Here is a 144,179-nt window from a genome sequence, read left to right on the forward strand (position 1 = left end):
GAATAACTTACATGGAGTAGGAAAACGAGGTTGAGCTACTTGACCAAGATTGAGAACAAACCCTAGCAGAGCACGACTCTTGTTCTAAGAAAGGGAAAGAGAAGGGTTTTCTGAAAAAATGAAGTGAATGAGGGTGTTAGGACAATTTAGGGTCTTTGGCACCCTATGGATCAGCTTTAGACCCAACTGATTAGGGTAGGCCTTTAAAAATTAGGACAGAATTATAAGAATCATAAGTGGGCCTTACACATCAAACTAATTTATAAATATCCAAATTATTTTTATTTTAAAAATATGAAATGAGATTATAAAAAATTAAAATAAGAAATAGAAAATATAGATTTTTAGTTTAAATTTAACTATTTATAATTGATTTGATTTGGAATAATTCGTACTCACTCTTACCAGGATACTTGGACTTGCCTAATTAAAACTTGATTCTGTCAAGAAAAATAACAAATAATTAAGTTTCAAAGTTTATCGTTCAAATAAAAAAAAAAAATATGTAGGTTTTTTATGTTGTCATACCAAATATAATTCAGAAAACTGATTTATATAGTACTAATTTTATTGAAATAAGATATTATGAATAAAAGAGAATAGGTGGATAGTAATATGTGTTTTTGAATAAAAAATTAGGTGCAACTTAATTTATTTTAAGTGAAATACATATAGAGGTAAAAATACAACTATATTATATATATATATATATATATATATATATATATATATATATATATATATATATATATATATATATATATATATATATATATATTAATCAATGCCAAAATGTTAGTGTCATGGGACATTTGGATTTGGATTGAAATTAATCTGGTAGGATTCATAACCTACCCCTTACTGGTGAGCACTTCTTCACAATTATCTCTGCTTCCAATTTATAAATTTTTCATTCCTTACAATATTTTTCAATTTTCATATATATATATATATATATATATATATATATATATATATATATATATATATATATATATATATATATATATATATATATATATATATATATATATATATATATATATATATATATATATATATATATATATTACTTAATTGATTTACGTAATCATAAAACTTTTTTTACTTGTTTTTAACTTTTCAAAACAATTTTTTTTATTAAATTTAATATAAGTTGTGAGATGAACGATAACCTTGTGAATGGTTTGTATTAAACACACATATGTAATAAAATTTAAAACACTTAATATATATTCAACATCAATATATCATCAACCATTATTAGCAAAAAAAACTTTAATATATGCAATGAAACCTAAAACACTTAATATATATATTCAACATCAACATCTTCAAACATTATCAATCAAAACAACTCTAACATATGTAATGAAACATAAAACACTTAATATACATTCAACATCAACATTATCATGAAAACAACTTCATTTAAGACTTCATATTGTTATTCAAGTCCAACAGACAATCCATGTCTACCCTAAATTCAACACATTATTGCTCAAAAGTTTGGAAAAGTTAAAATAATACATAGATTAACTTATCCTTAAATTATGTAAACTTTTTTTCTTGTTTTTCTCCTCGTATGAAAGGACTGACGGATCTTCAACCAATATTTTGGGTGTCAAAATGTTAGTTGAATTACTCTTTTGGTTCATTTTTTTTTAAGATGTCAAGTTGGTTCTCTAGTTTTTTTTAGTCTCAACTTAGTCCATTTTTTTAAAAAATTGATGTAATTTGGTTCTTTCATTAATTTGTTGAAGCGGAACATAGATTTTTTTATCAAAATTCACATTAGGATTATGTCAATTACACCAACAAAACAAACCATCTTTAATTTTGATGATGAAAAAAATCTTCATCTAATTCAAGAAATTTAACGAAAAAAGAACCAAATTGCAACATTTTTTTAAAATTCGTGACCAAATTGAGATTAAAAAAGACTGGATGACCAACTTGATATTTTTGAACAAAAATATTAATAAAAAAAGTAATTCCAAAATTTTTATATAAACTAGTAAAACATTGTATTTACTTTTATTATGATAATAAAAAATAATAAAATTATAATTATTTTCATTTATAATGATTAAGTTTTAAAAAACAGTCAAATCCAAACAATGGTTAAATTGAACAAATGATTATTTAAAAGATAATATGAATAAAATAATTATTTTTATTTTAAAAAATGTTTAAAAGGTAAAATTGAAAAGTAAATGTGTAAAAAAAATCCTTATATATACATTATATAAAATATATTAAAAATATTAAATTTTTAAAAAAAAAAAAAATATATATATATATATATATATATACATATATATATATATATATATTTAAAATTACATATTAAATAATATAGATATAAAAAAATTGAGGGGCCATAACCCCTTTTTGTCATATGAAAGGTTGTTCGCTAATGTATGAAAGTTGTGCGTCCTTCTTAATAAGTTCATTAAAAGGAGCAACTAGAATAGAGAATCCCTTCACAAATGTTTTATAAAAGTTAGTTAACCCATGAAAACTTTAGAGTTATACATATTTAGAGGTGGATCATTCTTGGATAGTCTTTATTTTCTCAAGTTCTACATAAACATTGTAACATCCCGTCAGGATATTACGAATTTTAATAAAATAAAGAAAAAATAAATAATTACACTGCATTTAATAGTACCTCATTTCCCGAAAATGCGGGAAATTAAATCTTTTATTAATGCTACAATGGGTTGCATCGCATCCATCATCCGATGTATTGCCTGTGCAATATCATCAGCCCCAGCATTATTCCTCTTCCGCCTATTTGCCATAGCCTGAGCACGCCACATATCACTGTTCACATCAAACAACTTTGGATAAGACTTATACCAAAAATTAGTTAACAAACAACAAACAAAATGATCTCATAAAAACCACACGGTAAGCTCACTCCCCATAGACCCCAAAAATCTTTTGAAAACCATTGCTCTGATACCAAATGTAACATCCCGTCAGGATATTACGAATTTTAATAAAATAAAGAAGAAATAAATAATTACACTGCATTTAATAGTACCTCATTTCCCAAAAACGCGAGAAACTAAATCTTTTATTAACGTGCAATAAAAGAAATAATACATAGTGGATGAAACTAAACGTAATAATAAAGCCTCTCATCAGAGTTTACAAAATATTTCAAAACAAAATAATATAAAACTCCCAGGCTTTTTCCCCACTCCGCGGCTAAGCCTCACCAGCTCCACCTACAACATCATATGCTCACATGTACCGCGTACACGATCATCGTCAAACACAAGCAGATAGGGTGAGTTAAAAAGATGACAAAATGAATATATAAATTAATCATATATATATATATAGAAAATTCATCAAAAGGAAACCCTTTCTTCTATCCCGCATGGCCACGACCATGTATCATATCATTTCACTACAAAGAAACCTCCTCTTCCTCATTCACATGGCCACCACCATGTAATATCCTTACACATCCGAGAAACTTGTTCCCTTCCTACCACATGGCCACAACCATGTAATACAAATGCACATCAAGGAAACCCGTTCCATTCCTTTCACATGGCCACTACCATGCTAGCAGTATCCTACATCTTCTATTGAGTACCTCAAGGCGCCTTGCTGCCACACCTATCGGCCACAACCAATAGAGCACGTGCGGGGACCATGCTATGGATCACACACCGTAACGCCAGGTGGAGTTCCCAAATACGAACATAGTCCGTAACGTCCCAAGACTACCAAACTCATCAACAATTCACTGAGGAGGGCAATCCATCTGGACCCATCCATACTGGCCACAACCAGCACAATCACACCGGCAACACTCGCCAACCCGAGCCACAACTCAAGAGTTCCTCGTGTTCATCCGCTATCCCGCGCCATAACTCAAAGGAAGTCATTTCGGGCCACAACCCATAGAATGTCACGTGCTTAACCCCTATCCTAAGCCACAACTCAAGGATACATTCCAGGCCACAACCCATGGAACACCAGCAAGCCCACCAATGAGGTATCTTAGAAGCCTTGTAGACCACGCCTCACAATTTCCATCTCACCCCTTTAATACAGTAGTGACACTTGCCTTGAACGCACAATAGTACCCTCGCTCCCTTAAGTTAAAAGCCTTCGTTCAACCACTCCAGCTTATCTCGCTTAAGCTAGACCCACTAGCTTGAGCGAGTCTCTAGAACCTCTACAGCCCACGAAGTCTCGTTTAAGCGAGCTCCTTCTCGCTTGGGCGAGACCCTCACTTGCCCATGATTAAAATGCGTCGTCTAGGCGACGAGTTCAACTAAACAACGAAACCATCCCTCTAACTCTCGCTTAGGCGAGGGACTCTTGCCTGATAGAGATGCCTCCCAAAAACACCCTACAACATACTCGAATTCTCGCCTGAGCGAGGCACACTCGCCTAGGCGAGATGGCCTGTCGCTTAGAACCAGATTCCCTCACCTGAGCGAGATGCTCGTGTAACAACATGATTTGCGTCTTTGTAACCTCGCCTGAGCGAGAAATACAGACCCCAAATCTATTTACGCACGCACACCAGAAACCATGACCAATTCAACACCTTAATTCATACCAAAGCAGTTCACATCAATTTCATCAACCATATGAACATAATTTAGATACATTTCAGACCCCCAACACCCACATGTGCACAAAAGTCACATACTCAGTACATAATTCCATCATAATCACACATTTAGGTAAGAATGCCAATAGAACGGTGCTCAAATACCCAAACCCCAAATTCCCTTCATGTGGAACATGAAATTCATGGCAAAACAGTATCACAATGATGCAATATGACAAAAGTATACAATTACGGGTTCAACTCCCCTAACCTGGATCCTTTTGCTTAGTAGTGGATTACTTGAAAGCTTCCAAAAACACCAATGACCACCCTTCTTTGCTTATCCCTCAATTCAGTCCCAAAACCTCACACTCAACCTCGCCAAATCACTATAACTCGTGCTCTCTTTCTAGGAAAAATTCTAGCTTGCCAAAAATCGTCAATTTCACTCCAAGTTGACCTTTTATATGATGCTTTAATGTGGTTTAATAAAAAAAAACGAAAACTAGTTTTTATTTCTATTCAAGGCCCATTACTTGATGGTTTTTCAGCCCCCTACCCCTTCTGCTAGGGTCTTCTCCACCTTTTCATATTCAAGCCACACCATTTATTAACAAAAAAAGAGTCAAATTTGGGTTCACTATGGTTTGAACCCATCCATGCTCATTATCAACTCAAGGCACAACCACTCAAGCAAATTTATCTTTTGTGATAATTCACCTAATTCTATAATCATGTTATCTCTCAACAAGATTATACTTATCATTAAAATTAATAATAATCAAACAACACAAAATGACTTACATAGGACTCAAACCCAAGTCCTCTCACACATATAAAGTACTCTCAACCAATTAAGCTAGTACTTTTTTCACATTACACCAATCATTATTTAATGTCATAAAGGCTCCTCTACCTGCATTTATTAATTAATTATTTATTTAATTAATTAATTTTCTCGGTTCTTACAAACATCATCCATTCCAATCTTGAATGTAAAACATATTAGAACCAAATGAAAATAAACTCTATTAGATGAAGCAATTTTAATGATAACAAATGTTATTTTTCATATAACATGAGTATAGTCATTCAAAGAATATATGTTGCAAGCTCACTAATCAAACGATGAGTTCGATACACTGATCAAACAATATTATGTTGGGAAACAATATCAAAACATTAATCAGACGATACAATGGTTTATCATAGTTTATTGATTCAACATAAATACTTTGAATAGTTTTACGTTTGCTATTGCAATTGAAATTGAAACTCGTTACATCTAACAAGACTATTAAATCTTGAATCGATAAGATGATACATGTTGAAGATCATACTCATGTTGGCTAGATAATTAAATCTTCAACTAATTAGATGATACTATAAAGATTTAGTCATCAAAACTACAATTATTTGACCAAAGAATTAATAAGTACACATTTTTAAATTACTAAATTGGTCATAATTCATCAAGTTGCAATGCTCAAATTATTTCTAGATAATTTAACATTAATTATTGAAAAGACGTTTTAAATTAATTATCCTTCAAATAAAAAATTTCCTTAAATGTTAAGCCATTTTTATTTTTATATATAGAAATATTTTATATATTTTGATATGTGAATTATATTACTTTGATCTTAATTTGATACTATTGCTAATTAGATATTACATAATTTCTTGCACAAGTTTCCTTTAACAGATATTTTCTAAAAATTGAAAAGGAGATAAAAATCAAAGTTTTCAAATCAAGTTCTTGTTGGCTCAAAGAATGAAAGGAAAAGATTAAAGGGTCAACAAAGATATTTGAAACTTTAAATAAAGATCTAAAGATCATTTTGAAGAGATTATCTAAGACTTTCCATATGAAGAGTTATATGATAAGACACCAACAAAAGTTAATAGAGAATCAAATCCAGCAAAATTCTAACGATTATCTTCTCAATAACTATAATCAACACATTCGTTTGATGGGTTTCTTATTGTCTAGCATTGGTTATTTTTTCTTTGTCTAGTTTGTGTAAAACATTTTTTATTCATTTGTGACTTAAATACATTATGTTTTAAGTTATCAAATCACTTTAATATATATTTTCACTACATTATAGATTTTGTTATCATCAAAACCTAATCATTTATCATTTGATGAAGAATTGGATGTAATTTTCTATTTACAAACAAACTAGTATAAGAAAACAACTTAATTCATTCATAGTTTCAATTCTACTAGCCAAAATTGCTTCAGACTGCAAGAAGTTATGATTTGAGTAATTTTTTCAGTAGCGTGGGTATTTGCTTTTGACTATTGCTTGAATATGATCATTAAAGTCTAATATAACTTTTTTTGATGGAATTTCAATTTCTACTAAACCATCATTTGGTTCACACAATTTACCATCTCCAAGTTTGACTTTCCAATCTAAAATTTTTAATTTGTGTTATTGGTGTCTAACCTCGAAGATTGGATTTTGTTATGTAATTCATTTACATATCTAATACTATATACAATTGTGAACTAACAAAAGGCAAGTTGTTACATTGAATAATATATCTGATCTTCTTCATAATTCAAATTTTTATCTACAAAAGGTATAATAGCTTACGTGTCACTCTCTCAGCGTTTTCACTTTTTAAAAAAAAATTCTAAAAGCACTGAAAATCTGAAGTTTATATTTTCTTTCTCTCTCTTCCGAGTCTTCTCAGCTTCTCATGTCACCAATGCTTTCTCTCTCTTCCTCATTTTCTCTGCGACCGCCTTCTCTCTTCTTTCTCTATCTTTCTCATTCTCTCTGGCAGCGGCTTCTTTCTTCTTTCTCTATCTTCTCATTCTCTCTGACCGACCCAGCAAAAAAACCATTCTGGAGATGCTTCCTTTTTATTTTTCTTACATTTCATCTGTTCATCTTCTTATGTTGATCATGTTTGGTTTGTTTACAGGCTTCAACTATCGCTTATAAAGACATGCATCTCAGATTTCCCGTTGATCTATCCATTTTTGTTCTTGATGTTTAATTTTTTGGGTTTGTCAAGCTAACTGGTATTTTTCTTGATTTTTTTTGCAAAGATCTGATGGTTTCTTTTGTTCATCTTATTTTTCAGGTATATAAATGGTTGAAATCAAGAGTACAACCACAGACATCTTTTTTAACCACCCAAAAACCGATTATGGAGATGTTTTTTCTATTTTTCTTACATTTCATCGTTTCATCTTCTCTGTTCATCATGTTTGTTTTTTTTTCAGGCTTCAACTCAAGGTTAAAAAGACATGCATATGAGATTTCCCGTTCATCTGTCCATTTTTGTTGTGGATATCTTTTTTTTTGGTTTTTTCAACCTAACTGTTATTTTTCTTGAATTTGTTTACAAAGATCTAATGTTTTTTTTTGTTTATCTTATTTTTCAGGTATATAAATGGTTGAAATGAAGAGTACAACCACAGACATCTTTTTTTTCCACCAAAAATAAGATTATGGAGATGTTTTTTCTATTTTTCTTACATTTCATCGTTTCATCTTCTTCTGTTCATCATGTTTGTTTTGTTTTCAGGCTTCAACTCAAGGTTAAAAAGACATGCATCTGAGATTTCCCGTTCATCTGTCCATTTTTGTTGTGGATATCTTATTTTTTTTGTTTGTCAACCTAACTGGTATTTTTCTTCAATTTTTTTACAAAGATCTAATGTTTTTTTTTGTTCATCTTATTTTTCAGTTATATAAATGGTTGAAATCAAGAGTACAACCACAGACATCTGAGATTTACCGTTCATCTGTCCATTTCTGTTGTTCATCTCTTAACTTTTTTGTTTCTGAACCTAAATGGTATTTTTCTTTATGTTTCTTTCAAATATCTATTGGTTCTTTGCTTCATCTTATTTTTCAGTGTTTAAATCCTTCAAATGAAGAGTACAAGCACAATCTTCTGTTTAAAGCAGCAAAAACTCGAGTCTGGCGAGGCTATTTATATCTTTCTTACATTTCATCTGTTCTTCTTCTCTTCATCATCTTCCTTGAATGGTTTTGTGTTCAACATGAACACTACAAACACGTTCAACATCAAGACTCGCTTCTCTTCACATTTATTTGTTTTTGTCGAAACCTTTTATTTATTTTGGTTTCTCAACCCAACTGTTATGGTTCCCTATGTTTTTTGCAAAGATCTCATGGTTTGTTTTGTTCATCTTCTTTTCCAGGTATATACAAGGTTGAAATGAAGAGTACAACCACATACATCTTTTTTAACCACCAAAAAATCGAGTATGGCGATTCTTTATCTATTTTTCTGATCTTTCTGCAGATCATATTCTTCTGTTCTTCTTATCTCGATATTGCTTCATGTTAAGTTTCATTTTTTTTAATTCTTGAAATGAATATTAAAACACAAACATGTTTTTTAAACCGCAAAATAACGTTTCTTATGTTCATCATTTTTGTTTTGAACGCCAGACATAGATGTCAGCTTTTTTCATGTTGTAATTTGTTATTATTTTTAATTTATTTCGACTTCTTCTTATAATTTTTAAAAACTCTTTGTATTCTCTGTGTATTCAAAATAACAGTTCTCAAATTTTAAATTTGTAATTGTAATTTTTTTTTATTTTAAATTATTTTTATTATTTCAACCCTATTCTCTTTTAAGTCGTCCTTTTTTTTCATTTTTATATTCACAATTAATTGAATAAATTGTGATGCACGCTTCATTATGTTTCTTTATCTTCCACCTTCCACGACATTTCTTCTGCTTTAAGCATTCGTCATTTCATAAAATATTTAATTGTACTATTGATATATATTTCTTTTTATTTTTTCACGTTATTAACTTAAATAATCCAACCGTATTCTCTTTTAAGTCGTCCTTTTATTTCACTTTTAAATTCACAAATAATTCAATAAATTCTGATGCACGCTTCACGTGTAAGTACGGACCCTACCAAAAGGAATGACTTTTCCTTTTCTCTTTCTATATATTTGCAACAGTAATGACCTTTCGTTTTCTCTTTCTATATATTGGCGTCTACATACTGACAAAACATATTTCTTTTGTGTGACCCATTATCTTCTCTTCCAATTATTCTTCATACCCACTATTTACTGAAACAATGGAATCCGTGCGCACACAACAAGCCATACTTTCTGGCAAAATGCTTGGTGGTTTCGTGACTATGTTTTTGAAACACCAGGTTTTTTCTTTATTCATTCTCATTCCTTTTTATTTTTGGTTTGTATTTCTTTATTCTAACCTTCCTTATTTTGAAGGATTTTGGGTACGTCGACCGTCTCTTCATAATACGTAATTTGAAGGACCTTGGTTCACAGTGGACCATTGTTGATTACGAAAGGAATGTTCATACTGTTACGTACAACATGAATATTCACACTCCAATGATCACCCAAGGCTGGAATGATTTAATCTCTTTTTATGCAGATGAGTCTGACAAATTGGTTGTCTTCAAATATTTTGGAAATTCGTCCTTCCAACTACACGTCTCTAAACGTGTTTGCGACTCAACATTGAAAGCCAACTTCTTCAACCATCTTTCTATTCGTCGTCCTCTACATACTTCATACTTAAAGCATTTTGAAGTTCAACTATCAACATATTACTGTCGATCCAGCGACTTGGTTAGTTTTCTTTTTCTTTGATTATTTATTTACATGGATTCTGAATAAGTAAGATATTTTCTCCTTTTTGTTGCAGTATTTGAAAAAAGAAATGGCCACTTATTTTAAAAACAGTGGTCTTAGATCTATTGTTCTACACGGACCACGTGGACAAGTCGAATGTAAACTGATCATAAGACGTAATTGTGTTAAGATTGGAACTGGCTGGAAAAGTTTTTGTAATCTTCATCAACTTTCTGCAGATGATCATCGTCAGGTTTTTTTTGAAGTTCAAGGACACACAACAACCAACCATATCAAAGTGTTTTATCCATTAATCTGGTTTTAAGTTATAACATGTTGTATAGTCTTTTTGTTAATCTTCTTTTATATATATATATATATATATATATATATATATATATATATATATATATATATATATATATATAAAAGAAGATTTTTAGGTCAATTATATTTTGTATGCACTTATAACATATATTAGTCTATGTGTTTGCTTTTATACATTTAGTCTGTATGATATTTATTATTTTTTCTTATGTTTACGATTTTTGTACATTTTTATCAAAGTCATTAATGACTAATATATTCTTATAAAATTAAACTATTACATTTAAATCATTACTTTAAAAAAAATATAAATTAATGTGTTTTTCATTTATAATTTTAATCATACACGTCATTAAAAGACATTAAATTTGAATCATTATATATTTGCTGAGCAACATCTCAATATTTATATTTTAAATTAGTCAAAATCATTTTATTTAATATTTCAATAAATATTCCTTTTTATTAATTTCAAATCACGTAGTCTATCAGGTTTCCCCGCATTAATTACTCCACTGCTCGAGGTAATGATGATTGAACTCCTCGATCATCTGCAACACTCTTTCATTATTTCAAATCATTGAGCCGATTCAATTAATGAACATTTCTTTTTCCAAGAGACGTTTAGAAATTTGAAACGTTTTTCTCATTATTTTTTTCACCTCTCACGAGAATGATGATTGCAGTGTCTGATGCCGTGTCATACTTATCTCATTCTCCAGACTCTTCCACTGTCTGGTATATATTTGTTTCATTAATTTTTTTTGCAGGATGAAAGTAATTAACTTATCTTCTCTGCTTGACATTAACACCATTACACTGCGATAACAAGCCTTCCTCTTCCACTTCAAGAAGTTCTTATTCATTACAAAAAGGTATGACTGTTTAACCCTTTTATCAACTCTACTTCTCTTCATCTCCTATATCTTCTCACCATATTTATTTCTCGCCATATTCTATGCATGTTTCTACAAACAGCATTTTTTATATTCGGTTTTCATCTTCATCTTCGTTTCATTTTTCTAACCAGACGTGTCTATAAGCAGTGGTTTTTATATTATTTTTTGTTCATCTTTCTCGCCATATTGTATGCGTGTTTTTATAAGCAGCCTTTTTTATAATCGATTTTGATCTTCATCTTCCTTTCATTTTTCTAAAAAGACCTTTCTATAAGCAGTGGTATTTATAATATTTTTTCTTCATCTTTCTCTGATTTTTTTAAGCACTCTTTTTGATATTAGGTTCTGTTCATTATCTTTCTGTCATTTTTTAAAACACACGTTCTTAGAAGCTGTTATTTTCATCATGTTCAACAATTTGTTCAACACTGTTAGAGTCCGGTTAATTTATATTTCCCAAAACAAACTTATTTTTCCAATTTTACAGATGACAACTAAGCAATGCATCCTTGGTGAACAATCCATACTTGGCTCAAAATGGAAGGGTGGATTCTTTACTATTTTCATGGAAGACCAGGTTTTTGCGAACTTGCTTATTATAAAAAATTTACCATCACTGTTCTCCGAAATCCTTTACTAATTCTGTTTTTATGTTGGTTTTCTTATGAAGGATTTTGCGTTCGTCAATCGTTTGTTTGTCATTCAATTAGGCATTGAACTGGGTCCACGTTGGACTATTTGTGATAAAAAAGGCCATGCTCACCATGTTACCTTCAACATGAATACCTATGGTCCGCGAATTACTGATGGCTGGGTTGATATAAGAAAGTTTTATCAAATTAAACCACCGAAACTATGTTATTTAAGGCATATCGGGAATTCTTTTTTTGAAATACACTTTTACGATCATTGTTCAGAATCAACTGTCCATAAATTCCTAAGTCATGTTAGAACAAATGCTCCTCTCATAAGGACCAAGTTAATTCATTTTGAGTTCCGGCTTTCTAAGTACAACTGCAAAGCAAGCTTTCTGGTGATTTTTTTTATCTTCTTTGTCCATCATTTATTCTCTTTAACCTTGACACCTACAAAAGTAATTTTTGTCCATATTATTTTAAATTTTTTTTTTCCAGGGCTTAAATTCAGACTTACGACAATATTTTGCCAACACTCAGTTCTCACACATTGTTCTTTACGGTCCAAAGGCACGAGTTGAATGCAAGTTGTTGATTAGACCTAGATCAGTCAAGATAGGAAGTGGATGGAAACGTTTTCGTGAAGTGCATGGACTCGAGCAAAAAGATTTAATTCTTTTTGAGGTTGACGGTCAACAAGCAAGCAATGATGTCAATGTTCTTCTTAATATAAATGATTATTATCATCCGCTATGATCAATCTATAAACAATATTTCTTAACAGATTTCTAATCTGTATGTTTTGTATGAAGTTTAGTTGTTTATTATTATATTACATATATGTATATGTTTTAGTCGGTTTATTTTGAAGAACTCCAAAGTTATTTACTCATACCTGCTCCATATCTTCTTCCATATACGTAAATCTGTGGCATTTAATTACTGTCAGACACAAATCATATCATGTCTCTGCTTTTTAATTTTATTTTTATATATATCTAAATATATAACTTTCCAGAACATTTTTCATACACATCTATTATAATACTTTTTTACTATTTCATTTGAATGTCTATTCATATGACATATTGCACTGTTCATTATGTTTCTTTATCTTCCACCTTCCACGACATTTCTTCTGCTGTAAGCATCCGTCATTTCATAAAATATTTAATTGTACTATTGATTTAGATTTTTTTTTATTTTTTCACTTTATTAACTTAAATAATCCAAACGAGTGCCTTCTCCTAGAAGATTCAAACAAAGTTCCTTCTCTTAGAAGATTGTTTCGCTTCTGCACCATACTTTTATTTGTCTTTTTGTACAGATCCAACACAGTTTCTTCATCCAGAAGACGTTTCACATACATTAACGTATTCTTACAAGCCATTAACGTTTCCAGTCATCACAGGTATGTACTTCATTTGTTTTATGTACAAATATAGTAGTCTTGCTTTACAGACGAAATGATATGACATTTGCAGTTCTGAGATTTCGTCTAAGACATTATCGTTTGGTATCACTTTTCTCTACATTTCCTCTTTCGTGAATGCATAAGAAACCAGCATGTATGCATGTATATGCAGTTTTTTGCTTAATTTTTTTTGCTTACTCCATCACGGCAACCCTTTTTTTATTCACTTTCAAGTAATGTGCTTCATGCTTTATTTTCATCAGAATGCTTTTCTCTGAATTTTCCTTTACTATGAAACCTTTCAATAAATGAATATCAATACTTTATTCCTTCTGACATCAATAGAGGTTATTTGCAGGGTTGACCAATATATATTCCCATGACTTCTGTCAAAACGTTCGTACACCATGTTTCAAGAGTCCTTATTTGAATATATTCTACTTTTTGCTTTCTTCTACCATTTCAAAAATTTCCATATCCACGTCTTGATTAATCGTTTAACTTCTTTTACTCTCCTTTGACTAATAAAAAATACAATCGATAAGTAAGGTATTATTTCAACCTTTTTTTGGTATTTCTTTACTTTAGTTGTATGCATAACAATTTTGTCTTATTAGTTCCTTATTTATGTATGTAAGTATAAATATGTCTCCAATCTAATCCGGTTTTTTTTACTTTTCACTTTTCAATATTGTTCTTCTGAGTTCAACATGTCTCTCTGTGAAGTTCCAAACCAAAGCTAGAGCATAAGCGAAGTAAGCCCCCAGAAGGAAAATTGGAATATTATCGCTAGGGTCATTCGTTCATGGTTTGTTCCTGATTTCACTAAACAAAGGTGTCCTTTTTCCATGGAGTTCGTTATTCAAGACAAAGAGGTTATTATTATTGTTATTCTTTAAATTCTTCCATTACACCTACTTTCCTTTAGAAATTTGTATGAATTAAATAGTGGTATGGTAAATGTTCTTTTTATGTGTTTCAGGGTTCTAAAATACATGCTTCAATTAGACGTACTCTAATTTACAAATTTCAAAATGACATTTCTGAAGGCCATGTTTATGCAATACAAAACTTCAGTGTTGCTCCGAATTCTGGAATATACAGAACAACACACCACCCTTATAAGATAAATTTCCAGTTTGGTACAAAAGTTTCTTTGGTTAATGTTAATTTGGTTCCTGATATTAAACCACAATACACACCTTTGTCTTTATTGACAACCTCTGCATTTGATACTGATTATTTGGTTGGTAAGTAAATCTTTTTAGTTCCGTAACTATTAATTTATTTCTTAATAAACATTTTTTGTTAAAGTATCTGATTTAACACATATACAATGCATTTTAGATATTTTGGGATTACTGGTCAAAGTGGGGACTGAAAGAGAATTGCAAGTTGATGGAAAGACAACAAAATTAAATGTCATAGCAATAGAAGCCGATGGGTATTGTATATCTATACTATACTATATTAAATTCCTTTTTATATTTCTTTCGAAATAACTACCTCACATTATATTGCACTTTAATTTTTAGGTTTCGAATAGAGTGTACTTTGTTTGGTATTTATGTCGATGAACTGAATGTATTTCTTTCGAGTGGAGAAGTACAAAATACTGCTGTAAGTATAGAATTTGCGAAAGTCAAAACTTTTCAAGGTAAAATTTTCTTATTACTTTTACAAAGTACTTTGTACTACTTATTCCATGTTACTCTCACATAGACTATATTTTTAAATATAGATAAGGTTCAAGTTCAAAATTGTAAGTTCTGCACCCGTATTAAGTACAATGTTAACTTCAAGGAAGCATCTGAACTTAAATCAAGGTAATTTTTATTCGAAATTTATATTTAAAAATATAGTGTATCTGATATTTCAGATATGACATACACTATATTTTCTTTACTTTGTAATGCAAATTATCCTTGATTGCGTGAACTTGATATTTCAGATATACATATATTCAATGATATATTTAATTTTTATGAGTATAACTATATTTCCTTTTGCACAGAATGTTTGAGAACAATGAATCTCTCTCTCAAGGATTAACGCAACTTTCTCAGACTTCAAAAAATACTGTCGAAGAGGACTTTTTAACACTTACACCTAGAACCAACATTCAAGGTCTAAAAGATTGTAAAGAGGTTAGAATATATTTTTGTATCATTGTGCAATTTTTCTTATTCACAATAATACATTCATTAATGTTTTTTATATTGAAAGGTCACCACTTTCATATTGTTTGGAACAATTAAGCATATCTTGGTTGACGATGACTGGTGGTATACTGCTTGTGTGTGCAACAAAGCTGTTTATCCAGATTCCAAGATGTTCTTTTGTGAAAAGTGTAACAAGCATGTTATAAAGGTCTTTCCAAGGTTAACGAATTGTTTTTTAATATTAATGTCAATTTCAAACAACATGGTAAAATTTATTTATCAAGTTGATGAAATTTATTTATCAATTTTCAGATATAGGATTAAGATCCGAGTTATGGACTCTTCCGATTCAACCACATTTGTCCTCTTTGATAGGGATGCAACTACCCTTTTCAAAAAAACTTGTGCTGATATGTTAGACGCTCATGATAAGGTATACTCTTCAATATGTCCACTTATATATTTAATTACACAAGGTTTAATTATTTTTTTTTTTGTAGATGAATTCTTCTGGAAATTTGCCTAAGCAGTTTGATGAGTTAGTTGATAGAAGTCTGCTTTTTAAAGTTGAAAGTAGGAACGATCAGAATTTCAAACTTGAACAGTCTTTCAGAGTGAAGAAAATATGTGTTGATGATGATATCATTGACAAATTCAATGATTCTTCGTTGAAATCTGTGGTAAGATGTAATTTAAGATAATATTTATTACATTATAATCTCTTTATAATGCAGTCATCTTTTTCTTTTCTATCATCTCATTATTTCTACCTATTTGAAGGATGTTTATGCTGGCAATGGTGAGTTTAGTAGGGAAAAATTGCGTATAGTGAATGAGTCCACCGTTAATATTTCAGAGGTATACAACTTATATTCATGTTTTTCAAATCAATGATTTCTTTAATAATTTTAATAATGTGTTCATTTTGGTATGTCGATTTTGTTTTAATAAATTTACTTTTAATACTGTAGGATTTATTAGTCCGATTTACCAAAGAAACAATTGAGTCTGGATCCCAATCACCTGAACTAATCCAAGATAATCCAACCAACGATGATGCTAGCAGTTCACATAAGAGAGAATCTGGAAAGAAGACTGCATCACTTGAATCCATCGAAGAAGACAATGTTCCATTGAAGCTTTTAAAAAGAAATATTAAGAAGGAAAAATCAGCGATTTGAGATCCACTTTTAGTTATTCTATTCCAAGACTATTATTTTTATGACTTTCATTTTGGGGATGTAATATGTCTACGTTATTTGTTGTCTTTAAATTCCTCTGAACATCCACTTCTATGTTAAATTTGATCTTTAATTTCATCTGAACCTCAACTTCTATGTTCAATTTCATGATAACAATATTATGCGGTTTTGAGTTTAATTATTTAGAATTTAAAATATTTTATATGCTGGTGCACAAGATATTGTTGACATTTTTCAATTTTTGTCAACAAAGATTACTACCAGCTACATCAAAACTTGCTGAAATTGATTTCATTTTGTAGCATCATTTAATGGAAGTCCTAAATAACCTCTTTTTTGTGTAAAAGAATTCTTCTTTAAACTTGTGCCACTCATAAATAACATATCTATATTTTTTCTCATAAAATTATTTCTAATGTTTATTTTTGATAATATTTACTTTTCATAAATAATATAAATATGGCAAAGGAATTATCTGTTGACAGATTTTAAGTTTTGACAACAGAATTGGATGCCATATACATTTTTTATTGAATACTTTTTTTGGCTTATCTTCTGTTAATTAGTAAGTTTTAAACCTTCTATGATATATTTGACATTTTTTTATACAACAAGTAGGAATGAAATATTTAATTTATACGTATAATATTATACATTACAGAAGTTTATTTTTGGAATTTTGTTATTGGTTTATATTACATATATTATATTATTATATTTGTAGCGTAATAGAATAATTTAATATATTTTTAATAACGTTATATATTTTTAAAGTTTTATTCTGTTATTATCTTCTTCCAGTTTTCCAATGCAGTAATAATTACATTACTGTTGAAGAATCTATTTGGAATCGTCCCATCTTTTCATCTGTCATTGGTCTTCTATAAATAAATATTCATCTCCATTCTACCATGAACATTAGACGGCAAGATCAGTTCAAGGATATTATACATTCTTCAAACTTTTTCTGTACTATCTCTCTCAAAGTCCAACCAAATGGAAAACAACTTCAATGAAGATGATGTTATTAATAGAATGAGTAGGTACCAGTTCTCTATTATTCACCTTCAGGACGAGGTAAGTTCATTGTCAAACTTTTCAGACATATCTTCTTTTACAAGATTTCTTCTACTCCTTCTATTGCATAGAAGGATTTCTTCTTCTCTTTTACAATATCCTGTTTTTAACGTTAACTAATCCAATTTTTTCTTAAACAAATTCTGTCTTTCGAGGTTGTTGGTTTTGTTGATCGTGCATTCGCCATTCTTTATGATGACGATCTTCAGCGTCAATGGACTTTAAGAGATGAAGAAGGCAATAGACATGTGGTTGCTTATAACAAGAATTTACAAAAACCAATGCTAATTGGAGGATGGACTGACTTAAGGCACATATATGATCTTCACGATTTTCACACTATTTATTTTGGATATGTTGGTGATTCTTGCTTCCACATCACTATTTTTCCCAGTAAATGCAAACCTTTGTCTATTGCACGTTTTCTTAATAGAATTCAGGCAGATCAACCCCTTTTCAATGGACCGAAGTTGCATTTCAAAATATTTCTGAATCCAAATCAATGCAATGCTAGCCATCTGGTGAGATAAATTTCAAATTTTTTACTAAATGGATGTTTGTATCATATTTTCATTCATATTTCGAAATTATTTTTAAAATTTAATCCATATACTAATTTCATTAATACTTTATGTCTTTTTTAGGATTTGCCAGCTGATTTTGGCAATTATCTTCGTCAAGGAAGTTTTAAATACATTTATCTTTATGGACCGCGTAAAACAGTGAAGTGCAAACTGTTGTTGAGAAATCATCCTAAGAAGTCTAGCAAAATTGGAAGTGGCTGGAAGGAATTTTGTACTGCTCATGGATTTCATCAAACTATTGACTTGGTGTTTGAGGTGGACCACATGAAAAGCAATCAGAATGTCAAAGTGCTAACATATTGTAATTTTTAATTTACAGTTTTAATAAATAGTTATTTTTTTTATTTCTGCCACTTATGTAGTTTTCAACCTAGAAGTTCTTTTATTTTCAGCAATGCATATGTATAGTTCTACCTTCTTATCAATGAAATCTCTTTGAAGCTTCTCTGTTATGGTATCATATTCAGAAATAAAATTATTTTGTTCTATAATTCAAATGAGATATATATGATGAAATTGAAACATATATAGTTGGAGGAATAATGAAAAGTTATCATGTCTATAATCATATGTATGGATGTATGTTGCTTTAGTATGTGCGTACACTGACTGTATGTTATCATTTTTATACATAATGATGTTAAGATTGTACATAATTCCTTTGAAAAAGTTCTCTTTGTTTTACTATATATAGTACTGACTCAAAAAAACGTCTGATTGTACCTACATAAAAAGGAAATGTTTTCTTAGTTGCAAGAACAAATCAACTCTGAAATAAGTGCTATATATATGAATGTTTCTGATATAGTAACACTCAGTACTGCATGCTCTTTCTGTTTTTTATGTTTGTCTTCTATTTTTATCTTTTTCTCTTCTCAAAAAACTGCTTCGTACTATAATTACATATATTTCTGTTTCCACAATTGTGATTAGAGGTACAAGCTACACCAAAAAGTTTAACAAAAACATTCACCAATATAGGAATAAAACAGTAAACACTTTTTCATCCATTGAGTCAACTTACCTTTATTTTTGCTTCTTCCATTGTAACCTTTGAAACTATTCCATAACATTTTTGTACTGTAATGGAGCATAACGATTGTAAAAATGCAAGGCTGAGAAGGAAACTGTTGCTACAACAGAGGTTGAATGCAAAAAATCCTCAACATTCATGTAAGTCATTAACATCTTACTTAATCCATTTATGTTTTCTAATTCTTCATCAATCATTTATTTTGAAATGATGCATTTGTATGTTTCTATTTTTTTTTATGTTGCAGATGAGAAAAAAGAGAATGCAAGAAAGAAAACTAGATTTGCAAACCATACGTCTCAAAGTAAATAAATCTCACAATTTCTTTTTATATATATATACATCTCAAACCATATGTATGTTTTGGATTTTAACTTCACAACACAGATGCATACTCAATCATCTTTGTTGTTTTACTCACAGATAAACCAATTGTATCACAAACATCATTTCACCAAAATATAGACAGGAATCCATTACAACAGTTGGATATTAGTAAGTTTTTTTCTTTCTAATCTATATCTTTAAAGAATGTTTTTAACTTAATCAATGAAGTCTTTTTTTTTTAATTTCTTTAATAACAATGCTTCTACAATAATCCTTTTCCAGATGTTGACAACAACAACAACAACCTTCACAATATAAATTCATTATTTCACAGTCAAATTGGTCAGTTGTGAAGTTCTTCGAATGCTTAACATTAATATTGTTTATGAAGAATATTAATTCCGTACCACTTTAAACTAACCTTCGTTTCAATGCAGAAACTGTGAACAAATTCGCAAGTTTTTCAAGTACTTTAGTTGAACAACAAATCACTTCACAATCTGCAACTTCTACTTTAACTTACCATAGTCCTTTCGGTATATTTGTACATTATTCTTAATTTGATATATACATGTTGAAATGACAATTTTAGATTTTATATAATGTTTTTGAATGACTCCAGCTTTTAACAATAACAGTCAGAGAAATTATGGACAAAATAAGAACAATTCCAGTGCAGGTAATTACATTTGGATTCATACTCACAATGCCAATGCAGGTAGGACAATTGTTTTTGGTTGTTTTTCATAGGTTGGAGATCAGATGTTGTAACTGGGTCGCATTCTGTTTCTAAGAATAAAGTTGTGAAATATCCTTTTCAAGTCATACAATCACTTCAAAACAGATTCAATCTTGATGATGAAACAACAAGACAACATAATAATTCAGACACAACAAACGATGATTCAGCAACAATAACAGATGATGGTAATTCTGATATTAAACTTATTGATTTTAATATAAATTCCTTTTAAATCATTAATTAGTTTTCATCTTACTAATATTGAAGAACATCATACAAGTACTACAACTACAAATGAATTGTATTGCAAAGGAGAGTTACAAGGTACATAATGTCCAACACAATTGTATATAACTGCAGATTAAAATATTCGCAGCTTCATTCTAATGTTTTATATTGATTTTCAGAATTGCTCAATATTGGAGAACCTTGCTTGGAATGCCAATACTGTAAAGCTCAACTTTGGTATGAAGAAAGAGCAGAAAAATGTAACACATCTAAGGGAGTTGAATTCTCATTGTGTTGTCAAAAGGGAAAAGTACAAATTCCACTATTAAAAAGACCACCTAATCTTCTTGAAGGTTTGTTAAATGGTGAAGATCAGAGAAGCAAATCATTTTTACAAAACATAAGAGTATACAATAGCATGTTTGCATTTACTTCAATTGGTGGTAAGATTGATAATTCAATGAACAATGGTTCTGCTCCTCCACAATTTATTCTGAATGGACAGAACTATCACCGTATTGGCAGTTTATTGCCAGAGCATGGATCAAAGCCAAAGTTTGCACAGCTCTACATATATGATACCGAAAATGAAATGACTAACAGAGTCAAGCATTTCAGGTCAGTCAATATATTAAATAATTTCATTATATGAAATATTTAAATATATGTGTTGACATGCTTTCTCTTTATTATTTTTTAGTTCAAACACAAAGGAATCTGTTATAGATGAATCATTGGTTGCTGATTTGATTCAAATGATTGACAATCACAATGTTCTTGCGAAAACTTTTAGAAGAGTAAGAGATTTGTCACTGGAACATATGGAATCAGATTTCACGCTAAGACTATTTAGAGGCAGAAACAAAGACCCTAGAGTCTACAATACACCTTCATGTGATGAAATAGCTGCACTTATAGTTGGTGATTTTGGCAATATGGATGTAGGCAGAGATATAGTGGTCAAAAAATGTTCTGGTGAATTAACCAGACTGCACGAAACTCACACCGCTTTCATTCCACTGCAATATCCTCTCATGTTTCCATATGGAGAAGATGGTTATCAAGAGGATATACCAATAAGAGAATGTCATTCAAAAACAAAATACAGGGTAAGAGTTAGAATTTCTTTGCGAGAATTTATTGCCTTTAGAATACAACAAAGAGCTGTAGAAGCAGGAAATATTGTGAATGCATGCAGATTGTTCCAACAGTTTCTGGTGGATTGCTATACAATGGTTGAAGCGCAAAGGTTGTCATTCATCAGAGCGAATCAGAAGTTAATTCGCTGTGATATTCTTAATGGATTACAAGAAGCTGTTAATAGAGGAGAGACAGATCCTTCTTTAATTGGAAGACGTATTGTCTTGCCTGCTTCTTTCACTGGTGGTACCAGATACATGTTCAACAATTGTCAAGATGCTATGGCAATTCGTAAAAAATTTGGATATCCTGATTTGTTCATTACTATAACATGCAATGTCAATTGGAGTGAAATAAAAGAATTTGTCTTAGCAAAAGGCTTATCAGCTTCGAATAGACCTGATATTGTATGTAGAGTGTTCAAAATGAAGCTGGATGAAATGATGACAGATTTTAAGAAAAATGACTTCTTTGGAAAAAGCACTGCAGGTATGTTATATATGAAGTTATATACATTATATAATTTTCTCTTAAATTTAATTCTAACAACTATATTTACTTTTTATTTATATATGCAGGAATGTACACAGTAGAATTCCAAAAAAGAGGTCTACCTCATGCGCATATACTTTTATGGTTGGATGGAGAAAGCAAGTTGAAGAATTCAACTGATATTGATAAAGTAATATCAGCTGAATTGCCAAATTCTGATCTGTACCCCAAATTGGAAAAAGTTGTCTCAAGTTACATGATTCATGGACCATGCGGACCTGCAAGACGTAATTCACCTTGCATGAAGGAAGGAAGATGTTCTAAATTTTATCCAAAAAAATTCACATCTTCGACTTCAATTGATGAAAACGGATATCCATGCTATAGAAGACTTGATAATGGTAGATTTGTTGAGAAGAATGGAATTAAGCTGGACAATAGAAGTGTTGTTCCCTACAATCCACCACTTCTAATGAGGTATCAAGCACACGTCAATACAGAGTATTGCAACAAGACCAATTCAATCAAATATTTGTTCAAATATGTGAACAAAGGTCCGGACAGAGCTACTCTTAAAATTAGCAACAACTCTGCACAGTCTGAAAAATCAACCATTATTGATGAGATCAAAAGGTATTACGACTGTAGGTATCTATCACCATGTGAAGCTGCTTGGAGAATATTTGCTTTTGACATCCATCACAGATGGCCTCCTGTTCATAGATTGACCTTTCATCTTCCTGGCCAACAATCAGCTTTGTTTAAAGATGATGATGATATTAATGTGGTCTTCAACAGATACGAAAATGCTAACACAATGTTTCTAGCTTGGTTTGAGGCTAACAAAGTCTATGATGAAGGAAAACAATTGACTTATTCAGAATTTCCAAGTAAATTTGTGTGGTTTGCCAAAGAAAAAGAATGGAAACCAAGGAAGAAAGGCTACAACATTGGTAGACTTACTTATATTCCTCCTGGGTCTGGAGAACTTTATTATTTGAGGATATTACTGACCATTCAAAAAGGTTGTATTGATTATGAAAGCATTAAGACAATTGATGGAAAGTATTATGAAACATACCAAGAAGCTTGCTATGTTTTGGGATTGTTGGCTGATGACAAAGAATATATTGATGCAATCAAAGAAGCAAGTGAATTTGCTTGTGGGTATCAACTTAGAAGATTATTTGTTACTTTGTTGTCCATGAATACAATTTCTAAACCAGATATAGTTTGGAATTCTACTTGGAGTATCTTATGTGATGGAATTTTGTACCAAAAAAGGAAGGAGATGAACTTACCAGGTACTTCATATTTTTTCTTTTAATTTCGTATACATATATATTTTAATTGTTTTATTTACTTATTGCATGTCTTCTCAAACTATAGACAATATTAATTTACAGATTCATAATCTGTATTTTTTGTTCTTTACTTATTTACAGATCTTCTCAAGTTTAGTTGTTTATTATTATATTATATATATGTATATGATTATTATATATCTGTATTTGCAGGTCTTCAAATTGAGACTGCTGAATTACAAAAATTATGTCTTCTGAAAATAGAGGAAATGCTAATGTCAAATGGTAGAAGTTTGAAAGATTATCCTTCATTACCTCAACTTGATCTTTCAGATGTACATACATTCAATAATAGATTTATTGTTGATGAGCTGCAATATAATAAACAAGACATGGCGAGAGAACATGACAGTTTGTTTAAAGCACTCAATGATGAACAAATTGATGTATATCAGCATATCATGACAGCAGTTCTTTCAAAGAAGGGAGGATTCTTTTTCTTATATGGCTATGGTGGTACAGGTAAGACATTTATGTGGAAGACATTGTCGGCTGGTCTAAGAAGCAAAGGCATGATTGTTTTGAACGTAGCATCAAGTGGAATTGCTTCTTTATTACTTCCTGGTGGAAAAACAACACACTCTACCTTTTGCATCCCACTGTTAATTAATGAAGAATCAACTTGCAACATAGCACAAGGTAGTCTTAGGGCAAAACTTCTTATGGCTACCAGTTTGATTATCTGAGATGAAGCACCAATGATGAATAGAATGTGTTTTGAGGCATTTGATAGAACACTAAGAGATATTATGCGAAATGTTGATGATGCTAATAAAGACAAACCATTTGGTGGCAAAGCAGTTGTGTTAGGAGGTGACTTTAGACAAATTCTACCAGTTATCAAAAAAGGATCTAAGTTTGATATCATAAAATCATCAATCAACTATTCAGAGTTATGGAATTGTTGTAAAGTGCTAAAGTTATCCAAGAACATGAGATTAAGTACTACATCAAATACTGAAACAGCCAATGATATTCAAGAATTTGCTGATTGGATTTTGAAGATTGGAGACGCAAAAATGGATCTAAATGAGAATGGTGAGTGCATTGTTGAAATTCCCGAACAGATCCTAATTACAAACACAGATTTACCTTTATTGTCATTGGTTGAATTTGTCTATCCTGAATTTGTGTTTAACATGTTGAATCCTAATTATTTTGATGATGGAGCAATTTTGTGCCCAACAAATGATTCTGTAGAGCAAGTAAATGATTTCATGTTGTCCTTAATTGTTGGTGATGAGGTGACTTATTTAAGTTCAGATACACCTTGCCAATCTGATGAACAAGATGAAGTGCAATCTGAATGGTTTACATCTAAATTTTTAAATGATATCAAATGTTCAGGGATACCAAATCATAAACTGAAGTTGAAAACAGGTGTTCCAATTATGCTCTTGAGAAACATTGATCAAGCAAAAGGTTTATGCAATGGCACAAGATTGCAAGTCAAACATTTAGGCAAGAATGTAATATGTGCAACTGTAATTACTGGAAAAAACATTGGTGACAGCATTTTTATACCAAGAATGGATTTAGTGCCATCTGATTCAGGGTTGCCTTTCAAATTTCAAAGAAGACAATTTCCGATATCTTTATGCTTTGCAATGACGATTAACAAAAGTCAAGGACAAACGCTTTCTAGAGTTGGCCTTTATCTTCCACAACCTGTATTCACACATGGCCAACTATATGTTGCTATTTCTAGAGTCAAAACCAAAAGAGGATTGAAAATACTTATATTGGATGAAGATGGAAAGGTAACAAACACAACTAAAAACGTTGTGTACAAAGAAATTTTTGAAACTCTTTGAAAAGAAATCAATTATAGGTATGTCATTTAGAATTTTATTTTTCATTTCAAAACTGTTATAAATATATATCAATTGATTTATGTTATTTTCTGCCATGTAGGAAAATCATTGTACTGAAAAAGTTGAATAAAGAAGTCATTGTGTACAAAAGGAAGTTATGAACTTCAATACCAAAGGATACATTCTAGGTATGTAATTTATTCTTTTTTAATTCTTATATTAACAAAGTAGTGTATTAGTCATATTTTTGTTGTTGGTGCTTGACGACAATATTCAATGAAATCATATCTTAATGAGACATACAACTTTAATTACATTCTAAATTGATCTATTCCATTGATAAACGTCAACATCTTTTTAAAACATTAGATTATCATCATATAGATTATTAAATCTCCAAAAATCCATTGCTATGACCACAATTATTACATATAAAAAAAACCCGTGCGTTGCACGGGTAGAAGGACTAGTAATTTATTATATGTAGAAACTAACCTCATATTAGATTCTATTATGCAATTCATTCTCAATATCATAAATGTATAGTTGTACAAACTTTGACATTACACTAACTAGTGGTAAATGACTTCTAATTCTATGCTATGATTGACCATATATTTTTTATATTTGGTGGACCTCGTCCATTATTAATAGACTTATCTATCTTTTCTCCATGGGAGAAAAATGCTAACACCATGTTATATTTTCTAATGTTTTACTAGTAGTTCTTACTTATACTGAATTAATATCAGTAAGAAGTTGGTTCAGAACAGAAGGAGGTTCTTTTAATAATGATAGTTCAACTTTCTCATTACTACTACATTATTGAAACTTTAGATTAATAGATTGTTTCCTTATCCTTTCATGATACCACATATTAATTTTGTAATGCTCACATTTAAATAGGGTCACCTATATCTTCGTAATGTTTAAATATATAAAATATGTATTTAGTAAGGATTAAATATAACTTTACTAGTATTTGTTCATTATCGGAACTTGAATTTGTGTGCACTAACATATCTAATCACATATCAGTATAAAATTGTTAATAATATCTTAATATGTGGTCAAATGGTAACCAATTAATGCATATATATGTCATTTTGCAATTGTATAACAAATATTAAATAACACTTTTTGGTTGGCTAATGAATGCTGAAGTATTATATTTATCGTATCCATTTTGGTCTGATGGATCAAAGGGATTGATGCGTCTTTTTTCATATGATAATTGTTTTGTGACTTATGCTTGATTAAAAAAAATCATTGAAATATATACAAAATGCAGAGAAAATAGCATAATACATATAAAACTTGTGGAAACACAATAATTATTATTATTAGGAAAATTACAAAAAGTTATATAGAGAGGGAATAATAAGAGGACACTTGTCACAATAGAACATGGGCTGTAGAAAGAGAATAATTTATGTGAATCAAGATAATGAAGAACATGTTCACAAAAAGAGAAGAAGAGTAACAAGGAATTCAAACAACACATGGCTAAAATAATTTTTTTTTCTAATTTATATTTCTAATAACTACTTTTTTAAATTTAAATAATTACTCAAAAAATTTATTTTTCAAGTAACTATTATTTTAAATTCAAATGATTAGTCATAATAAAAAACTATTTATAAAATAAAAATATATATAAAAATTATTTTTTTATGATTATTTTTATAACAATTATTTTATAATTTATGAATATTCTTATTTCAGAAAAATATAAACATTTTATAGTTTAATAAAAAAAAGGTGAAGAGGAAGAAAAAGAAAAGCCTATTTGTGCACGTATTATTTTCTTACTTATCAAAAAGAGTAATCGCACTCAGAAGGCAAAAGGGTCGTTTCTTTTGGGTCTTCTGCATCTCAAAGCCCGTTTAAAGAAATATGCATTAATCCAATCACAAAATTCAAATTCAAACTCAAGTCTTTCCCTCGCTCTTTCCATTCAACTCCACTCCATCACCTCCACACCACAGTCGCCGTCTCCATTATGTCGTTCTTCACCGTCGCCGATTCCGACACTCCCCCCTCACTCACCTCAACACCGTCGAAAACGCCGTCGTCGAAGGTGAAGAGTCGGCAGAGCCAGGCATAGTCGAAGTCGGGGTTCGAGGCGTACAACCGGCTACAGGCCGCGGCTGTGGCATTCAGCGAGACGATGTCGATCCCGGAGATCGTGGCGGTCGGAGGACAGTCCGACGGGAAGAGCTCGCTCTTGGAGGCGCTCCTCGGGTTTCGGTTCAACGTGCGTGAGGTCGTGATGGGCACGCGCAGACCCCTCATACTCCAGATGGTTCACGACGCCTCCGCTCTCGAACCTTGTGAAAGATAAAAAATCAATAGCAGAAAAAATAGTATAATCCAGCAACACCTGGTTTAGTATCGGTATTCAAAAACACAAGAAGTTTCAGTACAGAAATAATGCAATAGCAACAAAAAAAAATTCCCAAATATTCATAAACAGACCAAAAAACATAAGAGAGAGAATTTTCTATAATCCATCCATATGCCCTACGTTATTATCCGTAATTATATATTAGTATTTCCCCACACATATTTTGTTAGTCTTTTGTTTGGTATTTTGGATCTTGTGTCCCTGCTCCCTTTCCAGCCCTATGTCTCACTTGCCATGTAGTCTTGACTAACCGTTTCTCCAGCTGTATTCTCACCTTTCTTCATTGACTTTATTACAATTTCTCTTCCATTAAAGTCAACCTTGCCCTTAAGGTTGAAAGTCGGAAAAGCCTCCACAAACACAGATTGATCTTCCCATGTAGCCTCCTCTTTTGGAAGACCTTCCCACTGAACCAAGAGTTGTGGAACCTGCTGATGCCCCCTTATAATAACTCTAGACTTTAAAATTGCGCAGGGTGGAATGATAGGAGAGAACTCTTTGTCAGATATTGGTAAAGGCACGTAGGGTGCAGTATGATCTCCGTGACAGAGTTTCAATTGGGATGTATGAAATATGGGATGGATGCGAGTAGTAGATGGCAATTGAAGTTTATAAGCAACCTTGCCAATTCTTTCAGTAATATTAAATGGCCCAAAGTACCTTAAGCCCAACTTTTGATTTTTCCTTAGAGCCAAAGAGTGTTGTCTGTATGGTTGTAGCTTCACCAAAAAAGAATCACCTATCTGGAATTCCAATTTACGTGGCTTTTGATCAGCGTACTTACTTTGTATTTGTTGAGCTCTATGCAAATTCCTCTTCAATTTCTCTAGGATTGCATCCCGAGTCAATAGTTGGTCCCTAACAGAAATGGGATATGTCATATCAGCAGTGTATTTAACAATAGATGGTGGATCTCTCCCACACACTATCTTGAAAGGTTTCATTCCAACACTTGTATGATAAGCGATGTTGTACCAATATTCCGCCCACGGTAGTAATTTTGACCAATCTTTCAGGGCATCAAACGTAAAACATTACAAATACATCTCAACACATTTATTGAGTACCTCAAATTGCCCATCACTTTGAGGATGGTAAGTTGTGGACATATTCAATGTAGTATCACTGATCTTCCAAAGATGTCGCCAAAATTGACTAATGAAAACTTTGTCTCGATCGGAGACTATGAATTTTGGAATTCCATGTAATGTGACCACCATTTTCATAAATGCTTCTGCCATTTGTATACTGGAATAATATGCTTTTAGAGGGGTAAAATGTGCATATTTTGATAGCCTATCCACAACTACATAAATCATTATGTATCCTTGGGAAGAGGGTAAACCTGTAATGAAATCCATAGCTAAATCCTCCCAGATTTGGCTTGGAATAAGGAGAGGCTGCAATAGACCAGCTGGTAAGGTGGTGGCTGCTTTAGCCTGTTGACATATTAAGCATTGTTGCACGAATTTTCTAACATCACCATGCATGCTTGGCCAAGAAAACTGTGTTGCAATTCGAACTAAGGTCCTTGTGTAACCAGCATGACCGCCTATAAGAGTTTTATAAAACTCTTGAAGAATTTGCTGGATTAAGGCATGCTTTGCAAGCAATACTAGCCTTTATTTCCAGAATAACAATTCACCTTGAACACTGTAATGAGGCTTGACAGGTTGATTGTCTTTACAGGACAATAGTACAACATACAATTCAGGATCAGTCCGTTGGGCCTCTTGAATAGCAGAAAGTAAGTGAGGAATTGGTTGAGACCAAGCCATATAAAATGATTGAGATAGGGAATCGACTGCTAAGTTTTCGTTCCCCGGCTTGTATTCAATTGTGAAGTCATACCCTAGCAACTTATGAAGCCATTATTGTTGTTCCGGGGTCTGAAGGGTTTGATTTGTCAAACTTCTCAAACTTTTCTGGTATGTTCTAATTATAAATCTATGGCCCAACAAATAATGTCGGAATTTAGCTATGGCCTCTGTAATAGCATAAAATTCCCTAGAGTAAGCAGATTGTTTCTGCATGTGTATAGTCATTTTCTTTGAAAACAACGCAATTGATGTTGGTTCTGTCCCAACACTGCACCCACACCAATTCCTGATGCATCTGTCTCTAACGTAAAAGGTTGAGAAAAATCTGGTAGAGACAACACAGGAGCAGTTGTGATAGCATTTTTTAACTGGTTGAATGCAATTGTGGCTCTGTCTCTCCAAGAAAAATTGTCCTTTTTAAGCAAATCAGTTAAAGGACTTGCTAATGTAGCATAGCACTTTATAAACCGTCTATAGTAACCAGTTAGTCCCAAAAAACCCCTCAATTGCTTCAAATTAGTGGGAGTGGGCCAATCTATGACAGCTTGAACCTTATTAGCATCCATTTGAATCCCTGCTCCAGACACTGTGTGACCAAGATATTCAATTTGTTGTTGACTAAAGGAGCATTTGCTAAGCTTAGCATACAATTGATGGTGCTTAAGCAACTTGAGAACAACTTCAAGGTGGTGCAGATGAGCCTTCCATGAGGAGCTATAAACCAGAATGTCATAAAATAAAACCAAAATAGATTTTCGTAACATGCTTTGGAACACCGTATTCATTAAGCTTTGGAAGGTGGCTGGGGCGTTAGTGAGCCCAAATGGCATAACAAGCCATTCATAATGCCCTTTGTGCGTTCTAAAGGTTGTTTTGTGTCTATCATTTTCCTTCACCAGGATTTGATGATAGTCGGACCGTAAATCCAATTTGGAAATATATAATGCTCCATGTAACTCATCAATAAGTTCATCAACCGTTGGAATAGGGAAACTGTCCTTTACCGTTATGGCATTCAGGGCTCTATAATCAGTACAAAAACGCTAGGTTCCATCTTTCTTTTTTACCAAGATGATGGGACAAGAAAAAGAACTTGAACTAGGCACAATAATGCCCTCGTGCAACATATCTTGAACCATATTTCGATTTGTTGTTTCTGACTCAAAGGATAACGGTAGGGCTTGACCTTAATGGGATCTGCGCCATGTAGCAGAGGAATGGAATGATTGTGAGATCTGGTGGGTGGTAACCCCGATGGTACAGAAAACACATCTTGATATGTCTGAAGCAAAAGATCAATCTCTGGTTCAATATTTGTAGGCAAGTCCAGCCAATAATCTTGATAACAGGGAACAGTGTTAAATTGTAAGGAGTATAATTTTGCAATAGCATGAGTGTGCTGTAATCTTCTCATGTGATGAAATTGAACTGGACTAGGAAGTTTGTTAGAGTCGCCCTGTAGTGTGATAATTTGTTGCCTAACAAGAACTTCAATGTTAATGTGCTATAGTCAGAAATATGTGCTTTGAGAGTGGCAAGCCAAGCTGCCCCCAACACCAAATTTGCTCCTGAAACAGGAAATAAAAACACAGGCAAAAGAATTGAATGGCCTTGGACTTTGACTTCCAGATCCGTGATAACACCTTCCACCATTAAAGCACTACCATTTCCAACCACAACCTTAAATTTCTGAATAGGTTCAATGGGTAATTTAAGGTAGTGGGCTAACCGAGGCTGTAAAAAATTGTCGGAATTGCCACTGTCGATCAAGATTTGAATCGGCATGCCCTGGATCGACCCTTGGAACCTCATGGTACCCAAACCGGCAGATCCTTTCAAAGCATTAAAAGATAGATGAGGGTCATCTTGACTATTCAAGCCCTTATCAATTTCATTATCCTGGGGAGGGTTAATGAGATCTTTATCATCATCCATTTGCAATAACAAATGTTGTTTGTTAGGGCATCGATGTGAAGGGATGAATTTATCATCGCAGGTGAAACATAATCCTTTATCTCTTCTAAGTTGCATTTCAACTAGAGACATTTTCTTAACATTGAAATTGCGGGAAGTATTGGTGGATGACATAGTCAGGGGTCTAGGAAGTAATGGAGGTCATGTTTGTGGCTTGTGTTTTAGGGTAATAGTTGTACTGGTACTGTTTGGGTTTAGGAACAGAGGAATATTTCTCCTTGATTAATTTAACAAAGGAAAACATAACGCATCAAGGTGGTAGGTTCTTGAGCCAACACATCCCTACGAATTTCCACTTTTAATCCACCAACGAAACAATCCAGAAGAGCTTCAGTTGTAACCCCTTGCACCTGGTTACCTAGAGATGTGAATTTGACATAATAGTCTTGGACTGAACTTTCCTGAGTAAGCTTAAACAAATTAGATCTCGGGCATTCATAAGGAGAAGGTCCAAATTCCCGTTCTAAGGCTCGAGTAAACGCAACCCAGGTTGGGAAAAAGTTGGATGTAGACATCATTTGGAACCATGGCACAACATCTTTTTCCATATGCACTGTAGCTATTGTTAAACGTTGCTCATCTGACGTATTATAGTAATTAAAGAATTGCTTCGCTAGAAAAATCCAGTGAAGCACATCAGAACCATCAAATCTAGGAAAGTCCAATTTAACATTGCGAACCTGAAAGGAAGGGCGCGACGAATTTTAGACCCAGATTGCAGATTTGCAAAGGACTGGAGTACTGAGTCCAATATAGTTTCCACCGTTTCGAATCGAGTATTATCATCACTTCGTTGATTGGTCATTGTCTCCAGCAATCGTTTAATGTACCGATTGGTAGCAGCTACCACATCATTAAGGGTTTTCACATCAATAGAGAGGTCCTTGAGGCGAGAAACCTCCACTGTGAGTTCTTTTAGACGAGTATTCTCCGCCATGACTCAATGAAAGCACCAATTGAAAGATAAAAAATCAATAGTAGCAAAATTAGTATAATCCAGCAACACCTGGTTTAGTATTGGTATTCAAAAACACAAGAAGTTCCAATACAGAAACAACGCAACAACAACAAAAACAGAATTCCCAAATGTTCATGGACAGAAGAAAAAACATAAGAGAGAATTTTCTATAATCCATCCATACCCCCACGTTATTATTCGTAACTATATACTAGTATTTCCCCACACATATTTTGTTAGCTTTTTATTCGGTATTTTGGATCTTGTGCCCTTGCTCCCTTTCCAGCCTTCTGCCCCCACTTGCCGCATGGCCTTGACTAACCGTTTCTCCAACTGTATTCTCACCCTTCTTCAATGGCTTTATTACACCTCGATGCCGCTTCCAGGTTTTCAATTTTCCCGTTCTCTTTTAGTGAATTGAATGTCGCAGAGTGGATCTTCTTTCAGGAATCCAAGTTTGGTAGAGATATTGTTTGGTTCCGTTGGGTTTCTGAATTTTTAATGTTTCTTTCCTCATTGGGCTTGTATTTGCTGCATGACATTGGGTGTATTATAGCAATATACTTATACTTATTTGTATTAAAGTTGGGAGAGGTTAAAGTATTTTTACTCTAGAAGCAACATATATTTTCTTCTCGATTCACGGTTTGAAACGAGCATATTTCTATTGGAATTTCAAAGAATACTTTTGTAATTTTCATCCAAATATGTACTAAGTTCTCGAAATTCTATCTATTGGTTGATTTGGTTTAGAAAGGAAACTTTCTTGCCCGAAATTGGAAATTCGAACAATTTGTTGAGAGGAATGGAATATACTGTTGTCATGTTCCATTAATTAAGGTGTAGAACCGATGGAGGCAAATGTGTTTTTGTCATATGAATGGGTAAATTGCGGATGACATACAATGGAAAGACCTATGCTTTTAGTTTCTCTAAAATTGGGGTTGAATATCTCTCAAATTTAAGATAAAATAAATTTAGTTCCTCAAATTTGAATAAAATACTTCTTTACTATGAACATCTTTTCAGATTTGATGAACTAAAGTTTCTTTTTTGTTAAATTTAGGAGATTAAAATCTGATTTACTCCAAATTTCACGAACTAAAGACATAATAAAACGGTTTAATTATGTCTTTGGTCTCCATTTTGGAGTCAAAATCTCAAAATGGTACCCAAATCTTTAAAAATCTCAAATTGGTCCCCTTTTTTGTTAAAACGTCTCAAGTTTGCCCTTTTTGTTAAGTCAAGGTTGACGCTGTTAAATGGGGTGCCACGTGTCAGTTCTTCGATTTTTATTTTTATTTTTAATTTTTTTTGAATTTTTTTTGAAAATAAAAAATTTGCCACGTGTCAAGCTGTCGTCGTGCCACGTGGTAGTGACAGAGTGATGTGGCAGTGATAGTGACACCTGTCAGTATTATGTCAGGTGTCATTTCCTTAGTCTCAATTTGGTCTCGGTATTCTAATTTTTGTCTCAATTTAGTCCCTATTTTTGTAAAAATAATTCAATTTCGTCTCTCTCCAAATTAAAACAAAAATTAAGTTTATATAAATGTTATACAAATATTTTTATTAAATTTGATATTTTTATTCAAATTGATATTTTTATTATATATTTTTAACATAGCTAAGTTTATTTAAAATTGTGTTTCACATTCAACTTTAATTAAAATTGTTTTCAAATTTTAAATTTATATGGCTTTTATTGTTACATGAACTAGTTAATTTATAAATTTTTTTTTCTATTAACATTATTTTCTATTAACTTTAAAACAATTTTAAATAAAGTTCAATGTAAAATATTAATTAAATGAACTTAATTTGGTTAAAAATATTTACTTGAAATATCAATTTTGATGGAAATACTTGTGTAGATTTATATAGAAATTAAATTTGATTTCAATTTGGAGAGGGACAAAATTGTTACTTTTTACAAAAATTGGGACTAAATTGAGACAAAAATTAAAATAAAGGGACCAAATTGAGACCACCTGACATAATACTGACACGTGTCATTGCCACTGCCACATCACTCTGTCACTGCCACGTGGCACGATGACAGCTTGACACGTGGCAATTTATGATTTTTTAAAAAAAATTCAAAAATAAAAAAAAAATCATAAAAAAATTAAAAAAAAATCAAAAATTTGAGGAACTGACATGTGACACTCTCTCTAACGACGTCAATCTTGACTTAACAAAAAGGGCAAACTTGAGACGTTTCAACAAAAAAGGGATCAATTTAAAACTTTTAAAAATTTGGGTACCATTTTGAGATTTTGCCTTTAAAATGAGAACTAAAGACATAATTAAACCTAATAAAACATATACTAGAAACTAGTGAATCCTATTTCATGTTTATCTCCTTCATCTTAAGGAGTAAATGGAATTAAAGTTTTGTGTCGTTCAATGGTAACATCCAACAAATGTAAGGGAGATGTTTGTTTCACCGCATTTTAATTTTAATAATGCATTCCATTTTATTCTTTCTCATTCTATCAATCCAAGCATAATCTAAGTTAACCAATTTGATTCCTAACTTCAACAATTATCAGTCATTTTAGTCAATAAAACTAAAAAAAAAAAAGCATTGCAGCATGTTGCATTTCAATCTATTTGTCTGCTAAACACTCACAAAGGTAGGTTTTGGTGAAAAAAATAGAATGAAATATATCAAGAGTTTTGTATAATGTGTGGTGTATTGTTAAAAGTGATAAGATTTTAATTTCATTAAAAGTAGAAAACTAAAAAGAAAAAAATTAAAATGGGTTCTTCTATTTTGTATTGTTTATATGCCGCCAAGCTAGGTTCGGGTTGATTGGTTTAAGCTTTGACTCTTTGAAAAGGCCTAACTTAATTTGGTTGAGATTAAATTAAAATTAGTTAGGTGTTTGGTTCATAGTTTGACCATTTGGCAACATTGGTTTTGAATTTACATTTCTTTTTGTTTTGCCAATATGTTTTATTCTCGAGTATGGGAAACACAGGAGGAGGATTCAGAAGAGTATGGAAGTCCCATAGTTTTGGCATCTTCGATTGTTGACGTTATAAAGTCCAGAACTGAGGCACTTTTGAAGAAAACAAAGGCAGCAGTTTCTCCAAAGCCAATTGTAATGAGAGCCGAGTATGCACATTGTGCTAACCTTACTATTATTGACACACCTGGGTTTGCTCTTAAGGTGAGTTCTTGAAATTCTTGGCCTGTGAGAAGTGAAGGTTTGACATTTATGCTCGCTGAATTGTATTTAAGAAAATGATATTTCAACAAAACTTTTTGACTCATTTTTTACAATACTGACGTGGCAAGGGATTTTAATTTTTTTATTGCAAATGCATTAATGAGACAAACCCTTACACGTGCGGGAACATTTCTTAGGCAAAGTGAAAGAGAGAGAGAATGAAATACAAAGAAAGAAGGAAGTGGTGGAAAGGAAGAACCATTGCAGAGAGAGAGAAGTGAAACATTGCAGACATACAAAGAGAGGAAGTGCTGGAAAGTGTGAAGCATTGCATCGTGTGTGTGGGTTAGCGAAGATAGCGGCTACTGGAAGTCCTTGACGATAACCATCTCATCGTCCTCATCGTAGCATTGAATCGTTGTTGTGAGTCCATTACACATATTTCCCCCTGCGTATTCGTCGAAAGGTGTTCCTAAAAAACCCTTATTTTGCCTGTTTTATTTTTCGGAACAGAGGACCCAAAATTTGAACATGCAAAAGTTTGTTTATTGCTATTGTATGTCATTTCATATTTGAATAGGTTGTTGAGTAAATTAGGTGTCTGTGGCAGTTTCAAATTGTTATATTTGTCATGTCATCCATAAGTGGGGAGCAAGGACTACATGTGTGAAGAGTCAAGTTACAAATTGTGGAGCGAAGTTGCAGATTTTACAAGAATTGAAATATGATTTTGTGATAACAGAATGCAGTCACTTACACAAATTTTGCACCATACAAGGTCCATTTAATAAACACTGAATATTCACTGTTGTGGGTGTTTGTGGCTCTTTCAAATTGTTCAATTCATCAAATCTTCCATATTTGAGGACTAAAGCGTTAACGTGTAGGGAGTACTGGTGGAAAATGTGGACTGCACTTGCAGGTTGTAAAGAAATATAATTGCGGTAATTTGATCATACCATGCAATCACAAAAACACTGAATATTGACCATGGTTGATAATTGTGGTTTTTTAAAATTATCAAAATCCACATGTCATCCGTAAGTGGGGAGTCAAGCATTAATATGTGGGGATTGAAGTTGGATATTATGTTTCGAGGTTGCAGATTTTTTTAAAATATGGTATTGGGTTCACACTATTCACTCACTTAAACAAATTTTCCATCTTTCAATCTCAATTGACTGACGTGGGTGCTTTCATACTTGACAATTGCTAAAATACCCATATCATATGTAAGTGAGGAGTCAAGCATTAATATTTGGAGAGTTAAGTAGGACATTATGTTTGGAGGTTGCAGATTTTTTGAAAACTAATTTAAATATCATATTGGAGTCACACAATTCATCCGCTTAAAAAAATTTTCTATCATCCAATCTCCATTCACTGACGTTGGTGCTTTCTTACTTCACAATTGACAAAATACTCAAGTCATACTTAAGTGGGGAGTCAAACTTTAATATGTGGGGAGTTAAGTTGAACATTAAGTTTCGAGGTTGCAGATTTTAATAAAACTAATTTAAATATCGTATTGGGATCACACAAATCACCGACTTAAACAAATTTTCCGTCATCCAATTTTCATTCACTAACGTGGGTGCTTTCTTACTTCACAATTGACAAAATATTGAGGTCCTACGTAAGTGGGGAGTCAGAAATTAATATGTGGGGAGTTAAGTTGAACATTATGTTTCAAGGTTGCAGATTTTTATAAAACTAATTTAAATATCATATTAGGATCACACAATTCACCGACTTAAGCAAATTTTTCATCATCCAATTTCCATTCACTGACGTAGGTGCTTTCTTACTTCACAATTGACTAAATATTCAAGTCATATGTAAGTGGGGAGTCAAAAATTAATATGTGGGGAATTAAGTTGAACATTATGTTTCAAGGTTGCGGATTTTTATAAAACTAATTTAAATATCGTATTCAGATCACACAATTCATCAACTTAAACAAATTTTCCATTATCCAATTTCCATTCACTGACGTGGATGCTTTCTTACTTCACAATTGACAAAATACTCAAGTCATACGTAAGTGGGGAGTCAAACTTTAATATGTGGGGAGTTAAGTTGAACATTATGTTTCGAGGTTGCAGATTTTTATAAAACTAATTTAAATATCGTATTGGGATCACATAATTCACCGACTTAAACAAATTTTCTATCATCCAATTTTCATTCACTGACGTAGGTGTTTTCTTACTTCACAATTGACAAAATACTCAAGTCATACGTAAGTGGAGAGTCAAGCATTAATATGTGGGGAGTTAAGTTGAACATTATGTTTCGAGGTTGCAAATTTTTATAAAACTAATTTAAATATCATATTGAGATCACACAATTCACCGACTTAAACAAATTTTCATTCACTGACGTGGATGTTTTTTACTTGACAATTTCCAAAATACTCAAGTCATACTTAAGTGGGGAGTCAAGAATAAATATGTGGGAAGTTAAATTGGACATTATGTTTTGAGGTTACAGATTTTTTTAAAGTAAGTTAAATATTGTATTGGGATCACACAATTCACCCACTTTAAGAAATTTTTTATCATCCAATTTCCATTCATTGACGTGGTGCTTGTCTTACTTGACTGTTGCCAAAATGTTGAACTCTTCCGTAATTGGGGAGTCAAGCTTCAATATATAGAGAGTGTTGTTGTAAATTCTGGACTACACTTGCATCTTAAAAATATATTTTAATATGGTATTGGGATCACACAATTAACTCACTTTAACAAATTTTTCATCATCTAATTTCCATTTACTAACATTGATGCTTGTCTTACTTGACAATTTTCAAAATTATCAACTCAACCCATAAGTAGGGAGTCAACCATTAATATGTGGGGAGCAGTGTTGCAAATTCCTAATTGCTCTTGCAGGTGGTTAAAAAATTAAAATATTGTAACACACATTGCATTGTCCTTCATACAATTTCAATAATCGAAATACTGCATATCCACCATAGTCTGTACTTTTGTTGCTTGAAAATTGTCAAAATCCTCAACTCATCAGCAAGTGGGAGTTAAGAATTATTATGTGGGGACTAGTGTTGTAAATTCTGGACTGCAATTGCATCTTTTAAAAAAAATTCAATATGATTTTTTGATCACACAATGCATTCACTTACACACATTTTACATCATACAATTTTCATAACCTGAACATGTATATTGACTAACGTGGGTGCTTTTGGTCCTTCAAAATTATAAATTACGTCAAAGCTTAAATAAGTGAGGACTCAAGCATTAAAATGTGGGGAGTATTGTTGCAATTTCTACACTACAGTTGCAGATTTATAAAAACTGTCAACATATAAATGAACAACAGAGTTCCAAATTAATATTTAGCAAAACTTCAACAACACCTATGTCCTTCATGTGTGCACCAATTACAAAAAATCAGGGGATCTACCATATGTTTTTACTCAACAAAACAAATAAATTTACCAAAATATCACACTCTGGTCAAATTAATTGAGACTACTACAAGAACCCAAATACGGATATCCCCAAATGTGCTTTCTTCATATATTCCAAAGAGCCACAACTCTAGAAAATCACCGTAGTCTCCGCAAACCCACACAGACCGCTGGAAAATCACAGCGAAGTCACAATGCAGCGGTCTCGATGAATGTTATTGAATGAGAATAGTGGAAGTGGCCTCCCTGTAGACTATCAAATGGTTGTCGGGGAGCACTTCAGGTGGCCGTTGTCTCCTGTTACCCATAGAGAGGGCTGCAATGCTTCTTCCTTTGCAGTAATTCCTTCTCTCTCCACCACTTCCTTCTTTCTTAGTATTTCATTCTCTCTCTTTCACTGAGAATTTAGTATATATTTTAATGTGATCCATGTAGTCGATTTCACGCAATGTGATAAGACTTTTGTGGTGGTATTTCTTTGGTTAAGGAGTTAATGAATCACACTACTCATCAAGTTATGACAGGAAAGGAAAATAAACTGTTAGTATGTAATCAACAATCGATGTATATCTTGAGGTTGATGATATTGCCATTAGGCTGCATAAGCATGGATTTAAATTGTGATTGCAGTTGTGGTTGCATTGTGGAATGCAGTCAGCCGTAACGGCCACTTGATGTGGTTGTAGTAGTAGTGGCAGCCACTGAGATGTTTCATCCTTCATCACACCATAGTTTGATGTATATAATGGTTACATAGTACGCTGTATTTTTAGAGACTGGTTTTAATGATCAGCTTTCCAATGCTTGCAGGAATTTGGTGACCGGTGGGAAGTGGATCGCTATTTGAGTGCTAGTGGTTACCTTGGGGATAGCACTCACCCCTTTTTTGTGGCACTTCCAGAGGATAGGGGTAATGTTTCAAATGATGAGTTCCGGAAGCAGATTTCTCAGGTGGATTCAGAGGTTCTTCGTCATCTGCGTGAGGGTGTAAAGGGAGGTTTCGATGAAGAAAAATTCAAATCTTATATTGGCTTTACTAGAGCAACGCTGCAGTGAAGTGACTTCTGAACTTGCTAGAATGGATTCGAAAATACAGGCCACCTCAGATGTTTCCCATCTCAGGAAATTTGCAATGATGAACGTGGCATTGGGGTTTGGCCTGGTGTCATTGCCTCTGTAAATCCTCCCAATGCTACTCTTCGTCTTTATGGAGGAGCTGCATTTGAGAGGGTGATGCATGAATTTCGCTGTGCAGCATATTCCATAGAATGCCCCTCAGTGTCGAGGGAGAAGGTGATTTACTTTTCATAAACGTGTGAGGAATATATTCCTTTATCATTCAATTTTCAACTTCGAATTCTTAGGTATCTTTTATAACAGGTTGCAAATATATTACTCGCCCACGCTGGTCGAGGTGGGGGAAGAGCAAGAACAGAGGCTGCTGCAGAGATTGCTCGAGCGGCTGCTAAATCATGGCTATCTCCTCTTCTTGACACTGCTTGTGACCGACTTGCTTTTGTCTTGGAAAGTTTATTTGATTTGGCTTTAGAAAGAAACCTTATTCAAGATTTAGAATGTAAGTGAAGAACCTTGGTTATTAGGTTCTGTCTTCATTACTTAAATGTTACAATTTTCTTCGATAGCTGTTCCTTTTCCTGTTCTAAATCATGGCATCATGTCATTCTTCGATAGTTAGCTATTTTAGTCTAAGAAATGTAACGGGTTATTCAATGGGACTGCAATTCATTAGGTCCAATTGAAGGTGGGTTTTTGTTGGTAGACCAGCTGTATATAAATAAAGGAGGGATGTCATGTGAACTCAGAAAACTTAGGCCTCTGGGATGGGAGGGCCTTGAAGTTCTGCAGGTTAGACAGTGTATTGAGGGAGAAATCTATATTCTTTCTTGTTGGAAGTCCCATATGCACTAGGAAGGAATAAGTTCAAATTATAATGTATAAGTGCAATGCAATTCTTTCTTTACAGGCTAGTTTTGTGAGATTGATTAGGCATAAACTCATTAAGATTTGTAGTCAGATACCGGTTTCTATCAGAGGTTATGATTTCTTCAGCTTAAAGGTTCTTACAAAAAATGCCATTGGGAGGAGTTGAAACACTAATTTTATTTGTTTAGGAAGTTGAATATTTCTTGTCCTTCGAGAACTGAAATGATACAACAATTACAGAGTGTTACGCTATCTTCTTTTTCACTATGTTCCTATGGTTAATAATTCATTTTCATTTTATGTCAATTTCATGGAATTAGAAATTGAAAATTTTCTTGTCCTCCGAGAACTGAAATGATACAACAATAAAAAAGTATTGTGCTATCTTCTTTCACTATGTTCCTATGGTAATAATTCATTTTCATTTTATGTCAATTTCATGGAATTACTTTTATTATCTCGTGTATATTTTGAGAATGCTCTTGTTCAATTTTATCTTCTAGATTTGTGTATATGCCTCCCTGTAACTGATTAGAAAATCTCTGATTGGTGCTTATGTTCCGTGAAGGTGAGATTAAGTTCAGCTTACGCAGATATCTGTATATCAGCTGCTCAGCATTTTGCACGTATTCGTGAAGTTCTTGTTGAGAGAGGCGTGACATCAACATTAAATTCTGGATTTCTAACCCCTTGGTAAGCTTCTGTCTTGTTTGAAATCGGTTTGTGCTTACCCAAATGCGGAACTTAACTAGTTTGGTATCATAAAGAGCAAAAGCGAAATTAGGAAGCAGAAGAACAAATTCAAATCGAAGAAAGATCTCCAAACTCAAGTTCAAGAAAGATCTCTGAACTCAAAAATCTTTGAATAACTTAATTTCCAATAAGTTAATGTTGGATATTATTATGAACTTTGATATTTCAATTATGCTGATACTTTAAAGTTCATCTATTATTTGTCCATCACATGAAAACATGAAAATTAGTTAAAATAAATTAAAAATAAAAGAATACAAAATATATAAGAGACCACAAAAAGTCCATGATAAGAAATTATACTTCAGAAAACATAAACGTGTACTTATTTTGGAAAAAACTCTAAATAAGTATATGGTGCTAATACATCAAATCATTTATATTACTCTCGAAATGTAAAAATTAAATTAACTAACTTATTAACATAATATTACTCTCGAAATGTAAAAATCAAATTAACTAACTTATTAACATAATGATTACCCTGAAAAACATGAGAAACCTTAATCTGTATCGAAATGTAAAAATCAAATTAACTAACTTATTAACATAATGATTACCCTGAAAAACATGAGAAACCTTAATCTGTATATGTTGAATAAATGAACAAGCATCTATGCCATCTCCCTTTATGAGCCTAATGTACCACTTCATTGATCCACAAAACCTTGACAAACCAAAGTAGAATTATTCTCCAACCAAAGCGTCGAAAGTCCTCCCTTCATGCATGTTTCAAAGCATAAATAACCTCCAAAAAGTCAACATAAAGTGAAGTTTTACCCTAAAACATTGAAAAATTATCAACATATCTCCTCTGTGTCCTAAAAAAATTAAAGCACACGTAGCCAAACTAGAACAATCTTGAGTTGCACTATCAATATTCACGTTAAGCCAGTAAGCATACGAGACCTGTTAAATAATTTCCTTAAACGAAACTGCTTTGCTTTACCGAGTATGAATATTGAAAAACTTCAGTACTAAAAGAACAGAGACAAAGTTACTCACATGATTATTAGATTTATTCCTTACCATTCACACAACCTCTTTAATTTGAAAAATAGCATAAGTAAATACAACAAAAATGAGTTTGCTTCCGAGTCAACTCGAAAGCTATGAGTAGAAACATAAACTCGTGGAGTTAAAAAGTTAACTCACAAGTTTAATAACCATGATTTCATACTATTATAAGAAATCAACATTTCAAACATCATAGCATAATAAAATCATGTACCTAAAGAAAACATTAATAATATAATACATAAATGTTCTTCATTATGAGTATACGTCACTTCCAAGTTTTCACTTTCCGTAGTTTACCATATCAAAATAAATCAACTAAAAATTGTAGAACTTACAAATTGTCAATTCATACATAAATAAATTTTGTGAAACTAACCTTCAAAATTTTGTCCAAGAAACAAGATAAAAGGAATTGATCCTACCAATGAACAAACATCACAATACATGTGTGCTCTACTAGAGTTTATATACTTTCAAAGTTTAGTATTTGAATCAGAACAACCACTTTGAAGAAATGTACCAAATTAATAAACAAAACCTATGATCACATTGCTAAGAAAGAATCTAAGGAAAAACTTATTCTAATTGTATTGTCTATTGTAATATCTAAACAAAAAGTATTGAGTCTAATAATAATAATAAGGTTAAAATACCTTTTTGGTCCCAATTTTCGTCAAGTTTTCTCAAATAAGTCCTAATTTTGGTTTTGTGTTCAAATAGGTCACAATTTTCGTCAATTTTGTTCAATTGAATCATTTTTTGCTAACACCGTTTAAATCACGGTCATGAACAGTGACTGTCACGTGTCACTTTGTGGTTTTTTTGATTTTTTTGATTTTATTTTTTGATTTTTTTAAAAAAATTAAATTTTTTTAAATGTACACGTGTCAACCTAGTAGCGTGACACACCATGTGTCACTTCATGGTTTTTTTGAATTTTTTTTAAATGTCCACATGTCAACCCAGTAGTGTGCCACGTGTCAAGGACAATGTTTTATATTCAACTTAGTCCCTATATTTGTTATTTTTGTTCAATTTAGTTCCAATTTTTGTTTAAAATGACCAATTTTGTCCCTATCACAGATGTGACCAAATTTAATTTTTATATCAAAGTTATAATGATGTGAATTTTAATATATTATATAAAAATATTTAATAAAAAATGTGAATTTTAATATAAAAATTAAATTTGGTTTTAATTTGTGGAGGGACCAAATTGGTTAATGTTAACAAAAATTGGGACCTAATTGAACAAAAATAACAAATATTGGGACCAAATTGAATATAGAACATTGACTTTGACACGTGACACACTACTGGGTTAACACGTGGACATTTATAAAAATTTTAAAAAAATTCAAAAATAAATAAAATAAAAATTCAAAAAAACCACGAAGTGACATGTGGCACACTACTGGGTTGACACGTGTACATTTAAAAAAATTTTAAAAATTTAAAAAACTAAAATTTTTTTAAAAAAAAATTCAAAAAAACCACAAAGTGACACATGGCAGTCATTGTTCATGGTTATTAATGATTTAAACGGTGTTAGCAAAAAAGGACCCAATTAAACAAAATTGACAAAAATTAGGACTTATTTGAACACAAAACCAAAATTAGGATTTATTTGAAAAAATTTGACGAAAATTGGGACAAAAAGGTATTTTTAACCTAATAATAATATAAGAAGTTGTATAATAAAAGTTTGAAGTCTAATTTATTGTACGCAAATTATAGATTAATGACACATTAGATCTTAAAGGAATAATGTACAACAATTTTTGTTTCCTAATTTACATTCTAAGCTATCATATGATAACCATATCATGTCTTCAAAAAATGTAATGAAGATATCTTAAAAAAAAAATCAAATTCAACCTTAGCATTTATTTTTAACAAATGACTTCAAAGATAGCCATAATTACACCAAAAAGACTAATTAAAAATTATCAAAATATTAAATTAGTAATTCAATATAATATTTAAAGTGAGACAAACAACTTAAATAGATTAATAGCCACAATAATGAATGATGTAAGTGAGATGATGAACCAACTACACTAGTAAATCAAACTTATTTTGTTGTTAAACTCCTCTTATCTTGTAACCTTAAACTTCTAAAAAAAATTAAAACCAAACATTATTAATATACATGTCAACATAGTCATTGATTTTAAAACCATCAAATTAAGTTATTGTGATCCTTAACTAATTTTAAAGACAAATAAGTCGATTTAATAAGCTTTAAAAAGCACCCAAATCCCTACACTCAATACTAATAGAGGCCCTTGTTGAAATGGAGGTGATGAACACATCTTTAACCATTTTTGATAGAATGGAAAACTATGAAGAATTTAATTTCTATACCAAACCAAAATATCAAATTGGTTATTACGATCCCCAAACAAATTCATTCAAATACATTTATAATTCATTTTTTTTATCTATAGAGTCAATTTCTCTAAAATAAAATGCATTTTAAAAGCATGACTTTCCCAAATCTTTTGAAATTTCATAATTATTGATGTATTAGATTGAGAGACACTCTGTTACACCAACATGTGATTGTTTATATCTTTGTTATTGCTCGTCATGAACTAATATAAATAATATATTTTAAAACTATTTTGCATATAGTTAATTCTACAACTTTGTTTAAATCATATTTATACATATTTTGAAATATCTAGAGTTTTCAAATAAATGTAAAAAAAAGGTTGATTTTTTTTATTGCATTTAGTTTTTCTTTTTAAAATTTTCCTTTTTAATAATTTTGTTTGCTAGGATCGGAGCTGAAGCGGTTTTGGGTGTTGAGCAGAAACGAATTGTCTCATCGCGCGCTGCAGTCCAACTCTGAGGAGAACTCTCGTGCTTTTCTTATTGAACCCCGGACGTTCGATTTCCCACTGTCGTTACAATTTCTTGCTATCAGTTTACTATTGATGATGTTAAGATTATGTGACTTTCATTTGTTGCAATTTAATCACCGCAATGGATTTCAATTTTAAGATTAATGGATTTTTATATTAGTTTAATTAGTGAAAGAAAACAAATGCAAATTTAATTTTTATATTAATGGATTTTTTAATAAAAAAACTTGAAATACGGAACCGTAGGCACGTAGAACCCATACTTACATACAGAGAACACAACCACATGTAACACTGAAATAACTGAATATCAATGACAGTCAAATTGATTACCAACTCACACAATCAATCATAATGCATATCATATTTTCATATATTGCATTTTTATTATAATGTTTGTTAGATAAAAAAATGTATAACAGATGAATTAATTATAGTGTACCAAAATTAATAACCAATTATTTTTTAGTAGAACTAGTTATCAATTATCTTGAACAAATTAATAATGAAACTTAAGAAATGATTTCAATTTTTATTATAAAAGTAATAACAATGGCTATTTTAATGTAGGCTAATAAAAACCAATATATATTTCTGACTGAAATTAATAATGAATTTTGAAAAAATACATATTAAGATTTTATTTGTTAAGTAATAAACACATTTATAAAACACAACTAATCACTAATCTTACAAATAAATTATTGAGAAATAAAGTATGAGATACACAATAAACACATCAACGACTATGATCTTACCCGAATAGAAGAGTGAGGAGATTAGGATGAGACAAGTAAGTATATCCACATGGAATGATTGGGTGATAATGCCACGCGCATGAAGTAACGTTGCGTGATAAACCAATCCAAACCCGCGTGGCCACGCGCAAAACAAAGAGAAACACTGCACAACAATATAACACCAATAATAATTAACTAGATAGGCAAATAAATGGGACACAAAGAATAAATAAGTGGGGAACTTTGTATTACTTTTCGTACAATTCTTTTAAATTTACTAATCAATCTTTTTTTATCAGATTGGTTTGTCCTACTTATGTATCCCGAATTTGATTATAAGTTACAAAAATCCATCCTTATTGTTTGTTTGCAGTAGGTGCCTGACTTGAAAAAAAAAATGCCAAACCGAGTAAGCAAATAAGTGGGACACAAAGAAGAAATAATTGTGGAGCTGCGTATTACTTTTTGTTCAATTTTTTAAAATTTACGAACCAATCTTTGTTTTATATCATCAAATCAGATGTATCTCTTATATACCTTGAATTTTATTATAAGTTACAAAAATCAACCCTTATTACTTGCACTGGTGACTGGCTTGAAAAAAATAATAGGCCAAACTAGATAGGCAAATAAGTGGGGCATAATAAAAAATAATTAGGGAGTTGTGTATTACTTTTTGTATAATTTTTTAAAATTTATTAATCAATCTTTTTTCTATCATATATACCTCTTATATATCCCGAATTTGATTATAAGTTAATAAAATTAACTCTTACACTAAGTGGTTGGTTTGAAAAACAAATAAGTGGGAATAAAAAATAAATAAGTGGAGAACTGCATATTACTTTTCTTACCATTTTTAAAAATTTATTAATCAATCTTTTTTTATTATCCAATAGGATCTATGTACCTCAAACTTTATTATAAGCTACAAAAATTAACTTTTATGGTTTGTATTAGGTGGTTGGTTTGAAAAAAAAAAATAGGTCACACAAGATAGACAAATAAGTGGGACACAAAACATAAAAAGTGGGGAGCTGCGTATTACTTTAGATACAATTTTTAAAAATTTTTAGAATTAATGGAAATATAAAATTGAACTCATTATTAATATAAAATAACATAATAAAGTTTGCAAACACAACATATTTTCTCTACTTATATACTAGCGAACACACAGACGCTGTCGTGCATGTGTATTCGCATTTTTAAAATAGTTGTTAAATATAAAAGAAAATTTAAATGATGATTTAAGACAAAAGAGATTTGTAGAAAAATGATTAAAAGTAAATTATTTATAAAATAATTAATTTTTAAAATAACTAAGGGTAAAACGGATATTGTGAAATGTGGACACAAAAAGATGAATCCCTTTATTGTTAGAAAAATGATTAAAAGTAAATTGTTAGAAATGTGGACACAAAAAGAGGAATCCCCTTTATTGCCTTTATTGTTATAAAAGATATAGATATAGATAATTAATTTTTAAAATAACTAAGGGTAAAACGGGTATTATGAAATGTTGACACAAAAAGAGAAATCCCCTTTATTGTCTTTATTGTTATAGAAGATATAGATATAGATAATTAATTTTTAAAATAACTAAGAGTAAAACGGATATTATGAAATGTGGACACAAAAAGAGAAATCCCCTTTATTGATATAGAAGATAATTAATTAATCAGTTAATTAAAAACGGGAATGGGCGCGCGCAAGCAACAAATCTAATCGGACTAGAAAGAAAGGGAAAGGAAGTAAAGTAAACATTCCTAAATCTCACCCTCCAAAATGGTCTCACCCTCCCAAAAGATTCTGGTCACCGGTGGTGCCGGTTTCATAGGCACCCACACCGTCGTGCAGCTCCTGAAAGGAGGCTTCACAGTTTCAATAATCGACAATTTTGACAACTCCGTCATGGAGGCGGTCAACCGGGTACGCCATGTGGTGGGTTCTCATCTTTCTCAGAACCTCGAATTCACCCAGGTCTGCACTCTCTTCCTGTTTCACTTCACTCTCTAACTTTCCATATTGCAAATTCACCTCTTCTTCTCGGCAGGGCGATCTCAGGAACAGGGATGACATGGAGAAACTTTTCTCCAGAAACACGTACGCTGGATATTGCGTCTTCTCATTTTCCCATTTTGCTCTTTTTTACGCTTTATTTCTTCTTCAGATAATGTGATAATATACTGAAACAGATTCGATGCCGTGATCCACTTTGCTGGCCTCAACGGTTGCGGAAAGCGTGGCCAAGCCAGGTCGTTATTTTGATTTCAATTTGATCGGCACCATCAATCTCTACGAAGTTATGGCTAAGTATAACTGTAAAAAGGTTTTCACCTCACCCTCCTTTTTTTCCCCTATTTTTATGGCTGCTGTCACAATTTATTATGAAAATGACATGTTAGATTGAATTTAATTTATATTTATATTTATAGTCTATACAGGTTTGGGCAAAAATAAACGAAAAAGTTAGATAAGTTTCTTCCTAAGGTAGATTCTAGAGTATTATTTATCTGTAAACTAATTTTACTGTTTGTAGAAACTTATTTTGTTTTCTTTTTATTTATTTATTTATTTGGTAAGGGCTTGGTCATCATTGTCTTTAACTTTCATGTCATTCATGGGAGGGTTTTTTATGCTTTACGTTATGTGTTCCAAAGAAGGAAACAGTATCAGATTCTTGCCTTTTTCTTTCTTTTTTTTTTCTTTTGTGATGGTGTAGAATATTACATGACATGATCATGTTTCTGTGTAGATTTATGGCCAACCTGAAAAGATACCGTGCGAGGAGGATTTCAAGTTGCAAGCTATGAATCCCTATGGACGGACCAAGGTAACTTTGTTGGCAGCTTGTGGTTTCTAAGTTATCAATAACGAGTTATTTAATGGAAAAGGAAATAAAAAAGATAAGATGAATTAAACTGTATTTTTGGAATGAGCAGGCATTTTCAAAAACTGATTTTAACTCTGTTTGCCCTCACTTTAATTCATTGAAGCTTTTCCTTGAAGAAATTACACCAGTTTATTTATTTTTTGTACATCATATACACCTATAGAACAAGACATTAGGGAAAAAAGTGTGCAAGTTGGACAAAGTAAATAACATTATAAACATATTTTTCTACCCCTGCAAAATGCTAATCCTCCATTCCTTCTCCTTATTCAAAATAAGATCCGGGACTATATCCATGTGATGGACTTAGCAGATGGTCATATTGCTCCCTTCAGAAAGCTCTTCACATCGGAGAACATAGGTGAATTGTTCTTTTTCTTCCCTTGTAGAAGTTAGAGTTCAAATTCAATCTTATGTGTTGAATGCATAAAAAATATGGAAAATGAAAAGTATTTTTTTAAGATGGCTTTTCTAAAACTGAATTAAACTAAATTAATTTGAATTTATATTAATTTTCTTATTGAGTCACCTCTGGGTAATTGTTAAGAAAAAACAAATATCTATGATTATCGTTTTTGTATTTTGAAAAAATAAATAAATTATAGTTATTGAATTTTTAGTGTGCGTGTAGTAGGCAAGAAACAACCAATACATATTTATTTGTAATTCATTGATTCAGTAATAAAGAATAAATTATTCATAAGAATGAAAATAGTGTGAATATAATATTTGAAATAAAAGATAAGTAACTTGTACAACCTAGTTGATTTCAACTGGAGTATATCTGTCTTCGCTGTTATATTTAAATTAAATGGTATGAAGCTATGAATTTTTTATGTTTATTGGAATGACTTAAAACTTGATGTGAACTAAACGACCCCACACTGTTTTGTTTTTCTAAAAAAGTTAAAATGGTCAAAGTTTGACGATTTCGACTAATTAAGTAAAATCGTACCACGATTCAGTTATATTTAGAGATGACAAATAAAATAAATTTATTTTCGTGGGTATTGTTCAAATTTGTTTCCGTTTTGATGGAAAATCTCTGCATTGACTGGGTATGGGTATGGGTATGTGGAATCTTCGACTTTTTCAATTGTGTATGGGAATGATTATGAAGATGTACATATCCTGGCCATCATATCTGTCCCCGTCATATCTCCGTCATCATTTAAATTATTAAAATATTCACAATTAATTAAGTAACCATATATATATATATATATATTAAATTTTTTATTTCTTCTAGTTATTTGGTTTGTCATGAAATTCATTCACATCTCCAATATATTTTTTATCTTATCATAACATTTACGTAATTATGTTAAAATTATGTATGTCAATTAAAACTTTTTTATGTCTCATATTTGAATATTTCTATTATTTTTTAATATTTTTATTTATTGTATATTTTCTTTTCACATGAGTATGTTTAATACTCCCAATTTAAGTGTTTAATAACATAAACCTTTAATTTACTAGGTAATATAAAAAAAAAAATTACTTATTTTTATTAATTTTTGTTTCATTTGAAAAACTTTTTTGTTTTGCTAAAACAATTATTTCTCAACCATTGATTATATATGTTGATATTTGAAAAGTGTTCTTAGATGTTTAAGGTATTTTTCATCTTATCATACCCTTAATTATACATTTGTTTTTCTTTATGCGATTTCTTTCAATAATTTCTCAAATTGTTTCTAAGACATATATTTGTTAATCTTTTAATATTTTTATTTGTTGTTTATTTTCATCATGTAGAATACTATTTCAGTATATTTTATTTAATTATTTTTTATTTTCTAACTCATTATATCAATTATACTGTAATTTTTCACTATAATTATATAAATAACTTTTATTTACTACAATATCAAAATTTAATATAATTGCCATGAATTTTTTTGATCACCATCCAACATATTTTGGAGTTCAAAAGATACAATATCCATGTTAAAATTTTATTATTATGTTTATTATTTATTATTTGCGTCATTTTGATTAAGTGATGTATTATCATTTTTGTTAGTGTATAAAAGAAGAGATTCATGAGAATTTAAAAAATTGAAGTAAACAAACATTTAAATATATTTTAATTTAAATATTTTTTTCCTTTAAATTTGTTTAAAAATATTTTTTAATTTTATCAACTAGGTTTCATTAATATTTGCAGTTTGCAAATTTAATAAATGTTTTAGTTCTCATGAAAAATTGTTTGGTATTTTAATCTAAAATGTAAACAATTATAATTTATTTCAAAGTATTTGATATTGAAGAAACAATCACCATCCTATTATTGAATATTTAATAATATTATGTTTCCTTTAACGTAATTTTTTATTATTTTATAAAAATTAATTAAAATTTATATTAAAATAGTAAAGAAACGGGTGCGGGTATGAGTACGAGATTATACCCGTTACCCGACGGGGATAAGAATGAGATAAAATTTTGATACCCGTTGGATTTAGATATGAGGATAGGAATTGACTTTTTTTACATAAATGGGTATGAGATAACGAAATCTGTCCCGGCCCACCCCGTTGTCATCCTAATTTTATTATGAAGTGTATTACGATTGTAGAATGTTGTGACAACTTCTGTATTTATAAAATGTCACTACACCCACAACACAAATAAAATCTTGTTGATATGACTTTACTTTTTATTCATAAAAAGTTAATCTTAATAAAAAAATGTTTCAAATTGTGCTGACTAATTCACAAAAATTTAGTACTGGAATTTTAAAAATGGTTTAGGTCTTTGGGCGGCTGTAACTTATGGAGACGATAATGACCCAACATGAGATATGGACTTGTTACAAATTCTAGAGTGAATGCCAAGTCTTTTTTTTCATTCCCATACCAGTATTATACCGTGCGTACGCACGATGGTGTGTTTTTTTTTTCTTTTAATTTTATATTTATAAAATGAAAAAATATTAATTATCTTTTGTAATTAATATTTTTTCATATATATCATTATACAATATTATTGTTCATACCGATACCGATACCAATAATAATAATAATAATAATAATAATAATAATAATAATAATAATAATAATAATAATAATAATAAATATTGTAGTTAGATATTATTAGAATTAGTATAGATCAATATTACTTTAACTTTTGTAGTTATATTTTTTAATGGAGTAATTTAAATTTGGTTACATACAAATTTAGATATTTTTATAACTCAAATAAATTTATATTGTATTTTTTAATGGATTGCTTTAAAATTTCTTAGAAATAATCATAAATATCTTTTTAGTTGAATAACAAAATATTATGTTTTTTAATTGCTTACTAATAAATAAATTGATTACAAATACTCTTATGGTTATTTTGATTATGCTATTTATATATTAAAATGTTACATGGTTATCGGTTATTATAATATTTGGACGGATATATTAATTAAAAGTTTAAATATAGTTATAAATGTGAGGAATTGTTCTTTTTTAATATTTCGGGTGTAGAATTACAAATATTGAAAGTAATAGATGGGAAATGATGTTTAAAGAGGAAAGAAACTATTTGGTAAATTTATTTGCGTTCTAAGAGAAAGTCACTACAAAAAAAACTGTAATTACCGACGGTCATATTTCGTTCGTAATACCAAAAATCCGTGGGTAATTTATTTTTACTGACGGAAATGCAACGGGCAAAATTCTGTCGGTAAAAGGCCAGTCTGTAATATTTACCAACGGATACTAGTCGTCGGAAATTATCGACGGAATTATTCGTCGATAATTACCGACGGCCAGTATCCGTCGGTAATTTCTGACGACCAGTATCCGTCGGTAAAGGTTATTGAAGGAAGATTCCGTCGGTAAATCCTTCGAAAATGATATCATAAAAAAGTTGTCTTGTGCACATTACCAACGAATATATCCGTCGGTAAATCCTTCGATAAAATTCGCCAAGACTGCAGAATCACTTGTAATATATAATTTACCACACCAATTCAACACAAGCAGACCTGCCAATTCAACACAAGCAAACCTGCCAATTCAGTACAGACCTGCATATTTACAATCAACTCATATAGACTACATAAATTCATACATGATATCTAATAAGGAACTTCCAAATTCAATATGAACAATCAAACATAAGTTGTGGTGCAAAGACAATGTCAAATGTACACTAAGTTTAAACATAAATGTCATAAGTCATAAACTCTAATAATCTACATAGTCATCATCACAATCAGCAGGGTCTGCAGGGTCTGGACTTGGGTTGGGCTGCACTTGGTTGGGCTACTCAGTGCTTGGTTGGACTGTTGTAGGCTGGGCAGGTGCAGGCTGTTGCTGAGACTGTGTTAGGTTGGATACAGCCTGTCGAAGGACTTGTTGGTCAGGAGGCAGAAGTGTCAAGAGTATGTACGGTAACGACTGAAATTGACTTTTCAATTCTGCATAAGCCTGATCGTTTTCTTGCAATCGTTGATCAGTTGCTTTTAGTTTTTCATCAGTTTCTTGCAGTCGTTGTTTGAGGAAGGTAACTTCTTCAGCATTGGAGGTGGATGCAGTAGATTGGGGCTTTATGCCACTGCTTCCACCTGCAAGTTGTCCTGTCCCATATATTCTTCCTTTATTCTTACCCCCGACAACCTCAACCCAACACTTTGTCCTAATCGTATCATCTGCAGCAGGATCATCAATGATATCTTGTGATCCACCAGCACATGAGCCTTGTTCAGATCTGACCTGTGAAAGTCTATTCTCAAATTGTTCCTATATTAAATAAAATAATGAGAAATTAGTTAAATAAGATAAAATTGAAGTTTTCTTATAATAAATTTAAAGTGTTTGCTTACATATGTCCTCCGAGATCTTTCATCAACAAACTGGTCAGTTCCTTTGCGCATATGAGTTTGCTAAAATACCTCATCAATATGAGCAGCTCGTCCTAGCTCCGTGAAATGTCCAAATCCAGTAATCTGGCATGAATCCTTTTTTGTATAGATGAACTTTAACTTCTTCGTCTTTCAAAATACGAGTACATTCGCACTTGATGCATGGACATCGAATCCCTCCCTCAAGAGCATAATATTTATATTGACGAGCCGTCTGGATAAAATCTTCAACTCCTATCACAAAAGATTCCTTCAAGCCTCTCCTACCACTGTAAAAACGGTCATAAACCCAACGACGGTGGCTGGGAACTTCGCCCATGTTTTGTGACAAGGCAAAGATAGATAGTGTTACATTTGTGATAGTGAAAGAACATGGGAATTAAGTAATAAACCTATTATTACTTAAGTCCAACATGGAAGGCCATGTAAAACAGTGAGATGTTCCCAAAAGTATCATATTGTGGGAATATATATCTCACTTATTGGGTAAGATATTTGAAGAGTTATGAAACTCATCATTATCGTAATCGAAAGAACCTAGTCAAACTATGATTACAACTGTTTGTATAGATATGCACTTAAAATTTAATGTATTATTTAATACGTTTTTGACTTCATGCCTTTCAAGTAAAGGAAAGGCGAGGGAATGATTGAAGTGTAATCAAGAGCAAACCAACATAATAAATCAGTAACAAAACCAGCATCAAGTGATGAAGGGAAATTTTTAGTAAAGCAGCACCAAATATACTACACTCATGAGGCCAAAGCCTACTTGCAAGATGTTGCAAAACAAAAACAATTTGAGGGGGCACTCTAAACCAAATTTCAAAATCCAAACGCACATTTAACCTTTCACTTTAATTATCCATTTCAATCAATCAACACACACTTTACACTCTACTCCCCACCACATCTCTGCCTACCAGCTCAAACACATAATCAAATTAACATACAAACAAAAAATAACATCAATCAATTATCGCTTCAGAAAGAGAAAAAGCTCATACCTGCAATGGCTCACACTCGCGCTTAAGCACCCAAAAATTTGATAGCTGCTGCCTCCCCCAATCCAAAGCTTCAACCACGGTGGTCCCCCAAAAAATCCTTACCAATTACAAAACGACAATGAGAATATGCAGAGAGATAAAGAAATCAAAGGAAGAGTGTCAATGACCACTACGCCGGTCACTTTGACGGAGATCGTGAATTCAATTTCACCGCACCCACGAAGTCACGGATGGCTCAGGGCATGCTCACGGTGGCAGCGTCGCACCGGTAAAGTCCAATCGGAAAAGGGGTTGCTCTGCACCACACCACTCCACTGCGCCGATGACCTCGACGGAGAACGCAGACGAAGCTCCCTGCCATTGATTGCGCCGCACCCACGAACGTCACGGCAAGGCCAAGGCACACTCACTGTCGCAACGTCGCATCGGCACGGGGAAGAACCTTGAATCGGAAAAGCCTTGGACGAAACCGCTCGCGCCACCACGCTGGTCTGCACCTTCCTCCCTCTACACCTTCGTTTTCGTGTTTTTAGGGAAACTGAATTGGGGGAAGAGCGAAATTCGGTTTTAATTTCAGCGAGGAAATTACCGAAGGAAATAATCCGTCGGTAAAGGATTAAGTTTCGTCGGTAAATTAGTGCACAGTATCAGAGAAACTTACCAACGGATCAATCTGTCGGTAAATAAATAAAAAATTTTCCAAAACATGTTACCGACGGATCAATCTGTCGATAATGTTCGCAAAGAATATCCGTCGATAAATCCGTCGGAAAAAATAAGTTACCGACGGATTTATATCCGTCAAAATTTATCCGTCGATAATAAACAGTTTTCTTGTAGTGAGTTTCACCCTAGGTATAAGAGAACTTCATGACTATATCAAGAAGATTGTGCACTAAAGAATACCAAAATTTGTTACCTTAATTTAATCCTAAAAAAAATAAGTTTGTTTGTATATAATATGAAAATGTGTTGGATCAGAAGAACAATAATAATAACCGTATAAAAATAATTAAATATCTCGTACAAGTACTCTTAGTAATATTTATTTCGGAAAAATAATAATAATAATATTTCTTTTATAATAATGTTAATAATAATAGTAATGAATTACAACTAATAATAATAAGTAGTGCTAATATTGAAACATATCATATGGTCAGGGTTATTATTATTTTTTAAAATTATATTCAGAAAGTTAATATAATTATAAATAATGATATTTTATTTTAGAGTATAATTTTGCATAACTTACTATTAAAATTAAATAAAAATAATATAGGGACGCTGTTTTTTTTTCCTTCTTTTTGTTATTGTTGGTAAATATTTTAATACAGAATTAAGTAGGTAATTAATATATTCTTAGATTTTTCAGGTACACACTTTTATATTCATTTTTATGTATTTGAAAGTGCATTAGACTTTTTGTTTTCACTCTGAGTTTCAGTGTGTTTTTTCTTCTTTGGTATGCTGTGTGGGTCTGGGAAAAGATGTCATCTTCGAGTAGATACAACTTCAAAAACCTGTTCCAAAACTCTATCCGAGTAGATACAACTTCAAAAACCTGTTCCAAAACTCTATCCGTTTGCTATATTTCAAGTCTTTCGATTACTCACCCAACTTTATATCTAGGAAACAAAAGAACACAGTGGAAAAACTTTTCCTACTGACAAAATCTTTCAATACTTTATTTCATTCCACACTTCTTGAAAACAAAAAACACATAGTGGGAATACTTTTATTGTATTTCAAAAAAAATTATTTTTTATTTTATTTTAATTTATATTAAAATATTAATGTGATATTCTTATATTTAAATACATAATTATGAGTAATTTTTATATAAAAATTTTAATGATATGAGAAAAAGATAAGTAATTAATTATGAATACTTTTTATATAATATATTAAATAAAATTAAAATTTATTATTATATTTTTGAATTATAAATTATATTAAACATGTGTAACTGTTTATACATATTTGTTATGATATCATTAATATAAAATTTGTAAAAAATATTCAAGAAATTTTTAACAAAGTTACATTTTTATAAAAGTTATGGATATTAATTATTATGATTGTTATAATAAAAGTTATGACCGCCAATAAATATGTCAATATAATAATATGTATTTAATTGTGGGAAAGAAAACTAAAAAAAAAAACTTTCATTGTGATCAGGCATCTGTCCTATAGTAAGTGATCAATTGTTCTTTTCAATTGTTCTTTTCAATATAGAAACTAGAAACTATTGACCATCAGTGACACGTAAAACCTAAATAGTTGACCAAGTACTTAGTGAGATGTAACATGTTTTTGCTTGTTATTTAGTTAACAACATATTCAAACACTACCATAGCATAATTGTTGATGGTTGTCTTTTTTTCATTTTAATGCATGTCAAGCGATCAACTTCCATTCATTGAATTCATGTGTATTTTTTAGTCGATAGCAAAACTTAAAGAAGAATGGTATGTGATGATCTAAATGAAAAAAACTTAAGTCAAAGATAGTGACTAATAGGCTTTATTCTTGACACATGTTTAGGTTCAACAATCCAATAAAAACTAATTTTAAAGAATGTATTTTTTCTATTTGTCCAATATATCTAAAGGTAACTATTTATAAATAATTCAGAACCATTAATGTTGTTTGTCCAACAATCTCCAACACAAACCTTCATCAATTACTAACATCATGGAAATGTTGTTTCTAGAAAAAATTAAACATTTTAACATTTGAATACAACCGGAGATGTAGTCAAAATTAAGATATATCACAATTCTGAGTAGTAGAATTTCAAAGCCCTATTGCAGAAACATGGTGAACATAAATAATTAAGAGAAAATTTGAGGCAAAGAAAATTGTATCACAATGACATTGTCGACGAAGTTAATAATTGATCTAGAGTGAGTTAAAATCAAAACTAAATAATAAAACCACAATTAACAACTCTAATAAAACTTATGATTTACTATAACGACTCGAACCTAACAACCCTTCCAAAAGAATTTGTGATAAACATGTTTTCTGTTGACATCTATTGAAAACTGCTAATGATGGTCAGCTTTGTCCTGCATCAAGAACTGCAAGAAAAAAATAACTAAAGCTCCTCAACTAGCCACCAATATTTGATAAAATACACATAAAAGAAGTTAAGAATGTGTTTGTACTTTCATTCTTAATCATGATAAATTTATGATTTACTGGTATTATTATTACTTTGACAACCAATGTTCGAACCCTAACATACTTATTAATTTGCAACATAAACCTTCACCAGTTACCAACATCAGGTAGTCTCCAATTGATTTAATATAATTTAACTTGGTAATCTACACAAAAAAAAAATCAACAATACAACTACAACCAGTTAGCACCTAGAATTTGCTATGAAAATATGTTACCAATAACTTGTTAAATAGATCAACTTAATTTCCAATTGCAACTTGTAACAACGTCTACATTCTACAAGTTATCAGCTCATTGAACCATTGAACAAAGAAATAGGAGAAAAACAAAAAATAGAGTAAAAAAACTCTTGGAAATTCAACAATAGAAGCACCTTCATCTTCAAAGAATGACCTTCCTCGACATAATACTCATATGTTTCCAGCAAATAATATTAATTGTTGCATTTTTAAGCTAAGCAAAGTTTGTATAGAAACAAAAGATAAAATTTTACTCATTATGACCACATTTTTCACATTTTTTGTTGACTTGTCAAGAAATAATACATCTTTTGAGAGAAAAAACAATAACATTCTACCAATGGTTAAATATCACTAAATAACTCAGCTGCAAACATAAAATCAAAAGTGATAAAAAATCTTGAAAGTATATATCAAAGATAATGTTTAAACTAAAAAAAAAGATGGAGCTCGTTGAAATATATATACTAATTGAGATGCTAAATAAAAATTACCTTTTGTCCACTTTTTGAAATAAAGATAGTGTATTCATTGAGTTAACAGGTAACCCAATTTTAAATTTTTGTTAGTAGAAAACATTTCCATAGAGAAAAAAAAAACAATAACAAAGAATGATATTATAATAAAACGTGGTATAGAATTTTAAAAACACGGTTTCATAACATAAAAATATCACAAGAAACCATTTCTAGAAAAAAAAACTTCTACAACATTCAACTTTGAAGAAAATAAGACATATTTGGATAGAACAAGTAATTTGTAGGCCAACATTCCAAGCCATCTTTACCTAGATTTCATGTCAAATATAAAATGAAAAACTAAAAAAAAAAACATGATCAAAAACTAACTATAAATAAAACAATTTTAGAATTCAAATAGCTCCCAAAAATTTAAATGCGTACAGAATTTTAAATAAATAAACTAAAGTGCGTAAAAATTTAAATGAAAAATATTAAAGGATCTAAAGATAGGTAATTAATGCAAAGAAATTTAAATATTACCATATCTTTAAGTTATCAATGCCTAGAGCTTTTGAGTGAACACAAATATAATCTCATAGGTAGCCTGAAAAATCAAGAAGATAAACCAAAGATAAGTTATGGAAGACTCCCCAAATTGTTCATAAAAAAACTATGATTAAACCATACCAATAGTATATGTGAAACAGAACAATAATATTAATAGAAACATTAATATTAACAAAAAAATTTTTCTCATCAATTTTAACTACTCAACTTGACAGGTTAATCATTATTTTTAGCTAACTAAGAAATGGAAGCATATACCACACAGAGATATAAGCAAACTGAAAACCATTTCTAGAAAAAAACTTCTACAACATTCAACTTTGAAGAAAGTAAGACATATTTGGCTAGAGCAAATAATTTGTAGGCCAACATTCTACGCTATCTTTACCCAGATTTCATGTCAAATATAAAATGAAAAAATAAAAAAAAAATAAACAAAAACTAACTACAAATAAAACAATTTTAGAATCCAAATACCTCCCAAAAAATTAAATGCGTACAAAATTTTAAATAAATAAACTAAAGTGCATATAAATTTAAATGAAAAATATTAAAGGATCTAGAGACATGTAATGAATACAAAGAAATTTAAATATTATCATATCTTTAAGTCATCAATTTCTAGAACTTTGAGTGAATAGAAATATAATCTCATAGGTAGCCTGAAAAATCAGGAAGACAAACCAAAGATAAGTTATGGAAGACTCCCCAAACTGTTCATAAAAAAACTATGATTAAACCATACCAATAGTATATGTGAAACAAAACAATAATGTTAATAGAAACATTAATATTAACAGAATTTTTGTGCTCATCAATTTTAAATACTCAACTTGACGGGTTAATCATTATTGTTGGCTAACTAAGAAATGGAAGCATATACCACAAAGAGATAGAAGCAAACTGAGAAACAGACAGATCTCCTAGTAACCCACAAAGAGATTTCCCAGTAGCCATTCTTTGCAAATGTAAATTGCTTGTCTGGATTAATGAACACCTAGGAGATAAAAATAAAATTAAGAAAACATGATTTATAAAATTGTACTCACCAAAGTGTTATGCAAAAAAAAAATGCTACTTTCATTCCACAACTATAATAAAAACATTGCATCCATGGAACAAATTACAACATATCACAACATTTTATTGAGAGAAGAAACAATAACATTTAGCAGTGGTTGAACATCAATAAATAACTTAGCTAAAAACTATAAATCAAAGGTGATGAGTGATCTAAAAAGTATATATCAAGGACAATGCATAATCCCAAAAAAGATGGAGCTAGTTGCAAAAAATATTAATATATATATATATATTTAGGGAGTATGAAAAATCTGGAGCTCGTTGTGCCTTGGAGCTGGACTTAGACTTGTTGCCACTATGGTTTGAAACAGAAGACTTCTTCTTAACTGACTTCTTTGCTACCCCAGTAACAACTTCAAATATTGATGGCAATTCAATGATCATGTCGAAAATTCGTTTTCGGTCATCTTTATCAATTCCAAATTTGGTTTCAAAATAGAATTCGACATGTAAAAGTTTATTAGTTTATTCAATGAACAACACCAATTACAAATACAAAGCATAAATGATTAATGAAAACAAAAATAGGCCAATGCTGACACCATAGTTTCCAATTCCTAAAGCTTGGAAACAAATCTCATCACATAATGCTCACAGGTAAACTGAACAAATAAATAGAAATTATTAGAAATGAATAGAAAATAGAAAATGCAAAAATAACAAAATACAAAAAGTACGCCTTTCAGTATACTACAACCATTTGGAATGAAAGACTGAGAACAAAAAATATGTTTTTGAAAATAATAAAACAAATGGGTAACCATAAAAGAACCTGATAAACAAAATGTCTAGAATTTGTTCTTAGAGCTAGATGTGCAAACATCTTTTTCCTCAAACAAACAAAAAAATATAATGGACATAACTTTCTGAAAACAACCAAAATCCAAACAAACATGATAGAATATAATAATCAAGAACTTCAAAATAATCCCCAAACTCTAAATAAACTAACAGACCACCAACTCCAACTAAATCTCAAAAACAAAAAATGAGATGTTTTACCAATGTCCATAATCATCACACCCCCCAAAAAGTACTTCAAAAGCCTCAAACATCATTTCCTTCAATACCAAACAGGCTATGCAAACATAAACAAAAACCAAATAAGATGAATAAAAATATAACAATAACTAAAATGCTAAATAAAGATAAAAATAACTTGCAAATAATGCTAATAATGCACAACGAAGTGCAATTTCTTCAAAAAAATTAGTAATACATACCCAAACTTTTAATTTGAACTAATATGAAACAGATGATTATCTAAAATATTATGAGGTTATAGCCAGCATTTAAAGGGTTTAACACTAAAATCCAATCAAACACTAAAATCTTACCTAATAAAAGTTCAATAGAAGTTTGCGCTTGAGAACAAAATGACATCAATCAACTATAACATCCGTGATTAAGACCAAGGAAGGAGAACATAATCAAACATAACCAATCAAACATAATACATATAACCAATCAAATAAAAACACAACCCAAAAGAATAATACATCTTCAAATTACAAAATTGACCATTTTGTTTCCTACCGCGTATTGAGTAACTCATTTACCACAATAAAAATTGTTAATAAGCAAATGGAAATAAATAAAAACTTGTTCTCTTTTCTTAAGCCTTGAAACACAATAATCATATTTAAGCTCTCAATTCATCGGTCAATTCCCTTGAATGGAGATCATCATGTGCTTTTTCCCCAAACGTATAACTCAGTCTGCATAAGGATACTATACACAAACATTAGAAAAAATGTCTTATTCTAGAATCATTATCATAACTAAATGGCATTATTAGAAAATAGATTCCAATTATAGAGTCCAATTATAAAATAATGCATATATGTAATTTAGGGCTAAGTTAGACAATAACAACTAAAGCTAAGTCAGCCAATCATATATGCACTACCTTGTAGCTGACATATGTGAACTGCACATTCCACTACAAATACTCAATATATGTGTTTGTTACATTACTAACACATCATCATAACTATTCTCAATGCACCAGGATATATATATATATATATATATATATATATATATATATATATATATATATATATATATATATATATATATATATATATATATATATATATATATATATATATATATATATATATATATATATATATATATATATATATATATATATATATATATATATATATATATATATATATATATATATATATATATATATATTCTAATCTATTTGTCTGGCTAACTGGAAAAAGGGGTAAATTGATAGCTTCAGTAAATTGATAGTTACTTGAATATTAGTATAATCTTTAACTTGGGAATGGAACTGAATCAACCATTAGAAAATACCAAAAAATATAATGTATTTGTAAACTATTGCTTTCAGGATGAAAAATGCTGTGAAAAGATGGTTAACCAACCGAAGATATCAAACGATACACCTGTTCATAGATGTTTGTTTTTCCTTGCTAGTATCTATATATTCTTCTAGCTTTACCTCTTGATCCTAATAGGGAAGTATCTACCCTAAACCAAAAATTGCCCCTTTCGATCTTAATTTATACCGTGTTGTTTTATAGGACCCACCAAAGAAAAGAAGATGAGAAAGAAAATAAAGAATTAGAAAGGTAACATAGAAAGCTGAAGCATTGCCATTATTATGGTATAGTGTCGAAGAAAGACTTGGACTAAACAAAAATATATTCAAACCACAAATTTAACCAACAAAGTAAGGGAAGGAAAAATAAATTCAGGACCAGGGGGCAAGGGGCAAAGATTGAGAATAGAAGCTTACATATTTCTGGGTACTTTTGTTTCACAATATATTTTTTTCTGGGCTCAAAACCTCTTCTTTGTTGTAGAAGATTTCAAGCATTAAAATTAGAGAAAATCTAGCACGAAGAAGGAACCAACATTCAAGAAATAGAAAGAAAAATCTCACATTTTTATTAGATTGCCTTATTGGTTCTTCAAGAAACCACAAGCAGAAGAAACCATTTTCAAGAAAAACAACTCAGGTGAGAATCAAGCAGAAGAACTTACAACAACTCATTTTCAAGAAAAACAATGGGTACCTTATAGTAGCTTTAAGAAACCACAAGCATCTTCAGATGAATACGTTGACAAAGAGCACTTTCAACCCAGGGCATGAAGCATACCAAGATGCATAACACTGCATAAAAGCAAAGTAGAGTAAATTCAACGAAGAATTTAACGAAACAGTGAAATAAAGTTTGAACATAAAAGAAAGCAATTTTGAGAACGATACTTGAGACTGTTGGGCACCAACTTCAACTATAACACCATTGGGTCCTCTAAAAAGAATAGGGACAAATATTTGCCCAACAGACACGTAATTAATTGGAATTTGTAGCAAAATTAATAATATGATCTATTGCCTACAATAATGGTTACAATTCAATGAATGGATAAAATTAAATAATTAATCAGAAAGCTAATAAACCAAAGATGATACAGTTGTATACCAGACAAATTAAGCTAAAAACTAAGAATAATTACACGTGTTGACACAATATTCTTTACAATTTATTTTTATTCAATATTAAAGCTACCAGTAGTCAACATTTAAATTGCAAACCCAAGGCCCACTTCATGTAGAAGATAACATTATCAAGTAAGAAAATTACAACAAAAAAGTCTTGCATCTAATAAACTAAATTGATTTGTACGACATTGATGTGATATTCAAACCATTATTTAAAACACAATAAAATTGCTTTATTTTTAAAGTCAAATATAATTGGCACAAAGAATCACTTCAGGTCTTCATAGAGCAGCAATCACAAGCAAAAACATATAAAATCTTGATATATATTATTTGCATACAACCTTGAACAAAAGGCCAATTAGTATATAAGAAAGACAAAAAAATTTATGCCTCGTCAATTTGAAAAAATTAACTAATTAACCTGCAAAATTTTCTAAAGCATTAAAACATCAAACAAAAGACTAATTAGTATATAAGACAAAAAATTTCATGCCTAATCACTTTGGAGAAATTAACTAACAAACCTGCAAAAGTTTCCAAAGCATCAAAATACATTTTTTTTCATTCTTTTTTTCTTGCTACCACTGCAACAATTCAAATAAAGGCAGAAAATATTATTATATTAGTACAATTATTGAAGATTTAAAATCTCACCAGTTACTTCAAATAAAGGCAAAAAAAAAATTATTACATCTGTAAAATTATTGAAGATCGATGATCTTACTAGTAATAAAGTAACGTAGGATGCATCAATTTTTTTTCTGAAAGACGAATTAGATGATCTTGGTTACTGGATGGAGTTGAATAATATACCATAAAATAAATTAACCAAACAAAATATCAAACACTACAAACTTACCTTTTCAGAGTACCTGTTATTTATGTTTGATGAATAGAACCACACACTGCAAAACAAAAAATTGTAAATATAATTTCTGTAAAAAAAATCCCTAAAACCCCAAAAAACAAAGATATACAAAATCAAACATTATTACATTTTCTTCATCTCAAGAATAGGTTTACGAAACACTTGAGAAACCTAAAATGATTTATGAAAATGAACCTGAAACAACAAAATATACCTTCAAACAACAACATGGGTAACAATACATATGCAAAAAAGAAGAACAAACCAAAATATACTCGAAAGTTACCTTTCTTCAAGGTTAATTAAAAGAAAACAAAAAAAATTGCGAGAAGAGAGTTATGAAAATCGTTTTGGAACAAAAATGTTGATATAAAGAAGTGTTTTTTCGGATTGAGAATTTTCGGGTTGAAAATGGAGAAGATTGGAAAAGGATTGTGATGATTTCTTTTTTGAATGGGATGTTGATGGGTGAAGAATTATAGAGATGGAAGAGTTGAATGGATGAGTGCAGAGGCGGGAGACGCAAAAATAATAATGGACAGCTTTTGATTCAAAAAGCAACTTTTTATTCGCATGTTTTGATTCAAAAAGTAATGAAGGGTAAATAGTAATATGAAGAATAAAAGCAGGAAGACATAAAAACCTCAATGGACAACTGTCAAAATACTAAATTGAAGTATTTGGGAAAATTTTCTAGTAATTTGTTTTCTTAGTATTTAAATGGATTTCAAAATTTGCACTCTTATAATAATTTTTTTATATTTTAAATTATATAAAATTAATAATTGGAAATATAAATACATTTGAATTATATATATATATATATATATATATATATATATATATATATATATAAAGAAATACTTTCTTTTATGTTTATATTTTGTTATTTCAATTTTATTTTTAATTATTATTTAAAAAATTAATTTCTATAAATAATTTACCTTCATCTGTTATTTTAAAATTATCTTTTATTTTTAATAGTTATTTTAAAAATTTCTTTTGTAAAAATATTTTATTTTTCAAATTTTACGATTAATAATTATTTTAAAAATTAATTATATATTTTTCATTGATCTTAATTTAAATTTATATAAAAATTAAAAAATCCAAACACACATCTTCTACATCGCCCATGTTATCGTTATTATATAGGCTGAAATATACATTTGGTCCCTATTCTTGTCAAAATTATTCAATTTAGTCCTTATTTTCGTTGTTTGTTCAATTTGGTCATCATTTTTGTAAGAGCGTATTCAATCGAGTCCTTTTGACAAACGGTGTTAAAATTGTTAACGACACAGTGACACGGTGTAACCTGTTTGGGTTACGTGTCAAATTTTGGAATATATGATGGCACATGTTGGTACAGTTAAAAAGAAATTAGAGAAAAAAAGTTTGAATTACGTAAAAAGATAAAACATGGTAAAGTGAAAAAAATTAAAAAGTTTGAATTGAGGGTTTACTGCAGCAAGAGTTCGAGAGGAAATTGGGCATTCGAGAGTTAGAGAGTTCGTTGAGTTAAAAATTGAAATTGGGCATTCGAGAGGTCGAGAGATAGGGAAAAATTAGGGTTGGTGAGGAAGGGGAAAATTAGGGTTCTTGGGTGGTGGAGTTTCTTGTTCATCAATTAGGGTTCGCGAAGAGGGGAATTTGCGCTTGGAGAGTGATTTGCGATTGAAGCTTCGAGATTGCGCTTGGAACCACGAATATGAGACCCACCGCAACTTGGTTGCCCCCAACTATTACAGCAAGAGGAGGAAGACAAATGGTGACGAGACATACCTCTCAAACACGAATTCCGAATCACCAACTGGATTGTGCACAAGTTTCTTGCTGGGCACAACTTTGCTTGAAACCTCTCAAACCCTAATTTCTTTCCCAAATCAATTTCACTAACTTTTAAACCTACAACGGCCGTAAAATTTTACTGTGCCAACGTCACTGCCAAAAATTTAACACGTAACCCAAACAGTTTCACCGTGTCACTGTTCCGTTAACAATTTTAACACCGTTTGCCAAAAGGACTCGATTGAATGCGATTTTACAAAAATGAGGACCAAATTAAACAAACAACAAAAATAGGAACCAAATTGAATAATTTTGACAAAAATAGGGACCAAATGTATATTTAAGCCTATTATATATAAAGGATATCTATTTTTTGTGTACACAATTTTTATTCTCATTTTATCCTTTATGATGAAATTGTTAATTATTTTTTTTAAATAACTGTACACTTGATTTTTTAGAAATAAGTGTTATTTTAAAATATTTTATATAAAAGTGCATAATTTTTCTTCTTTTTTCTTTTTATTTTTTTCTTATATTTGTTGTTTATAATGTTAACATTAATGTATTTTTTATTATTTTTATTATTTTTCTCTTTTGTAGTAATTTATATATATTATTAACTTATAATAAAATATATATTAAAAAACGTGGAGACATACATGTGATAACGCATGCATTTATAATAATCTACAATAATATATAATATATAAAGAGGATTTCCTCTTTTGTGTCCACATTTTAAAATACTAATTTTACTCTTTAAAATTTAATTATTTATTAAATTTTTGAAAATTGACCGTTACTTTTACAAATTGTTTTTCTCTATTTATCAACAATTGTTCTTTCATCTTTTTTTATATATTACACTTTATTTTTAATAAATATAATTTTATTTTATATATTAATTTAATAACATTATATTATCATCACCTATTAATATCACACATATTTAGAAAATGCGTACATACGTACTAGTAACTTATAATAAACTTTTTATTTTGTATTTCAGAATATATAATTTTAAATACAGAAAGTTATTTTCTATACGGAATGCAAAAGTTTATGTATTTATGGAGGTGTTGGTTAAAATTATGGAAATGCAGTAAGAAATTACTTATTATGTATTTGTTTTTGCATTTCCATATTTCACGTACGTATACTCCAATATGGGACTTTTGAGAAAGGAGTTATAGGTATAAAGAAATGGATTATTATTAATATAGATGGATTATTATTTATAAATATAAAATAAATCCATCTCAATAAAAATAGCAACATTTATTTACTTAGACGATAGATAGACGGGTACGCAAAGTACGCACGTCTTATTTAATCATTTTGTTTATGAGTAATAATACTTTAACCGTTAAATCTTACCCTTTTTTAACCTTTTTTAACTTATTAAGGTGTCATTCGCAGTGGCATTTCAATTTTAAATTTTAATTAATTTTTGAGTCGTGTGATATGGCAATCGATGAAATGTGAGGGCGTGTGTGCATTTGTGAGATTGGGTGATGGAGTATAGTTCTTAAAAAGAAATTGCCGAAAGAAATTTTGGAATGAAGTGGTCCGCATCAAAAAAGGGTTTTGGTTCTTCCTTTATTGTCGCTCAAACCTTCGTCGTCGTTGCTCAAACCTTCGTCATCATTGAAGTCTTCGATAGGTGGCACAACCTTCACCAATTGTCCTAGTGGGTTATGTAAAACTAATTAAGGATCTTTAAGATTTATAATTCTCACACGATAAATCATAATAGAGCACTAACCTTGATCCATGAGAGATCCTGTGAATATGCGTTCTTCAAATTTGTAATCTTGTATGCTCTTCAATCACCGTTTCCCAATCTATCTTGTATCACACCTAGCCGGTCCCGCTAGCATACCAACACATATCACCCTTGACCGACAACTCATATCGGACAAGGCTGGGGAACTGGTGTACCACACCTAACCAAACTCAAACAAATAAGTAAACAATGCATCAAGGCAGCCAAGTATTCAACCTAGGCCGAGTCAGTCTAACTTGTACCGAACCTGATCAATTTAACCATATAAATGATAACCCTCACGAACATGCCAGAGATAACCCAAGTACACGACCTAGGCCACTATGGTCCCGAACTTAACTGAATAAAGGCTACAAAGTGGCCAACACGGATAGTATGCGGCCAAGGACAACATCTGACAAGTCAAGAAGTAAAAGAATCAGACCGCTCTTGAAGACTTGGTAAAATGGAAGCCCCCGCGTTCAATAGGCCTTAAGAGCCTGGATTAGCACCCAGGCCCACTCATAGCCCAAGCTAGGGCCCAAGCCAAGGCCCGACCCATTGGATAATCAGACATCATTAATGCTCTATAAATGCGCATGGACCCCAGTAATTAAATGTACGCATTCATTAATCACTGATTTGACTTTCTGAGAGCTTTGACTTACTTGAGCTTCGGAGACTCTTCTGCAGGTAACCACTCATGGGTTCAAGCTGACATGTATCAACCGAGGAGAGACCAACTGAAGAGATAGCGGACTACATGGTAAGGTGACACTTGTGCCTAACTCATCTTATTTGTTCTCTGCAGGAACATATCTCTTTGCCTTTCTTTATCTTCTCACACCGTTCTTGATGGGTTACTGTGAAAAGAACCTTATGGCCAGAGACAGAACCCCAATTCCTTTTATAAACCAACGTCCATCAAGTTGGTTTTTATTTTATCTTTATCTTTATTTTATTTTATTATCACTTCCCATAATAATAACCAATAAGTCTTTATATTTTTATTAAATCACAATTGGACCCATCATAATATTTCAAATGAGTCACTAATAGAATTAATTCGTCAATTAATTCTAACATTCTCCCACTTGACTCATATGATGTCATAACATTATGTGATTTAATACATAAACATAATGCGCAATAAAAGACCTTGCATAAATTGGTTCCATCATTATTCATAATTAAAGATACAGAAATAATAAGAATCATGGTGGTCACACATCATTTGATCGACATGATCCCTTCCATGTACTACTATATCATCCATTTCTCCTTAATATGACCTTAAAAACGAGAAGTCAATAATGGGTTCAAACATAATGTCATTTTACAAAGCAATAACATAACATAATTTGTTTTCTTCATCATAATTTGCATGCATAAACATAAAGAAGAAAACACAAATTTTAGAAATTTATACATTAGGGAGCTCAGAGTGTCACATAAACATTAAAAACATTAACATTCAACATTCACTAGTAGACATAATGCCCATATTCTTTACATGACCAACATACAATTTGGGCGGTAACCCTTTTGTTAAAGGGTCAGCAATCATAAGATCTGTGCTAATATGTTCTATTGACACTTTACGTTTCTGAACTTCTTCTTTAACGGCAAAGTATTTCAACTCCATATGTTTAGCACCTTTAGAATACTTGTCATTTTTAGAAAAGAAGACTACTGCGAAATTATCACAATAAATTTTCAGTAGCTTGGAAATACTGTCGACTACTCCAAGTCTTGAAATAAAGTTCCGCAACCAATTAGCCTGAACTGTGGCCTCAAAGCATGCCACAAATTCAGCTTCCATGGTGGATGCAGCAATGACAGACTGCTTCGCACTTTTCCATGAAATCGCTCCTCCGGCTAAAAGATACACATAACCAAATGTAGACTTTCTTGTATCCACACAGCCGGCAAAGTCTGAATCTGTATAACCTATCACCTCAAGGTGATCAGATTTTCTATAAGTAAGCATGTGATTCTTTGTTCCTTGTAGGTATCTTAAAACTTTCTTTGCAGCTTTTCAATGCTCCAGATCTGGATTACTTTGGTATCTACCAAGCATATCAACTGCAAAGCTAATATCTGGCCTCGTACAGGTTTGAGCATACATCAAACTCCCAACAACAGATGCATAAGGGATATTTTCCATCTGTTTTCGTTCCAAATCATTCTTTGGACATTGCATGAGACTAAACTTGTCTCCTTTCTGTATTGGAACAGGAGATGCTGAACATTTATCCATTCTAAATCTCTCTAAAACTTTATTAATATATGTATTCTGAGACAAACCTAACAATCCTTGTGATCTGTCACAGAATATTTCTATTCCTATCACATATTATGTCTCACCCATATCTTTCATTTCAAAGTTATTAGAGAGAAACCTCTTAGTCTCAATTAATAGACCAAGATCATTAGTTGCAAGGAAGATATCATTAACATACAGAATCAGAAATATAAACTTACTCCCACTGACCTTCAGATATATACACCGATCAATGGTGTTTTCCTTAAATCCAAAGGACACAATATTATTTTTGAACTTTAAATACCATTGCCGAGAAGCTTGCTTAAGTCCATATATCGATCTCTTAAGTTTACACACCATGTGCTCCTTTCCTTCTTCAGCGAACCCCACCGGTTGGTCCATATAAACATCCTCTTCTAAATCCCCATTCAAAAAAGTAGTTTTAATATCCATTTGATGCAACTCAAGATCATAATGAGCTACTAATGCCATGATAATTCTAAAAGAATCTTTCTTAGAAATAGGCGAAAATGTTTTCTTATAGTCAATGCCATCCTTCTGAGTAAAACCTTTGGCAACAAGACGGGCCTTGTAACGTTCAATATTGAGAGTCACGCTTAGTCTTAAAAACCCATTTACACCCAACTCTCTTGCATCCTTCTGTCAATTCCACAAGGTCCCATACATCATTATGTGCCATTGATTTAAGCTCATCTTTCATGGCATCTAACCATTTATTAGAATTATCACCATTAATGGCTTCTGAAAAAGAAATTGGATCATTATCAATACTTAAGTCATTTTTTGACTCTTGTAGATAAACCACATAGTCATTCGAAATAGCAGACTTTCTATCTCTGTGAGATCTTCTTAATACTATTTCTTGTGATTGTTCTACTATTAGTTCATTGTTAACCTCGAAATCATTAATTTGTTGTTCTTCTTGATTGTTGTGAGTTTCTACAACATGTGGAACAACAACTCTTGATAAAGAAGTACTAGTTATAGGAACTTGTACTCTAACTTCCTTAATCTCCACATTTCGTGAAGCTTCACTCCCACTGGTTTCACCATTTTCAATGAACCGAGCATTTCCAGTTTCAACAATTCTTGTACTATGGGTAGGACAATAAAACATATAACCTTTTGATTTTTCTGGATAACCAATGAAAAATCCACTGATTGTTCTTTCATCTAGTTTCTTTTCTTGCGGATTGTATATTCTTACTTCTACTTGACAACCCCAAACATGCAGGTGTCTCAAACTGGGTTTCCTATTCGTCTATAACTCAAAAGGAGTCTTTTGAACAACTTTACTAGGAACCCTGTTCAACAAATATATGGCAGTCTTTAAAGCATACATCCACAATGATATAGGTAAACATGAATTACTTAACATACTCCTAACCATATCCATTAAGGTTTGATTACGCCTTTCTGATACACCATTTTGTTATGGTGTGCCTGGCATTGTGTATTGAGCACAAATACCACGTTCCTCAAGGAACTTACCGAACGGACCAGGGTGTTGTCCACTTTCATCATATCTTCCATAATACTCACCACCTCTATCAGACCTTACGATTTTCACATTTATGTCTAATTGCCTTTCCACTTCATTTATATAAACTTCCAAGGCATTTACTAACTGAGATTTCTCATGCAGTAGATAGACATGTCCATAATGCGAAAAATCATCAATAAAGGTGATGAAGTACTTCTCTTTATTGAAAGAATTTACATCAAACGGACCACATATATCGGTGTGTATAATTTCAAGAAGCTGAGTGCTTCTCGTGGCTCCTTTCTTTGTGTGTTTAGTTTGTTTGCCTTTAATACAATCCACACACACATTCAGATCAGTAAAATCTAAATCCGGAAGGATTTCATTCTTTACTAATCTTTGCATTCTTTCTTTGGAAATATGTCCTAAATGTTTATGCCACAAGTAAGCAGATCGTTCATCCACTAAACTACGTTTAGTGCCAACATTGTGATGCAAAGTCATAAGAGTTTCAGCATATAAATTATCCAAATTCAATTTATATAAACCATCATAAAGTGTACCAGATCCAATCATAAAAGTACGCTTAAACAAACTGAAACAACCATTCCCAAACTTAAAAGAGTATCCAGCAATATCAAGCTTAGACAAAGAAATTAAATTCCTAGTGATACTAGGTACATAAAAAGTATCCATAAGGTCTAAGTGATATCCAGTGTCGAGGATTAGACGATAAGTCCCGACCGCTTCCACTGGAACTTTATCTTTATTGCCCATGAAGACAAACTTCTCATTTGGGTTTATGGTTCAGGTTTTTAAGAAATCCCTGCATCATATTAAAAACATGAGTCGTACATCCAGAATCAATCCACCACGTATTATGGGGAACTTCAGTTAAGTTTGATTCAAAACATACGTAAGCATTATGCTCACCTTTCTTTTCGAACCAAGCCTTACGCTTTATGCAGTCCTTCTGGAAATGTCCAGACTTATGGATTTTGGTTGAGGACTCATCAATCTTCAGTGGTCCTTTACCCTTTCCATGTTTCTTAGCAACTTTCTTTCCAACAGCTCCTTGATTCTTTACATATTGAATAAAGTGGCTTCCTAAGCTCTTCATTCGGGTCTCCTCCTGAACTAACATACTGTGTAACTCATGCACATTCCACTTGTCTTTCATGGTGTTATAGTTCATCTGGAACAGACCATACTCAGACGGTAATGAGTTCAGAATGAACTGCACGAGAAAACCTTCATCCACTGCCAGTCCTAAAGACTTAAGTCTTGCTGCGATATTTGTCATCTCGATCACATGGTCATGCATAGTACGCGAACCGTCAAACTTCATAGTGGTCAACGTACTCATCAGTGTCCCAGCGAGAGACTTATCAGCAGTTTGGGAGCGCTCTTCCACAAATTTCATAAATTCTTTTACGTCATCAGTTTTGGGAAGAGCTGACTTTATATTGCTTACTATGCTCATTCTCATAAACATTAAGCTAAGTCTGTTTGATCTTGCCCAAGCTTTGTAATGAGCTTTCTCTTCATTACTACTAGCATTCGTGATAGCAGCCGGTTTTTCAACTAGAAGAGCTAGATCAAGATCCAACACACCTAAGTGAAATTGGACTTGCTCACTCCAGTCAAGGAAATTCAACCCATTAAAGACTGGAACAGACGAAGCATGCGAGTGTAAAGATACCGGAACAGAGACTGCAATTAACACATGCCTAACATTAATGCTTTGAGTCATAAAACTAAACGTAAAAACAGATTCAGATATAAACAATCATTATATGCATACTAATGTTCTCCTTTGGGAGATCCAATAATATACAAACATAAACACATAAACATAATGATGCTAATCATATTATAACATTATTGATAATTAAAATATGCATTAACTAGAATCACCTACTACCTTTGGGTATATAAATAAAACTAGTGACGCATACAAAATTATCTACAATCATGTTCATTAATTATGAGAACAATTAATCAACCTTTGGGCGATCCTTAAATGCCTTATAATTAATGAATTTTAATTAATCCATAAATTTAATTATTCATAATTTAGCATCCATACTATGGGTAATTAAAATAAAAAACATTAATAATTTGAAATCATATAAACTTTAAAATTTTGGCCACTTTGGTGACTAACAAAATTTATCATACTTAATTTCAAATAAATAAATAAATACACGTACATTTAATTGCTATAAACTTTATATAGCATCCTCATTAATTTTAATTTAACAATAACAAACATAAATATTATTGCAAATTAAAATAAAATTATTAATTATTTATATAAATAAAATAATTAATATTAATTTTATTGGTGACGTAAACCAATAAAAATATTGCTCTCAAATCCAATTAACTTAATAGGATTTCAAAACTCAATTAGTAAAAGTGAAAATAACTTTTAAATTAAAAGTTATTCACAACCGCACTCCTCATAAATGCTTGCAATCATCGGTTTGTAATCCACATAAAAAACCAACTTGTACACGTTCACACAGTGCAGCACACGTTCACACACTAACAATATGCCATTCACTTTGCATTTATTCCAAATCCACGTGCACAACTTTTTTTTTCATTCAATGCCAAATGCAATCATGCATGCATTGTATTGTTCATTCATTGATTCAAATTCAGATTTCACGCATAGATTCAATTGATGCATGTACTGTTCATTCATATTCAATAATCCTACAAACTTTAATTAGGATTCATAAAAATTGGAAACAAACATCATAAAAGGAGAATCATAAATCCTACAACATAGACTCTGATACCATATGTAAAACTAATTAAGGATCTTTAAGATTTATAATTCTCACACGATAAATCATAATAGAGCATTAACCTTGATACATGAGAGATCCTGTGAATATGCGTTCTTCAAATTTGTAATCTTGTTTGCTCTTCAATCACCGTTTCCCAATCTATCTCTTTACCTTTCTTTATCTTCTCACACCGTTCTTGATGGGTTACTGTGAAAAGAACCTTATGGCCAGAGACAGAATCCCAATTCCTTTTATAAACCAACGTCCATCAAGTTGGTTTTTATTTTATCTTTATCTTTATTTTATTTTATTATCACTTCCCATAATAATAACCAATAAGTCTTTATATTTTTATTAAATCACAATTGGGCCCATCATAATATTTCAAATGAGTCACTAATAGAATTAATTCGTCATTTAATTCTAACAAGTTATTCTTCGAAAGAAGAAATGTTTGTCGATATTCCTTTTGGTGTTTGCATTCTTTTTCCTGTTTCTTCTTTGGTAACTCGTGAACCACATAAACTATTGAAAACCCTAGCCCCTGATAACCATCCCAGTGTGTCGTCTGGTTCTGGTGCCTTGGCGGAGTCGTTTCGAACCCTATTTTTTTCCTTCCGAATAGCAGTCGAAAGTTTGTTGCTTGGTGTGTGGTTGGGTTTGAGTTGCTTTCTTTGTTTGTAAGCATATTTTAATTTTCTTTTTGTTAAAGTTATTGTTGACCGAATGTTGTTGTTCGATTCTGCAAGTATTGGATTTTAGGGTTTTTTCATTTTCGATTGTTCTCTGTTTTATACGTGTGATGTGGTGGTTATGTGTTTATGGGGATGCACTACAATTTGCTGTCCGGTGAGCGCGCCCTCACCGGCGTGAGAACGGCCTCACCGTCGTCAACCTCGTCCACGACTGCCGCAACTACTGCTTGTGCCTTATCAAGGAAGCTATTGTGGTCAAGTTCAATGGCTTCGGCATCCACTTTTTCATTGTCACGAAGGAGATGGGAATCCGAGCAGACCCACCACACCAAATCATTCCAATGCTAGACAAAGGGTGAGTTACACATAAATCATGGCTCTTTGCTTAGCATATCACCAATAACCTCAGTAGCTTATCTATCTGTTTCTGTTTATGCTTTGCTTAGCATATCACCAATAACCTCAGTAGCTTATCTATTTGTTTCTGTTTATGCTTTCACTAGTACCCTTCAGAGACATGCAAATCATCTTCAATGCTATTATAAACAATTTGTACTTTGATTGAAATTTATTTATATAGTTGGCAACCCATAAAATGTTCTATTAATTTATATTCTTGATAGAGGTGTTTACTTTCTTGTGCATTTGCTGCATGCTTGCCTCTATCGTTGTGTATAGTGGACTTGATTAGACACATATATAGTTGACATTGGACCTCCTGGTGTTTTGGTAAAAATTAATGTGCAAATAATTGGAAGTTTATTTTGATAGATATAATCTGTGTAATTATGTAATTTACTCATGAAGAGAAAATTGTGTACATAAAGATTGCTTAGAAGTATATGCTTAAGTGCATGTCTGGCCTTCTATAGGAAGAGGTAATAAACAGAGTTGTGATTTCTTATTTCTAAATATATTTTAATTGATATCATGATATATGTAAGAAAATATTTAATACTATGATAACAAATCTTAACTGTTGATTGGAAAACATATTACTAAATCCATTTCTTAAGTAGTAAATGATTCCAAAGTATGTCTTTACTTTTTCCTGAAAGAGGTAAAGATATATTTAATCTTAATGATATGGTAAATATTAAAATACTAAAAAATTTAATTATTTATGATTATCATCCAAAGATACTACGAGGCATAAGATTTTGCTTTTAAAAAGTCAATGGGTATAGATTGATTGGTTGGACTCCATTTACTAACCAACACCAATCATTAAATAAAATTGCAGGATGATTATAGTAATCCATTTGCTTTCTTATTATATTGAATTATTTATTTGATTTTTATAATTGTACCAATTTTATCTTTTAGTCCCTACACATAATTTTAATTGTACATTTGCATATTTTTATAGTTTAAATTTATACATATTAACATAAATTAATCTTAATTTATTTGAATTTCAATTATTTATGTTCTTTATTCATTGAATATGCATATATGTAAAGTGGTGCACCATCTCACTATCAAGTGGTGGAAGTAAACAAATTAGAATTAGGTTTAAATATGAAATTGTATTACGATTTCAGAATGACTTTTAATATTTTCTATTTTTTGGATCTTTAAACTTTTCAGCACTTTAAAATTGTTCCCCAGTCAATTAATTTTTTTTTGTTCATTTTTATTTGTATACTACTATATATTTTTTTAGAGTTTTATAATTTTTTTTCATAATTTAACTGGTGTGCAAAGTCGTACACATAAAAAGACATATACTTGTACAGAGAAAGACATTTAAGTATACTTGTACAAATCTAAGTATAATAGTTGTACAGATAAAGACATTTAAGTTTGTTACTGTTAGACCATTTTGTGTGTGAGAATTACGTGTGTGGAAACTACCAAAATTAAGTAGGCTCCAAAATAGTAAATGGTAGCAGTGACAAACATAATTGTCTTTCTGTGTACACGTAACTATTTTTTTTTTGGTGACATTTTGTACATATGGTCGTGCTTATTCAATGAAATAACTCTAATAACACTGATTGATTATTCTCAATACACTATTAATTTTCATGAGTTGTTTCACTAACTCAACCGTTCATTGTCACCATAAAAGCACATTTTAAAGCTTTAGTCAACACTAGTGAAAGACGTAAGTGTTTTTTTGTGTGCAACTATATGTCTTTTTTCTAAATAAAAGTTTGTACACATTTTAGTTCTTATTTAATTAAGTGTTAATAGTTCTTATTTAATTAAGTGTTTTTCTATGTACAATTATATGTCTTTTTTAAAATACAATTTTTTACATATGATCGTTCTTATTCAATTAAGTGTTTTGTTCTTATTCAATTAAGTTTTTTTTTTCTGTGTACAATTATATGTCTTTTTCTAAATAAAATTTTGTACATATTGTCGTTCTTATTCAATTAAGTGTTTTTCTATGTTTATTAGTGTTAGCTTGGGTACAATGTTACTTCTACCTGGTTTAAGAGAAAAATTTTATTTGAATTTTATTATATATGTTTGAATAGTCAACCACTAGTATGATTTTATATTTTGATTTTTAATTTTTAATAACCATTTTCAATATATAACATTATTTAAAATCATTTGCTTTTGTTTGATTGCATGCTTGGGGTTGACTATTTACTGTTATGAGAACTATGAATAAGCACGATCACACAGACATAATTTTACGAAAAAAATAATTGTTCACAGAAAAACACTTAGTCTTTCACTAGTATTATGATATTGAGTAAGTCTTTATAATGTGCTTATGTGATGGCACTGAACGGATGAGTTGGCGAAGCAACAAATAAAAATTAATAACAAATTGAAAGTAACCAATTAGTGTGATTGGAAATAATTAATTGAATAAGTACAATCATGTGTACAAAATCTTACTAAAAAGAAGACAGATGCTTATACACATAAAAACACTTACGTTTGTTACTGATACTATGGTATGGTATTGAGGTAGCCTTTCAAATTTGCTTTTGCGGTATCTGTGGACGTTGAATAGGTCAAATAACTAACAAAAATTAATAGCATATTGGGAGTAACTAATTAGTGTTTTTGGAAATACTTAATTGAATGAGCACAACCATGTGTACAAAATATTACAAAGAAAAAGACCTATGTTTGTACACAGAAAGACACTTACTATGGTATAGAGGCAGCCTTTCAAATGTGCTTTTGTGGTATCAGTGGACGTTGAGTTGGTCAAGCAACTGATAAAAATTAATAGTATATTGGGAGTAACCAAAATTAGTGCTATTGGAAATACTCAATTGAATGAGAACGACCATGTGTACAAAATCTTATAAAAAAAAAGACAGATGTTTGTACATAGAAAGACACCTACGTTTGTTACTGATATTGTAGTATAGAGATAATGTGGTATGGAGGTAGCCTTTCAAATGTGCTTTTGTAGTATCAGTGGACGTTGAGTTTGTCCGCCAACTAATACTTAATTGTCAGCCAACTAATACTTAATTGAATTAGTACAGCCAATGTGTACAAAATCTTATAAAAAAAAGACAGATGTTTATCCACAAAAAGACACTTACGTTTGTTACTTGAGTTCTTCATGCAACTAATCAAAATTAATAGCGTATTGGAAGTAACCATTTAATGTTGTGGGAACACATACCATGACATTGTACATGTAAAGACAATTTCTTGTGCAATTATTTATTTTTTTAATGACAATGTTTATACCCATTGGGTGAAAGACATATATTTGTACACATTAAGACAATTTATTTTTAAATGTCTTCCTTTCTTACCTAAGTTTTTAATGTTTTTCTAATTTCAGCCAATGGTTTCCTCAAAAATTCAATGAGATGTTACTTTTACAAAATTTTACACTGATAAAGACACATAATTATACACATAAAGACAATTGATTTTGATAGTGTTTCTTTTTCTATATAAGATATTTTAATTACAATTTAATTACATTTTTTTCATCAGCTCGTATGTATGCTTTGTGGATATTTATTTATGCATATAAAAATGATATTAAATTGTATATTTTGACACTCACAATTAGAACAATGAAAATAAGAACCTTGTTATGTTTTCTTTTAAACAAAGTAGAAGTAACAATGTACCTACCTAACACTAAAAATAAATATAGAAAAATAAACTAAAGGTTGTTAGTTGAAAATGATTTTCTTTGTTCAACTGAAGTATTATGAACACTTCCAAAGTATGTTACCTGATTTTGTGCACAGGACATGTTTAGGAATAAATATAGATTTAAGTACATCAAGTTTTTTCAAATTCATAATTTATAACAAAAGACTTATATGGTTCACTATGAACCAACCACCTAAGGTTGGCATAAACAATTCTATTTCTTAACACTGTAACCGTACATAGCCCTATGCAAGAAGGCATAGTGTTGTCATGTTTTGGTGCCGACAATGAGACTAGAGAAAACCAGTGTTCCTACAAGGTTTGCCAAAGTCATTTTTTTGAGACCAAACAACTCCCTTTTACCTCTTGAAAGGTACTGCAGCATACAACCAATAAAGATCGCTGTCATTAATGGGAAAATGCATACAATAGTTAATCCAAAACTATCAGCTAACAAAACCAAAGCTTTTAGCTTCTCATAAATTACATATACATTTCAACAATGTAGCCTTTCATGATTCCCTACCTTAATCAAAATTTGTGCCACATAATCATAATTAGTGACGTATTTCTCAATTAGATTTTCAATATAAGAAGCATTTCTTGAATCATCCTTCATCTGCAATACTTTTGATAAAGGTAACAAGTATGTAGAGCATAAACGAGAAACAATAAATTCATGAAAACTTGTACCAAAATAACGGAAGCATATGCCTACCTCAAAGTTCTGTTGGATAGAATTGAGTAATTCGCCAATTCGTTTGTTGTATATTTGTTTTTGAGCACAACCAAATAAAAGGAAGAAACACATTACCAACATTAATCGACCAACTCATTACTGTTTTGAGAAGCTTTATAAAGGAAACTTAAGTTCTGATTTAACTCAAAAAATGAACAATATTGATAGTTGAATTGTTGCTCATAAAAAACAAGTCTCCCCTATGTTGTAATCCAAACTCAATCATTCAAAATTTAATATATATATATATATATATATATATATATATATATATATATTAAATTGGTTTCGGTGCAATTTCCATAATGTTCAATACTTTCTATCATGGTGACCTGTATGATTTCATTTGCCATAAAAATACTTAAAACAAAAGTTAATGAATAGATAAACCATGTTTAACTATGATGTCCATTAATATTTGATTACCACACTTATGCGTGGCATAATTATATATGTCCAACTAAGATGTTTCTAGCCAAGGGAACACCCACTGACTGAAAAACATCTTTCTGAACATAGAACAGCTCATAAATCAAATTCAAGATTGATGTTCTCTTAAAAGAAAACCAAACAGCAAAAACATTGAATAAAACAACTCTCCTTTTCCTCATTATTACAACAAACTGATATAATTTCAAATTACTATTTCTTTCTTAAATCAAGAGAGATACTTTAAGATTGAAAACATCAATCCCAATCAAACAATGAAATTAAGTTCCTACCTGATTGGAGTTGGCATAAAAAAACTTCATCAAACATGAACTTTATGTCCCCAGTACACAGGGCATCAGAAGAAACCTTTGTAATTTCCCAATCCTCTCTTTACCGTTGATATTTTCAAGCTTAATTCTCACCACAACCTGTTCCAAAATACACAAAATATAATTAGCAAAAGGTAATAATTTTTTTACACACTAGTTTCGCAGGCTAAAAATTACATCTTGAAAGTTTAAATGTTTGTTACTATGGGAAAATGGGTTGTGGGCTTCAATCTACAACTACACTTTGCGAACAACTCCGCTATGAACCCCACCTGGACAAGTCCTTGTCCATCGTTGAAGGAAAGCCTCGTCGCCACGATTAGAAAACCCTTATCGTCGATGGAAGGAAGCTCTCGTCGCTAGAGGAAGGAAGCATTTTTCGCCGCTGGAAGGAAACCCTCATTGTCGCTGCACATGTTGCTCTCTCAAACGTTTTTGTGCCGTTAGCGGTGGCTGGAATCTTATCAGAAACAGCCGCAGTTTTGCTGGCTACAAAAAACGAGAGACAAACAAAGAGACCCAGGTCCTAAGGGGCTAAAAAGGTTCGAAAAGAACCTTGTGAATGGCAACAGAAAAATTAGGGATTGAGTTTCGCATGGAGTGGGACAAGCAAAACAAGAAATGAATGGCAGAAGAAATCACACTTTCATTGACATGAGCGAGCAGCAGAAGCCAAAACCTAGTTTTCTCTTCATATCACGCGCCCTGCACCCTGTCCTTTCATTTCCCCTCATTTAATTTTCCACCACATCATTCCAATATAATTATAAATGAAAAAATGAAATTACACTTCAGCTGCCACCTCACTGAGTTAAAAATGGGTAACTTTTACCAGGTTAAAGTATCATTACTCTTTGTTTATTTTGAATGCATATATATATATATATATATATATATATATATATATATATATATATATATATACACATGGAAAATAATTTTTTGACTACTAAATTTTGACAACTTTCTCTTACAATCTTAGGTATCATTTTTTAAGTGGTTTTCCATTTTTTCATTTTCTCATTTTTAATATTTCAAAACCACTTAGAAGATGACACCTCATGTTGCACGAGAAAGTTGTCAAAATTTAGTAGTCAAAATATCCTTGTCATATATATATATATATATATATATATATATATATATATATATATATATATATATATATATATAAAGTGGGTGGTTTTAAGGGCAAAAGACAACCTTATAGTTAGTTCCATGGGGCAAGTGAAGGTGCTGGTGGGATCATCTTTGGGGTAACTATAAGCATCGGGGCATCTATCCTTGAAGAATTTGGAGAGAGGAGTAGCAGAACAACTTCCGGAATTGCAACAGTATTTGTTGCTTTTGTAGACAGTACATGGGTTGTTGCAACCGCCTTCGGTCTTAAGCTCAGCGGGACACTGTCCGTTAATGTTAGCGGTGCATGATATGCCACGTGAGCATTCGTTCGACGTTGGATTGAACTCCATCGGAACGTTGAAACCGTCCACCAGGGAGATGTCGAAGAAGTCCAAATTGTTGAACCCGTTCAGCCCGTATTCCGCTAGGGTGTTCGGAGGTGTACCGTATCCTTGGCACTATAGGACCCCGCCACAATCACCGGTCTGACATCCACCTCGACCCGACCCGTCGAAGTGGCAACCAGTTCAGGCCCAAATGCGGGCACCTTTAGTTCCTTCTGGCACGTCAACGGACCAGGAATCGCCAGTGTTTAATTGTTTGCCACCGCCCACACAGTGTTGGGGCATCGGTTTCTGATGTTAGCAAGCCTTTTAGACCACTCCATCCGACCAGTATTAATGTTAGCAAACAGATATTTTCACAGACAATTCTTCAATCACATCTGATGTGTTTTCCTTTACACAATGATTTTAATCTTTTTTTAGTATTGTTATTTATTTTTTTTATAAAATTTAGTGTGAATCATTAATTAATATATTATTATTTATTTTATAAAATTAATAATTTACTTTAAATTATATCAAAAATAAAGAATGAAAATAAAAAAATAAGAGTTAAAATATAATTTTTTTCTTTTTTAATTAATATATAAGTTGTAAAAGTAAGTACATTTTTCTAATTAAAGTATATATTATTTTTTAAATTTAAATATTGCAATTGAGAGATTTTTTTTCTTAGTTGTTTTTATTATCTCTCCATCCTTTTTTTTTAATTTTTAACAAATAAATACATTCAATTTTTATTTTTATTTATTCATTTCTCAATTTTTATTTTATTCATCTCTTTTATCTTCAAATGAATCGTGATTTACAGTTTAAATACACATCTTAAATTATATAATAAGTAAATAAGAAATGTGACGTTTGTCACTACAAGAAATCAACTTATTATCTACATCAAATTTCCGTAGGTAATGTGCTTTTATCTACGAATTATCTACGAAGTTAATTTAGTAGGTATTGAGCTGGTAGGTAACTTTATCTATGAAAATATATTTCGTAGATAACTTATCTACGAATATATAGATGTGTTGTACCAAAGCTCGGCGAGATGAAGATATTTGTACCAGTTGTGCGGGGGTGTTCACTGGTGAAACACCTAAGGTAAGCTTCTAATCCTCTGTTCAAAACTTTCATTTGGTCGTCGGTCTGCGAATGATATGATGAGCTAAACTGAAGTGTGGTGCCTTGTGCTTTGAATAGGGCTCTCCAAAAGGTGCTGACAAAGATTGGATCCCGATCTGAAATGATGGTCCTTGGCATGCCATGAAGACAACAAATCTCAACAGAAAAACGTTGTGCGAGGCTCGGGGCAGTGTAATGTGTGGGTGAAGCTATGAAATGGGCGTATTTGGTCAAACGGTCACAGATGACCCAGATGGTGGTGTGGCCTGCCGATGAAGGTAAGTGGGTTATGAAATCCATAGATAAATCTTCCCAAACTTGATTCTAGGTTGGGAGAGGTTGTATTAACCCATGTGGTTTGTTGGGCAGGTACTTGTTGCTTTGGCAAATATGACATTGCTGGATAAATTTCTTTGCATCACGGGTCCATCCTGGCCAATAGAAGGATGCAGCAAATCTGGAGAGCGTGGGTTTCACCCCTGAATGACCTGTGGTGAGGGAGGCATGAAATTCCCTAAGGATTCTTTCTCGAAGATTGCTGATTGGTGGGAGAAAGATCTGATTGCGAAAAAATAGGATGCCTTAACGAGTGTAAAACAAACTTGGTAGAGGGTGGTGTTGAGTGCAGGACTGGATGAGATCTTGGCCGACTGTAGTGGATTAAAACTGTTTTAATTCCTTGAAGATGAGGGGGATAGGAGTCGATAGGACCATTATCATTGGAGGGTCATCCATGTCTTGGCGAGATAGTGCATCCGCAACGATGTTGTTCTAATAATTCCAAAACAACATGTAAATGAGTGAGATGGTCCTCCAAAGTAGGACTGTAGACTAAGATGTCATAAAAAAATCAGAACAAACTGACATAGATATGGGCGAAGAAGGTCGTTCATGGCTGCCTAAAAAGTAGATGGGGCATTAGACAAACCGAAAGGTCCATTAGCAGCAAGAATCGCGTAGTGGAGCATTTATGGCCTGGGGTGAACTTTTCATCACAATTATAGCACAGTCCTTGAGTTCGCCGTTGTTGAAGTTATGCGGGCGTGAGGCGTTTGATTGGTAGGTGAGTAGTGATTGGTTGATGTTGAGGAATGCAGTTATTAGGGTTTTGTGGCGGGTGGATATGGGTAGGGTTATGGGGTTGGGGCTGAGGATATTTGGGCTTAGAATCTTTAATCTTATCCTCTATTAATTTTGCCAATCCTATGGCTTGAGATATGGAGTATGGGTGAAGGATGGTAAGTTCCCTTCGAATTTCAGGTTGAAGGCTAGAAATGAAACAATTTAGGATGGTGTCTGAGGATAAACCAATAACGCAATTAGATAGTTTCTCAAAGCGTGTTTGGTATTCAGAAACAGACCCGTGTTGTTGTAATTTGAAGAGTTCCGCTTGGTGGTTCGTGTACGAGGAGGGGCCAAAACGAAGTTCAAGTGCGCGAGTGAATGAGTGCCAATCGGTGAGCAGATTGTTGTGGTGCATCCACTTGAACCAGCTAAGGGCTTCTCCCTTCATGTGAAATGCCACCATAGAGAGACGTTTCTCTACGGGTATTTGGTAAAAAGTGAAATATTGGTCTGCTTGAAATAATCAATCTAGTGGATCAGGACCTTCGAAGAAGGCTAGTTGGAGTTTGGGGGGACGTATGAGTGGTGGTGGGGGTGGGTTGGTAATAGGTTATGTAGTCATAGTGGTAGCAGTGTGGAGATGACTATTGAAGGAGTCAGGAATAAAAGGGATGGACGTAGAGGTTGTGCCTATATGGGGTTGCTGGTAGTTATGGATAGAATGCATGGAGGAACTATGAAAGGGTGAGGGTATGGTTGTTGGGTTGGGGGGAGGGAGTGAGGATACCTGGTCTATGAGAAATGAAAGTGAGGAGTGGAGGGACTCGTTTTTGGTTTCTAGGGCAGATTGGCGTTGTTCTTGGGTCTCCATTTGGGTTTGGATGGCGGTCAAGCGATCCTGGATAGCATTGAGGATGTCCTCTAGTTCTTTGGATTGTGGTTTGGGAGGCATGGAGAAATCAATGAAAGCATCAATGTTAGGCACCTGCTAAGATAGGTGAGGGGAGGAAAAGAAAACTAGGTTAAAAATTTATCTCTTTGTGTCTCGTTCCAATACATTCCGATCCCTAAATAGGGAACTTGTGGTCCAGTAACTTACAGAGGAAAAAAAACATATTGGGTCTAAAAGCCTCGTTCATAAAACAAGCATATTTAAACTACTGAAAAGCATTTTTTTTAAACAAAATCCTTTAGCCAATTAGGTTTCTTGTGCACTCTAGTGGACCTCTTCATCAATAAAGCCCGTGTTGTATCAAAATCAATAACAGAATTCTTGCACGTAAAACAGAACATTTAAGGGAACAAAAGGTGATGCGTGAAGAAAGATGGTGAACTAGAGATTAAAATATTTGCGGTGAATAAGATTGTATTTGAAATGCCTCATGTTGTGGAGAATTAGCACCTGTTGAAAATGTAGGCATATGAGAATTGGTGCCTTAGTATTTTCCAACTTGTGCTTCGTCTTTTATGTTTACTTGTTCGAAATCAACCCATATGGTTTTAATATGAGCAATCTTTGCCCAGTCTTCACCTTCTTGTTTCTTGCACCGCTGTTTGAGCAACGGACAACTTTTGATTCCGAGTTCTAAAATAGATTTGGGCAGACCCTCCTCTGGCAAGCAATGGAGGCTGGGGCAATTCACAATATCCAATTTCTCAAGAGAAGAGAGGGGAGAAAGAGTCTCGTAGTCGAGTTTCTTAAGATTTGGGCAATCATATATCTCTAGATTAGTAAGAGAGAGTGGGAGAAAACCTTCACTCTGAAAAAACTCCACATCCACTTTACGAATATACAAGGATTTTAGAGAAGGGTTGGTTCCCCAAACACCCTTTAGTGAGGCAACAAGTTTGGAGCAGTTGAAGAGACGCATTTCTTTTAGATTTGATGGCAAACATCCGTCAGAGAACTCCACTCCTGGACAATCGCGTATGGACAAATAATTAAGAGATGGAAGCAGCACAGACATGAATCTAGGCATTGATTTCAATCTCTCTAATTCTTCAATGCAAAAGCTCTCTAGCTGCGTTGCAAATAATCCTTCACAGGGAAATGATTCAAATTTATAGCACTTTTGAATTGTCAGACTCTTCAGATGAGTATGAGGGTGCCCCTGCGATATCATCTGTAGGTTATGACACTCGTTTAAACAAAGGTCGCAAAGTTTTGGAAAAATGTCTAGAGGGAAGTTCGTGAGAGAGTCACAACTTTCACTAATATCTAATTCTACAAGCAAAGAGTACCAATGGTTTAAGGGAATGTTTATGCCCGGACAAGAATAAATACTTAAGGATTCAAGAGGAGTATCAAATACTAGGGGCCCTATCATATCAAATGAAGAAGGCTCCATCTTCACATCTTCAATTTCTACACCCTTGAGAATCGTAGCCTCAATTTGTTCGCATTGATCAATAGTTAGTATTTTTAAATGAGAAAGTTGCTCTGGCAAGTGCCCTTTCAATTTAGGACAGTTCGTGAGAGAAAGACGTTGAAGACTTAGAAAAGCACCCGTCATGCATTGCCATTCTTCCCATTCCTTCATATCAACAAAGCTCAACGTTTCCAAGGATGCAAATGCAGAACAACTATTTCCGTAAAAATCAGCATCTATCCTCACTAACCAATCAAGGCCACGGATTGTCAAGTGCTTGAGAAATTTTAACAGACCAAGGGAAGGCAACCGTTGACAGTATCTGCAGTTATTCAAGGTTAAGGACTCCACATTTGATACAGAATTATCAGATAACCAATGTGGAAAATGTGTGCCACCATAGCCATCGATTAACAAATGCTTCAAATGTCTGGAAGGTTGCAGATTCTCAAGTACTTCTCTTTCTTTTATTGAATCCTCATTTTTCCGCCTCAAATTCCATTCTAAATATAGCGCCACAAGATGTGTTTTATTCTTCAAATCTGCTGCCAATGCATCATCGGGATTCATAATATTTTCAAGATTTCTAATAGACAACTGTCCATAAAGATCAAGTTCTCCTAAATGAATACTATATTGACGGTTTTTTCCAACATCAAACCTACCCATCCATACTTGAAGATTCTTCAATTTTCCTAAAAGAATTGGAGCCTTTCTTAAAGTAGTTCCCACAAGTTCAAAGCGGCGCAAATTGGTGAGTTTATGCAAACTCAAGGGCAACTCCTGCAAATTGAAACAATTGTTCAGCTTCAATACTTGCAAGTTACAGAGTGAACAGGTTGAGTTAGGAAGTTTCTTTATGGCTGTGTTTGAAAGGTCTAATGAACGGAGATGTATAAGATTGCCCATAATGTCTGACACCTCTTTTACTTTATAGCAAGGTAAAGACAAGACCCGTAAGAACTTAAAGTTTGAGACCAACTCTTGTATTGATATCTCACAATCCGCCGAAAAGGAGATAAAAGTTCGTAGCCCTTTAGCATCACATAAACTCTTACGATCTTGAACAGGATCGATTACAGTTGAAAAGTGACGGGTTGTCTTTGGTACTCTTTCTGCTCTATCAACTCCCGACCTGAAGCAGATTTCACCACAAACATATTTTGCCAAATCATTATGAAGGTCGTGCATGACAAAACATGTTTCATCGTCTTTAATTGATTGTTGAAAGAATGACCTTGATAACAAATCGTTGAAGTACTGTTCACCAACTTCTTCTGCACACTTGCTTTGCCGAGAGCCTTGTAGAAAACTCTCGGTCATCCATAATTGAATTAAGGTCTCCTTGTCAAACTTATGGTCTTTGGGAAATAACGCACAGTAAACGAAACATCTCTTGAGATGAGAAGGAAGATGATAATAACTCAACAACAAAGCAGGGATGATTTTACTATCTTCTATGGATAAGTCCCATATCTCGCTTGTCAATACACCTTCCCATTCTGAAACAGATGACTTTGTGCGTAAAAGACATCCCAGTGTTTCAAGGGCTAGAGGCATTCCTTTGCACTTTTCAACTATCTTCATACCAATCTCTTCCAACTCACAACTCAACGTAGAGTTATCATCTTGCAATGCATGTTTAGCAAAGACTTGCCAACTGTAATATTTTTGTAATTGCTTTAGTTGGTGTACGGAGCTTGACTGCATGATAGAAGCCGCTTTGTTACTCCGTGTTGTGACAAGAATTTTACTTCCTTTAGCTCCATATCGTAGAGGAGTTTGCAATGTTTTCCATTGGTTTCTGTCTTCGTTCCAAACATCATCCAGAACCAAAAGAAACTTCCTTCCTGTTAATTTTTCTTTCAATTTTCCATGAACCATTTCTATGTCTTCACTGTCATCTTTTGATTTTGTGAAAGCCCCGATAATGGCTTTTGATACTTTCAAAACATCAAATTCATCAGAAACACAAACCCAAGCTTTTTCATCAAATCCAGCTTCCTTCATCTTTAGGTCATTGTATACGTGTTGGGCAAGTGTGGTCTTACCCATCCCACCCATACCCACAATAGCAAGTATTGAGAAATGGTTACAATTGCCATTGTCTGAAGTCAGCCAATTAAGGATAATTTCTTTGTCCTCATCTCTTCCATAAATAATATCTTCAACCACTAATGATGAGGATTCATTTTTTCTCTCTAACACTTTATTACCCAATTCGGATACGACACCACAAACATTTTTCAGACCTAGATCATCCTTTTGGTTTAAAAGAAATTCAAGGTCATCAAGGACTTCTTTCATCTTGCATTCAAAACTGCGTACCTTGCTAGCACTGCTCTGGTATTCAAGTTCTGACTCACTTTTCGAGAATTCATAGTGTATTTCATCCAACAGATCCTCTGTGTCAAGCAACACGTCTCTGACATCATCAAGCCACGTTTTAACATATGCATTTCTGAACTGCTTTTGTTCTGCATGATCAACCACAGCATTGATGGACACCAACTTCCTCCTCAATTTTTTCAGCAGCTTCTCATTCAGCTTTCTCCCACGAAAGTAGTCCAGAACTTGATGAGAATCCAGCTTGTGAAATAGCACCTGAAGTACAGCACCAAAAAGAGCACCACCAAGTGTTTCTAGGACTGGCATGGTTGGAAAGGAAGTGACCAAATCAAAGAAAAGAAAGATTGTGAAAATTGGAGTGAAAGTATAGCCGAGTTATGGTGAGATCTGTTTTCTTCACAATGGCTTCACTTCTGTAGCTATTGTTGACACTTTTTGAGCACACAAATAAGATTACTTGCATAATTGAGTTCAGTTTATACAGTCTTCTAATTTCTAATTTTTCTTTTGTTTAGACAGTGACAGTGTTGAATGAGTCCATGTTCTATCGTCTTCTATATTCTTCTAGCTCGTCCAAATTTATTTAGAAATGTTAAGCATATTATAAAAATCGTGTTACGGAGAACAACAAAGAAGACTCTACTATTATTCCACAAACAAAGAAATGAAGAAATGAAAAAACACAAAAAAAAGTGTTTTTGTACCTATTACTAAACTCTGTTTATATCCTTAATTAAACGTCCCTTGACATAAGCTCTGATACTTACACACACAATTACCAGACGGTAGCATCATTCAATGGGGACAGTGCCACTCAAATTTCATAATAATTCCAACAAAGTTTGACTTTCTAACCTTTCTTTCACATTAAAGCAAACCACTCTGCTTTATCACATTAACTTCTTGAAGACTCCTGAGTCCTCACCGATTTAAATTTAACGATGAAAAGACATAAATGACCTATAAAAATGATTAGGTGAGACCTCATGCTTCTGGCTTTGACTACTAGTGAAGAAATGGCGTGGCAGAAGATAATATTTTCACTGAATCTCCCTTAAATGAAGATAATAAACAAAAATAGAGCACAATGTATTCACAGACCCTGCACAAGGCAGATTATGATCATTATATATATATATATATATATATATATATATATATATATATATATATATATATATATATATATATATATATATATATATGATATTAGTCTTACATACAAGATATTTAACACTATTTTTAATCCAACAACATTAATATTAAGAGGCAATATAGTTATGGGTCTTTATTTTTATATAGTGTTTAATTTGTCTATTCTATCCAATGTGAAACTTTTGATTTACACTTGAGCTATTCCTAACATGAAGTGGGATTCCTTAGATTGTAAATAGAACCCAAAATTTGATTTCTTTTACTAAAACAGAGCATCCTTGCCAGCATACACTGGTTCTAATACTCGAGTCTTCAGAATCGTTTAATGTGAAGAAACCAATTTTCAAAACATCTAGCTTACACTAAATCCAGGAAAATATAAAATAAATAGATTAACATTTAGCAAATTTCATCATTTAAATTAACTAACAAATTATTGGTTGTGTATTTAACTAGCAAATTTATATTAACTTTTACAAGCGAAATGTATTTAAGTTTAAGAATTTCTTATAAAGTCAATATGTATGCAACTCTTTAGTTAGAAGAAAGAATTTAGAATCAGTTTTAACTATATTAAGGTCAAGCAATATAAATCAAAACAATTAAATTCTGAGAAGGCAGTCTTCACAGAATAAGATGTAGTTAAATCAGGAGAAGAAAGAAGACAAACATGGATATTGAATCATCTATGTCCAAACCAATTTTAAAATCTTGAATCACCACTGCTCCTTATTTGCAACTCTTTCAATCTAATTCCACAAAAGCATTGTTCAATAATTGGATTTCTTTTTTTTTTTTCAATAATTAGATGACAACAATGCGCATTGTAAGACTTTAAGAATCTACTAAACATAAGCATTGTCATCCAACTTCAAAAGAAAATATCGGTAATAAGACATTAAAGAGACGAAAATTTGATGCATGAAGAAAGTGGAGAACTCGAGACTCAAATATTCATACAAATATAATCGTATTTGAAATGCTTCAAAGACAATGTGGAGAATTGGCACCGGACACCTTAGTAATTTTCAACTTGTGCCTAGTCTTTTCTGTTTACTTGTTCATAATCAACCCATATGGTTTTAATGCGAGAAATCTTGTTCCAGTCTTCACCTTGTTTTTTGCAGCGCTGTTTGAGTAAGGGGCACTTAAAAAGATTCAATTTTTGGAGAGAAGAGAGGTAATAGAGACCCTTGTAGTCCAGTTTCTTAAGATTTGGACAATCATTTATCTCTAATTCACTAAGAGAGAATGGGAGAAAACTTTCACCTGGGAAACAATCCACATCCACCTGGGTCATAAACAAGTGTTTTAGGGAAGGGTTGGTTCCCCAAGCCCCTTTTAGTGAGGCAACAAGTTTGGATGGCAAACATCCCTCAGACAACTCAACTCTTGGACAGTTGCATATCGTGAGCTCACCAAGAGATGAAAGGAGGGAAGACATGCGTTTAGGCATTGATTTCAATTTCTCCAACCCTTCAATATAAAATGTCTCTAGCTGAGGTGCAAATAATCCATCATTGGGAAATGATTCAAATTCAGAGCAATTTTTAATTTTCAGACTCACCAAATCAGTATGAAGGTGCTCCTGCGATATCATATGTAGGTTATGACACTCGTCTAAACAAAGGCTGCAGAGTTTAGGGAACAAGTCTAGAGGGAAGCTCGTGAGAGAATCACAACCTTTACTAATATCCAATTCTTCAAGCAAAGAATACCAATGGTTTATGAGATACGAGGGGTCCTATCATATCAAATGAAGATGCCTCCATCTTCACACCTCCAATTTCTACCGCCCTGGGAATTGCAGCCACAAGTTGTTCACAATCATTAATAATTAATTCTTTTAAATAAGAAAGTTGCTCTGGCAAGTGTCCTTTCAATTTGGGACAATTCATCACACAAAGACATTCAAGACTTTGAAAAGCTCCCCTCATGCATTGCCATTCTTCCCATTCCTTCATATCACTAAAGATCAAACTTTTCAAGGATGGAAATGCACAAGAGTTATTCCCGTAAAAATCAGCATTAATCTCTATTTGATCAAGTGCTTCAGAAATCTTGAAAGTCCAAGTGAAGGCAACCATAGGGAATACTTACAGTCTTTCAATTCTAAAGATGTCACATTGGGTAGAGAATCATCAGATAACCAACGAGGAAATTGTGTTCCACTATAGCCACTGATTGACAAGTTCTTCAAATGTTTGGAAGGTTGCACATTCTCAAGCACTTCTCTTTCTTTTATTGAATCGTCATTGCTCCGCTTCAAATTCCATTCTAAACGTAGTCTTAAAAGATGTGTTTTATTCTTCACATCCGCTACCAGTGCATCACAGGGATTCACGATATTTTCAAGATTTTTAACTAAAAGCTCTCCATGAAGATCGAGATCTCCTAGTTCTTGAATACTGAACTCAAAACTATTCATCCATACTCGAAGATTCTTCATTTTTCCTAAAAGTAGTGGAGCCTTTGTTAAAGTAGTTCCCATAAGGTCAAGGCGACGCAAATCAGTGAGCTCGTGCAATGTCGAGGGCAACTCCTTCAAATCAAAACACTTGCAAGTTACAGAGTGAACAGGTTGAGTCGGGAAGTCTCTTTATGCAGGTACGTGAAAGGTCTAATGAACGAAGATGTATAAGATCTCCTATGGTGTCAGGCACCTCTTTTATGTTATAACACCAGCATAATGATAAGACTCGTAAGAACTTAAAGTTTGAGATCAACTCTTGTATTGACATCACACAGTTCCCAAACAAGGAGATAAATGTCCATAGCCTTTTAGCATCACATAAACTCCTACATTCATGATATTCAACAGGATCCTTCCCAATTGAAAAGTGACGAATTGTTATTGGTACTCTTTCTGCACTATCAACTCCCAACCTGAAGCATAATTCACCAGAAACATATTTGGCCAAATCATTGAGAAGGTCATGCATGACAAAATATGTCTTGTTGTACCTAGTTATTTGTTGAAAGAATGACCTCGATAACAGATCATTGAAGTATTGTTCACCTACTTCTTCTGGAGACTTACATTGTTGAGAGCAATGTAGAAAATTTTGAGCCATCCATAATAGAATTAAGCTCTTCTTGCAAAACCCATAGTCTTTGGGGAATAATGCACAATAAGAGAAACATCTCGAGATGAGAAGGGAGATGGAAATAGCTCAACAACAAAGCGGGGATAATTTTACTATCTTCTATCGATAAGTCCCATATCTCGCTTCTCAATACACATTCCCAATCTGAAACAGATGACTTTGAGTGTAAAAGAGATCCTACCGTTTCGAGGGCTAGAGGTAATCCTTTGCACTTTTCAACTATTCTCACGCCAATCTCCTTCAACTCGGAATTCAATGTAGAGCTATAATTTTGCATTGCATGTTTAGCAAAAACTTGCCAGCTGTGATCCTCCTTTAATTGCTTTAATTGGTGTATATTGTTTGAATCCATAGTAGAAGCAACTTTATTACTGCGTGTTGTGACAAGAATTTTAGTTCCCTTAGCCCCATATTTAAGAGGAGTTTGTAATGATTTCCATTGGTCTCGGTCTTCGTTCCAAACATCATCCATGATAAGGAGAAACTTCCTTCCTGTCAACTTTTCTTTCAATCTTCCCTGAACCATATCTAGGTTTCTGCTATCATCAGTTGAGCGACTGATGGCCTCAAGAATTGCTCTAGTTAACTTGAAAACATGAAATTCATCAGAAACACAAACCCAAGCCTTTTCATCAAATGGAGCTTCCTTGATCTTTGGGTCATTGAATACATGTTGAATACATGTTGAGCAAGTGTGGTCTTACCCATCCCACCCATGCCGACAATAGAAAGTACTGACGGGCAGTTATGATTGTCACTGTCTGATGTCAGCCAACTAATGATCATTTCTTTGTCCTCATCTCTACCATAAATAACATCATCTTCAGCCACCAACGATGTTGATTCAACTTTTTTCTCCGACACTTTATTACCCAATTCAGATCTAACAGTACTAGAAATTTTGAAATCTCTAACAATCCTTTGGTTCAAAAGAGATTCTAGATCATCTAGGAGTGCTATGATCTTAGATTCAAAACTGTGTACCTTGCTTGAACTGGTCTGGAATTCAGCTTCCAACTTAGTCTTGGAGTACGCATAGTGTATTAGCTCCAACAGATCCTCTGCATCATACAAGATGTCTCTGACCTCATCAAGCCATTCCTTGACCAATGAATTAGTGAACTGCTTTTGTTCTGCATCATCTATCACAGCATTGATGTCCATCAGCTTCCTCTTCAACTTCTTCAGCAGCTTTTCATCGAGATCTCTCTGGCGGAAGTAGTCAAGAATTCGACGAGAATCGAGCTTGTCAAACAGCACCTGAAGAAGAGCACCACCAAGTGTTTCTAGGACTGGCATGGTTGGAAAGGAAGTGGCCAAATCAAAGAGAAGAAAGGGTCGTGAAAATTGGAAGTGCGCAGCTTAGTTACGTGAATGAAGGACTGGCTAAAGATAATGAGGAACTATTTTATTTGAGATGGCTTTACCTCGAAAAGTGTTTGAGGGCCAAGAAACATTAGCTGTTTAATTTTAGAAAACTGTAGGGTGAAATATACGATTAAAATTTTGTAGAGGTAGAAATTATATATTTGCAAAACTATGAAATGTAATATCTGCCAACTTTAAGCCATTTATTCAATATGGGTGGCTAACATTACGTATAAAATAAAACCCAGTGGTTCTACATCTTACATAATTTTCAGCCATGCCCACCTAATCATCAAAAATATTAAACAACTTGAGTGTGTGTACTCAAATTCGACGACCAAGTTATGAAATGACGAGAATAAAATCATTTGTTTTTAGCAATATAACGTGCTAACTGACACAACCATGAAATGACGAAAATAAGGCAAAAGATATATGCATGCAAAGTTGTTTGACGTTAATTTATGAGTAAAAATAATGGCATGGAATCTAACATTGCACATGTATATGTATTTAATCCATGCATCACAACGTGTTTACTGACATCTCCTCCAAAGCAACAAACCAGACAACTCAATAAAGAATACAAAATATTAGTATAGTAAAGACTTGGCCTCATTAATATCCAATTGCCATTCGGACCCAACGCACAACTTTGACAGATTTTAGTTGTTGCCACTTCATGAATTTAGAATAATATTCTTTTTTTCATTTTGTTTTAAAACATTAATCAATTTTAAAATTATTGGTATAAAACCTAATATAAATCAATACTCCTAATTATTGCAGTTGAAGTTAATTTAAATTAACAAATAAACAGCCTTTTAAAATATTTTACCTGGATCCAGCTTTAATTGCAATAAAATAAAAGGTTAAAATATTTATTTATAAAGAAAATAAATTCAGAAATTTAATCTGCTTTTCTCCAATATCGTTTTTCACTTTATACATAATTTTTGTGATATGCATGAATTAGGCTTAAAGCACAAGAATAACTAGAGTTGGATAATGTTTTAATAACTAGTCTTTCTATCCGTGCAACGCACGGATTTTTTTAAATGTAATACTTTTGATAATAACAATTTATTTTGTGATATTTATTAACCTATAAGGTTATAATATAATGTCTTTAAAAAAATAACAATAAAAGAAGACCAAATTACATACTTATAATGTGTTTTTTGTTAATGAACTTCATAACTTTCTTTTGTACACAACTTTGATTATTTCTTAAATCAGCATGATGTTCATTGTAAGCCTTGGACTTTAGGCAATAGATCCTGCATTGCACAACAAAATTATAACAAATATTTTAATTATAACAATAGATCATGCATCTATATTTATACAAACTTTCAAATTAAAACAAAATTAGAAATTACATACATATAATGTGTTCATTGTCAAAGAGTTTCAAAAATTTCTTTGTACACAACATTTTTAGTTGTGTTTGTGACATTTCCATCTTCATCCAATATAAGTATTTTCAATCCTCTCTTTGTTTTGACTCTAGAAATAGCAACATATAGTTGGCCATGTGTGAATATAGGTTGTGGAAGATAAAGTCCCACTCTAGAAAGTGTTTGTCCTTGACTTTTGTTAATCGTCATTGCAAAGCATAAGGAAATTGGGAACTGTCTTCTTTGAAATTTGAAAGGCAATCCTGAATCAGATGGCACTAAATCCATTCTTGGAATAAAAATCCTGTCACCAATGTTTTTTCCAGTAATTACAGTTGCAGAGATTACATTTTTTCCCAAATGGTTGACTTGCAATCTTGTGCCATTGCAAAGACCTTTTGCTTGATCCAATATTTCTCAAGAGCATAATTGGCACACCTGTTTTGAGCTTAAGTTTATGATTTGGTATCCTTGAACATTTGATATCATTTAAAAATTCAGATTGAACTTTATCTTGTTCATCAGATTGGCAAGGTTTATCTGAACTTAAATAAGTCACCTTTTCACCACCTAATAAAGACAACATGAAATCATTTACTTGCTCTACAGAATCATTAGTTGGGCACAAGATTGCTCCATCATCAAAATAATTAGGCTTCATCATGTTAACCACAAATTGAGGATAGACAAATTCAACCAATGACAATAAAGGTAGATCTGTATTTATAATCAGCAGCTCTTCTGGAATTTTAACCATGCACTCACCATTCTCATTTACATCCATTTGTCCATCTCCAATTTTCAATATCCAATCAGCAAATTCTTTGATATCATTGGCCATTTGATTGTTTGTTGTAGTACTTAATCTCATGTTCTTGGATAGTTTGAGCACTTTACAACAATTCCATAACTCTGAATAGTTGATTGCTGATTTGATGATATCAAACCTAGATCCTTTCTTGATAACGGGTAGAATTTGTCTGAAGTCACCTCCCAAGATAACTACTTTGCCACCAAATGGTTTGTCATTATTGGCATCATCAACATTTCGCATAATATCTCTTAGTGTTCTATCAAATGTCTCAAAGCACATTCTATTCATCATTGGTGTTTCATCCCAGATAATTAAATTGGTTGCCATCAGAAGTTTAGCACAGAGACTACCTTGCGCTATGTTGCAAGTTGATTCATCATTAATTAACAGTGGGATGCAGAAGGTAGAGTGTGTTGTTTTTCCACCAGGAAGTAGTAAAGAAGCAATTCCACTTGATGCTACGTTCAAAACAATCATGCCCTTACTTCTTAGAGTAGCTGACAATGTCTTCCACATAAAAGTTTTACCTGTACCACCATAGCCATATAAAAAGAAAAATCCTCCCTTCTTTGAAACAACTGCTGTCATGATATCCTGATATACATGAATTTGTTCATCATTGAGTGCTTTAAACAAAATGTCATGTTCTTTTGCCATCTCTTCTTTATTGTATTGCAGCTCATCAACAATAAATCTATTATTGAATGTATGTACATCGGAAATATCAAGTTGAGGTAATGAAGGATAATCTTTCAAACATCTACCATTTGACATTAGCATTTCCTGTATTTCAATGAGACATATTTTTTTTAATTCAGCAGTCTCAATTTGAAGACCTACATGAACAAAATAATGCAATTAAAAGTTATATTTCTATTGAATTAAAAAAAATAACGATATAAATTACCTGGTAAGTTCATCTCCTTTCTCTTTTGGTACAAAATTCCATCACATAAGATACTCCATGTAGAATTCCAAACTATATCTGGTTTAGAAATTGTATTCATGGACAACAAAGTAACAAATAATCTTCTAAGTTGATACCCAGAAGCAAATTCACTTGCTTCTTTTATTGCATCAATATATTCTTTATCGTCAGCCAACAATCCCAAAGCATAGCAAGCATCTTGGTATGTTTCATAAAGTTTCCCATCAATGGTCTTAATGCTTTCATAATCAATACAACCTTTTTGAATGGTTAGTAATATCCTCAAATAATAAAGTTCTCCAGAGCCCGGAGGAATATAAGTAAGTCTACCAATGTTGTAGCCTTTCTTCCTTGGTTTCCATTCTTTTTCATTAGCAAATCACACAAATTTGCTTGGAAATTCAGAATAAGTCAATTCTTTTCCTTGTGTATAAACTTTGTTAGCCTCAAACCAAGCTAGAAACATTGTGTTAGCATTTTCGTATTTGTTGCAAATCACATTAATATCATCATTATCTTTAAACAAAGTTGATTGTTGTCTAGGAAGATGGAATGTTAATCTCTGAATAGGAGGCCATCTGTGATGGATGTCAAAAGCAAATATTTGCCAAGCGGCTTCACATGGTGATAGATACCTATAATCATAATACCTCTTGATCTCATCAATAATGGTTTCTTTGTCACATTGTGCAGAGTTGTTGCTTATTTTAAGAGTAGCTCTGTCAGGACCCTTGTTGAGATATTTGAACAAATATTTTATTGAATTGGTCTTGTTGCAATACTTTGTATTCATGTGAGCTTGATACCTCATTAGAAGTGGTGGATTGTAAGGAACAACACTTCTATTGTCCAGCTTAATTCCATTCTTCTCAACAAATCTACCACTATCAAGTCTTCTATAGCATGGATATCCATCTTCATCAATAGAAGTTGAAGATGTGAATTTTTTAGGATAAAATTTGGAACATCTTTCTTCCTTCATGCATGATGAATTATATCTCGCAGGTCCGCATGGTCCATGAATCATGTAACTTGCTACAACTTTTTCCAATTTGGGATACAAATCCGCATTGGGCAATTCAACTGATATTACTTTATCAATATCAGTTGAATTTTTCAATTTGCTTTCTCCATCCAACCATAAAAGTATATGTGCATGAGATAAACCTCTCTTTTGGAATTCTACTGTGTATATTCCTGCATATATAACAGAACAAATTAAATAGTTACAAAAATCTAATTTAATAAATATTGATATAGTCTATAATAATTCGTATAGAACATACCTGCAATGGTTTTTCCAAAGAAGTCATTTTTTTAAAAATTTGTCATCATTTCATCCAGCTTCATTTTGAATACTCTACATACAACATCAGGTCTATCTGATGGTGATAACCCTTTTGGTAAAACAAAGTCTCTTATTTCGCTCCAATTGACATTGCATGTTATAGTAATGAACAAATCAGGATATCCAAATTTTTTACAAATTGCCATAGCATCTTGACAATTGTTGAACATGTATCTTGTACCACCAGTGAATGAAGCATGCAGTACAATACGTCTTCCAATTAAAGAAGGATCTGTCTCTCCTCTATTAACAGCCTCTTGTAATCCATTAAGAATATCACAACAAATTAACTTTTGATTAGCTCTAATGAACGACAATCATTGTGCTTCCACCATTGTATAGCAATCAACCAAAAACTGTTGGAATAATCGGCATGCATTCACAATATTTCCAGGTTCTATAGATCTTTGTTGTATTCTAAATTCTAATTCTCGCAACAAAATTCTAATTCTCACCCTGGATTTACTTCTTGAATGAGATTCTCTGATTGGAATATCTTCTTGATAACCATCTTCTCCATATGGAAACATGAGAGGATATTGAAGTGGAATGAAAGTTGTGTGAGTTTCATGCAGTCTTGTTAATTCACCAGAACATTTTTTGACAATTATATCTCTGCCTACATCCATATTGCCAAAATCACCAACTATTGGAGCAGCTATTTCATCACATGAAGGTGTGTTGTAGACTCCAGGGTTTTTGTTTCTGCCTCTAAATAGTCTTAGTGTGAAATCTGATTCCATATGTTGCAGTGACAATTCTCTTACTCTTCTAAAATATTTCGCAAGAACATTGTGAGTGTCAATCATTTGAATCAAATCAGCAACATGATTGATCTATATCAGATTCCTTGCTGTTAGACCTAAAACATAATAAAGAAAAGAAATGTGAACAGATGTATTTAAATATTTCATTTAAGCAAATAACTTGATCTTTTAACTAACCTGAAATGCTTCAGTCTGTTACTCATTTCATTTTCGGTATCATATATGTAAAGTTGTGCAAACTTTGGCTTTGATCCACGTTTTGGCAATAAACTTCCAATACGATGATAGTTCTGACCATTAAGAATAAATTGTGGTGGAGCAGAACCATTGTTCATTGAAGTATCTATCTTACCACCAATTGAAGTAAATGAAAACATGTTATTGTATACTCTTATATTCTGTAAAAATAATTTGCTTCTACGATCTACACCATTTAACAAACCTTCAAGAAGATCAGGTGGTTTTTTTAATAGTGGAATTTGGACTTTTCCCTTTTGACAACATAATGAGAATTGAACTTCCTTTGATGTGTTACTTTTTTTCTGCTCTTTCTTCATACCACATTGAGCTTGACAGTATTGGCATTCCAAGCAAGGGTCTCCAATATTGAGTAGTTATGAACATCAACATAAAGCATTAGCCTGAAATGCATATTTTATGTCTGAAATTCTATACAATTGTGTGTCACATTACCTTGTAACTCTCCTTTGCAATACAATTCGTTTGTAATTGTAGTACTTGTACTATCTCCTACAATATTAGTAAAAGGAGAAGTAATTAATCATTTAAAAAAGGAATTTATTGACATCAATAACTTAGCAATTCAATATCTGAATTACCTTCATATGTTGTTCTTGTTGAATCATCATTTGTTGTGTCTAAACAATGTTGTTCTGTTGTTGTTTCATCATCAAGATTGAATCTGTTTTGAAGTGATTGTATGACTTGAAAAGGATATTTGACAACTTTATTGTTAGAGACAGAATATGAATGATTTTGAACTGCAGATGTGGCACCTATGGAAAAGAATTATTAAAACAATTATGTTACATTTAATGTCATTTTGAGTATGAACATTTGTATATATGAGTAAGAACCTACTTACCTGCACTGCAATTGTAATTATTTTGTCCATAATTTCTGTCAATGTTATTGCTAACAACTGAAATCATTAAAAAACATTAGTAGAATCATTAGAAATCATTAAAGATGAATGTAGAAATATAGCTAAATGTAGAAATTTACCACAAGGAGTATTGTATGTTATAGTAGAAGCTGCGAATTGTGAAGTCATTAAGTTTATTTCAATTGGATCTTCAACTAAAGTAGTGGAAGAATTTGATATATTGTTTTCAGACACTGCATTGAAATAAAGATTTGTTTATAATTTGTTAAAGTGATATTGCAATAATAATATTCAAAAACAAACAAAGATAACTTACCAATTGTTGACTGAAATCTTGAAGTAATATTGTGAAAGTTGTTGTTGTTTTGCAGATCTAAAAAATGTTTATTATAGCAACATTGAATGTCCAACAATACACAACCATACATATGTCATTCACGTAACAACAATGTGTAAAGAAAGAGGTAAAAAGAAGAATACTTACTAAGATGCAACTCTTGTAATGGCTTCCTTTGGATAGTGTTATGGACTAATTTTTCAGATTCACTTCTTATATCTATCATTAAAACAGTAAAGATATTTGATTATCAATCTATGTTGTCAAGTTCAAATCCAAATATAAATTTTCAAATACAATTATTAAAAAAAAACTAATATTTTATACTTTGAGAAGAATGGTTGGCGATTTTTGGTTTTTTTTTTTTGCATTCTGTTCTTTGTAATCTGCAAAGAAGATATAAACATAGAAATACAGAATTTGTAAATAAATGTTTGATGAACAGATTGTGTAGTCAAATGATCCAAGGTATATGTTAGAAAATTAGCTGAATGTTGATTACTTCTTGCATTCAACCTTTGTTGTAGCACGAACTTCCTCCTCAGCCTTGCATTTTTACAATCGTTTTCCTCCATTTCAGCAGAAAACATATGGAATACTTTCAAAGGTGTCAATAGAATAAACAAAAACAAAGATTTTACCTCTGTTTTATTACTATATTGGTGAATGATTTTCTTAAACTTTTTTTGGGAGATTGTACCTCTAATCACAATTTTGGAAACAAAAATATTTGTAATTGTAATAGGAAGCAATTGTAAGACTACAAAAAGTTTTTAGCAGTAGACTAAGATTAAAAATAGTAAGAGCATGCAGTGGTGAGTGGTAATAGATCAGAAACATTCATATATATAGTAATTCTTTGATAGTTGATTTGTTCTTACAAGGAACAAAACATTTGCTGTTTATGTAGGTACTACAACACGTCTTTTTTATGCAGTACTATATATAGTAGAACAAAGAGTACAGTTTCATACCAAGTATCTGCCATTCTTTTTTCATGATGTTTGCAAAATTATAACATGTATCGATACATGTATGTTTACTTATAACATACTAAACCAACATACATCCATACATGTATGTTTACTTATAACATATTTAATTATGTTTAATTATAACATATTTCAATATGTTAAATTAAATTATAGTATGTATCAATTAAACTCGATGAATTAAAGTTTTAGAATAAAATTTTTATTGGAATTCATAGAAATTGAGACAATGTTCAAAGAAATTTCTTTAATAACAAAATAGAACTATACATATGCATTGCTAAAGATATAAAAACTTGTAGCTTGACAACTACCTAAGTAGCAGACATGAAAAGAAAACTAATTATAATCAAAAGTTTCAAATAACACCATAAAAGAAACTGTAAATTAAAGATTACAATATGTAAGCACTTTGACATTCTGATTGTTTTTCATCTGATCAACTTCAAACACCAAGTCAATAGATTGATCAAATCCATGAGCAGTACAAAATTCCTTCCACCCACTTCCTATTTTGTTAGACTTCTTTGGATGATTTCTCAAGAGTAGTTTGCACTTCACTATTTTGCGCAGTCCATGAAGAAGAATGTTTTTAAATCTTCCTTGACGAAGATAATTGCCAAAATCAGCTGGCAAATCCTAACACATTGAATGTAATTAAAGAATTCAATAAAAATTAATAATCAGTTTAAGATATCGATTAAATTGTTTAAAAAAATTAGAAGACATAAATATAAATATAACTGAAATGAATCTCACTAGATGGCTAGCATGGCATTGGTTTGGATTCAGAAATATGCAAAAATGCAACTTCGGTCCATTGAAAAGTGGTTCATCTGCTTGAAGTCTTTTAAGAAAATGTCCAATAGATAAAGGTTTGCATTTACTTGGAAAAATAGTGATGTGGAAGCAAGAATGACCAACATATCCAAAATAAATAGTGTGGTTATCGTGTAGTTCATAAAGTTCCCTTAAATCATTCCATCCTCCAATTAGCATTGGTTTCTGTAAATTCTTGTTATAAGTGACGACATGTCTATTGCCTTCTTCATCTGTTAAAGTCCATTGACGATCAAGATCGTGATCATACAGAATGGCGAATGCACAATCCATAAACCCAACCACCTCCAAAGATATAATTTTTTTGAACAACAACATAGATTAGTTGAAGAAAAAATGATAATATACTTTAAAATCTGTGACAAAATAAGAAGAGTAGAAGAATTTTTGTAAAACCAAAAATTTATACAAATATTTACCAAAGATGTACCTCATCCTGAAGGTGAATAATAGAGAACTGGTACCTACTCATTCTATTAACAACTTCTTCTTCAATGAAGTTGTTCTCCATTTGCTTGGACTTTCGGAATGGAAGTAAAAATAGAGTTGGAAAAATGGAGAATATGATGGAACTTATCTTGAAGTGTGGTTTTGATGGTAGAATGCAGATGAACATTTATAGAGCAAAAATCCCACATGAAAAGACGGGACGATTACAATTAGATTTCAAAACAGTAATGTAATTATTACTTTGGAAAACGGACACACCATTAAAAGGACAATATAAAATTATAAAGATATTATGTTATAAAATATTTTTTAAATATAATAATATCATAATATAATATAATATATAATAAAATAAAGATATTAATTTATAATATTAAATATGGTGGATAGAATAAAGTAACAACAAAAATGTAATATATATATATATATATATATATATATATATATATATATATATATATATATATATATTATATTATATTATATTATATTAGGAATAATCGAATAGAAATTGACGTAGTAAGTTAATATATAATAATTGGTTGTAAATTTATGAAATATTAAATTTTACTTATATATATATATATATATATAAAAATTAAAATGGAATTTATTTAATAAACTTGATAACCATTACAAAGAAAAATGATTCAAATTTGTGTATGGTAGCCAATTCTGTTGTCATAACTTAAAATGTGTCAACATTTAATTAGTTTGCCAAATATATATTATTTATGAAAAGCAATGTAAATAAGAAATGACAATTTCTAAATTCGGTTATTTAAGAAAAAGATATCATGCATTTATGAAAATAAATATAACTAATAAATTGGAATTTCTAAATAAGTTTTTGATAAAAGTTATTTGATTATACTTCAATAATTGATGGTAAAAAATAATATCAATTTTGATAAGTTTTGATGTAGCTGGCAGTCAAGTTTGTTGACAATACTTGAAAAATGTCAACAATATTTTACAAACCAGCGGATGAAAAAAATAAAATTATACAATTTGTAACAAATAAAAGCATAATAAAAGCATAATATAGTTATCATCAAATTAAACATCAAAGTTATAGTTTAAAGGAAATTGAAGACAGAACCATGCGTAGACATATTACAGTCCCAAATTGTCAAACATAAAAGAAATTGTCTTTAAATATTAAAACTAAAATGATTTATTGTTTGATTGATTTTTCCTTCTTAATATTTCTTTTTAGCAGCTTCAGTGGAACAGTATCTTCTTCGATAGATTCAAGTGATGCAGTCTTCTTTGCAGATTCTCTCTTAAGTGAACTATTACCATCCTCATTCGTAGCAATATCTTTGATTAAGTCAGAAGATTGGGATGCACACTCAATTGTTTCTTTGGTAAATCTGACTAATAAATCCTATAGTACAAGTTAAAAACAAATAGCATTAATAAAATAATACGTCATTAACAAAAAATTGAAATTTATGAAATTTGTATACCTCTGCAATATCAACAGTAGACTCATTGACTACACACTGTTTTTCCCTACTAAACTCACCATTGCCAGCATAAACATCCTTTAAGAAGGTTAAGAAAATTAAATGATTAAGAACTTAAATATATGTAAATTCTTGAATGTAAACTGTATATTTAAAGTTATATATTACCACAGATTTCATCGAAGAATCATTGAACTTCTGAATTATATCATCATCAAGACATACTTTCTTCACTCTGAAAGACTGTTCAAGTTTGAAAGTTTGATCGTTCCTACTTTCAACTTTAAACAGCAGACTTTTATCAACTAACTCATCAAACTCCTTAGGAAAATTTCCAGAACCATTCATCTACGATAACAAAATAATTTAATATCATATTAAAAGAGATATATCGCACTGTGCTTATTTATGTATATATATAAGTCGATATATTGAAGAGTATACCTTATCATGAGACTCTAACATATCAGCACAAGTTTTTTTGAAAAGGGTGGTTGCATCCCTATCAAACAGAACAAATGTGGTGGAATCAGATGAGTCAATAACTCGAAGCTTAATCCTATATTTGTAAAATATATAACAGTATTAATTCACAAAAGTGTAAATTATAATCATATATGTAAATGGGCATTAAGTTTAATAAAGTTAAAGTTAACCTTGGAAAGACTTTTATAACATGCTTGTTACACTTCTCACAAAAGAACATCTTTGAATCTGGATAAACAGCTTTGTTGCAAACACAAGTCGTATACCACCAGTCATCCTCATCCAAGATATGGTTAATGGTTCCAAACAATATGTAAGTGGCAACCTTTAAATATATAAAAGATTAATGAAAACAGGTATTGAGAACAACAAAATTTCATGAAAGAATTTAGAAGTCATTCTAACCTCTTTACAATCTTTAAGACCTTGAATGGTCGTCCTAGGTGTAAGAGTTAAAAAGTCTTCTTCCACAGTATGTTTGGAAGTCTGAGAGAGCTGCGTTAATCCTTGAGAGGGAGATTCATTGTTCTCAAACATTTTGTGCAATAGAAATTAAAGTTACAAATATGGATTAACTAAAAAATTATCAAGTATTTCAATAAATGAATAACAATTTTAACATTACCTTGATTTAAGTTCAGATGCCTCCTTGAAGTTAACATTGTACTTAATCCTAGTGCAGAACTTGCAATTTTGAAGTTGAACCTTATCGAAATTTAAAAAGATAGTGTATGTCAAAGTACCATGGAAAAAATTATAATATAACAAAACTAAAAGAAGTCACAGAAGTTTACCTTGAAAAGTTTTGAGTTTCGCAAATTCTATACTTATAGCACAATTTTGTACTTGTCCACTTGAAAGAAATACATTCAGTTCATCCACATAAATACCAAACAAAGTACATTCTATTCGAAACCTAAACATTCAATAAATGTTATGTGAAATCATTATTTAAACAGAAATAAAAAGGTATGTAGTATAGCATAGAAATAAAATACCCATCAGGTTCTATTGCAATGACATTTAATTTTGTTGTCTTTCCATCAACTTGCAATTCTCTTTCAGTACCCACTCCGACCAGTAATCCCAATATATCTAAATAAAAAATAATAGAAGTCATAACATATAAGGTCAAAATAATTGTTGAGAACTAAAAAATATGAATGGTAGAAAAACAAAAAATATTAACTTACCAACTAAATAATCAATATCAAATCCAGTGGTTGTCAATAATGACAAAGGTGTGTATTGTGGTTTCAGATCAGGAACCAAGTTACCATCAAGCAAACTAACTTTGGTACCAAACTGGAAATTAATCTTATAAGGGTGGTGCGTAGTTCTGTATATTCCAGAATTGGGAGCAACACTGAAATTTTAAATGGCATAAACATGACCTTCAGAAATTTCAGTCTGAAATTTGTAAATTAGAGTACGTCTGATGGAAGCATGTATTTTAGAACCCTGAAATAGCTCAATATAATAAATATAAAGATGTTTAAGATACACATATTTTGTTCATAACAATGATGGTAAATAATTAGAAGAATAATAACCTCTTTGTCTTGAATAACCAACTCCATGGAAAAAGGACACCTCTGTTTAGTGAAATCTGGAACGAACCATGAACGTATCACCCTAACGATGATATTCCAGTTCTCCTTTTCTAGAGTAACTTGGCTTACATTTTGACTTTGCTTTTGAACTTCAGAGAGAGACGTGTTGATCTCAACACAAAGATATTGAAGAAATGAGAAGTAAAAAAGTGAGTATTAGATTGGTGACATATTTAAACTCACATAAAGAAGATAATAATTAATTCTAAAAGATTTAATTCAGAAAAATAAAACAAATAAAAATAAATAAAAGGTTCAAAGCAGCTATAGAGTAATATATATCTTTTTGGTCAAGGATAGTAAGAAAAAGATAACATGGATTTGGCAATTTTTGAAAAAGTAAAGGTTCATAGGTTATTGGATTATAAACTTTGAAATGGTTAAGGAAAGCAAGAAGTACAAAAGCATTAAGTAATCTGCAAACATGGAGTAATAGACATGAGATGTTAATAGAAAAAGAAATTTGACCTACGTTTACAGAAATCATAGTATCAATTTTTTGTGAAAACTGCGAAAAACAGCTATTGATGTCAGAAACCAGTAATCTATTGCAATTGATTTTTTCACAAGTTTCATATAAAAGGAAAATAAAAGAAAAAAATCATTTTGATGAAGATGAACCGTGAAGAACTTACTTTTAAATGAAAACATTACCTCTTGGCGTGATGTATTGAGTAGTGAACCATTAATTGAATCACTAATATGGAAAAAATGAAGATCTGCAAAAAAGTATGGGTGTATAAACAAATAATTTTAAGAAAGAAGCAATGTGCGAAGATGTTTTTTCAGGATTTGTTAACAAATGGACAAACCCTACAACTGTACAAAAGAACATATGAACTGCTACGCTTCATGTATTACTATATTTGTTAACAAAAACAAATCAAGTACCTACCTTTGGTGGAAGATGGTTTGTATGAATCCAGACTTGGCAAAGAAAAGAGAAAAGTTATTTGGATGAATAATAATTAATTAAATTGTACAAAAAGAGAACAAAAAAGTGTACTACACAATATACTTGATTATAACAAAATAGATACAAATTAGATGACATACAATAGTGCGAGAAACTTCCTAGAGAAGACAAATGTGTTGGATGAATTAATTTAATAATATATAATATCAAATATTCAAAAAAACCATATTCGTATAAAAAAAAAGGTAATCATATCAGGGATTGGTACAACAGAAAAAAATGTGGAAAGAATTAATAAAGGTACTCGAGCAGTGCAGAAGTCATATCGATCTACTTTTTTAAAATCATATTAAGTTTTAGTTGAAATTTTAAAAAATGAGATGTATCTGAAATAAATCCTGGTCATATCTTTTAAAATATAAAATTTATTTGAAAAAGGCTTAATGAATGATATGACATTTGGGGGTCTGACATGAATTAAATGGCAAAGATATTCGTATATGGAAGAAGATATGTAGCAGTTAAAATTATATCAGATTTAAAAAGTTGTATTTACCAAATATATATATATATATATATATATATATATATATATATATATATATATATATATCTAATCTAATAAATGTCTATAATAATTCATACAAAATATTACAGTGGCCATACAAAATAAGTAATCCGTTAAAATAATATTGTTCAGGGATGATTTCAGTGGCCATGATAAGAGTCATATATATTAAGCAGCACATTGAAATCGTTGTTTGCTTTTTCACCGTCAACCTCAAGAAGTATTATATCTCTTTCCTCTAGTCCATGTAGTTCACAAAACTTTTTCCATCCACTGCCAATCTTCACCGATCTAGCTCTAATTAACAACTTGCATTGCACTTCTGCTTTTGGACCGTAAAGCACAATTTCTGTGAAATTACTATTGCGAAAATACTTACATAGGTATGAATTCAAATCCTGCGGAAACAAAAAAAAATATATATTAAAGCGAAGATTAAAAAAAGACATAAATAATGGTATACAGATTACAAAAAAAAGGTAAGAAAGGTCACCAGAGAGCTTGATTTGCAGTTGTATTTAGAAAGGCGGAACTCAAAGTGAATTAATTTTGACGTTGTGAGTGGAAGATTTGATCGAACATGACTTTGAAATTTTTGCAAAGTTGTTTCTGAACAGTGATCATAAAGGTGTAATTCAAAAACAGAATTTCCAGTATGCCTTAAGTAACATAGTCTCGGTGGTTTTAAATCATAGAATTTTCTTATATCACACCAGCCATCAGTAATCCTCGGATTATAAATATCCATGTTGAAGGTAACATGGTGCATATTACCCTTGTTATCAGAAATTGTCCAAACTGGACCCAGTTCACGACCTAATGTCATGACAAACAATCGGTTGACGTCACCAAAATCCTTGACAAAAAAGAAAGTTCATCTAAAATATATTATTTAAATTCAACAGAGAATAATAATAGTGAATAATAAGAAGATCTGACAAATAATAAGAAGAAATGAGTTGTTCGGTTGAGAAAACTCTAAATAAAATCGACTTCTGGTTTTAAACCTGTAAAAAAACGCATGAAAAAGTTAGATATCACAAAATATAAGAAGAAGATGAGTTTTTTGGTTGAGAAAACTCAAAATAAAATCGACTTCTGGGTGAAAACCTATAAAAAAATGCATGAAAAATTTAGATCTCACAAAATATAAGAAGAAAATGAGTTGTTCGGTTGAGAAAACTCAAAATAAAATCGACTTCACATTTCAAATTATACAATTTGGAACGTATCTCCCACAAAAATAAAAAAAAACACACATGAAGACACAACTTCTTCCACCATGCTTCTTCTCCCCTAAATTTCCCTTCTCTTTCACGACTCATCAAATAGTTTCTTCCACCATCCATCTTTTTACACAATTCTTCTTCCCTCAAAATTCTTCCAATTCTTCCTTGCCATCGCATCCATCTTCTTCTTCATCTAATTATCTCTTCCGTTCACAAAACTCACTAATTTATTTTCTTCTATTCTGAATGTCATCACACTCTTTCACACACACTCGATCCAAAAAGAGATATTAGTCAGATCCATTTGTGTCTGGTTTGTCAAAACGGATCGAGATGACTGGTTTGTAAAAGAAAAAAATGGATTGTAAATTTGAACTACCTCACTAAAGGACAGTTTGGTGCTCACAATTTTGACCTACTTGTTTTTTTAATCTTTTTAAAAAATTAATTATATGTGTGGATGTATATATTAAAAATACATTTGAAAATATTTTTTAAGTTTTATTTCATTAAGTAACGTCTCTGATCGAATAAATTAAAATAATTATTATTTTTATATATTAGATTATTGCATTATAATTAATAATTAAAATTTAATTTATAAATATTAATAATTTAAATTATAATATTATTATATATTTTCAGCCTTCAAGTAATATGATATACAAAAATTAAGTTTCTAAATTATTTTTTTATTTGAATTTCTATTAAAAAAAAGGTCGGCAGTCGTCCTGTTTAGCCAAGACAATTTTGTCATCTAATTATTTTTAAATACATTCCAAATTGTGTTATTTAAAATGTATATTTGGATGTGTAAATACTTTTCAAAATGTACATTTCGCCCTTCATTATAAATTATACAATTTGAAAAAATTTACAGATTTTGAAATATATTCTAAAATGTAAATATATTTTGAAATATATATTCTAAATTATTTTTTCATATTTAAAGTTACCTTCCAAATTACACGATCTAAAATTATCAAAAAATGGAGGTGCAAAAGTAGACTTTACTTTTTTTGTTATAATTTTAATGAGGATAACATGGATTTATAGATTTTATGGAATACAAGAAGAAAAAGAAATGGAGATACTAAGAGAAACAACCCTCTTAGGGAAGGTCTAATCGAGTACATACGATTGGGAGCTTTCTTCTTACACCTCCAAGTATTTCTTCTCCACTTCCAAAAATTTCAAAAATTCTAAAAATACCCTTTGATCATTTGAACAAACCCACATAGATCACACCCCTAAAATTATTTTTGGATGTCGACTTCCGGTGAAGAATACTTCCTGAAGTCAAAATATATAACCGGAAGTTGACTTTCGAAAGTCAAAATATAACCGGAAGTCAAAATATATAACCGAAAGTCGACTTCCAGAAGTCAAAATATATAACCGAAAGTCAAAATATATTGTTGGAAGTCGACTTCCGAAAGTCAAAATATATTACGGAAGTCGACTTTCGAAAGTCAAAATATATTACGGAAGTCGACTTTCGAAAGTCAAAATATATCATCGGAAGTCGACTTCCGAAAGTCAACATATCAACTTTCGGAAGTCAAAATATGCTATCGAAAGTCGATTTCTGGGAATTAAAATATATTACCGGAAGTCAAAAATAAAATATATTTTTCATTTTCGTTTTCTTTTATTTAAAGTTTAATAATATTTTTGTTTTATTTATTTTATATTTATATTTATTTCAGTACATTAAATAAAAATAAAATTATATACATAAATATTAATATTGTATTTTATTTTTCAAATATATATTAAGAGTATGAAAACATAAAAAATAAAAAAACATTTAAAATTTAGAAAACATAAACTTTAAATAAAATTAAAAATAGTTAAAACAGAATTAATTTTTTTTTAATATAAAGTTTAAGTATTTTTAATTTATTTTATTTCTTAAGTATTTATAATATATATTTAAAAAATAAAATTATATATATATATATATGTAATTTTTTTATATAATGTATTAAAAATAATTAAACTAAAAGATAAAATTTAAAAATAATATTTTGACTTCCGGAAGTCAACTTTCGGTAATATATTTTAACTTCCAGAAGTCGACTTTTGGTAATATATTTTGATTTTCGGAAGTCGACTTTCGGTAATGTATTTTGATTTCCGGTAATATATTTTGACTTCCAAAAGTCGATTTCCGGTTATATTTTTGACTTTCGGAAATCGACTTCCAGTTATATATTTTAACTTCCAGAAGTCGACTTCCGGAAATAATTTTGGAAGTGTGATGTGTGTGGTTTTAATTAAATGGTCAAAGAGTATTTTTGAGATATAAAATTTTATTGAAGGTGTAGAAGAAATTTTGGAGGTACAGGAAGAAAGACTCTGCGATTGGACGGGTTAGTGTTATAATGGGCCTGACAACTTTAAGCCCCTTATGCAGTTTATTCTCTTATGGCTGTTTCTTTCTGCTCCCTCACAAATTTCTTCCTTCATTCCATAGTATGTGAATTTCTGAATTTCACTTACCGGAACACACTAAACCAATTCTGGAAATAATTTTTCCGAAGGTACTCATAAATTTCGGAAATATCTTCCTGGGAAAACCACCAAATCCTTTTATGGAACAAAATTTCTGAAAGTTTATATTTTTGTAATGAGTACAGGAAGAAATTTGATAACATATTTTTTTTAAATTCTTTAACCTGTGAATAGATGGTCATATTCTAAAACTTAATGAAACTTACATGTGTTATATAACATAAGATCAATCACTTTCTAATATTAATAATTAAATGGCATCAAACAATCTAAGAATATAACATGTAAAAGTTAATGATGTATTTTACAGGAGTACATTAAGAAACTAAATGAGTCGCTGCTGCAACTGCTTCTTCAGAATGTCATTTACATGTAATAATAATAACATATCACTTAGTGTGATTGTCAAATTTTATTGGATTTGAAAATGGAAATTGTTAATTCTCTTAAGACATTTCATCGTAAAAATAAGAAATAAGTCCATATAAAATATCTCATAACTATCTAACTTATTTTTATTCAATTTTATTTAAAAAATAATAATTAAATTGTAAGATGTGTATAGTGGTATCATCTTTGAGAAACATACGAAAGTCATCTTTTATTCTTCTCTTAAAAATGTGCCTCCTAGTAGATTTTTAAAGAGCTTTATATTTATAATAATAATAATAAGGCTTAAATAGTCATTTGGTTTTAGCTATGGTCGTCTTTGTTTACTTTGGTCCTACTTTTGAAATTGTTTTCAATTTGGTCCTACCTTTCGTTATATTTTTTCAATCAACTCCTTTTCGTTAATTCTGCCTAAATGGTTAACGGAACAGTGGCCAGCGTGGTTATTTTGTGTGACGTGGAGCACTGTTCAGTGACATGTCCGTTTCCATTGTATGCATAGACCAGATGTTATAATTGAAAGTTAGGGTTTGTGTGTTCTTGAATTGTCGTTGTCTTCCATCCATCTTCAGCTGAAAAGGAATGTCTCATGGGGCATCTTCCTCTTCTTGCAATAGTTGGATTCACCGAACTTGCAATTCATGCCACGGTGGTTCTAGGGTTTTAGGCTCACCCCCAATTTGCGATTGCGGAGACATTACAGTGGTGCGCACAGCTAGAACTACAAAGAACTTGGGTAAACAATTTTGGGGTTGTGCGAACTTTAAGGTTTGTTTCTCAGTGTTTCACTTTCAGTGTTTCTTTCACTTTCAGTGTTTCACTTTCATCTTCTTTATCTGTGTTGTAGAGATGTGGTGAAGATGTGTTGGGCTGCAACTTTTTCAAATGGTGTTACGAAGAGGATGCTGATGAGCGAGATGCCATTATCGTTAGGCAAAGGCAGAAGATCGCTTATATGGAAAATTCATTGAGTGTTTGGAAGAAACGGATGCAACTGCCATTAGCTGTGATAGGTGTTCTGATTGTAATGAATGTAGTGGTTTTTATGGGTTGTAATTGCCATTGGCTATCTTGAATAATTACATGAATGAATGAATGATATTCCTTTATCTATAATTACATGTTCTCAACTGTAATTACATGTTCTCAGCTGTTTAAAATTGTTTGTTATGTTTTGTGTAATTTTAATTAAATGAAGAATGAATAATTTGAAAATGAAGAAGGCAGATAAAATTATGAAAATTGCAAAGTTGATGCATTACTAATTAAGGCTTTTAAGCCTTCCATCAAAATATCAGTGTTCAAAATCCAGAAATTAAGAAAATACATCTTGATTTCCCAATTAACACATTCATAATACAAAACAAAATATTCCCCTCCCCCCAAAATACATCCAGTATTCTCATGATGGACGTGGTCGCCTTCGTATTTGCATTTTTGGCCTCATCTTTCTAATTCCATAAGATGGTTGGCTGGGCTGTTGTACTGCAGTGTTTGGTGGTGGTGGTGGTGTGCTGGTGGGGTTGGTGCTGCAGGTGGAGTGGGTGTTGCAGGTGGAGTGGGTGTTGTAGGTGGTTGACTTGGTTGTGGTGTTGCAGCTTCAGTGGGACGTTCTTCACAATCATGGACAGGAAGTGCTGGACAATTGTTCCTCTTGTGCCCAAGTGCGCGACAAACTGAACATCTCTTTTTATGACCACCTGGCCTCATTTGGGTGTTATCTTTTTTCAGTTCCCAAGCTTCCAGCCTTCTCTTCTTCTTTGGTCTCCCTGGCAGCCTTCTTTTAAGTGGTGGTAGAACATCAGGGAACGCATGAAAATCTTCTCATCATTAACATCTTCCACTTTAACTTTCACTGTGGATCTGGGGTTTGATCTAATTATCTCATGAGCATAATCATAAATCCTTCTATACTGATCTTTGAAAGATCCTTCAACCACCTTTGCTGCTAGTTGATTTGCCCTATGAGCCATTGAAATTGACACCTTTGTATTCCATTTCCTTGCAACTTTATTACGTATATCAACCAGCTTCAAATTAGGATTTTCTATTAATGTGTTATCTAAGGTTTGACTCAACCATTTTGAATTCATCAAATTTATACTAAATTCTCTACTGCACCTATGACAGTCTTGAACTTTTCTCAGCTGCCATGTTTGACATGAAACCAATCACACTTGCCATGCGCCCCTAAACATCTCACCCTCACTCTTTCCTTGTCATTTTTCTTAAACTTCAAGTTCCTCCCAACATGAACAACATATGTTCTTACACCATCAACAAATTGTGCCTTATCCACGAAGGTTGTCGCCACCTCCCATTTGCAATCAACCATTGACTTGGGTTTCTTAAATGTACCAAAAAAACCACAGGTGTTAATCCCATCATGCTCTGTCTCACTAGCACTGCCCTTAATGCTAAACAACTCTTCTGACTCCCAACCATTATCAGACAGTCCTCTATCTCTACTATCATGAACCATTTCATCATTCTCATTACTGTCTTCACTATCATGGTTTTGGTCACTTAGACCAACTTCAACTAACACCAAACCTTCATTAGATTTTTCTTGACCATAATCAACATCTATTTCTACATCAACTACGCCTTCAGTCCCTCAATTACCACAACCCTAGTCTTGTCCATCACTATCTCCTAAAGAGTTTGCATCAGAATCAATCCAACTTTCAACCTCAACCATTTCATCATCACAATCCCTTTCATCATCACCTTCAGCAATATCATCCAACCCAGTCTCAGCTTCTCGATTACCCACATCCTCAACTCCCACTTCTTCTTCACCTGTACCCACATCCTCAACTCCCACTTCTTCTTCCAAATGCCCAATACCTTCACCTACATCATCAACTACAATTTTAGGAGCAGAAGCAGACCTTCTTAAACTATCAACCACTTCACCTTCCTCTAATCCAATTTCAGTCTCTTGGTTAATTACATCTTCACATAGAGCAAACCTTACATCTTCATGTGGAGCAGACATTACTATAATCTCAGTTCCTAGTACTTCAAATTCACTAACAACATGGTTGATTTCACCACTCTCTAAAGGTCTCCCAACATCTCCTTCAGGTTCCACTATATTATCCTCTACTTGGGCTTCATCAACTCCATGCACAACAAACATGTGCACTTCACCATAATGCCTTGCGATATGAAGCATATTAAGTGCACCTCTGTCATCATCCAAGGGGTGCAACAACATCTCAACACAATAACACAACCCCTTTATACTATGATAGCCATTTCCTTAAGAGACCCCAATATTTTGAAATAACTCCATCGGTCAAGATCGCATGACCAATGAGTAGTTTCCCCACCAACATACTTACACCACTCATTTTTTGCAAAGTGACCACGGTGGTGGACCACAACCGCAAACCTTTCATCAGGCATTGGAAAGACCAAAAAATAGAAAAAAGCCTACAAATTATAAACAGAGTTTAAATGGGGAACACATAGTCCATCTACAACCGACAAACCGACAACCAACCATGAAACCCACCCCAGATAGCGACAACACAAACAATTAAAAATGGTGGGTCACCAACGAAAACAACAAACAATGCACCACCGAAAAAAACAACTACAAATTAAAATATTCCATCGAATGCATAAACAAAAGAGTCAATAAACGCTAATCATTAACACTAAACCCAAACAATAGTCAGCAAAAATCAAACCCTAAACCAAAACATACCTCCACGATGAACACCTTCAACCCTCCGCAAACGATTCTTCAAAGATCAGCGTCAGTATTGGATGGCAGAAATTGATTTGAAATGGCCAATTGAAGGATATCCCCAATTCGACACCAAATCCCCAATTCGACAAACACAACCCTAAACCCAATTCAATTAAATTTAAACCCTAAATGATTATGCAATTACAATTAAATGGCCAGCACAGTAACATAATAGACACGCCACTAAATAGTGCTCCACGTCACACAAAATAACCACGTTGGCCATTGTTCCATTCCATTAACCATTTAGACGAAGTTAATGAAAAGGAGTTGATTGAAAAAATATAACGAAAGGTAGGACCAAATTGAAAACAATTTCAAAAGTAGGACCAAAGTGAAAAAAGTCGACCAAAACTAGGACCAAATGACTATTTAAGCCTAATAATAATATTTGTCCATTAATCTTGGTCTCTATTTTCAATTTCTCTGCTTATTCATTAACTTACACCCGACCATCTTACACTTACACCTGGCCACCCTTACTTGCGCCACCCTCCGCGGCAGCTCCGGTAACCACCTCTTGTTTCATCGTTTTCTCTGTCCTTTTCTCAGGTTCTCTCTCTTTACACTCTCTTTCTCTCTTGATCTATTCAAATTTCAATTGGGATCTTCTGATTTGGTCGGTACCCATTTTGCGATTCTTTCCATTCAATCGACACCTCTATTCTATTAGAACCTCCGTTACTTGATTTCCCTCATTTTTTTCGCCAGATGCGGTTTGTTTTCCGCGATAAACTGTTCCCCTCCCCCCAATTTTTGTTTTTTTACAGGGTTTGATGTTATTAATTTTGTGAAATTCTAGATCATTCACAGATCATGATTTGCACGGAATTGTGTCGTTCTTTCTTCAATGCTAAATTCGATGAATATTTGTGTAAAATTTAAAACCTTTGGCTAGATTTTTCACTTTTCATCTTGGGACTAGGGTTTTGCTTGGGTATTATGTTTTTGTTTATGGATTTATGTAATCTGTAGTGATTTTTTTTTTAAATTTACTAGTTGCTTGCTTGGAAATGTTATATATTTGTGTATTTGAGGTTGAATCTTATGCTTATGCTTTTATTTTTCCTTCATTGTATTTTATTTGAGATTTTATTTACCTTTTCTACATTGGAAGTGACTAGTTAACAAAGGGTTTAGTTTAGTTTAGCTGTTAGTTTCACTTGCAAATTGTTGTTTGAATCCTAACATCACTAGAAGCAACAATTCCACCCCACGTGGGATTCATCACAGTAATCGATGGGTATACGTGTGAACTTGAGAAAGGTAGCAACTAGGTACCTGTTCAAAACTCGTCAATGGGTAACGATTTCTACTTATTTTTAAAAATAACGTCTTTCCAATGAATAAGTGTTCTTTTTTAACAATTACTGGTTGAAATTTGAGGTGATGAAATGAAGGTTATCAGACTCGAGAGTCTACTTAGACTCGTGAGTCTACTTAGACTCGTGAGAACTTCATAGACTCGATTCGTAGACTCGTAAGAGTCTACTACACCCTTACTTCATATGAAAAATTGTATATAATATCATATCAATTTAGAATTTAATCACCACACATTAATGCAAATAGTAAACAGTAGTTCAATAATTGTAAAATAACTTAGTTCAACACACATGATTGTTATATAAGTTCAAATTACAACAAACACATTAGTTAATACAAATCACAAAACATAAATAACTTCAACTTTTTGGCTCCAATAGCATTTTTACTTATAGGTCTAGAAGGTCTAGCAATACATTAACATTAGGATCACAAGAATTTGAAGTCATCCTAGTCCCAATCCCACTTCCAGACATTGTAAACCAGTTTCAATAGACTAAAATAAAATAATTTATTTTTCTAAAAAACCAGAAATACAATAAATAAAATAAAACAACAAAACTACATAATATATATATATAATACAATTGAAGGAAGCACAAAAGGAAACTTTCAGAAAATATAATTTAAAAATCTAAAAATAAAATTTACTACAACAGGAAAATATATGATGTGGAAGCAAATAAAGAGGTAAACGTGCATATCTCAACTTTAAAAAACCTGGCACCAAAAACACAACATTGTAATTTAAAAAATAAAACCCCTAAAAACCTTAAATCGTGCGAAACTGAGCTCACTTTTTACGACGCCCATTTCATCTCCTCTTTGTTCCAGTTTTGCTGCTCAGAAGAGATTCTATTTTAGTTTTCAATCTTTCCATATTTGTATCTCAAATTGTAGAATAAAATCTCTTCTCTTCATTTTTCCATCCATTTTTTGCTTTCACTTTTAATGCATTTCTCTTTTTTTCACTGATTTGGGTTTTACAGATTTCTTCATTTATTTTTTTCTTTTTAGCTTTCCATTTGAATTATTTTCTATATCGGTGATTGACTTCTTTATTTTACAGTTTTCAATTTCATATACGGTCCAAAATTATGATCCTTTGTTGTGTTTTATAGCTTTGTATTTGAGAAATTTTTCAACTCAGTTATTGAACATTGAGCTTTCGTCTCTCACACATCAATGACCTTTTCCAAATATTTTGAATTCAAAATTTGAATTTGAAATTTGAAATGAATGTTTCATGCGCGCGATTACTGTTTCCTATTTATACATCTTTTCACTAATCTAAATTTTTTGTATTCACTTAAATCGGTATGTCACATTTGTAGGAACTTATGGTAAATTTATTCTCGCATTTTATTTAATTTCGTGGGAAACCTAATTACCTTTGATTTGTTCAGGCTTTTGGAATTTCTCTGATGCAATGATGGAATTGGAGGTGGTCAATACTCATGGGATGCCTACTTCTCCTTTGGCGATGACTCTACTCGTGGTATTCACAAGGTCGTTTGCACATTAGTTGTCTCAGTCTCCTAGCTTAAATCGCCAGAGAAACCAAAGGCAATTTTGTTACTATATGCTTACCATTTCATTACCCAACACACAATGATAGATGTTGATAATCTACCATGTTCAACCTTATATTGTTTTCCATGTTATAGATTGTTTACACAATATTGATTGGGTGATTAAAATGTTAATTTTTTATTGATGACCCTTGAATTTGTTATTTTGGCCATATTGCAGAAACTAATTAATGCATCACTATGACAACAAAACAAACTGCAAAATTTCTCTCTTTATGTTCCCTCCCACATTTAATGGTTCATGTTCTATTTGGACTACTTCATGTATTAAGTCATTTATTTGTTGTACAAGTTTTTGACTGATTGAGTTCAAATTAATGGTGTAGAGAAATTGAAGGGACATACTCAAAATATCTTGAAATTATGTATGAATAGTCTATTTGTCTTTCAGGGTCTCTATTAACTGAGTTACCAAACTCTACATTGGAGGGAAAATGGGTTGCATGGCTTGGGGGTTTCAACCATGGTTTTGTTGCTTTCTGTGCATACAAAAATGAAAGCCCGTTACTACATAATCAATTGAAAGAATTGATGCTTGGTCTTGAACTAACAAGTTTTCCAATTCTTTTAGTGATAAGCCTCCTAATGGATTTGAGTCTATGGAAGAGCTTTACCAGAAGGGTTGATAGAAAGGGCCGAAAAAGGGATTGCATATGAAGGTTGTGTGTCAATACAATTGATCTTGAAACATCCTACTTTTGCTTGGTATGCTTTCTGGAAGGGATATTTTTGTTCTACTTCTATTATGTTCCGCTATGCCTGCTTATTCTTTTTGGGTAGGATAAATGTAATGCACATGTGAATTTTAATTATAGGTTAATGTTATATCTGAATGCAAGACTATCATTGTTGAGCTCCAATTGGGAGAATAGGATATGTGTTGTTGAACTTCAATTAAGGAAATAGGAACCTATTCATAAACCTCAAAGTGATGGCATGTGTCATGGATCAAGTTTATAAGCTGGCATCTTTTTTTTTTTCATTTGAACAAAAGAAGAAAATCCACAACATTAACTCATTACTCTTCATATATGAAATGTTTGAATTGAAAATTTGACAGTCCTCAAAATGTTTGCTCTATTAGATCATCTGTATTTGCTATCTTTTGATTAAGTAATCGGTAATTTAGCAGATAAATCTAACATACTTTTTGGCTTGCTCTTTATTCATATTTTTGATTGTTGCAGATAATGAAAATGCAATTTTTGATTTTGAGGTTCTCTTAAAGATGTAATTTTTTAATTATGGAATTGCTATTTTGCAACTTTATGATCGAGACTTTTGGTTCTTTGTTTTCTTCAAATTTATACCTTACTCTAGCTGTTTTAGTGGCAGTGCTTGTGTTTACTCACACACTAATCAAGTAGACAAATGGTTTTGCAAGCTCTGGAACAATATACATTTATCTACCTATGACATCACAAGTGCAAAGCCACTCCATGATCTCTATTAGTGGACAATGATGTTGTGGCTACTGTCATTTTGAGTACTGCAATCGAAGCTTGCTATGTTGAGTAGATTAGTGTTATTCCTAAGTTACAGGGCCCATGCTATAGATGAACAATATCATCTTAGTATGAGAAAAACATTTATTGATTCAAATCATTGATACAAAGTGGAAAGCATACTTAAAGTAGTCTCTCTTTAATTGAGTTTGACTATAAAATGAATGTTGTTAGGATATGTGTCTACTTTAACTTCATTCTATTATAAAAGTAAAATTTATTTGATTATTTACCAACGTCTAATTGACTCTTTCTATAATTTTTACTACACAGTGTTGGGATAAAGCAACTAATAATTTTATAAGGCGAAAATTTAACCTACTTCTAACTGCTTTGAAAATTTGTTGATATTTTGTAAAATTTTGGTGGGGATGAATATTTTAACGTTTCAGGACAATTTTTTTGCATAATAGATGTAAGACCTATGAAAATTAATTAATTAATTAATAAATGCGGGTAGGAAGAGCTTTTATGGCATTAAATATTGTTTGATGTGGTGTGGAAAAGTACTAGATTAAGTGGTTGAGAGTACTTGATGAAAGGACTTGGGTTCGAGTCTTATGTATGCCAATTATGTGTTGTTTTTTTTATTAATAATTTTAATAATATGTATGAGCATGGAAGTGGTAATGTAACCCTATACTGATGGGAATGTATCACAAAATGTAAATTGGTTGGTTGGTTGTGCTTCAGCTTTGTACTTGGAATGGTATGGGTTCAAACCTTGGTGAACCCAAATCTAACTTTCTTTTTACTAAATATTAGTTGTGGTTTGAATGTGAAGAGGCAAAGAAAAACTTGTGCATGTGGATTCAGTTGTAATTTTGTGTATTGGTTAATATGGTCAAGGTTAGTGGATAAATTGACGAAGTGCGCACACTTTCTACCAATCAATCAAAAGATGTCTCTAGATAAACTAGCAAAGCTGTACGTCAGGAAGATAGTCAGGTTACATGGTGTGCTTGCAAGTATCATATCAGATAGAGATACGAGATTTACATCGAGGTTTTGGCAATCCTTGCAGGTAGCACTGGGCACACAGTTGAGAATGAGCTCAGCTTATCACCCTCAGACAGATGGGCAATTTGAGAGAACCATACAATCGCTGGAAGACTTGTTGATGACTTGTGTGTTAGATCACCTGGGTACGTGGAGTGACATGTTGCCATTGGTGGAGTTCACGTACTATAATAGTTACCATTCCAGCATCGGGATGGCACCATACGAGGCATTGCATGGTAGGAGGTGCAGGACTCCGTTGTGTTGGCAGCAGGATGGGGAGTTAGTGGTACTTGGGCCAGAATGTTGGCAAAAGCAATACAAGTCTAAATGCTGAAACAAGATTTTGATGATGATAAGCCTGAAAGCCATCTAGAAGACAATATGAAGACTACATGTTATTATGTTTAAAGCTATCTTGTAAAATGTAATTAGATTAAGTTAGAAGCAGTATTGTACAAGAAAATTCTAGTATTTCTCGAAATATCAAAATGATAATCGATTATCACTTAGAATAATCGATTATCCTGAGCTGAACCATTTTTTTTCAAGAAAGCACTGGAATAATCGATTATCACTTCTGATAATCGATTATCTACTCAAAAATTTGTTTTCCATAAATCACACTGGAATAATCGATTATCACTAGTGATAATCGATTATCCTGGTCTGTTGGGCACGACTGTTCAGCTTTTTGACCTAATTTCTGGAACCCCTATTTAAGGAACCTCAGAGTTACTTCTCAACAACCTTTTTTAGAAGCTAGAGTACTAGTGTTGTGACTGCAAGAGAGTTCTCTGAGTGTTCTCAATAGAAGCTTTGAAAAACCTAGTGTGGGTAGAGCGATAACTTTTCCTGAGAGGTGTTCTAGGAGATTGAGTGCTGCTGCTGTTGCTAGGAAAGCTAAGGTCAAGATTCTTTGTGTGATTCAGAGAGGTGTTCATCTCTTGTGTGATTCAAGAGAGGTGTTTTCTTTCCTTACACTCTTAATATCTGATTGTAAATCTGTTACTTATTAGTGATTTGGTTAATCTCATTTTTGTGAGATTAACAACTGGACGTAGGGTCTTTTGATCCGAACCAGTATAAATACTTGTGTTCAATCTTCTTCTCTATCTCCTTATTTCATCTATTATTGTGTTTAAAGAAATTAATTATTGATTTATTTGATAAATTTTGGAAAAATTTTAAAGTATTAATTATATTACTTAAAACCAATTCACCCCCCTCTTGGTTTTTGTCCGCACGCTCAAACATTCCGTTGCGCGATACCAACAATTGGTATCAGAGCTTGCTTTGATAGTTATTCAAAATTTTCAAAAATGGTTGGATAAAATCAAACCTTTGCCGAGGGCGTGTCTATCAACAGACCTCCTCTATTTACTGGTGAAAATTATCCTTTCTGGAAAGTTAGAATGCAAATTTTTCTAGAATCTGTTGATAGAGGTATTTGGGATGCTGTTTTAAATGGTCCATTTGTTCCTGTTAATATTGTAAATGATGTGCAGGAACCAAAGCCATTCTCGCAATGGACAACAGACAAAAATAGAAGAGCCCAATATGATGTAAAAGCTAGAAATATAATTTCATCTACCTTAACCCTAGATGAGTTTTACAGGATCTCAGTATGCACCAGTGCACAAGAAATGTGGGAAATATTGCGTGTAACCCATGAAGGAACAGACGATGTAAAAAGAGCACGCAAGAACTCCTTGATCCAAGAATACGAAATATTTCGGATGCAGCAAGGAGAAACTATATACGATGTGCAGAAACGATTCACACATATCGTCAATCATCTCAAAGGTCTAGGTAAAACTTTTGACACTGATGAATTAAATATAAAAGTTCTTAAATCCTTGAACAGGACTTGGCAGCCAAAGGTGACAACCATCACAGAGTCACAAAACCTTGCGACAATGACGATGGCAGCTCTGTTTGGAAAGCTGAGAGAACATGAGCTTAAACTGGGCAGATTAAATGATGAAGAAGATATTGGAAGAAAGAAGAACATAGCCTTTAAAACCGAAGTGGTTAAAGGCAAAAGACAAAAGGAAGAAGAAGATTCAGATGATGATGAAAATCTTAGTCTCATGATTAAGAAGTTTACAAAATTCATGAAGGCCAAAGGTAAAAATCAATTCAAGAGCAACAAGAAGGATAATCAAGGATCATCCTCAAATTTCAAATGCTATGGATGTGGAGAATCTAGACACGTCAAAGCTGACTGCCCAAATTCAAAGAAAAGTGAAGAAAAGAAGAGTAGAAAATTCTTCAAAAAGAAAGCATATAAAGCTTGGGAAGACAATGCCTCAAGTTCATCAAATTCTAGCGATTCTGAAAATGAAGAAGCAAATTTATGTCTGATGGCAAATCATGATGATTCTGATAGTGAGGTAAATTCTACTTGCCACGAAAATGATTATGATGATTTGTATGATGCCTTTCAACAATTGCTTATTAAATCTAGTAAATTGGATACTGCTCATAAAAAACTAAAATCTGATTTTAAAGATTTACAAAGTAAATTTGAAAAATCTCTTGAAGAAGAAGAATTTTTGAAAAGTAAAATTTTAATTTTAGAAAATAAAGAAAAAGAAACTGTTGAATGTGCATCATGTAAAAGTTACATGTTTGATATATGTATTTTGGAAAAACATCTTAAAGATGCCTTAGAAAATAAAAACTGTGAAAAGGTTGATCTCAAGAAAAACCCAAATAAGACCAAGCATGCTCATAATCATAGTTTTAAAAATAAAACTAAAAGAACTCGTAGAGTTTGGGTAGAAAAAGGAACATATCATTCTATGAATACATATGCATGTACTGCTACATGTTTTTATTGCATGAAAATAGGTCATACTTCAAACAAATGCAATATTAAACATTTTGGTGTTCCAAATAGAAAATATCATTGGGTGCCTGTTCATACTTAGATATTTTTTCTAACCCCAAGGACCCAAACAAGTTGTTGGGGACCTAAATAAATTGTTTCCTTATTTTGCAGATGACTTTTAAATCCAGAAGATCAATGTGGTATCTTGATAGTGGTTGTTCAAGACACATGACTGGAGACAAAAAGAAGTTTAAGAACTTTAAAAGAAAGGAACAAGGATTTGTCACTTATGGGGATAACAACAAAGGAAAAATACTTGGAACGGGTGATGTAGGTGGAGGAAATACTTTGGAGATCAAGGATGTACTATATGTGGAAGGACTAAAACACAATCTTCTCAGTATAAGCCAATTATGTGATAAAGGACTCAAAGTAATATTTGAGAGTGACTATTGCACTATTCATCAAAAGGACTCCAAAGAAGTAGCCTTAAAAGGTATGAGACACAATAATATTTACTTAATTGATCTTGATACTGTATCATCTAGTGATATAACTTGTTTGGTTGTTAAAGAAGAAAATCCTTGGTTATGGCATAAACGAGCTGCTCATATTAACATGCAATAATTAAACAAACTAATTTTCAAAGAATTAGTAATTGGATTACTAAAAATAAAGTTTGAAAAAGATAAACTATGTGATGCATGTCAAAAAGGAAAACAAGTAAAATCTTCATTTCATTCAAAGAATGTGATTTCCACATCAAAACCTTTAGAACTTTTGCACATGGATTTGTTTGGTCTTTCAAGGACAAAAAGCTTTGGAGGAAATTATTATGCTCTTGTTATTGTTGATGATTACTCACGATATACATGGACTTTCTTTCTCACACTAAAAAGTGAAGCATTTAAAGCTTTTAAAAAGTTTGCAAAAGCAGTTCAAAATGAAAAAGATTTGAAAATTAAAGTTTTAAGAAGTGATCATGGTGGAGAATTTCAAAATGAATTATTTGAAAACTTTTGTGAAGAAAACGGAATTATGCATAATTTTTCTGCTCCTAGAACTCCTCAACAAAATGGAGTTGTAGAAAGGAAAAATAGATCTTTAGAAGAATTAGCTCGCACAATGTTGAACGAATATGATGTGCCTAAATATTTTTGGGCTGATGCTGTGAGCACTGCTTGTTATGTACTAAATAGAATGCTCATTAGACCAATTTTAAAAATTACCCCCTATGAATTGTTTAAAGGAAGAAAGCCTAATGTAGCACATTTTAAAATATTTGGATGCAAATGCTTTGTTCTAAATAACGGAAAAGAAAATTTGGGTAAATTTGATTCTAAAGCTGATGAAGCTATTTTCTTAGGATATTCATTAACTAGTAAAGCCTATAGGATGTTTAATAGAAGAACCTTGAATATGGAAGAATCTGTGCATGTTGTTTTTGATGAAATTGTGGACCTTGAGGAGAACCCTTTTGAGTCAAATAAAACAAATACAGGTGATGAAGAATATTTCAAAGAAGCCCTTGATGAGATATATCTAAATGAGAATCCACTGACTGAACCTAAAGATCTTGCCAAAAGCTGGAAATCACCTAGAGGATTGTCTCTAGAAAATGTCATTGGAGATATATCAAAGGGAGTTGTTACTAGAAATATGTCAAATTTTTGTATGACTGTTGTCTTTGTTTCACAGATAGAACCCAAAAGTGTAGACGAAGCTCTTCAAGATGATCAATGGTGCATAGCAATGCAAGAAGAGCTAAATCAATTTGAAAGGAATGAAGTTTGGGAACTCATTCCTAGGGATGATTCACACCAAGTAATAGGAACAAAATGGGTGTTTAGAAACAAGCTGGATGAGGATGGAAACATCACTAAAAACAAAGCCAGACTTGTAGCAAAGGGATACAGACAAGAAGAAGGTATAGACTATGATGAGACTTATGCTCCAGTTGCCAGGTTAGAAGCTATACGTTTACTTCTTGCCTATGCTTCTCTCATGAAATTCAAACTATATCAGATGGATGTCAAAAGTGCTTTTTTAAATGGATTTATAAAAGAAAATGTGTATGTTGAACAACCACCTGGTTTTGAAGACTATAAGTTTCCTAATCACATTTATAAATTAAAGAAAGCATTGTATGGATTAAAACAAGCACCAAGATCTTGGTATGAACGATTAAGTACATTTTTGTTAGAAAATAATTTTGAAAGAGGTAAAATTGATTTAACTCTGTTTATCAAAAGAGTAAATAAGCATATTTTGCTAGTTCAGATTTATGTAGATGACATAATATTTGGGTCTACTGATAGTTCACTATGTAAAGGCTTTGCAAGCATAATGCAGGGAGAGTTTGAAATGTCAATGATGGGAGAATTGACATTCTTTTTGGGTCTTCAAATTAAGCAAATGGAAAATGGAACTTTCATTTCTCAATCTAAGTACTGTAAAGAAGTACTTAAGAAATTTGGAATGGATACTGCTAAGGAAGCAAGTACTCCTATGGGAACCTCCTGCTACTTAGACAAAGATGAATCAGGAATAGAGGTAAATCAAACTATGTTTAGAGGCATGATATGTTCTTTGTTGTATCTTACTGCTAGTAGGCCTGACATTATGCAATCTGTATGTGTGTGTGCTCGTTTTCAAGCCAATCCAAAAGAATCACATCTTACTGCAGTAAAAAGAATTTTAAAATACTTAAAAGGAACTGCATGTTTTGAACTATGGTATCCTTCAGGAGCATCTCCTAATTTAATAGGCTATTCAGATGCTGATTATGGTGGTTGTAAAATAGATAGAAAAAGTACCAGTGGTACTTGTCACCTCTTAGGTAGTTCATTAGTCTCTTGGCACTCAAAGAAACAAGCTTGTGTGGCTTTGTCAACTACAGAGGCTGAATACATAGCAGCTGGAAATTGTTGTGCTCAAATTCTTTGGATGAAACAACAACTAGAAGACTACAATATCTTTCTAAATCACATACCTCTGAAATGTGATAATACCAGTGCTATTAATTTAACCAAAAATCCCATAATGCATTCTAGGACAAAGCATATTGAAATAAGACATCATTTCCTAAGAGATCACATTAATAAGGGAAATTGTGAAATAGAATACGTAGATACAAAGCATCAATTAGCTGATATCTTTACAAAACCTTTAGCTAAAGATAGATTTTATGAACTAAGAAGAGACTTAGGCATATTAGAGATCTCTTAAATTGCTAAAAACTCACAATCCTTAAAAAATCTGGAAAATAGCGTTAATAATCGATTACAAGTGTCAATAATCGATTATCAGACTCTCTTCAAAAAATTCCAAAACATACTGGAATAATCGATTATTTTGGGTAATAATCGATTATCCTTAAAATCTCAGCCTTAAAATTCAAAAACATTTTGTAATAATCGATTATTTAGGGCCATAATCAATTATCCTTAATTTTGAGCCAAAAATCAAAACTCATTGGAATAATCGATTATCACTTAGGATAATCGATTATCAGCTCGTCAGACTTCATATTTTGCCCAGTTCATGAACCAATAATCGATTATCATCTTAAAATAATCGATTATTACACGTCGTTGGACCAATAAAACTCAAAACTAGCCGTTGCAACGGCTAGATTTGCATCAAATCGCGTGTATATGGCTGTTGGAGTCTTCTCTCTATAAATATTAGCCATTTTTGTCACCAGAACACTCTTTTCTCTCCATCAACACTCAAGACCCTCTCATTTTCTCATTTTCTCACAAAACTCTCAAAGGCTTCCCTCTCTTTTACCTAAACCATGGCTGAATCCTCTCGTAGAAAAATTCCTACACGCAGAAGGACTGCATCTCGTGCCTCTCATCCCTCAACTGTACCAAGAACAACCTCCATTGAAGGATGGATTTCGGATGAAGAAAGACGTTCTGAATTCATCACACTATGGAAAGACAAACCCCTCATCACTCCAAAATTCATCCAGTCTCAATGGTTTGTAAATCGCCATTTCACAATTGAAAACTTTCTAGTTGAACAAGGTGTGAAATTCTTCACAAAGATGCAAGGCACCTACTATCCAGATTTGGTACGAGCCTTTTATTTCAACTACAAATTCAGATATGGAGTTGGGTTCACAAAAGTGAAAGGTATCGACATCATTTTAGATGATGACATTTGGGAAAATGTTGCACAATTTCCCATTCATGATGGCACATCTCCCATTCTCACGGCTGGCATAGAAGGGTTCAACAGAATTTTTGCATATAGATCCTTTATGCGACGCGCAGATCAAGAAATTGGCCGCCAATTACTAGCTGGACCTCTCAAAATCGATGAGCGTCTACTTCACTATCTCATTGTTTGGATTCTATGTCCACGTGGTACAAATCACGCACAGTGTAGTGAAGCAGATCTTATGATCATATATGCCATGCTCAACCACATCCCCATCTATTGGCCAAGCATCATTCTTGGCACCATGCTAAAAGCCAAAAGATTGCCTCAATATCCTCTTCCGTATTCCTTGCTCATCTCTCGTATTTGTGAGTATAAAGGGGTAAATGTCTCTAATGAACTGTCTCATAAGACAACTGCAGTAAACAAAATTGCAGAAAACTCCTTGAAGCAGATGAAATTTATTCCTTTTGGGAATACCTACATTCACAAGGATGATATGCCTTCTTCGGACAATGAAGAAGAAGAGAATCCTCCCACTGCTCCTATTCCTCCTATTGACACACATATTGGATCATCTAGTGGTGTTGGTGGCTCATCCTCTTCTTTAGAGGATCACATTTTAAATCTCAACCAGAGGCTTGAAGAATTCTTTCTTCTCTCCACTCACAGACATGAAGAAGTCACTGGCTTAATTAGAGGATTAGATTCTAGGATCTCTAACTTAACATAAATTTGATAAATATGAGGACGATGATGACATGAGTCAAGACTTTTAAAAGTCTACATCATAGTCTAATTGTTTGCAATTGTAATATGTTTTCCAGTTTTATTTTTAATAAAAGTATATTTGTCTTGTTATTCTTTACCTATGCCAAATTGAGGGGGAACTTCTTTATTAAAACTTTTTTCATATGATCAAAACAGGGGGAGAAAAAGTTTAAACGTTTAAACCAAACAGTGCTACTAACAAATCTCCTTGTAAGATATTTTGATTGCAGATACTTTAAACATATTATTTTGATCATCATCAAAAAGGGGGAGATTGTTGGCAAAAGCAATACAAGTCTAAATGCTGAAACAAGATTTTGATGATGATAAAAGAAGCCTGAAAGCCATCTGGAAGACATAATGAAGACTACATGTTATTATGTTTAAAGCTATCTTGTAAAATGTAATTAGATTAAGTTAGAAGCAGTATTGTACAAGAAAATTCTAGTATTTCTTGAAATATCAAAATGATAATCGATTATCACTTAGAATAATCAATTATCCTGAGCTGAACCATTTTTTTTCAAGAAAGCACTGGAATAATCAATTATCACTTCTGATAATCAATTATCTGCTCAAAAATTTGTTTTCCATAAATCACACTGGAATAATCGATTATCACTAGTGATAATCGATTATCCTAGTCTGTTGGGCGCGACTGTTCAGCTTTTTGACCTAATTTCTGGAACCCCTATTTAAGGAACCTCAGAGTTACTTCTCAACAACCTTTTTTAGAAGCTAGAGTACTAGTGCTGTGACTGCAAGAGAGTTCTCTGAGTGTTCTCAATAGAAGCTTTGAAAAACCTAGTGTGGGTAGAGCGATAACTTTTCCTGAGAGGTGTTCTAGGAGATTGAGTGCTGCTGTTGTTGCTAGGAAAGCTAAGGTCAAGATTCTCTATGTGATTCAGAGAGGTGTTCATTTCTTGTGTGATTCAAGAGAGGTGTTTTCTTTCCTTACACTCTTAATATCTGATTGTAAATTTGTTACTTATTAGTGATTTGGTTAATCTCATTTTTGTGAGATTAACAACTGGACATAGGGTCTTTTGATCCGAACCAGTATAAATACTTGTGTTCAATCTTCTTCTCTATCTCCTTATTTCATCTATTATTGTGTTTAAAGAAATTAATTATTGATTTATTTGATAAATTTTGGAAAAAATTTTAAAGTATTAATTTTATTACTTAAAACCAATTCACCCCCTCTTGGTTTTTGTCCGCACGCTCAAACATTCCGCTGCGCGATACCAACACAGAATTCTTGCAGCAAACCACTAAGAAAGTGAAAGTGATACAACATTGTATGTGTGCGACTCAAAGTCGACAGAAGTCTTATGCAGATAAGAGGAGGAGGCCTCTTGAGTTTGAGGCGGGTCATCATGTGTTTCTCAGAGTTACCTCGACAGCCGGTATTGGGAGAGCTCTCAAGTCGAGGAAGCTAACTCCTACATTCATCAGGCCATACCAGATTACGAGGAGGATCGGACCAGCAGCGTACGAGATTGTCTTGCCACCTCACTTGGCAAATCTGCACAACGTCTTCCATGTATCACAGCTGAGGAAGTACGTGGCAGATCCTACTCATGTGCTAGAGTAGGATGATGTCCAGGTGCGTGAGGATTTGACTATGGGAGTTGGACTGGTGAGAATTCTGGATTCTCAAGTCAAACAACTCAAAGGGAAGGAGATTCAGACTGTGAAGGTTCTCTGGGATGAGGCCACTTAAGAGATGACTTGAGAGATAAAGGATCTCATGAGGAAGTCTTATCCTCACCTGTTTGCTGGTAAGTCCTATTTTTGAGGACGAAAACTTTTAAAGGTGGGGGGAATGTAAGACCCGTGAAAATTAATTAATTAATAAATGCGAGTAGGAAGAGCCTTTATAGCATTAAATATTGTTTGATGTGGTATGGAAAAGTACTAGCTCAAGTGGTTGATAGTACTTGATAAGAGGACTTGGGTTCGAGTGTTGTTGTTTTACTATTAATTTTAATAATATGTATGAGCATGGAAGTGGTAATGTAACCCTATACTGATGGGAATGTATCACAAAATGTAAATTGGTTGGTTGGTTGTGCTTTGGCTTTGTACTTGGAATGGTATGGGTTCAAACCTTGGTGAACCCAAATCTGACTTTCTTTTTACTAAATACTAGTTGTGGTTTGAATGTGAAGAGGCAAAGAAAAACCTACAGAAGGGGAAACAATAGGGGCTGAAAAACCACCAAATGATGGCTCTTGAATAGCAATTAACACCTCATTAAGGGTATTTTCGTTTTTTTGCACTTAAACCTCTAGTGAGACAATTATAAAAGGCAAAATTTAGGTGGAAATAGGGTTTCTGCAGTTTGGTTATCTTACCTATAGAGAGGAGAACGAATTAGAGAGTGAGAGGTGAGTTTTTGGGGTGTGCAAGGGCTGAATTGAGAGAGGGGCTGAAACAAAAGCCTGGGTGAACCAAGGAACTGTCATTCTTCTCAATTTTTAATCAAGTTTCCAGGTTAGGGGAGCTGTCATTATGTGCATATAGAATCAGTTGTGATTTTGTGTTTGTGTTATTTCCATTTGATTCTGCATGATGCTAAATTCGTATTATAGGCACTATGATTGAAAATGGGTGGAATTGATATTGTGCACATAGTTTGTGGTGAATTTTATGGATTGGATGAGGGTTTTTAAACTGTATTGGTTAATCATGGTCAAATCTTTTTGTTTTGGTGGTTCAAACTTGTTTAAAACCTGTTTTTGTGGTTGCCTGATCAAATGGAGTGTTTGGTATTGAATGATTTGGTTTTAGGTTTGGTTTTGGCGATTTGAGAGCATGAACAAAGGCAAAATTCTGCATGTTTCGCCCAAGCGACTCCTCCTCGCCTAGGCGAGAGTTACAGAGTCTCGTTTTGGGTTTTGGTTTGCGTTTCTCGCCTAAGCGACTTGTGTTAGGGTTGAGCGACCAATGCTCTCGCTTGGGCGAGAGAAGCTTGGCTCGCCTAAGTGAGGTCGCGATGAAGCCTGTGCGTGTTGAGCGCGACTTCTCATCCAGGCGAGGGGTTTTGAGGTGTTGAGCGATTGATACTCTCGCTTAGGCGAGAATGGCTCGCCTAAGCGAGGTCGCGATGAGACATTGGTGCTGATTGCGTTGAATTCTCGTCCAGGCGAGGAGTTTTGTGTGTTGAGCGAACGCAGTCTCACTCAGGTGAGCAGGGCTCGCCTAAGCGAGATGTTGTAGAGCATCCACTGTTTCATACTCGCTCAGGCGAGGTAGTTTAGCCTAAGCGAGACCGATGTTCTAGCTTGGGCGAACAGGCATGGCTTAAGCGAGAATGGCGAGGAGCCAGGTTCTTATGCATTGTTTGGACTGTTACTTGATATTTCCTAACTTATAGGAAGTTATATGCATGTGTTTGTGGTGATTGGGCTTGAAGGACTAAGTCCATAGGATTCTGGGGTGTGCTTGGAATGAGTCGCGAACGAGGAGTTCGTGATGGGTGGACCGCATGCGGAACGTGAACAATTAGTTCACCGAAGGTACTCTTGTTGGGATGAATGAGCGAGGGAGTTCATCTCATGCTCAACTTGAGAATGCTATGAGCGAGGGAGTTCATAGTAGGAAAGGCGGGTATGCGGTCTGGGTCCGAGCGAGGAGTTCCGGGCGAGGGAGTCCGTGAAGCATGACTACAAGTGGGATAGGCTTGTAGGTTGGACCACGAGCGAGAAAGGTCGTGGAAGCACATGAAATCCCAGATTTAGAGAACATGTATGAACTCATATTAGTTATGAGTGTGAGAAAGTGGGTGTTTTATAAACAATTGTAAATTTATGAATGGACTGAGAAGTAATTTCATATTTATTTATGTTTATGTGCATAGCTCACCCTATCTGTTTGTGTGTGACGATGGTTGGGTAATTTATTATCTAGGAACAGATGATGTTTCAGGTGAGCCAGGAGACGCTTAGTGGCGGAGAGGGGACCAACGCACAAAGGGATTTTTTTAACTGTTTTTACGGTTTTGGATATTAATCTTAAAGTTGTACAAATGGATTTTAGAATTTATAGACCATTAATATTTTAAGTTTTAAATTTCCCGTGTTTTTAAGAAATAGACTATTTAATAAATGAGGTATACCATCCTGCCTGATTATTTTATTATATTTTAAATAATATCTTATTGGGATGTTAAAGTGTGTTTAGATTTTTAGTTTAATACTCAAAGTAGTTTATATAAAGTAATTTAAATGGAATATATTCATTTCAAAATTCACTTCACATAAAAGTATAAATTTTATTTTTAGTTTTAAATGAGATAAACTTAATTCATCTTTTACAAAAAAGTTGAAATTATTATTTTCCATCTCTCATAGACATTATGCGTTTTTATTTTAAGAAATAAGAATAAAAAATAGAGGAATTTAATTGAGTTTTTTTTAAAACTGATCGTTGTTATAGAAAAAAAAAATCATATTAATTACTTAAGATAATGAATTATAAGATTATTTTTAATATAGTTTAAATAAAAAATACATATGAACTGAAACTAAAAGATAATTAGTTAAGAAAATTAAAAATAATATTATTAAATTATTTAAAAAATATATATTCATGTTATATTTATTAATTCTTATTAGTTCAGTGCAATATGAGTTTGAGGATCTATATTTTCAATCTCTTTCACTAATAAACCTTGACATTAATGTTAATATTACTTTTGCGTTGAAAAGTTGATTTGATATTCAGTAAACAAAAGTTAGTGTTCATTTCCTATTGTATAAGTTTAATTATAAATTTTAAAAAATAGTTTGCAAAATAATATTTAGAAAAAAAATTCGAAAACATTAATTATAAAATAATACTTTTAAATTTAATATAAACAAAAATAAATATATTTTACTCATCATTCTAGTTAAATTTTAATTATAAACTTTAACATCAAATCCCATTGACAATGTTTATTAATACTTTGAATGTATAAAACTAAAATCCTTTTAATAGAAATTAAAAACTAAAAATTAAAAAATTATAGGTTTATTGTAATATAATGTATAAATATGAATTTTATTACATAATTAAAATTATTAGGTTTTAATAAAATAATATAAGAATGAAATATACATAATTCTTATATACAAAGTATTTTCTATTTAATCAAGGGAATGAAGAAATGATTTAAAATGATATTGATATATATTTTATTTTTTTATTATATTATTTTTAATTCCTATGAACTAATTTATCTAATTTTTTCAATGATATTTTAGAATGAATAAATAAATTTTATGAAATTATTTTGATTTACCAAATTATATATATATATATATATATATATATATATATATATATATATTATACAAAATACAAATATTAAATATTTTTACATATAATATTACCGGATAAATTACCGGATAAATTTTCAGTAAAAAAGTCAAAATATTTTTTTTATATAATTAAAATATCTAACTTAGTTATAAAATATTCAAATAAAATTTAATTATTTTATGACTAATTTCTAAAAGTATTGTAAGAAAATTATTATAAAATATTTAAAATTTTAGTTTATAAAGTTAAGTCTAAAAAACATTTATATATATATATATATATATATATATATATATATATATATATATATAATAAAATGAGTATTGCATAGAAATTGAAAATCAAGTGGTAAAGAATAATAATAATATTCTTTCAAATTGTTATGAATATAAAAAAAATTAAAATATAAAATTTTAATAATAATAATAATAATATTATTATTATTAATTATTATTATTAAATTTAATAGTATTATTAGTAATATTAACAGAATTATTATTATTATTATGAATATTAATAATATTATTGATAATTATAGTTTGATATTATTAACAGTATTATATATATATATATATATATATATATATATATATATATATATCATTACTTAAAAAAATTAATATTAAAATAATTGTATTGATAATGAGTAATAACAGTATTATTATTGATAATTGTTTTTAATTAATATGTTATTAAAAAAGTAAAAAAAATTATTATTTTATATTTATCATATTATCTAATTTATTATTTAAATATTATATATATAATTATAGCACTCCAATATAATTGTATAAAAATATTTATTTAAATATAATAATCATAATAATAATATTAACTTTTTTAATTTAACTTCAAAAAAAGACCCGTGCGTTTGCACTAAGTCTAGTGTATATATATATATATATATATATATATATATATACGCGTAACAGCAGCAAACGAAAGTCAGAAAAAAAAAATGAAATGGAAAAATAAAAGCAAGATATAATGTTCAGTAAAAGGAGAAAGAGAAGAAGGGAATACGTACGCACGAGGGAACAAGAAAGAGGGAAAAGAAAAGAAGGGAACAGTGACGCCGCTGAACCAGAGACCCGACGGAGCTGCGACGCGAAGCGACCGGAACTGCGACGTCGACGAGCGGAGCTACGGCGTCGAAGGTGATGAAGATCAAACTCGAGATCACGAAATAGGTCAACGTTCGATTAGGATTTTCCATTTGGGATTTGGGCTTCGATCTCTGCTTACAATTGGATTTTCGATTTGGGTCGTTGGGGTTTTAATTTGGACTTAAAATCTGAATGCCAACGACATGTTTTTCTGTCATTTCATGCCGTTTTTCGAATTCGGTAACTCGGTCTCAAACTCGCGAGTCTGGTACGAGTCAGCGAATTAACTCCGAGTTTGAAAAATAACGAATTTATATGTGAGTTAACTCGTCAACAGTGTCATGACTCGCAGACTCGTACGGGTTTACGAGTCAACCCGCGAGTTCGATAACCTTGGATGAAATGCTTAAAATTTGATTTTGTACTATTGTTGATGGATACAGATTTTGGCTGTTAGCGATAATTGATGAATGGAGGGCGACGGCGAGGAGTTGACGGCGCAGGAGACTGCTTTGTATGATCGACAAATCAGGGTTTGGGGAGCCGATGCTCAAAGAAGGTTCCTTCTTCTTCTTTTACTTTTGAAATTCTTAATTGTTTTATGCTCGGTTTATTCTGTTACTTTGTTCTCATAACCTAATTACATTCTGCTATTTTTATTTTTCATCGTATCTAATTTAAAAATTTAAATAAATTCTCCATGCAGCATTTTAATTATAGTTTCTGTTTGTTATTCTGGTTTACCTAGATTAAGCAAAGCTCATGTCTTGGTCTATGGAATGAAAGGAACTGTAGCTGAGGTAAATCCACCACTTTATATTTTTTGTTTCTCTAATTTGACTTTGACACACAAAACATAAAAATGACTAAAATAGGATGTTGGGTTTGGTTACCGGTTCTTCTTGTTGCACTTTCTTTTGTATCCTTCTCATGTTTTTGTCATATTGTGTGGTGTTTGAGTTTACTTTTGTTGGTCAGTTTTGCAAGAATATTGTTCTTGCTGGAGTAGGTAGTCTGACTTTAGTAGATGATCGGGTTGCTACTGAGGAGGCACTTTCCTCAAATTTTCTCATCCCTCCTGTTGAGGATGTGTATGGTGGAAAGACCCTTGCCGAGCTTTGTTGTAATTCTCTTAAAGATTTCAATCCTATGGTTCGTGTTTCAGTTGAGAAAGGTTTTTGTTTCAAACCCGTCCCTTCTTAGTTTGGTTTCTGCTTCTGCATTGTTTTCTTGTGGCTTTTGACATTATGTTGTGTTTGTACTTTTATGTTGTTCATCTTGGCTTCAGGGGATTTGTCAAGCTTTGGTGTTGAATTCTTCAGCAAGCTCGATGTTGTGGTCGTCAGTTGTTGCTCACTTTCAGCCAAAGTAGTTTGGAATATTTTTTACTTCCGATGCTGTACATAGTTGCTGTACACAAAATAACTTTACACATTTCCGATACTGTAAAGTGTCTTTTAACATTCTTGTTTGCCTTTTTTTCTTTGTTTGTAGAAACTGGCTAATGACAAATGCAGAAAGCTATCAAAACGTGTAGCATTTTATGCTGTTGACTGTAGGGATTCTTGTGGTGAAGTTTTCGTTGATTTGCAGGATTATAAATATTCAAAGGTACGCTTCACTTCACTGAAACTAATTTGTCACAATTATTGGATTTCACGACTAGATATTTTTTCTTTGATTGTGTCGAGTCAATTTGTGTGATTTTTATATGACGATGGTTTGTAAAGAACTCAATTTGTACTATATTTGTGATTACAATGAATAAAAGGTCGTCATTTTTGGTATGATTTTTTTTTTCTTGCTATTAGTGGTAGAAGCTACAAGGGAAGCATAAGTACAAGTTCATAAAAACAGAAAAATTAGTGAACGCGTGAGTTGGGATATATGACACTTAAATTCTTATATTCACATTGCTGCCCGTGATTGTGGATTGTATGTCTTACTATTTGATAATTAGACTCATTAAGACTTTTCAAAATCATTTTTGTTTTTTTGTTATGCTCATGGTTATTAAACTTTTGTGTTAACCCGTAGACTTGGGACGGGTTTACGTCTCCACGAAGATGCAGCTGATTAGCTTGGTTGCAAACATGTTTTTAGCAAGCTCAATTGAACTTGCACAATCCTGGGACCTTGTTGTGGTAAAAACCTTTTTCCCAAAATTATGGTTTTTGGTGATGTTTGGCAGCATTGATGTCAATCAGGCATTGTGATCGCAGGGCGTAAGAGAAGAGTTTCTGTCCCTGCTTTTGTTGTTGTAGGTGCTCTTTGTCATCTGTTCTTAGTAACTCTTACGAGTTTTCAGTTCAACTTTATGGATCTTTCCAAGTTTACATAGGCTGTTGAGTTTAACAACCTTGCTTATGTTTTGTGACAAGAAATAAATTGTTTGTGAATGCAAGTAGTAAATTGTAAGCATTAGATGATCCCGGAGTGCTTTCTAAAGCTGCATCTATTTTCTTTTTAACACTCTATTCTTATTTGGCAGAAAAAACAGGATGAAACCGTTGAATGCGATTTGAAATATCCTTCTTTTGAGGTATGCCAGTCTTAATTCGTTATAGTTGCAATACTACTTTGTATTTCTTTTCAATATGAGAAGAAATCCTTTAATGTTTCCCAAAATAGTATGTGTTGCAATTCCTAAGACCTTCAAAACTTATACCTACATTTATCTATTTTATCATCTGCATAAAGAAATAAAAATAACAGTTGAAATAACATGTTTATTTTGACCTGAAGGGTAGTTGATGCAACTGGTAATCATTATAGGAGGCCATACTATTAATTTGCATCAGGTACCCCCATGGTATGACTTCAAATGCATAATACTTTTAAATTCAGCGATCCTAGTATCATAATTTAGAAATCAGGAAAGAGAAGTATCCTCTTTTCTATCATGTACTTTAGTTCTGCCATGCTTCCCACATGATTTCTTTGCTGGAATTAAAATTTCAGAGTTGTGTTGATTTTGTAAAATAAAAGTGGGCCTGTAAAACAATCTGAAATGGCAGATGTGGGATTAGTGTTATTGTGCTTGTGATTTTGTCTTGGTTGTCTATGTCTTTAATAGTTTACTGGAGTGACCATCCTTTTGTATTTGAGAGCTATTTTCGTGAGTGTGGCTATTTCTTTTTTCCTGCAGGATGCATTGTCAGTACCTTGGAGGTCACTTCCCAAGAGAATGTCAAAGCTGTACTTTGCAATGAGAGGTATGGTAAACTGTACTGCTCTGTTTGTAAGTAAAACACAAGAAAACGAAGTGATTCTAATCAATTGGAAATTGAAAACTTTACTGTTGATTGGGTCCTTAGACTGTGTTAACAAAGAAGATATAGTGAAAGACGTGGAGTGAAAGCTTGCTTCTTGTGTGTGAAACAAGTTTGTTTTCATTCTGAAGTAAACAATTAATACATATCTATTTTTATTCTCTTCCTTTGAATTTTATGATCAGTCTGGTCTGTAGACAAATTTGCAGTTAGTAACGTTTTGTTGTCCATTGCAGTAATTGAAAAGTTTGAAGAGGCCGAAGGACGTAGTGCTGGGGAAGTTTCAATTGCAGATCTTTCTGCTGTTCTCAAGCTGAAAAAGGACCTATGCACCGCACAAGTATGCTTCCTGAAATTTGTTATTTTGCTGGTATTACAAAATCCTCTTTATATCTGATATTTATGTTTGTGTTGACAGTCTCTCAACGAATCTCATGTGCCTGACACTCTTTTAGAAAGATTGGTGACAAATGCAACAGAATTTCCTCCTGTTTGTGCTCTTATGGGGGGAATTCTTGGACAGGTACTAACTAGTTTTCATTGCGTTGCAAAAATGTTTGTGATATTTAACTGACGAGGTTGACTTTAACGTCTCAGGAGGTTATCAAAGCAATTTCTGGAAAAGGAGATCCGCTAAAGAATTTTTTCTTTTTTGATGTTTTCGATGGGAAGGGCATTATAGAAGACATATCTGCGAATTGATTAATGGCTGAATTTTCGGTAATCTAAATCTGGGATGTAAGGTTTTGTCAAAACAGCACAGAAAAACTAGTAAAATTCTAAGATCTCTGAAAAGAAACTGACCCTTCTTATTAACTGCTCGTATTAGTTTCTTAGTTGGTAATTATTTATCTAGACTAATGACAGTTACAGTTAGGATCTTCTAATTATGAAGAAACTAGTCACTCAAATGTATGTAAGCACTTTGGACCGTGGATTGTATTTCATCATCGAATGGCTTTTGAAGTTATGAAGCCTTATTTTCCTTATGTTTATGTGTTCTTCTAGAGGGTACACGTAGCTATTTGCTTTTCTTCAAATCTTCTCTATTTCTCTTAAATTAAATATTTTTAACATTGACTGTGTTTTTCATTTTTTTTACTTAACTATTTATTAAATAGCATGATAGGTAACAAAGCATGATAGATACAGGTTATTACAATTTACATTTTATGTGTATGCAAAATAAGTCATTGTAGTACTTTTTCTGTATAATTGATGAAATCAGATCATATTCATTTAACACCAATGAAGACGATTGAGGATATATTTGATTATTCTTTGTACTTATATTTATTGATGTCATTCAATGATTATTTATATGAAGTTTATTTTTTTTTGTTATTTATTTGTAATTCTGATGCTGGAATTATTTATTAGCAATAAATTTACACACAGATATCTACAATTTTTTTGCGTGTGTCATGATGTATTCCTGAAAATTATTATAAATTAGTTTCCCCCCGTTAATTTATGTTGAATAATACTGTTTCTATGGCCATTGTTTTGATCTCTATTTAGTGTTTGCCAACTTATCAGAAAACCTTTGTACATCCTTTCCCACAATCTTAATTTTATTTTCAATCCCAGCTTTCTTTTTATGTTAATCTTCCATATGTTTGATCATAAAAAAATTATTTAATAAAAAAACTTGTATTCTGTCTAAAGTAATATTTGCCAAAGTTTTGCACACCCCGTATTCATACTTTTCTTCATGGTTCGGTTATCCATAATAATATAAAACAGATTTTTATTTACTATATATGAATTGTTGCGTGTAGTGAGTGTGAATAATATACTTAACTTTCACCTAAAACGACAAAAAAAAAACTTGGTTATGAATAAGTGTTAAGTTTATAGTGGCTATAAGGTTTATTCTGGAATATGAAAGATTCGTCAGTTATTTCTAAGATTGATTTTATAACGTTAAAAATAATGTTTAGTTCGCAAGAATCATGCTTTTAAGCCATAATTGTTTGTTCTTATTGAAATACATGAACCATTTTTATATAGAAAAAAAAAAAACAATAAAATGTTTGTTTAGGTCACGCATGTTGTTTATTAAAGTTGATAAAGACTTACATTGATTGACATGAGTTAAATAGCAGCCACAAAATTCAATTGTTTTGCATTGTGATATGTGATATTAGATTCTCTACCCAAACCAAGATTTATGGTGTTGTGTGTGGAAACAAAATATTTATGATATTTATAAAACTCTATCTATCTATGATAAAGTGTTGAAAATACTACTTTTATTGAAATGCGTTGAACAAATTTTGAAGGATGCATTTATTTTAAAGGTAATCAATTGAATAAAGATGAGACGGTGCTAAAGAGAAAAGTGAAGAACTTTTGAAAAATGTGAACAATTTCAACATATGATTCATTTGAGAGTATAATTGTTACTTACACGATTTCTTTGTACATTTGGATCCTATGCTATGTAGTCAAAACTTTTTGTTTCTTAGCTTTAGCCATAAAACAAATTTTGCTGAACACTCAATTTTTTTTTGTATACTGGGTTAGTGTGGATTTAAATTAATTTTTTTGTCTTTAAGAATTTTTTATGTTAATTTGATATATGTGTTATTGATATTTATTTTTTAATAAATTCTTTCTCGAAATACGTATCATCATCATGTGGATGTTTCATCACTTTATAGTTCTCATTTTCTAAAAGAGAATTGATAATTTCTATAGCTCCAATAACTTTGTACGGGTAGAAGCTAGATCTTATCATTTTTGATAGGTTAATGATAGAGAAATATAGTAGTTGTTTCAAAACTTTAGTTGTATTTTCAGAGATTAATTTGAATTTTTTTAGTTGAGGAGTTAATGTAATAATATTACTAATAATAATATACATTTTCAAGGGCTAGAATGATAATTTACTATAAAATAAGGGACACTAATTATTAGTTTAAGTGTTTTTTGTTTTGTTTCATTTGAATGATTTTTTTTTATCTTAATGTGATACTCCTTTTATTGAGTTATAATAATAAATAATTAAGATACTTATTACATAATATAAATTTAAAGAATATATTTATTACTGTACAACTATAATCTAACCATGATCAAGAAAGTGAAATTTAAAATAACATCATCAGTTTAATAACGTACTAGCTTTAGTTTTGTTACTGATTAATGTAGTAAATTAAGATTAAAAAGACATGTTTCATTCAGTTATTTTTATTATAATGAAATTACTATACTTTAACAAAGTATTTATAGTTCTTGTAAAAGAAGTATGTTTAGTCAATCTGTTATTCATAATATTTACTTTATTCATAACGTACTAGCATGGTAATATTGTCATAGAAAAAGATAATTTTTTTAGATGTACCTCTTCATAAATTGTTATGAAGGTTTTACATTAGTGTTGGAATTACTCAAAGGAAGATATATGTTGGAGAAGAAGAGAAAACATACATGGAAATAAATGTAAAAGAAATTAATAGAAAGAATGTATTATATCAA

At 31.9% G+C, this 144,179-nt stretch overlaps 4 protein-coding genes and 6 pseudogenes across 6 annotated transcripts; 5 read left to right on the forward strand and 5 right to left on the reverse strand.

Moving 5' to 3' along the window:
- Positions 1-14,335: 14,335 nt before the first annotated feature.
- Positions 14,336-16,830, forward strand: LOC114195095 (replication protein A 70 kDa DNA-binding subunit B-like). The gene is made up of 11 exons (XM_085669200.1): positions 14,336-14,362; positions 14,470-14,737; positions 14,835-14,931; positions 15,023-15,144; positions 15,229-15,313; positions 15,502-15,634; positions 15,714-15,868; positions 15,962-16,082; positions 16,150-16,329; positions 16,430-16,507; positions 16,621-16,830. Exons 1-11 carry the CDS (start codon positions 14,336-14,338, stop codon positions 16,828-16,830), a joined length of 1,476 nt encoding a protein of 491 aa, XP_085525326.1.
- A 1,017-nt stretch (positions 16,831-17,847) lies between these two features.
- Positions 17,848-25,655, forward strand: LOC114195094 (uncharacterized; annotated as a pseudogene).
- Positions 25,656-27,654: 1,999 nt separating this feature from the next.
- On the forward strand, positions 27,655-45,997 carry LOC114170158 (dynamin-related protein 5A-like; annotated as a pseudogene).
- A 2,373-nt stretch (positions 45,998-48,370) lies between these two features.
- On the forward strand, positions 48,371-50,107 carry LOC114170588 (bifunctional UDP-glucose 4-epimerase and UDP-xylose 4-epimerase 1-like; annotated as a pseudogene). Its single transcript, XR_014986667.1, has 5 exons — positions 48,371-48,733; positions 48,807-48,856; positions 48,949-49,082; positions 49,509-49,586; positions 49,926-50,107. The product of XR_014986667.1 is annotated as a bifunctional UDP-glucose 4-epimerase and UDP-xylose 4-epimerase 1-like (transcript).
- A 3,088-nt stretch (positions 50,108-53,195) lies between these two features.
- On the reverse strand, positions 53,196-56,532 carry LOC146880995 (uncharacterized). Its single transcript, XM_085668436.1, has 3 exons — positions 55,688-56,532; positions 54,475-55,617; positions 53,196-54,391 (listed from the first exon to the last, which is right to left on the reverse strand). Exons 2-3 carry the CDS (start codon positions 54,523-54,525, stop codon positions 53,915-53,917), a joined length of 528 nt encoding a protein of 175 aa, XP_085524562.1. The 5' UTR covers positions 54,526-55,617; positions 55,688-56,532; the 3' UTR covers positions 53,196-53,914.
- Positions 56,533-83,037: 26,505 nt separating this feature from the next.
- LOC114170159 (protein P21 pseudogene) lies at positions 83,038-83,641 on the reverse strand (annotated as a pseudogene).
- Positions 83,642-86,558: 2,917 nt separating this feature from the next.
- LOC114170160 (putative disease resistance RPP13-like protein 1) lies at positions 86,559-90,809 on the reverse strand. Its single transcript, XM_085669049.1, has one exon. The coding sequence runs from the start codon at positions 90,527-90,529 to the stop codon at positions 86,942-86,944; it is 3,588 nt and encodes a 1,195-aa protein (XP_085525175.1). The 5' UTR covers positions 90,530-90,809; the 3' UTR covers positions 86,559-86,941.
- Positions 90,810-92,269: 1,460 nt separating this feature from the next.
- LOC114170506 (putative disease resistance RPP13-like protein 1) lies at positions 92,270-96,047 on the reverse strand (annotated as a pseudogene).
- A 1,209-nt stretch (positions 96,048-97,256) lies between these two features.
- On the reverse strand, positions 97,257-109,112 carry LOC146880996 (uncharacterized; annotated as a pseudogene).
- A 28,161-nt stretch (positions 109,113-137,273) lies between these two features.
- Positions 137,274-141,685, forward strand: LOC114170005 (SUMO-activating enzyme subunit 1A-like). 2 transcript variants are annotated; one of them, XM_028055461.2, is made up of 11 exons: positions 137,274-137,508; positions 137,868-137,983; positions 138,173-138,224; positions 138,403-138,598; positions 138,713-138,792; positions 138,919-139,035; positions 139,916-139,966; positions 140,573-140,639; positions 140,933-141,036; positions 141,115-141,219; positions 141,294-141,685. In XM_028055461.2, exons 2-11 carry the CDS (start codon positions 137,895-137,897, stop codon positions 141,396-141,398), a joined length of 966 nt encoding a protein of 321 aa, XP_027911262.1. In that variant the 5' UTR covers positions 137,274-137,508; positions 137,868-137,894; the 3' UTR covers positions 141,399-141,685. The 2 variants fall into 2 exon arrangements, with proteins under 2 accessions (XP_027911262.1, XP_085525595.1); XM_085669469.1 differs by having other exon boundaries at positions 137,274-137,475.
- The last annotated feature ends 2,494 nt before the right edge of the window (positions 141,686-144,179 follow it).

The sequence above is a fragment of the Vigna unguiculata genome, chromosome 11, assembly GCF_037176805.1.
Source record: "Vigna unguiculata cultivar grain cowpea cultivar isolate G323 ecotype 2 chromosome 11, ASM3717680v1, whole genome shotgun sequence".
Taxonomy (NCBI): Eukaryota; Viridiplantae; Streptophyta; class Magnoliopsida; order Fabales; family Fabaceae; genus Vigna; species Vigna unguiculata.

What these genes read in the sequence shown, in the direction of transcription:
- LOC146880995 (XM_085668436.1), bottom strand. Translation starts at nt 54,525, where the DNA reads ATGCGCAAAGGAACTGACCAGTTTGTTGATGAAAGATCTCGGAGGACA. An exon ending in AAAGATCTCGGAGGACATAT is followed by an intron (nt 54,392 to 54,474) that starts GTAAGCAAACAC and finishes TATTTAATATAG; the next exon opens with GAACAATTTGAGAATAGACT.
- LOC114170160 (XM_085669049.1), bottom strand. Translation starts at nt 90,529, where the DNA reads ATGCCAGTCCTAGAAACACTTGGTGGTGCTCTTTTTGGTGCTGTACTT.
- LOC114195095 (XM_085669200.1), top strand. Translation starts at nt 14,336, where the DNA reads ATGGAGTTCGTTATTCAAGACAAAGAG. An exon ending in GTCTAAAAGATTGTAAAGAG is followed by an intron (nt 15,635 to 15,713) that starts GTTAGAATATAT and finishes TTATATTGAAAG; the next exon opens with GTCACCACTTTCATATTGTT. An exon ending in GTTATAAAGGTCTTTCCAAG is followed by an intron (nt 15,869 to 15,961) that starts GTTAACGAATTG and finishes ATCAATTTTCAG; the next exon opens with ATATAGGATTAAGATCCGAG.
- LOC114170005 (XM_028055461.2), top strand. Translation starts at nt 137,895, where the DNA reads ATGGAGGGCGACGGCGAGGAGTTGACGGCGCAGGAGACTGCTTTGTAT. An exon ending in TGAAAGGAACTGTAGCTGAG is followed by an intron (nt 138,225 to 138,402) that starts GTAAATCCACCA and finishes TTTGTTGGTCAG; the next exon opens with TTTTGCAAGAATATTGTTCT. An exon ending in GCTGTACTTTGCAATGAGAG is followed by an intron (nt 140,640 to 140,932) that starts GTATGGTAAACT and finishes TGTCCATTGCAG; the next exon opens with TAATTGAAAAGTTTGAAGAG.